The following is a 143,873-nucleotide window of genomic DNA, read 5'->3' on the forward strand; positions in this document are numbered from 1 at the left end:
GCTCCATACTCTTGAGGAAGACATCTTCCTCATGCCAGAATGAGCACTATGGCTTCAGCTGCTCCCTTCCACTAGGTTACAATGCACCAAATATAACTTCATGACAAGATACCAAAATACAAACTGAGGGGTTGGGTACAAACCAAGTTGTGAACTCCCTTTAAGAGTTTGATTTAATCTCTGAAGCATCCTCCTACCCCCTTTTGGCAAGGGCTAAAAACCAACCCCAGAGAAACAAAACACCCTCACACAAAGAGGACTCCTGAACCCACATATTCCTTTTATAATGGAACTCAGTGTAACAGCAAAAGCAGAGTAACAGGAATTTTTAAAGTCTTTAATTCTTCTGCATAAAGACAAAAATGCCAAAAACATATCATTCCCTTATTTACAGTCATCATAAATCATGACAACATGCACACTGGAGAAAGAAGGTGCTAAATATTACTTCTTTAAAAAGTGCTGTACAGGTGTGTTCCTTCTATACACACACCCCATGCTCTGTGGTGTGCAGCTGAGCCCTTGTGCTGGAACACTACTGAACCCCATGCCCGAGCAGCCTGGAAATAATGTTTTGGAATGAACTGGGAGTAGTTTTGGGGAAGCAGCTTAGTTCCACATCAGTAGCACAATGGGCTTTAGGGCCTTGGGTACACTGCCAGCCCCAGAGCAAGGCTGATGTGTGACATCCCTGGCACTGCCATAGCTCTGCAGTGGCCCTGTGAAAAGCCAACCAAACTCCTGCAAAGAGCCAATTCCCAGCTCTAACAGACATTTGTGTCCCAGTACATGCTACATAAAATGCCACAAGGACTGTAAAACATTCTTGTAACTGGCACATGAAGCCGGTCTGAAGGCCATTATAGCCACAGCCCTCAATGAGCACAGTGCTAAGAGAATAAAACAAAGTAGAACCTCTTTCAGCACCATCACAATCCTTAGTCTGGATAAGAGCAGCTCTAAACCTGCAAATACTGCTGCTCACCTCCAGTTCCTGTAGGAACAGCAGGCACTGAACTCATTCTCTTATACACTTAACAGTAGATTGGCTCTTTGCATTAGGCTGCAACACACACAAAAGCAAATCCCAGGTATTTAGATTGTGTTGCTGTTCAGTCACTCATCCCCTTGAAGAGAAGGATCTGATTTTGATAAATCATCTGCCTTTCCTTTCTCTTCTCTCACTAGCTTAAGCAAATACTAACTTAACATATCTTATGTCAGAGAATGGTAAATAAGCCAAACAGAGGATCACCCAATCCAAAAGCTAAGAACAGATTGTCTCTAACAGCTGGAAAAAGGCTGAAATTATCTACATTCTTTTGAAACAGTTCTTCGGCTTGGATGTACAATTCTGGTCCAGTAGAGGAAACAGGGTTTGAACTCCTTGGTTTAAGAGGTGACATTCTTCAGTTTAACTTGACATTGGACCAGTTCACCAGCATAACACCAGTGTACTATAAGTAGCATGATCTCCAAAGAGCAACAGCAGGATCCATCAATCGAAGCAGCCTTTACAATATGATGCACGTCATCTGCCAACGCAGCTACAGCAGAAACATTCTCACAAAAGCTTTAAGGAACATCCACCATCATTGTAGCACAGGCTTAATGAAATCAGAATTACACTTGAGGCAGAGGTTGCAGAAAAAGTATAATCTATCCATAAGGATCTTGAAAAACCTAAACAAAGAGGTAGATAACAGTGGTTTATAAGTACGATGTATCAGAATCATAGATTATCTAGTCATTAACAACACTTTTAAGCTATAGTTACAGTCTGGAACACAGCACTGCATATGGTGAGATTAAAGCATTGTATAAAAGAAAAAGCCACACTGCCCATATTAAAGAAAGTGTTACAGATAGAATGGACATTTTGAGAACGCAAGTTATTGGAAACACAGAGTACTACATACCCTACAGTCCCAAAGTATCTATCAAAGCAAAGATGAAGCAGGTGAGCCTATCCTTCCCAACCCCTCACATCATTTTCATGTCATTATTAATTCATAATATACATTTTTCTCTCAATTCTAATTATCATATTCCTGCTATATCTTAAGTTTCCTACTGAGTAAGGTTTTTTCCTTTAAAAAGCAGCCAGATATATTAAAACTTACGGACATTTAATTGGGCTTTAAACCAGCCACATTGATTTTTCCTGTTTTAGATGGAAATTTTCTTCTAGCAAAAAGGCAGGTAGTGTGGAGTTCTACCACATACCCACTATCTGGTTTTCAAGCAATATTCACCTTCCACACATGAAGGAAGGTGAAGTTCCTGCCATCTGAGAGTTAGAGCTCACTGCATCCAAAAACCATGGTTAAAGGCAGCGTCTCTCTAAATACTGATCTTTGCATCCCAGGAAACCAATGCATTGCTCTATAAGAGGCTACTTAAGACACTTAACATTACATTTTACATGTCACAAAGATGTATTTTTAATTAGAACACGCGATTATGAACCCACTGAATATATGCACTCCTTAACAGAGCCTTATTTACAATGAAGACAACTGCAAAGCAGCCACACATCAACTAGCCAGAAGATCAGAAAGGCTCTCCTAACTGTAATGTGTAGAGAAATGCTTTCTTTACCTGCACATTTTGCCTTATGTTGATTGCACATATGCTGACTGTAAATGTCTTCTTCTTTCAGTGCAGGTCATATGCGACTGCACCAGTTTTCCAAGACTTGATCAGCTCATCTCAGACTACATCCCTATCCTTCAAATCATTTTCCATCACAGGAGAAAGTCCTTCTTCGATACTTCTATATACAAAGAGAGACTAGATAGTTCAAATACTGAATTAGCACTTTAGGAAAATGAATTCCCAAGAAATCTTATTCATGCTCAAAGAGTTTAAATTTAAGATATCAATAAAGTCAATAGAAAAATGCCATTTGCACAATTTAAAGGCTCTGCTTTTTCCTCTAACTGCTAGAAATCAAAAATCTATAGTGTAAAACTAATTGCATGCTATATTCTTAATGAGTTTTGTAATGCAAAAATATTCCAAGACCTCTGTTAAACAGACATTTATATCCAAGTCCATAATGCTTCAGAGCCTGTCTTTGATCTACATTTAATGCAATCAAATTACACAAAATGCTATCTGCCAATAAAAGCTGCTTGACTCAAGATTACCACCCATCCTATTAATCCCTACAGGAATCTAAGGTCCAAGAGAAAATTTCCATTTAAATCTACAGCTGCAAATGCACAATTGTGACTTCATGATAAAAATACTAAAAGACAGAAAACCTGTTACTGAAATATCTCAACGTGGTGCGTTGCATTTGGGTGATAAAACACATTTTTTTTCTGGCTGAACAGGTAAATATTTCAGTTTACCAAATCTGAAGTATTAGATCTTTTAATTAAGGTGATGCATTAAATACAAGAGAACGGGATAAAATACTAATACATGACTAAATAGAGAAACTGATCTGCTTGAACAGAACAGCTGGATTCCATAGAATGATATTGCATATGAGCTACTGAACCAGAACAGGTAAAATAAGTAGTCAGCTTGAACTCACCTTGGTATTTAAATGTTCTTCCTCATTATTCTCTCCCCAGCACTTCCCCATCCCCTTTCAGGGTACTCTGACTGATGTCCTTCCAACAAACTGCTACAAAGTTTAAGCCTACAAATATAAAAACCCCCAGAGACTGAGTGACTTTCTGATGGCAACCTTTTTATACTAAATACAGCTGCAACCTCTATTTACACTAATATAGACTACAGTGTGAGAATGTGACAGAATTTTAGCATGCAACACATAAATATTAGCCAACAGATCCCTAAGCAACATGGGGGAAACAATACAGACCTCTATAATAAAAGCTTAGATTGAAATACAGCAATAAAGCAACTATGCTTCTAACCTTCATATGCAAAAAAAGCCCCCCATTGATGAGCTGCATCTTAATACCTCTCAAGCCTGCAGTCTGTATCTCTCCAAGTTTTGCTGTCAGGCAGAAAGAAGTTGGGATTTTTCTGTTTCTGATTGTTCCATCCTGAAGAACAGCTGGCTGGAATTGGGTCACTGCATGAAGACAAAGAACTGTCATTGTGGTCAGCTACAAAATAACTTAATCTCTAGGGAGGCAGAGAGGAAGCTTTTAGCTCCTAGGCTGAGGAAGTGAGAGGCCAGTAAAAACAATAGGGACCAATTCTGTGAAATGCCATTGCTTTCCATGCAACAGAGAGGGTGAAAGGGGCTCTTCATCTTCCAGCATTACATAACAGCAGAATTGGCAGGAAGCAATAGATGGACTGGAAAAAGCCAAGTAAACTCAACAAAAATAACCAGAGATACCACATGTTGGAGGAAATGTAAGGGGAAAAAGTAGTATTAAATAGCGAAAGAAAAGAAAGATTAAAAAAAGCAAAGGACAGGACATTCACAGCACAAACAATAAAAAGAAAGTCACAATCATTACAGTATTTACCTTATTTCAATACCATGTTGTACTGTCATTACTTCATCGTGTTCACCAAAAGCTTCCCACTCTGAGCACTTTGAAAGAGCCTCCTGATCTCCTGATTCAGTAAGACTAAAAAGAAAGTGAAAAGGTCTGAAACCATGGACCTCTGTAACAGTTCCTCTTAATTCTTCTGAAAGGGGGTAAGCAGAGAAAGAAAAACACACCTCTACAAACATTTTTACAAAGATTAGTGTGAAAACCTTTCAATCACTGTTCCCTTAGAAAAGTGGAGCTGACAAAACTCTATACAGTTAAGCCATGCTCTCCTCCACACAGCCTATCATTTCTCATTTATAGAAAGACTTCCTATGCAGCAGCTAGGAAAGAGGAGCCTAAAACACTCGACCCTTCTGTTAGCAATTTTTGAACATTAACCTCACTTTGATCCAGTCCCAGGCTGGGTGACCAACTTCTTGTTGTTCCAACAAGTATTTTCTTCCATAACATCTTTCATAAGGCAAAGAGAAGCTTAAACATACACAAAGCTTCTTTCACACCCCTTCACAGATACATATTCTCTGTAACAACTGTAGCAAACATAACATGGAAATAGTTAGGCAGTGAGTCTCAGTATTTGCTGACCAACTTCTGAGGGCACAATGGGCTCCATTCCCTTATTGCAGTGTTCATCAACTTGTACACTCTGTCTGCCAAAAAGCAGAATGCAGTGCATGTAAAGCAGAATGCAGTGCATGGATGAGGTATGAGAAATAACTTGCAGATGCCTAACAATGTCAGAATTACAGCCTCTGAAGCAGAAACCAGGTTTTGTGAGAAATCAAAACCAATACATTAGCATTGCCTAAATCTACACACCCAAAATTACCTATGTTGTGTCTTCTGACACTGCAGTATCTTCACTTTTGCAATGGACCACTGTAAATATTTGTCATCATATAACACAATTCTGGTATGATATCACTTCCTCATTAAATTGCATGCACATTTAGATACAGTTAAAGCTATTAACAATTGGGGGGATAAATATGAATCATATTCCAAAATTCAGTTCATAATATCATTCTCCATATGGAGAATCATTTCATACCTTCCCAGTGTGTGGTACATCTGCACATAACGGTTTTCGCCCTTTGAAATCACAGAGGAGTCAGGATTGTTTCTTTTTCTGCGTTTCCATACGGGAGAAGAACCTGGAGAACAGGGACTATGAGAAAAGACAGATTTTACACACAAAACAATCTGTGTTTAAATGCTTATCAGTGTTCTGCAAAATAATGGCAAGTGCTACACAGGAAGACTTTTTTTGAGGTATGATTCTTCAGTCATAGCAGAGAAACAAGAGAAAATGGCTCAAATTCTGGTAACCACTTCACTGTATTTTGGACAGCAAACTCAGTCACAATCACAGAAGACACTTTGAATCAGAGACCATTTCAGCTCCACAAACATGCCCCCAGATCAAGATATCTCTGTGAACAGGGAAGTGCATGAGGTGCTTCACTTTCAGTATCCTCACTGTTCTGTGGATAGGTGTAATACTGTTAATTGAGGATGGTGACTCTTGCTTCTGAGAAAGGTTGCCTACTTTCAGCACCTGCTAGTAGTGCTTAGAGAAACCTCAGCACTCCATGAACAGAGGAGCTGAAAAATGACTGCTTTTTCTGCTGTTAATCATGCAGTTCTGCAATGCTGCTAATTCTTCCTCATTCAATGCTCTGTACCAGCGATGGGTTACATTCCACAGCAAAAGTGCCAAACCCTGAAGTTGACCATTAACTGTCCTTTCATTAAACACTTCCTACAAATAACTGACAGCATCAACATGTATTCAACCAATTCAGTAAGTTAACCATAGAAGTTCTCTCTCATACCTCCCTGGTGTGTAGTCAGTCTGTCTGCACTCATCTTCACACTCATTTTTCTTCTGCTTTTCGTCAAAAACAAAGGAGCCAGAAATATCCTGATCCTTGCAGAACCATTCCTGGGAATTATCTGAGGGTTCTGTACTACTAAAACCAGAGAAAAAAAGAAAGGATTTTAAATACCAGCCATCTGACTTGCAGTTTAAGCTGCAGTAATAATTAACAGTTCAACTCATATGACATCCAAATGGTGCAAACAACTTCTACCACAGGTCAACTACCCCACAGCTAATACTATTTACACAATGCAGTTACAGAGCTAATAGAATTCCATTCATTCTTTTTCTCCCCATGTAATAGTCCAAATCTTGCAAAGTATTAGGTGGCATCAATTTGGGGAGCTAGCCTTGTTACAGAAATTCATAGTTCTAAAAGGTAAGAAATGCCCCAATTTCCATCCTGAACACAGCTGCCACTCTCCTGTAAAGAGAGCTTTTTTCTCTGATCTTCTTACACTTTTCAAACGCTCTATTGCAGGAGAAAGGGGGTTCGCAGACATCAGTAGAAGGGAAGACAGACAGGTTAGCAAGTTCAGGGAACAGTAATCACTGATTTCCTGCTTCTGCCTATCCTTTTCTAGGAAAGTATTTTCTCGCTTTGCGCTCATCACTGTAAACCCACAGGGGAAGGGAGCGTGTTACCGCAGACAGACCAAAAGCCTTCCTCCCCAAAGCACCTTACTGGAGATGAATTTAGACTAAATAATGGGAATATCTCAAAAGACTAAAAGAATTCAGAAGGAAAACAAGGCTTTCAAGGAGACTGCCACTTCCGAGCCTGATAGCTTCTCTTGCTCCCAGTTAGCAATCCTCTAAAGGAAATACAGGGCCCTCCTGTGAAGCAAGAGACACATGATGATTTAATGCACCCATGACTTTAAGCTGAAAGAGGGTAGATTTAGATTGGATATTAGGAAAATACTCTTCACTATGAGGATGGTGAGGCGCTGACACAGGGTGCCCAGAGAAGCTGTGGTTGCCCCATCCCTGGCAGTGTTCAAGTCCAGGTTGGAGGGGGCTTGGAGCAACCTGCTCTAGTGGAAGGTGTCCCTGCCTATGGCAGGGGGCTGGAACTGGGTGAGCTTTAAGGTCCCTTCCCATCCAAACCATTCTGTGATTCTATGATACACACACAGGCTGGAGATCCCAGGTTTCTTCAGTAGGAGGATCCCAGGCATGCAGTGCTATCTTCCACAGCCTGATTTGCTGGTCCCAGGACCTACGGCTGTACTTCTTAAATTTGTTGGGAGTTCTAGGATGAACTCCTGGTATCCGTTGATTCCTGTAAATACACAACAACAGTTATTATTTCAGAACATGATTTTTGTTCTTACCTCAGTCCATCAGATCACACAGGCATCAGTGCTCTCATAAATAAAACATTTGTATTTTAAACTGAAATGTGTATACTCTAGAACACTGTCAAAAAGACGGCCAACAGCTAACAGCAGCACACTGAGTCACACCAGAGGTTCATCCAGTCCAGCACTCTGACACCTGCCAAAAGGAGACCCCTACTGCCCATGGACAAATATGAAACAGAAGAAGCATAACTCATACTCCTTCCATAGTATCCTAGCCTCCAGCTACTTCTACCTCAGTGCTCCTGAGTCAGGTGTAGTTTCTATATATTTAGTATTGTACTGAGTCTGGCTGTGACGGAGTCACATCAATACAGCGGACTAGTCCCTGTATTCATTTATGGCTAAAACAGTGCTAATAACACTCTTATTTTTGGCCACTGTTGAACAGAGCTTGCACAGCTTCACAGCCTTCTCTTTCTCCCATTCTGCTCTGCCCCCTTCTGCAGCTACCAAGCTGAGGATGAACAAAAAATTGAGAGGGGAAACTGCTGGGACAGTTGACATTCCAAACCAGATAATGTCACGCTCAGCAGTGAAAACTGGGGCAGAGGAAGATGTGTCTTCCAAAGTGGCCACTGCTCAGGCTGTCAGGGCACCAGTCTGCTTGTGGGAGCTAGTGAGTAATTGCATTTGCATTGCTTGGCTTTTTCCTCCCCTTTTCTTCACCTATTAAACTGCCCTTATCTCAGTCCCATCACTTTTCTTGCTCTTGCTCTTCCTATTCTTTTCCCATCCCACTGGGGAGAGGGGGGGAGCAAGTAACTGTTTGGGTATTTGGCTCATGGCAGGGATCAAACCACAAGTATCTTCAGTGAACTTTTATTCCGTCATTGTCCATGCATTATCACAATGGGGACTGCTGTAATTCTAAACAGCACTTGCCTCTTGGGAGTACAGAAAACAAAGCACCCCATTATCTGGGTAACATGCAAACGATACCCCTTTCCATGGAAAGGACAGACACTGTAACAATGCTGTTTGGGATCATCCCATGGCAGGAAGCGATGTTTCTCAGAGGGTATCTCAAATCTGGACCCTGAACATCAAACATCACTGGAAAGCTCACTTAAACTATCTCTTCAGAACAAACCAATCCTGTTTATAGTGCTACCATACTGGAGTCAGCTTTATGTCTGGGAGGAAGCTTATTACAATCTGGTTTTCAATCACACCAAGTACTTTGGTCTCAAGTGGTCCCTTACCAGCTTCACAGATCAATGTTCCTAGCCATAACACTTTTTGCAAGATAGAGATCCCTGCTAAGGAGCAGTATTATAAACTACTCTGTTAAGATACCACCTAGACAACTTTTTTTTTAAGTTTACTCCATAGTTTTTTTTGAACACTCTTCTCACCCTTTCCTATTCTCCACCTGTGATTCAACTGATGACAGCAAAGCTATGCAAGTGCCAGGCATCACCCTAAGACTGGCTGCAGTCCTACCATTGATGACAAAGCGACAAGCAAAACTACAATTCACAAAGCAATCCAAGGCTCTTTGAAGAAAGAAAGTGTTATTAAAGATATGACCATGATACCATGTAGTATCTGATCATTTATGGCATTTGTTGTTGATTTTTAGTCATTAAATCTAGTCTTTCAAGTTTTGCTCAACAACAGCCTTGCAGTGTCCATTGTACTTAGCTGCCAGTTTTCATAATAGACTCTTACAGGTAGAATCCATAGAAAGCTGACAACTATAAGTAGCTAGCCACATGTAAAAAACACCTCTAAAAATAACCCTCAAAACAATAACAAAACCCACACAAGCCAATCAAATGAGACCCACCAACCCCTCTCCCAAATGCAGATCCACACAGTAGTACAGACTAGCTTCTGAATCTTGACAGCTCTGCAGTAAGCAGAGGGGGCTGGCTAAAAAAATCTGGCTTAAAGTGCCACAATTCACAGACTCTGAAGCCCAAACTGAAAGGAAAAAATCCAGGTTTTGATCTGTTAGTTACTGATAAATCACTGAAGACTGGTTTTCCTTACCAATACTTAAATGCAAGGCTTTGCTCAAGCCTCATTCAAAGCTGGCATTTCCTGGTAGCAATTAATTTCTCACTGGCCTACCAACACAGTCACCAGAAACTGGGATGATTAATGCAGAACTTATTTAAAGCATATTTGCCATTAGCAACAGCAATACACAAAGGGAACATTCAGCTTTGAATTTTCCCTAAATTTGCTCATATGCAGAAAATACCTGGCTTCTCGTTCATAAAAGTCAATTATGTTTTCATCACTTACTGTTCGTACAATTCTAAGTGCATTGAAGATGTGTGCTGATCTATACAGATGGCAGGAAGAAGTAAGAGTTTATTTGGAAATGTGCAACGTAGAGGAACTTACTTCGGAACTTCTTTAATATATCTGTCATAAGCAAGAGTATTCTTTCCAAAGTTGATCTGTTTTTGTCTTCTCCTCAGAACCACTTCATCTGTTTCCCTTTCAGCTGGATTAGCAGAATCACTTGAAACAGAATTTAAAAGCAAAAATTAGAATTAAGTTGAAAAGAGCCTTGCAGTAAGTTATAAAAACACATACTCCAGAACTGTGCTTATTCCTACTCTGACAGACAGTAAGCACAACTCTTACTTCACTAGTGAAGTGAAAATTGTGCTAAGCAAATGAATCACTCCATGATTAGGTTTTGCAAGTTGATTAAATTGCTCAGGTTTGTAACAGGTTGAGGTTAGTGGTGCTAGAGCTGCCTTACTAGAAGCTTATTGCTAACCCCACAACAAGCAAATCAAATGATACATGATTATTGCATGTATGTGTAACAACCTCCTAATACAAATATGAAAAAGCTTAAACTCAATAAAACTAAGATGGATAATATAAAGGAGGCAAGCTTGAAAGATCTAACAGCCATTTCTCTCTCCTAGCTTCAATGGCTGGTTTTCATTTATCCTTTCACTATTACAGTATTTTCTGTTATGGAAAGTTGTAATGAATATGCAACCTAAGCTGAAAAAGAAGAGAATCTAAATGATCACATAAGTAGCTTTTGAGATAAGACTTCTCAGTACTACTGTCTCCTTAAGGCTTCCTTCAGGCTTGAAATCAAACAGCCTGGCTGTTTTTCAAGTCCTCATTAATGCATGCAAAGTAGTCAGAGATCAGCAGATGGCTATTGCTAAAACCAACACAGCAAGAGTTAATAATTAAGAGTTAATAATTGCCCAATACCCACTTTGTCACTTTTTTATTTGATGTTTTCACAGCTTTGCCTTCTTCAATTCTGTCTTCCCAGTCAGGGCAAGAAAAAGTCCTTGAATGTTCTGGTGCTGTAGAACTGGAAAATAATGGAGAATTTAATATGAACATTTGTTGCTTGTAACAGAGGAGAAACTTCAAGTTGTGGACAAAACCAGTTCCACAACTGTAAAACCCTGGGCATGCCCCTACTCTATTTCAGTTCAAAGACAAAAAAATTAAAACCTTTCAGTGTTGTGATGCAAGATTATCAGTTTTACTTTGCAGGTAAAGAAAACGCTCATGAATTTCCTGTCAGAACACAGACCTGACTATTTCCTAATACACTCGAACTCAGTTAACCCCTCTCCCTACTGCTTGAGGGCCTCCCCAGAGAGCACAAGTCATGAAACTACTTTAGGCCAAATCATCTAGTTACTGCTCTCTCCCAGCAGCAAAAGACTTTGTAAAGGGCAAGGTTGATGATTCGATGCTCAAGAAACACAGAAATGCCCATCACATCAGCAGAACTAAGATTTTGCCAGACACCATCATATCCTAACACAATCATTTGAAGAATGTAAACTGTTGTGTAAAGCCCAAAATGGAGTCAGGAAGCTCTTAACTAATCAGCTGGATCACTGACATTCGCTGAGTGGAGAATAACCAGGTTCTTCATTAACGTAAAAATGTAGTAAGTGACAGTTGTATAATGCTATAACATTCTGAAGCACTGAAAACTTCTTTCAGTCTGTCCACTTCTTTCAGTGCCAGTGCCTCAATATTTAGTGTAAGTAATACAGAAGCAGATTTAGCTTATACTCTTGCTTTCCCTAAACAGTTTCACATCAACAAATGGAACTATCATCCAATGCTGCCAATGTCATTTTAACATAGAACAAAGATTCCATACTAAGAAGGAACATATCTGCTTAGCAGAAAGAAACACAAAATGCTGCTGGCACATTCAGTTTGACTCATAATCACAACATACTGTTAATATTTTTTAATGATAGCAATGACACTGAAAACACCCCTGAATACAAGGGCTTTTGTAAGCTCTTCAATAGATTCATTAGCTAAAGCAATATTAAACTTGCCATCAGAAATGACAACCACCTTCATACAGGGTAACACAGAGATGTATAAATCATATTAAAAAAGTTTTCTGATGCCCACAGTAAAACATTTCACCCCTTCTAACTCCCATTCTAACATAGTTTTCTGCACATATCCAAGCACTCACAACTTCTCATTCTTGGAATATAAAAAAAAAAAAGAAATATCTACTAAAACTGTAGTACAGTTGAAAATACCAAGTGCACTGTCAAGTGAAGAGACAAACATCATGGTCTGCCCACACTCACACATAAAGATGTGTAAGCAAAGTGTAAAAGTGCAACAGCATAGTGGTTCAATGGACATTTTATACTAACATTGAAGACTTCAGCAACTAAGGCGTAAACCACTGCCTCAGAATATGCAATTTCTCTCATTCATATGGAATACTTGCTAATATTATGGCATATATTTCAATTAGCCAAACTGAATTACAGAATCATAGAACAGTTAGGGTTGGAAAGCACCTTAAGATCACCTAGTTCCAACTCCCCTGCCATGGGCAGGGACACCTACTCTTGCATAATGCAGGTAATAATTTTCTAACTCTGTGCTACTGTGTTATTAGAAAGCCTTCAATCACATCCAAGGTTTTGCTGGATTCCTAGAGAGAAGAGTGCAGCAAAGCGAAGGTTTAAACAAATTTCACATTTATTCCTTACCTCTCCAGCCATTGGTCTAAATGTCTACATTGATATTCATCCAACACCAAAGAATCTGAATCATTCCAGCTCCTACATTCCTGTTCTTGACGCCAGCAGTGTGGTTGCACAGAACTAGAAACCAAGAATTTTCATCAGAAATCCAAGTCACTGAACATTGCCTATACAAAATTGATAGGGACAATCTGGGTACCATCGTGTAGTTACAAAATGCTGATTTGGCATGCAGATATGTGATTTGTGCCACCTTATCTGAGCAATACTAAGTTACCAAAGGTGTTAGACAATGCACTTGTCAAGAAAAGGTCTTTGACTAATGAAACTTTTAAATAAACCATTATTATTTAGGTGATTTGCAAACAGAAAAGAGAAAAAAAACAACAGAGGGCTGCCAACACTGTTTATGGAACTGCTGACATGTCAACACTCACAGAATGTTGTCAGCAACACATTATTTGACATTTATATACCATTCCATCCAGTACTTAACTTGCAGAAGTGGTGAAACAAAATCAGCATGTGTAAGAAGTAGGTCAAGCAGTTATGTGGAACACTTTTATACACAAGTAAGCATGGGACAAGGAGCTAGACTAGGGTGCTTGAAACATGCTGGAAGGACAACCAGAGATCGCTTGAAGATTAATAAGAGTTATCTTCATTTTCCTCCTCAGTTCTGGAGAAACTGAGGAAGGAAACTGAGAAGGAGCTCTGACATTTTAAATGACAGGTTACTAAACACAGCACTGTCACAGCACCTACTAACATCAGACCTGGCTTCCGGGCTATGGACCACACCTGCAGGTCCACCTCTGCCTGCCTGAGAGAATAATCCTGTATTACAGACCACAAAGCAAACATACTGCTGTTCCTTCAGTGCAAGTGAACACACTGCTTTGTGTATGCAAGGTCTCTGCAGGTTTTAAGTCAACAAGAGAGAGAGAAGGAAGGTTTTGGTTATTTTAATCTTACATTTGCAACTTATGTTTTCTTTCCCTTCCTCTTTCACCCTGACTGGCTGCCAGTTCCCTGGTCCCACAGGGCTCCAACTTACTGACACACATTACATACGGTTTATTCCCTGCTCCCAAAGAGTTCAAAGTTGCAAACACACAGCACAAATAGCTCACTTCCAATCATGGATCTAGGCAATGGGACACTTTCAACACATTTGGTTTCTGCAAAGCTTAGTCACTGGATAAAACCCTTCTCTAAGCACCCTCAACATTAATCACTCAATTCAAAGACTTGAAAGAAAAGGGGAATGGGGGGAAACACACACCACTTACTGTGCTTTAGGCACAACACTGAAACCCTAGAGAAAAATGCTAGCCAAAAATAACCCCTTTTTATAAGTATTCCAATGTTTCTTTAACCCGCCCGCTTCTGGGTCACCCAAAAAGCAACCCCAGAGATCCCCAGCCGGACCCAGGGCACCTAACCGAAGTGCACACACTGAAGCCTAGGCTGCGGCCTCCAGTTCACTCCGAGCCCAGCTCCCTACCCGCTGCCAGCAGGGACCGAAGCAGCCTCTACAAGGAGGCTCTCCCACTAAGGCCGCCTGCCCGCGGGGCCCAGGAGAAGACCTTTGGTAGAGGACGACAAGCGGGTACCGAGGAGGACGAGGCTGAAGGGGGGGCGGGAAGGCGGAAGAAGTGCACCCTGCGGCCTACCCCCACAACAGCCTTCCCCACAGACGCCCTAAAAGACCAACACCCGCCAGGCCCCGGCCGCCCCGTCTCTCCGCGGTGGCTCCCACCTGCGCAGCCCGCCTGGCTCCTCTCCGCCGCCTCCCTGGCGCGGCAGGCCCCGCTGCCCTCCGAACATGGCTGAGGCGAGCGGCGCCGCCGCCGAGTAACATGGCTGCGCCCGGGCGCGGAGACAAGCAGCGCACATGCGCGGCAGTCCTGACCCAGCGCGGGTGTCTGCACATGCGCACTAGCTGCCTGTGTGGTGACTGGGGGTGCTGAGGTGAGGGCTGGAAGCGGCTGCGGGGCGTTGGGAGCACGAGCAGGCTCCGTTTCCAGCCAAGGTGGTCTGTCTGCTGATGTTCTGAGGTAAATCAGCTCCGGAAAGGGTGTACAGGCACCGCAACGTACACCCCTGAGAAATGGGGCGCATCTTACACCGTTAATGGCATACACTACGTTCTGCTGTGGCCTGTGCTTGTTAACATCCCTTGTCCACGGTAAGAGAATTGTTTTACGTAGGAGACAGCATTGCTGTATGCTAGTGCCCCTACTGATTTTATGACATTCAGTGTTCACTCCTTTCCCCTTTTTTTGTTGTTGTTTTTTTTTTTTTTTGTTGTTGTTGTTTTTCCTCAGATACATAGATTTCACACACCTTCCGTTTATGCCACCCTCTGCATTCAGGTTACAGTAGGAAAGTTCATCAAAGAAGGCATTATCAGGTGCGCCTTCAGGAGAATTTAAGCCCACTTTGTATTCAGCTGTTCTCAGCTAAAACCTATACAGATAACTCAGTCTGATTACCACCCATATAAAGTTATATAAACTGGCACAGGTAAATTTAAAATGAAAACCAAAAGTCATACATAAAATCAATTGTATTTTTATTCAGCTCTTCAGAAACTTTTAAGATTAACTACAAGGATTCATTAAGCCTTTTCCTTAAAGGCTATCCAAATAATTCTGTGTGTTTTAAAACAGGCTAGCTATCCTGGTAAAAAGCAAAACAAGAACAAAACAACAAACCCTGTGATACATCTTTGGAAGAAAATTTATTGTAATGCATGTAAAAGCTTGACTACTTATACCTCAACTCCTTAAATACCTCAAAGTCAACATCTCTTAAGAAACGGCACTCAGAACTTTAGTCAGTTATGTCTTGCTGAGGTGCAGCCTGACTGGAATGGTACATAGCTACAGTTCACCAAGTTTCAACACAATAAAAATATACTGAAGAAATCATATAAGAACCTGGTATTTTGGTTTCAAGTTATGACAAGCCTTGTGGCAAAGGACTGCATTCATCTAATGGATTCAAAATACATTCTGCTTGGTCAAAATGCCTTTTTTTTTTCTTTGTTTAGCAAACTATGTTAACAAAAAAAATCAATGGATAACATTTTGCCAAGATTTTCTGGAATGCTACAAAACCAGAAATAACACAACTGTGGAAATAAATAATACAGCCACAGCCCATGTTTTCAGAAACACCTCTTCAGCTGCAGCACATGGGGACATTTGGGCTCTACATGTATACACACATATGGAGTATTTATACTGACATTGTGCACCCACATATAGCTTGTCTTATTGTAATGACATTACATTTATGTAACATACTTCAGATTACTAACATTGCCCATCCACAAGTCAGTGATGTGGAAAAACATATACACAGCTGAAAACACAACACTAAATCACTAATAATTAAATAAAAATCTTTAAGTATTTTAGCCCATCATATTACTTCTTTTTCTTACAAAGTGCTATAAAAAGACCAACTCTAATGTATTTCTTGTTACTGCAAGTAAAGATCTTCTCTAGAAACAGTCCTATATGTATATGTGGTTCTTTAGATGATGATCTGAAACTACCATGAAGATAAACGTCTATTTTTATACTGTATTATTTTCATATTCCGTGATTTATTCAAGATATTTATCACATTACTCTGCAGGGAGAGGTCACAGTTCCTCTCTCTGCTGTCTCTATGAATATGGACTTTTAACAAGGTGGGTTTTTAACACAGCCTTGAAAAAGCCTGCAAACTTTGGAGGCATGCCAGATCATATTGAGATTTAAACTTGGGGTAAAAATGCTTGTTTTAAGGAATTTAAGCCAGGCACTATTATTAACATAAATCATAATTTGGTTTTGGTAATTATTACTATGTTTCAAGAGGCACTTCTGTGTATAGAGCACTACCATTAACAGACGCAAGCGTAGTATACATTTATGGCTGTTACTTTCTCGCACTGTTATACTGGCAAAAGAAATAAGAGGAGTAAAAGCAAAGTTCCACTGAAATGAAATCTTCCAATTATTTCAGATTAGATTTCTGCAAAAACAAGTCCACAGCACAATAAATCAGCAGACTAAAGCTCGTATTACATGAAATACTATTGGAAACAGACCTGTTTTTCTTGTAGAAAACCATCTGCAATTACCTGCATCTATTATCCAAGTTTCTCAAGGCCTTTACAACTTTAACTTCATGGATGTTTACAATAAATATTTTTATTCCAAATAGGAGAAGAGCTCTAGGAATTGAATGACTGTCAGTGGCCAAACCACAGCTCCAGAATCCTACCCTCTCTTCTGCAGGTGCTTCAAGGACAACATCCCTTCTATCTGTGCCACGTTATGTAAACTCCCAAGAAGTAATGGGTTCAAAATGCTTGTTTGTAAAGGCTGCTGTGTGTGAGGAGGTGCATGTCTGATGACACCACCCAGCCCTGTAAGAATCTTCTCAAGTTAAAAAACTCTGCAGAGAACATTTCAAACTTCCAAATAACTTTCCCACAGACAGGAATACTGGAAAATATTTTAAATTAAATCACAGAGCAGCTCCTTGATTTTTTGTTTAGTTTTCAGGCTTGTCAACAAATCCATCTGAAACTCAGGAACTCAATCCTATCCTGTTCAAGAAGGACATGCCACTTAAGATCTCGTTGGGGAACAGACACATCCATACTACCAGTCTCATGTCAAATTTTAACTCTACACAATCCAAAATAACACAATATGAAAAACAGAAAAATCACTGTTATTAATAGCTACTATAATTGCATAGTTGATGTTCAGTATGTAACAACTGAGACACCCTCAAGCAATTCCATGTCCTTGAACCCAAACAGTTTGAACTTTTAAAAGTGCAGATTATTGAAAAACACCAACACTAGAACATATCTCAAATGATGCTGTTGAATCTGTTCTCAATTCCTTATCCCTCTCCAAAACAACGCCTGCAGCCACATTCATAACCATTTTCCATCTAGCTGGCTCTGAGTGCAGTTTGGTATGTTCACCACATGACCTGTGGCTTGGCTGAGACTAATTACATCTTTCATGCTTCCAGTGCTTGTACAGTTTTTAACATCCTGCCTCTGTGCCTGCTCAAAACAGTTTCCTGCTCAAAACATCTTGGCAGTCAAGATGTCTTCACTTGTAGTGAAGTGTAATCACTTGCCAATACCTAGGGGGGCCTGTAAAAAACCTGGAGATGGACTTTCTGCAAGACCATGGGCAATTTACTAAGGTGATCCTTCTGACTATGCAGGTGGAAGATCTTAGGCTTTTATTCTCTTAGACCAGAGGATCAAAATGCTCCTTTCTCTATTTGACCCAACTGGCTGCCTGAGGTTACCAGCCTGCTAAGATGGACAACCAAAGTAAGCAAATACATGTATCTCAGCCCATGCAGTGCACAGGCCAGTGTAACAACTCACATTCTCTAGCAGCTTGAGGCTTTCCCCCATGAAGTATGCCAAAGAACTGTTCACTTAAGGGTGTGACAGACAGCTAGAAGACGAAGCATTGCATTTAGGTCTAGGAGTAAGGTTCTCTTAAATGTATTGAAAATGCTTTGGGTATAATTTTCAGAATACGCTGATGCAGATCAGATCAAGTGTATATCAGTACCCCACAAATATTAAAACCAGCAACTACTGCTTACGATCAGTCCTGGAATTGCAAGCCTGAAAACGTTTTGCTAATGATAATCATTATTCAGGCATCTAGCATGTCAACTTCTACCTTTGTGATCCTGGCATCAATTTCAGAGGCAAAATAACCCCTCAGAAAAAGCTTATGGGCTTTGGAACAGCTGAGCATTCTTTCAGAGTATTTAGATAGTTCAGATGTTTGCTGCACTCTACTCAAATGTATTAAAAAAACCATGTCCATCACCTAAAGAGCATTGAAACCCTAAGCTATGCAGCTTCTAGCAACCAACAGATTTCACAAAGCATAGCATTAGCAGCGTAAGTAAATGGTGAATGTTTCCAACTCCTTCTGTTGTCTGAAATAAATACATCCATAAAAACATAAGCCAGAAGCAGATTACTGGAATAAAAGGTCCTTGTGGGAGTTACACATCTTCAGGGACTAAATTCTTAGCCTACAGAAAATGGTCCCCCTTCTCAGTGGAGGGGAGCAGCACAAGGAACACAACTGGTATACTTATTCAGTGAATACTTCTAAAGATTAATAAGAACTTTACAAATGGATTGAAAAAGAACAAAAGTATCACTGATATCTAACTAATTTTCTCAGTTAGCCCTTTATTAAAGAATAAAAACCCAAGTTAAGTTTAAAAACTGAAAGAATTTAACCTGTGTTGAAACTTGAAAAAGAGGACAGTACTGTGAATGTAAAGGTATATCCTTATTCAACCCAAGAAGAAAACAAAGTCTGGATTAAATAAAATTCCATAAACTGACATGTAGGGAATAAAACCCAAAGATACAAGTAAAAGTTGAGAGGAACTGAAAAGATTTACATCTATTTTCAACACTGTAAAAGAAAGCTTTGGAGCCTGCACCTTTGTAGAACATGAAGTCTCAGAAACAAATCTAACAGGCCTTTTAACCAAACCCACTCTGAAATAATGAAGTTTAAAAAGTTAAAACATACCCATGTATTACTCATCGTATTATGCAAACATCTAAAATGCAAAATTTGGCTCGGCAAGTTGGACAAGGCACTTGGCTCGACAGCCACGTCTCTGGGCGCTGCTGATCTTGTCGGCTGGCAAACCATTTGCCCATGCAGGTGAGGCACCACATGGGACGACAGTAGCACTGCTGGCACTCCCCTTCGTTTGGCTCCTGGCAGTTCTTGATGAGCTTGATGTTAGCAATAGTCTGCATGCACCCTATGCATGGCTCCAGTTCCTAGAGAAAGAAGAAAACGTCAAACCCTGACCCATGGAGTCGGAGGGCAGAGCCTCAAGAACTGCCCCACCAGAAGATATCAAATAGTTTCAATCTCCATAGTTTTATTAGAACAATTCTTTTATTAGAATAAGGACAAAGTATGTTGAAACAAAAAAAAAACCCAGAACTGCTGCATGAGACTGAATAAATGAAAATGACTGAAAAAAAACATTCTTTCTCTGAAGAGCTCCACCTATTTCCAGAGCACAGCAGCTAGGGCAAGGTAAGCAAGTAGCTATCTTCATCATTTAGACATACTGTTTTTCAAAAACATACCTATATAAAGTAAGGACAATAAATAAAGGAAAAAGTTCTTGCCACTTATTACAGCAAGTGGCTGTTCCTGTCTTCCGTCTTTCTAAGAGACGTAAATAACAGAGGAATTCAGGGCTCTACTCAACACAATGGGCACTCATCTTGAAGGACCAGAAGTTTACTTAATTTTTCTTGGCTAATACTGGAATAATTGCTATTTCCCCACAGTTTATTATGCCACATAAACTTGCAGTTGCATATAGGGAGGTCATTTTGCTAGGAAGTGTTTTGCAAATAATAAACAGTAATTAGCATTTCCCATGTGTCTTCCAGCCAAAGCTCTCAAGAACTTGACAAAAGTGCAAAAGACAGCACATTGAACAGGCATGGAGACCTGAATCCTATTTCATACTGCTACCGATGTAAAAAAAAGCTGCTTTGCTTTGTGGTCTCTAGTTCCCACCTCCAGTGTCTCTTCCCTTGTTAGCTCAAGTGCCTCCCACCACACTGGCAGCTTGCCTGTGGAGCAGATCCAGGTGAAAACCAGTCATATTGCTTTTCACCTTGATCATCTCTCCCAACAAGGTTCACTGCAAAGTCTTGTGTCAACATGGGATGAGAAGCGTGCAGAAAGCAGGACTGCTGCTTTTGGAAGCTGGATCAGCTTTCACTTGTGAAATTACTGTTTCTTTTAGTCTTTTTAGACAGAAAAAACTCCAGCATAGAAAGGTTAACTATGTTTTCCAACTTATTCATAGAGCTTCAAAACAGGGTAAATGCCATGTTGTATTTTAAATGTTTGTATCAATTTCTGATGTTATTTATCACTCAGTGTCAAACCAAAGTTCAGTAGCTCAGCTGACATGTAAACGTGTCACAAATGAAAAGGCCTGAGAAAGCAACTCTCACATTAATATCTTCTCTTTATTTTGAACATCTCCTTTCACTGTACACTGTCGCAGCTACCAAAATGCACAACTACATTACATGCAGGCATATCTGACCCAGTTTGATATTAGCTAGTTCATGTAACCAGACAGCGAAAACACCACGCAAGCTGAGTAAGACTAGTAAAGGTACCAAGTGCTCACTCCATGAGCTGGAACCGCTCACACAGACTCACCACAAGGTCACCAGAACTAGTTTAATTAGTTATCTTTGGTATATTGAACAGTGCTCTAGTCACGCTTCTGACTGCTGCACAAGTATAATAATGACCATGTCACAAATATTACAGCAAGGAGGACTCTGGCATTATTTACAATTAAACCAAGATCCAATTAAGAATCACTGATTAATTTCAGAACAAGATCCAGCAAAACCTGGCTATCTGGAAAAGTACGCTGCAATGGAGCAAACTGCCTAACGAACAGTAACAACAGCTGTTACTCTAGCTCCCATAAACCTTCCGGATATGTAACCTCATCATTTCCAAAAGATGGGAATTATTATAGGGGACTTTCTTCCACTATGCTATTTCTCAAAAATGTCATGCTCACAATACAGATCATCTCCTTACTGAAGGAACGGAAGAAGCAGCCAGAACTATATTACACGTTTACTGAAATGGAAGGTGAGCTCCTGTGACGGATGCACCCACCCCAATATGTGAACAGCATGATGGTCCAGGCACTGCTGAAGAGGAGGCTTGACTGGAGTCAACCCTGCTGTGCAGACCTTGAGCAAGTGTGCTAGGCCAGACCTTCTTGGCATGTTAAGGCATCTAGGCCATGTCTTATTAGGAGCTAATGGTGCCAGCCTGATATGAACCAGACAAAACTAAGACTGCTGCACATGCCCCGAAGGGGAATTTGACTATGAGTCAGTCACTTTACACTACAAATATCTGTACCCCTGAGCCCATTTTGCTATCTTGTGCAGCAGTGGGCTGTATCTCCCTTGAGGTACAAAACCTCTCAAAATTATTCCTCAAGGTTGAGAGATCCCTTACCCAGCCTCCATTATCTACAGCAAGGTAAGCAACATTCTGTATCAGATCTAAGGCATATTGTATAATTACTAGGAGCGTTTGACTGCTGTTTAATTACCATTTAATTCCCTTTGATTACTGTTTAATTACCATATAATAATTATCATTTAATCATCATTCAACCACAAAACTTTTTGGTCAAGCCCTTGACAATGACTTATCTTAAAATTCGTCTTCGAAAGCCCTAAGTTATCAATGACACTGTAATGGCAGGCTCAGCTATACTGAAAAGTATAATGATTAGTCTCACCTGGGTGCTTGGAACAGAGTATGTCTGGTTAATTTCCACCAGAGATGTAAAGGTTTCTAGAAATAAATCACTAAGGCTTTGATGGATCACAACATTAGCTGCATTGCTGATAGGAGCACGGAGCTTTTCTCGGAGCTCCCCATACTCTGTCGAGTTCAACCTGAAGAACAAAAGATGGAACAAAACGTTACCACAATTATCCATTCAAATACCTTGATAGTACATTGCAGAGGTTACCACCAGAGAAGTGAATCCACACAAAAGCTATTTAGGTTGGTACACACTAGTCAATAAATAAGTGTTGACTATTTTGTTTTCTTTTGCTGTTGTTTTTGACACAACAGAACACATGGTCCTCCTTCATACCTGACAGGATATGCCAGAGATTAACTAAAACATACAAAAAATAAAGGAAGGGTTTGAAGTTATCAATATTTAGGTACCTAAATCATGCATTAACTGTAAAATGCCTCACGCTCAATTTCTGTCCACCTTTTTAATTCCAGTTTACTTGTACTACACCTGAATTCTAATTTATAAATTCCTGAGGACAGAAATCAGAGTTCTATCATGTGGCATGTATCACAAGGTGATATATAGTACATAGAAGTATCAAAAAAGTATCAATCAGTATCAGTTTCTGTGGTTTTATGATTCAATTTTAGATGAAACTGAAATTTCATGATGGTTACAAAGAGCTGCTGAATGCAACTTACACTTTGAGTTAAGGCTGTAACAAGCTGCATATCACATTAGGTTTACTTCCACTAAGTAAACTGAGGCCCAAAGACCTCAAGAGGCACATGAGACCTTAGGCAGACCCGGTAGTGACACATTACTGTTGTAACCCCTTTTTATTGAAATGGTTCTGAAGTGTATAGTCAGAATTCCCCATTTCCATGTTTCCCCTCTTAACACAGCTTTCACAGAGAAGCCCTGGGAACATCGCCCTGAAATTCCTTGTTCTTCCTAAAGCCCAGAAAAACGCGATGCTGGCTTAGTTTAAGCACCTGGTGGTCTCCATTGTTTCAACTACTATTGGATACTGTTGTTTGTTAACAGATGCTATTATCTGTGCAAATAACAGAGATCATTCTATGCAGAGGAAAAAAATCACATTGCACACCCAGGGAAATGTGGCCTGACTGCACAAAAGCATTTTTCTAGAAACATCACACTGCATGTAATCTGATTCTGGATATACACAATAATCCTTTATCCTTAGGAGGGGAGTTCTGTCCTATGGCACTTTTCTTAAATCCTGTATGACTGTATTTTAGCAGAGACTTGCTATTTCTGACATAACTTATTACAAGAACTTTTAAACACTGTTCTCGGTGTAGTTCTCTATAGCCACAAAATAAAGTTTTGGGGGTTTGATTTTTTATTTTTTTTTTTCCAAAAAAGGAATTGTCAAAAAAGACATGATTTTCTGAGCTGGGGATGTAGATTTGTCACCCTGACACTGAAGCACTTACAGAAAAAAAATAATTAGTTATTTAATACTTATTTGGTCACCACTCCACAGGTCTACTCAGGATTTTCACGCTTACCTTCACTAGTCTCTCATTCTGAGCTCTGTTCACCTGGGTATCTCACACAACCATGGCTATGCCTTACGAATGCTTGCCAGGACCCCTCTGCTCACCTGCAAGTCTGGAGATCTGACTACTTCTAGTTACATAGTAAATAAGTCCTGCTGTCATGCAACTTCACTGCAAGCAGACACTCAAAGGCCTTTTCAAATATAGTTTTATAAGCACTTAACATGATTTTGTGTACTCAGTTTAATGCCAACTTTAGGGACTTTAGCATCCTTCTATTTAATGTTACAGGTTTCTGCAGAACTTGTACTTTTGCCTAGCTCCACGGACTGCTGAAAAAAAACAGCATGCACCTTTGGAAAACAAGCCCTGACAGGTTGCAGCATGTTTGCTATGATTTCCTGCTATGAGAACATAGAAACAGACCAAGATTACTTCCTTGCTTTAAGGAATTCGGTTTGTAATAGCTCAAAGAGAACGCTTCTGAGCACTGACAAAATTATGAGCCTTGAGCAGACAGAAAAACAGTCATGGATGAAAACCAGCCAGTTGCAGACAAATAACTACTTCTCCTCCCCCAGAATTCAGAAGACCAAAGATTGTCCCTTTCATTCCTGTTCTCCATCTTTCACCCAAGTTTTTCCAGTTCTTTCTTTCTGCATCCAGCACAATCCTCTTCCTAAGAAAGGATCAAACAGGGCAGTCCCTCTGTTTAACCACTGTGCATTCAATACTGTACTTGTACAAATCCTTCTAAACAACCTTTCTTCACAGCACTGTGTGGCAGAACTGCACACACAGCATCTTTGAACACCAGGCAGGGACCAAAAAGGAAGGGACAAGACCTTCGGAGTCTTCAGCTCTGCCACAAAAGCATTTCATTAGCACCATCAAACAGCACAGATGTAACAGTGTAGTTGTTTTACCGGATATCAAATGCCTTCACGTAGGGATTTATACTGGCAACACGGATGGTGAGGAACTGCACAGGCATATTTGAGTCTGGGGTGAGCTCATGCTGTCTGGAGTCTGTCACTGTCAAATGAATGTCCTGCTGCTGGGCAACATGTAAACAGTAGGTGGTCACTTTAATCACCCATGTGTCCGTGACAATCACCCTTGCTCCTGGGGCTCCAGTAGCAAATTTGTCAATTCTCCTAAATTCTGTATTGATGGAAGAAGCTACTGCCCTCCAACCTGACTGCGGGAGAGCATAAACAGCGAGTGTTCGGGCTAATGGATGATTATTCCAACCTTTCCGTGACCAGTAATATGCCAGGGCACTAGTGACTGCTGGAAAGAGAACAGCGAAGAAGAAGAAAGTTTTCCATCCTTTTGAAGCCAGGTAGAAAAAGCAAAGATGTTTTTCAGGTGCAGCAAAGCACATACCAAGGTAATAACCTGCAAGGAAAAAGACTTACTTTCAGAAAGCAATAAAGTACATACATAAATACATACCCTGAAATCATAGTTATCTAACCAGTGAGCTCATCTCCAGAAGAGCTGCTGTACCTCTGGATGACAACTCAAATTCAACCCTCTTGTCATAAGCAACCTAAGGTAAATTGTTACCTGTCACTTATTTTAACCAGAGTTACATAGCTAAATTAAGCTGATTCAAATTTGCAGGTTAAATAAAATCACCCATAAAATGCCACTTTTACCAGAAATATGTATCTTAAGGAAGCTGATTTGAATTTGCTGGTTGAATAAATAACCCGTAAGATGCCATATAGTTTTAGCAGAACTGTATGGCTAAAGGAAGCTGATTTGAATTCACAAGTTAAATAAAATGCTACTTCTCTGTAACTGCATGTATTCAGATGCAGCCAACTAGTTAGAAAGCTCACTGTGTACATCACAAAGAGGTGAGAACAATACTAAAACAGAATCGCAGAATGGTCTGGGTTGGAAAGGACCTTAAAGCTCATCCAGTTCTAACCCCCTGCCATAGGCAGGGACACCTTCCACTAGAGCAGGTTGCTCCAAGCCCTATCCAACCTGGCCTTGAACACTGCCAGGGATGGGGCAGCCACAGCTTCTTGGGCAACCTGTGTCAGTGTCTCACCACCCTCACAGGGAAGTACTTCTTCCTTGTATCTAATTTAAATCTACCCTTTTTCAGTTTAAAACCGTTACTCTTTGTACTATTCTCCATGTCCTTGTCAAAAGCTCATCTCCAGCTTCCTTACAGGCCCCCTTTAGGCTATTCCCAGGATGTATACAGCGTGACGGACTGACCCACGCCTGCGTGCACCGGACAGAGGGGCTCTGCTGAAGACCCTCCGGCTCCCGGCGGGCACAGCAGGACCCTGGCAACAGCTTTTCATCCCCCTCCACCCCGGTGCCTCGCCCGCCGCAGCTGGTGCTCACCGAAGGGCAGGAGGGAGTGCGCCAGCAGCGTGCCGGTGGTGCGCCGCAGGTGGTACTGCACGAAGGCCGCATCCTCGCTACCCAGCCAGGCGGCCAGCAGGCTCTGCACCGTCAGCCCCGCCGAGCGCACCTCGTCGGGCGGGAAGACGAAGCACACGGAGAACACCACGTAGGCCAGCGTGAAGGTCACCGCCGGGCTCTCCATGCTGCGCCCCACCGGGCACGGCGCAGCACAGCCCGCGGCTGGCTGGGAGCCGTAGTTCCGCCGTGGCTCCGGATGAGCGGCCGGCAGTTCCGTTGGGGCGGAGCCGGTAGTGGCCCGGGGGGCGGAGGCGCGGCGGCGGGATGGTCGGGCTTGGCGGAGGTTGCCCGCCGCTGCTGGCCGCTGTACGGAGCCCCGCGGTCGCGGCCTTCACAGTGGCGAGCCCCGGGGCTGTGGCGCCGTTCCAGCAAGGAACCGACCATCTCGCTCAGCTCCGGTCTCTCCAGTGTTGGCCAGGACTCGCATCTTCCGGTAGCCAGCCCTCCCCGTAGCCTCAGGCCTTAGAAACGGCTGGCGACCTGTAAACTAAACTCAAAAGATCCCTGTTGGATGAGGGCATCACCCTGCTAAAGTAGGGAAACAGCCCGTTTTACTTACGGGTCTGAAAAAGCCTTTTCCTTGTTTCTCCTGGGGTATTTTATGTACTATCTTCTTCAGGGAATTACCGAGACAGGGATGTCAGATCTTAAAAGGCATTAAAGAGAGACAGATGTTAGGATCATGCTTGTGCACTTCCAAGCACAGTAAACGGAGAGGCCTGGCTGGGGTCTGTGGTTACTACTGAAGTACAAATAACAACAGCCACAATAATCACCATTTCTCTTAAAAGTGCAACATACCCCCTGCTTGCACCCTGTAATCACCATAAATGCCATACTGGTCTCTTAGAGAATGGAGAAATTGTGCAATTGGAAAAGCACAGCAGAGGAAGCAACGTAACGTTACATGCTGCTACTGACGGGGAAATTTAAGTAAATGGGAAATGCTACCCCCAGCATGTGAAATCCAACAGCTGGCAGATGGGTCATGTGTTCCTGTTGTTGATCAGTAACATGTATTATGAGGACGTACTTGGGGGAGCACAGGGGACTGATGTGTGTATGCTTGAGGGGGGAAGAGCGATAACATGCTCTAACAGCTATGTGGGACAGTAGTGCAAAAGTCCTGAACATGGTGGAAGTTCTTGTGGTTTTATTTATCATTATAGATCTCTGAATGGAAGCAGAATTTAAATGTGGACCTAAAGCTTTCCAGCTTCTAAGCATTAATTTCCGTATCAGCAAATTTCATTTCCCTTAAAGAGTCCTCATGGTATCAACATGATTTCATAAACTCACACAGGACTGACTCTCGGGGGGACACTCTTAAGTTTACTTATATTCACAGAATCATAGAATTAACTAGGATGGAAAAGACCTTTAAGATTATCAAGTCTAACCATTACTTCAGGACTGCCAAGACCACCACTAAACCATGCCATTGAGGGCCTGTTCTACACCTTTTTTGAACACTTCCAGGGACAGCGGAAACTTCCCTGGGCAGCCTGTTCCAATGCTTGATCACCCTTTCAGTGAAGAATTTTGTCCTAATATCCAATCTAAACCTCCCCTAGTGCAGCTTGAGGCAGTTTCCGCTTGTCCTACCACTTGTTACTTGGGAGAAGAGACCGACCCCAACTCACTACAACTTCCTTTCAGGCAGTTGCAGAGAGTGATAAGGTCCTGCCTGAGCCTTCTCCAGACTGAACCCCCCAGGTCCCTCAGCTGTTCCCCATCACACTTGTGCTCCAGGCACTGCACCAGCTCCTTTGCCCTTCGCTGGACCCACTCCAGCACATCAACATCTCTTTTATACTGAGGGACCCAGAACTGAACACAGGATTTGAGATGCATCCTCACCAGTGCCGAGTACAGAGGCATATACTGATATTGACCTCTTATGAATACTGTGTAGGACATAAACACAATTCCTCCATAGCAGGCACCTACAAGAATACTGAGGTCTGCATCTTAAATTCTGGCCCAGTTTTGCTTTGCATGGAAACGTGTGTGTGCTACAGCATAGAGCAGTGAGGATGGGCCAGTGACTGCCAAGCCTTCCCCTGGCCACAAGGCACAGGAATAGTGAGGTGAGCACCCATACGGTGATCCAAACGGGCCTTCGGCACTTCGTTCCATGCCTCTTATTCCACTCCTACTGCAAAAGGGTTTGGGTGTTGAAAATCTGCTTTAATAAGATTTCACGCCAAAGGGCAGCATTATTTACTTCAGGATTTGCAAACACAAATCTCTGCCCCTAGGGACAATAAAGTCCACTGGGGCCCGACCTACCACCTCAGACCCTTCACGAGGAACACCAAACAGGCAGTTTTCTCCCACAGCCGGTATGCGCTTCCCTGAGCGGAGAGGTCCGAAGCGGGTCCGAAGCGGGCCACCGCCACGGACCGCTCCCGAGCCGACGCGTTCAGCCGCCATCCCGGACACCACGCTCCGCTACGCGGCACCCGTCGCACGGCCCACGCCAGGGATAGGGGCTGCTCCCACCCTCCTCCAGGGCGCTCTTGTGATTGGCGGGCTCGTCCCAGTGCCGCTTCCTCATTCGCTGGCCGGGGCTGCCGTTGGAATTTGAAATCCTGTGGCGGCGGCAGGGGGGCGCTGCCCAGCGGTGGTTGCAGCGAGCAGGGTTTCTGCCGGCCCGTCCTTCCCATCGCCTCGGCCCCGCGTTCCCCCGGACTCGCTCCTGGGCCCTGCCGGCAGGTAGGGGTCCTTTGTGGGGGGTAACTTGATTGTCTGTGGAGCTGAGGGCTGTTCTGGTGAGTTTGGGGGGGTGGGTGGGGGGGTGTAGGCTGGAACGGGGGGAAGGCAAACAGCAACTATAGGCTTGGGGCCCCCTCTGTGAGCTTGGGGGTGGTGTGGGGCGGGGAGGGGACGACGACAGGCTCTGGATCCCTGTCTCTGAGCTTGGGGTAGCATAGAATGGGGGCACACATACATACGCAGACATGAACGGGCTCGGGGACCCCTTCTGTGATCTTGGGGCGATGGGGGGCAGAGCAGTTTCTGTCGAGGGGTCTCGGGGTCACTTTTGTGTTCTTAGGACCAAGATACTGGGGGCGGGGGACGACACGGGTTTTATGAGTTTAGGGATGAAGCAGAGTTAGATTGGAGTTAATCGTCGGGGGTATTGGGGTGGAGCTCGGAGCCTTGGAGGTGAGGGGGGCTTTCAGGAGGATCTTGAGAGCATCTGTGTGTGCTTGGAGGGTGATGGGATCTCTGGGTGCCCTTTGACAACGGGGAGGGGAATATACATGGGTATCTGTGTGAGCCTGGGGGCTTTAATGGGGTTGAGGGAGGTTCCAGCAGCCTGGGGGTGTGGGGGTTGTTGAGGACACCCCACTGCATTTCTAGGGGAGTGATGTGGGTCTTCTGTGGTCTAGGGTGACTCGGGAGCATTGTGGGGCTGGGGGAGGGTTGCTGTTTATTTTAACTTAAAGCACAGCTTTAAGGTGCGATGATGGGAAGTGACTGTGCTTCCCTCGAGAGCCTGCAAAGCCTTCTCCAGCCCAGCGTGGAGGAGCCCCTTCGTGGCTGGCTGCCACTGAAGGCCAAGGGCATCTTTTGTTTCTCTGCCATGAGCTGCATCCTGGTTCCCCCAACGGGGTTTCATGGGGTTGGCTGGCCTGGGGCTCCACATCTGTGGCCTCCAGAACTTGGTTTTGGCTAAAACTGATGCAAATTCCCCTTCCTCGAATGATCTGTTCAGGGAAAGGTTGTGATTATGAGTCAGTTAACCAGGAGAGTGTTTATTTCATAGAATCCCAGAATAATCTGGGTTGGAAGGGACCTTAAAGCTCATCTTGTTCCAACCCCCGCCACAGAGAGGGACACCTTCCATTAGACCAGGTTGTTCCAAGCCCCATCCAGCCTGACCTTGAACACTGCCAGGGATGGGGCAGCCACAGCTTCTCTGGGAAATCTGTGCCAGTGTCTCGCCACCCTCACAGTAAAAAGTTTTTTCCTAAAGTCTATTTCTCAGTTCTGTCAGCTTAAAGCCTTTCCCCCTTGTCCTGTCACTATATGCTCTTGCAAAAAGTCTCTCTCCAGATTTCTGAATTGAGATGTTTGCACTGAATATATATATGAGGTGCTTGCACTGAAAACGTCTATATATAGGCCAGCTCTGCATTAGGTTGTATGGAAGTATTCACAGCACATGCTATTAGTTTGTCCATGAGCAGGTGCCCTGCATCTGAGTTTGTAGAAGTGTTCAGAGGGTAATTAAGTAGAAAAATTCTGTCTTTGCCCTGCATGTTCTGTGGCTTATTTAGGTATTTGAGACCAGGATGTTGTGCCCCAGTTCTTTTTAAACAACAGGTAGTTGCCATGAAGACCACAATCTACAAATGATAGGTACCAGAAGTTTAATTATCTGGTGCCATTGAATTTATGTCCATTCTCGGATACAGAATGAAAGACTGCTGCTTGTGCCTGGGTAAATATCATTCTGAAACTAGGAGCAGTTTCATTTTTGTGAGCTTTGATTTGCCATAGTGGGAAATTTGCTGCCTTTCACAATACCTGCATACCTTCAACACTGACCCCTTTAAACAAGAAGGTGTCTTTCTTAAAGCCTCCCTTCCCCTTTCAGCTTAGCACAAATACTAGCTAATGAACTTGTGAAATACAATTTAGAGCCTATCTTGGTTATGAATATTTTAAATAAATGTGAAATTACTTTGATTTAATTGTAGAAAGGCATTTGGTTCTTTAGTTTTAATATATAAAATGCTGGGCAAATGTCTGTTTATATGGTGTCAATTTATTGGGTATTTTAATGATCAGAATCTGGTTTACAGTGGTGCAGAAATAGCTTAATGACAAACCTCTCCTGCTTATGAAGCTTGTTTTGGCAGGTGTTGACAACTTTATGTCCTAGTCTGCATTTCTTAAAGTAACTCCAACAGACACGTACAACTTGTAGAGATTCACATGGTCTGCTGTCTCAATGTTGATTTGGAATAAAGGAAAGCAACAAAGTTTGCTTCAAGTTCTACAAGTTAATGTAAAAATACTTTATGTATAAATTAACTTGGGTTAAAGTATGAATATGATGAAGAATAAATGACTGAAGACATAGCTAATATGGGCATGCTTTGCTTGCCATGGCTTCTGTAGCCATTGTTTGCATTCCACTGCTGATTAAAAATGCTTTGCAGACAAAGCAGCTGAGTTCAGTGAAGAGTAGGAAGCAAACTTTCCCATAAGAATTTATGTAAGAGTAGGGAAATGTGCATGCAGTATTATATAGAGAAATTTGAATACATGAGGACAATCAGATTGAAAATGTGACTTAAAATTTTCAGTGGGAGTGTTCTTGTAACCTCTTTATGACAATGAACACAATCATTTGGAGTCTTTCTCTGCTGATTTTCTTGTTTAATCTTGACTGTGTGATGGAGGATATAAAAACAAGCTAAGGGTTAGCTTTTTGGTCAGATTTGAGATCACTTGGTTATCCATTGCAGAAAGCCAACATCTCTTCCACTCGATTAGTGATTATCTTGCAGAGATGGTACAAGGTAACACATCAGTTCTTATGAAACAAATTGCTCTGTTAGTGGTTTGTCAGATAACTGAGTTTCCGGGGGTCATCCTCTGTGGATGGTGCTTATACCTAGATCTTGTACCTAGATCGTGCCTTTTGAGCTCTGGTACTTTTTTGGGTTTTGTCTCCTGTTTTAAAGAAACAGCAGTGGCATCATTGAGTACTGGTTGTTAAACCTTTAACAACAGTGGAGGCTCCAATGGGAATAAAAGGTAGACAGAGTTCAAGTATCTGTAACATGCTGACTTTCCTTGTGTACTTCAAATGTGTTCTTTCTCTATTTCTAGTTTATTTTCATCCTTAATCTTAGTTGTGATGTAGGCTGTAGTTTCAAATCCTTCACACTGGAAATACCAGTAAGATTAAATCAGCCTATATGGTTTACAGAAGTTTGTTTATGTCCAATGCAAGTACAGTATTTAAGAAATACCTTTTTAATTACAATTTCTTTTTTTCAGATTTGCATACCAGTAATGTCTATGCTGCAAAGGATTCTTAAGTACTATGTGCCTTAAAACAGCAGGAAAAGCTAAATAATTTTCAGCACTCTGATCATAAACACTCTAACCAACCAAATCTGGGTTTGATGTTTGCTGAAGTACAATGCAGTAATTAGACCATGTGAATAAAATAGAGAAATAATTGTCATCTGCCCCTTGCAAAACCTGTAATTTTGCTTAGCTAGATGCCACCATTGCAAGAGGCATGACTGCGTCCCTGCTGGCTCTAAGGGGCTGGGAATGAAGAACCTGCAGATGACAGAGCTCCCTTTAAAGGATGGGCAGCTTAATTAGTAAAGGAAATAATGCTAACTGTGGGAAGTGTAACGTCAGCAACTGCTCAGGCTCCTAACAAAAGGAGAGGACTATACATCGCTGCATGTAAATGCTTTCAGAGCCTTCTGAGATACACCTTTTCATATGAAGGGCTTCAGCACTTCTAAAACTTCTTTTGAAGCTGTTAACATTTGTTAGCCTGTGCCAGGCTTCCAAGTTCTTCGTTATCTGAAATTGCATCTGCCTGACCACACCCCCTCATTCACCATGCGACGTTGTATGTGTTGATGTTCTAGAATGAGTCTGCAGATTTTAAATGCAGAAAATGCAGAAAACGGGGAAAACAGAGGGAACGTCAAGGATGACCTAACTGCGGAAGACTCTGGCTTTTTCTTCGCACCACCGGAACCTACAGGGAGACCTTCCATTCTACGCCTGTCCCAGAAAGAGAACTTGCCACCTAAAAGTGGGGCAAAAGCTATGAAGGTGAACTTCTGCTTTTATATTGATTTATATTCTTTCTCCTCCTGTGTTTTCTGCTACTGAATGCAGATATTATTTTGAGCTTGAAAGTACTGTGGTTATTATGTTCTTCCTTCCCTCCCCCCCACCCCTTTCTTAAAGGTAACCTTTCAGACTCCTCTACGAGATCCTCAGACTCGAAAAATCTTAAGTCCTACTATGACAGACAAACTTGAGACTACTTTTACACTTGATGATTGCAGTGAGGACTTGGTGGATGATGTTTTATCTACATCTGTCAATGCTGAGTAAGTAATGTAGTTGCTGCTGGCAGTATTAGCAATGTGAGACATGCTCAAGTTAATTTTTGCCCATTATAAACCTGTATAGTTAAAATGTAATCTTGTATTTTATAACAAGATGTAAACTGCACAGAAGGACCAAAATTAATGCTGGCTTTGATGCACAAACTCTTTCAAAGAGAATTTTATTAGAAGGAGTGGTAATTATCTTGGTGGTTATATTGAATATTGAAATCTATTTCTGACTCTTCAGTAACTGATTTTGTGGAGATGACTTATGACATGGATAAACAGTTTGAGGGAAGAGACACATTAGGCAGAGAATACAAAGCTGTTTCCCACAACAAGGTTTTCATGGGACACTGCAACTGGTCTGAAGCTAATCCTTGAAGCTAATCCTTAAAGCTAAGCCTTAAAATTTCTTCTCTTCTATCTTAAGGAAAAAAAAAATCTATACTCTGAATTGACATCTTGAGTCAATGAGTATTAAGATTAAAGAAAATCTAGCAACACAAACTGAAGATAACATCAATCCCAAGTATGAACAAGTTTGTGCACCTTTATAGTATCGTAGCCTGAATCTCTAAAGTGGCTCAGGGTAGCTGTCTAGAGAAGAGCATAGAGTCTGCAGTGTCCCAGTTTGGCGTTTTGCAGCTCTGCTTTAGTAGAAATACTGTTATAATTGTACAATAATACAGTGTTATTAAATAAGTTTCAATGTGTATTTATGTTACTGACTTTTTTTAGCCCCCTTTTAAACTTGTATGAACACCTGATACCTGTAATTCCCGGTGGCAAGGAGTCTCAGATCTTAGCTTTGTGTTCTGCAAAAGACAAAGCTTTGGTAGTTTGGTTTTTTAGGTACCATATACTTTACTTTGACCCCATTCTTGGCTTTGGGAGGGGGAGAAGGGAAGAACATTAAAGAACACTTAAAGAATATTTGCTTCAACTGTTAACTTACATGTATGCTCTATTTTGGTTGGAACTAGATGATCTTAAGGTCCTTTCCAACCCTAACTATTCTATGATCTTAGAAAAGTACTGAGCTAGTCACCACAATTACTTAATTGCATTTATGCCCCAAACTTCTTGCTCACATAAAGATTTAATACATATAAAGTTCAAGTGAGTTAAAAGGGCTAGCAGGGACCTGATTTTAGTTAAGGAATAATTACATGGCAAGACATTGCTTTCAGGGTACACATCCTTTCTACTTTTAAAATATAGGAATTTGTAGCACATAAGCTGAACAACTGGGTGCTGCTGGAAGGTGTCACTTCAGACTAAAGTAAAGTTTCAAGCAGGTGTTTTGCTCTTGACTGGCATTTATTAGGTTAAACGCTGGTGGAGAATGGGAGGGGCTTGATTAGTTGAAGGAGCCTGGGGCTGAACTATTGCAGGGAAGGGGCACTCAAACCGGGTGAGAATAACTTCCTGAACTCTTTATCTTTGCTTTTGCTTTGGGGTTTATCAAAGTGGTGTTTTTAGTGAGATGGTTTTAATCTTGTTCTGTTCTACAGCAGATACGGGTGGCATGTAAGAATAATAACTTTAATAACTTCGCGAAGGGAAAACAATGGGAGGAAATCCTGTTGCAGGAAGTAATGGCTTAACTCTCTGTAGTCTGAGGCTAAGCCTTGAAAGTTGAGTAGAGTTTGGGGAATAAAGGGGGAAACAGTAACTTGTAGAATACTTGGATGTAGGGAATACACAAGCCCTTTCTTTAACCTGTTTCTTCTCTGGAGGATCTCTAACTGGAGAAGTATTTTCTTGTGTACCACTTTGCTCTTCAGTTTCACAGCTGCACAGAGTTTACAGTGCCTGAAGTCCAGGTTCTGTTCTGGTATATAGGCCCTCACAAATGAAATGCTGGTGCATGTTTTCAAGGGAAAAAATATCTGGCAAAATCACCAGACAGAGTAATGACTAGAATGGGAGAAGCTGAATAATGTCTCAGTTTGGTCGTAGACTTGTGAGTCTGTCATGACTCATAGAGGAATCTGCATGAAGATGTACTAATTGTGCCTGTGTTTGAGCTGCTCACTGTTAATAGTGCTTCCTAAGCAATGTATATTTTACTGTCTAGTGAAATGGAAGTGTCCTTATGCTGTAGTGACTAGAGGAGTCTCCAGTGATGACTGGTAGAAGCTAACACAGCTGTATAGAACAGATAGTTTAAGAATACTGACTAGCTTCAAGGATTGATCTCCCTATAGTTCATGTGTATCAGAGCTCGTAACTTCTGACTATTCAAATGACAACTGAATTTTTGCTGTTATGTCCTTTTGCTGTCAGCTGCCTTATGTTGAATAACCCCAGATTACTCTGAGCATGCAAAGCTACTTGTGCAAGTATCTTTCTAAAGATGATTTGAAATGATGCCTAAGAGAATAGCTATAGTATGTGTGATATCTTTATTTTTATTTTTTTAAATGCAGCACATGTCAACAAAAGACGGAAGCTGAAGCAAACAGTTCAGTGATAAACAAACAAATGCCAGAGAAGGTTGATGCAGCTCCTTACCCGGATGATGAGATGCCTGTGAAGAGTCGAGGTTCCTACAATCTTGATTTTGATAACTTAAATGACATTAATCCTTTTCAAAGTTCAGCACAGTTGCAGCATTCTCCTGGAAAGCTGCAGAAGTCTCCTCCTGTGAAAGTATCTAGCAGCTCTGAGAAAACTCCTGAAAGAAGTAGTGGTTCTCCTATGCTGGATGATACAGCTCCTTTGGATTCAACCACAGCAAGTACAGAGTGTTCAAGTGAAGAGAAGACACTTGTATCTGGAAAAGAATCTCCATTGGGAGAGCTGGAGTCTGACAAACCCACACTGTTGCCTAAGCAAGCGGTCAGTGAAGCTGTGCAGGATGTGAAGTCTGCTTCCACAGATGTGAGCCAAACTGGTAAATCAGTGGGATTAGCAGAAGCACCTACACCTGCACCATTATCTGGCAGCTTAGGTGCCAGTAGTTCAGATGTCACAAATTCTTCCAAAACTGGGGAATCAAAACTCCAGAATGTTTCAGTAGCAGAAAAATCTTCTGCAGAAGAGCTGGCTATCTCCAAAGAGGAACCTGCAGAAAAGCCTGATGTCATCAAGGCTGGACCAGTAAAACTGGAATTTGACTTTGACAATACCACTGCTAGAAAGCCACCTCCTAAGAAGCTAGGTAAAAGACCTGGAATTAAGCCACCTTCCAGAAAAATTCCTATCACCAAACCAAAAACTGAGAATACTGAAATGCAAAATAAAAGTAATGTGGAAGATGAAATCCCTGTTCCTAAAGCATCTTATAAGGTTGACTGGGACAAACTTGATGATCCGAACTTTAATCCGTTTGGAGGGGGTGCTAAAATTTCCACCTCACCTGAGTGTTCTGAACCTAGCTCTCAGGAAGCTCACTTGCAAGAGGAGCAGGATAGTACCTTTTCAGAAAGGGAGCCTCTTCCAGTGGAGCGGGATAACAGACCGAGTACCAGTGAAGCTCTTGAGAAAAGAGAACCCCAGAATCTGTAAGTAAATGTGTAGCTGAATGTAGAAGCACCTTGAACTCATGTGAGGGAAAGATAGATGGTATGTCTTAACTGCTTGATTCTTACCTCCTTTCACCCTGTGAGGTTGTCAGAGTCTGTTGCACATTGTAATCTTTAACACAGCATGTTGCCACAGCAAAAATCTCACTGGGGAAACCATCTTGAGATTGCTAGCTCTGGGCAAAAGGCATTCTTAAACTTGGAGGAATGGGGGGAGCAGGCTTATATAGGAGGACTTTTAGTGCCTTGATCAAGTGGCTCTTCCCACTCCTCCAAGATCAGCGTAAAATGTGGAGTGGGTAAACTGGGTGACTGCTGCTGCCTTTTAAAAAAAGAGGCAATGAGCAAGCAATGTTGTATATAATGCAGCATGCGGAGGGACTAGGCAATTCTGTTCTCTTAGTGTCCTGGCTGAACCTTCTGAAGTGCTGTTTGTTCCCTGCATTTTCTTGATACCTGAATGCTATTTCCAATGAAAAGGCCTGTCACTGAAGCTGCATTATTTTGGCACCACACAAAAGCCTGTATTTGTGAATGGGATATATGGTGTTGCCTTTCCTAGAAATTGTCAGCATAAGTATAAATAGGCAGGTGCTTACCAGAGCTAGACTGGCAAAACATGTTCACTTGACAAAAGTGTTTGCTCTTTTGCTCTCTGTGTAACATGATCAGCTACTGTTTACCAAGGTGGAAAGTTAAGTTTGTGCTGTCAGCAGTAAATAAGGTATTGTATTTCTCTAATACAGTTCCATGTTTTGCACCAAAAATCACTGCATTACTTTGGACAGAGTAGCAGGCTGCTTGCGAGTCTGTTCTTAAACAAAAAACTTATTTTTAATAGGAAAATAGCTTGACAAATGGAAATAACCATGTTAAGTGAGCGGGGATAAGTGGTATTGCTGCGACTTTCTGCTTCACAGATAATGCTGCTTCTGATGGTGGGAGAGCCTTCTGTCATTTAAGTTGTCACTAGGCAAGGCAGTGAATTTACATCCCCACCCTCTGTAAAGCTTCCTGTACTGTGGCAGAAGAAACTCTCAAAGAAGCTTACTTTGTTCAGTGCTTCAGTATATATTTGTGAATGCCAAATTCAGAACTGCCTGTCTGACTTGGATTTTGGTTGGTTTGTTTGTTTTTTCTTTAGGGAAATCAGCAAACAGAGTGTGGTAAAAGACAAACCAAGAACTCGAGAGGACAAGCCAGAAGTTCAAGCAGAAGCTGAACTTCCAGGAGAAAGGGCCACGGTAAGGTGTATAGGAAAGATGGCCAGTTCTTTAAAGAGCTGTTCGTGAAGTAAAGGTCTTAGACAAAGTATTGCACATTGGTTTGACAAGGTTAAGTCAAAGAATTAGTGTGTTTATGTATCTTCAGCAGCTCTGAATGAGTATCAACTGCGCAGACCTGTCTTTTGAAGGTAACATCAGAGACAGCCAAATTGGCTAATTTGGTATTTAGTATCTTTTTTGATCAGCTGTCGTATATAAGGACAAATACAAGGGTGTGGATGCTAAAAAAGCAACTCCTATATAATACAAGCTGTACTCAGTGTTGGTAGTTTAGTTTCTATGCCTGGAAACTCTTGGTTTATTATGTTGGCTGCCCAGCTAGTTTATGACAAACCAATTTGATCATTATTGTGTCTTTAATCATTACTTTAACAGTAAAAAGGATTTTGTTTTTTCTCAATCAGGAGAAGCAAATAAGCCCATCTAAAATGTCTCCAGCTGATGTCCTCTCTCAAGACAATTCGATTTCTGCTGACAATGGAAAAAGGTCAGTGTCTGCAGAAGAAATTAAGCCTAGTTCCCAAAGCACTGAAATAACAGCAGATGGGCAGACAGCTAATGCTGAACCTGAAGAGATCTTCAGACCATCATCGGAAGGTAAGGGCATTTCTTTAAAACAGACAGAAAAGATAGTGTTACAGGAACTCTTGTGTTTGTGTTTCTCTACTTCAGTTTTGACATTGATTCTACTTTGTCTTTCATTCTGCCCTTCTGAAAGGACTGTAAAGCCTGCAATGACTAGTGGGAAATATATCTAGATGTGTTTTTGACTTTGGATTAAGACAAATTGAAAAAGCTGGCTACTGGCATTTGGCTGCCTGGAAGGATGTAATTTAGGCTGATAGCCTTCCAGGAGTTTCAGTGGCAGTTCTGTGTTGAAAAAATGCTTCCTTAAAATCACTTCTAGTATTAAGGGCTTTCTAAATGGAGAGCACTACGCCTAGGCAACTAACTGCCTGTATTTGGGAGTCTTGTAGATTGCTGCAGGCCTTCACACTACTTGAATACCAATTTCATATTGCAGTGTGGATGGTCTTTCTGCACTTGTGTGCCTGTGTTGAAAGCTGTGACTTAACCACCTGGAAGGGTTATTTCTTGCAGGAGTGCAGTGTGGAAGGATGAGCAAATGGTTTGACTGCAGTGCAATCTGGCACTTAATATTAGAGTGAAATCTGTATATTGAGAAACAGCTGTAACTTCATTGTGTACATCTGAGCTGTGTGCTAATTTGAATGGCGAGATTGCCAATCTTCCTTTTTTTTAACGGGGCATTGTATAAAAGAATAGAATATCTGAATGCTTGCCACTTGAAGCATAGAACAGCAGAAGTTCTTCAACTGTGTAAACTCCACATATTCTTTACAGGTATTTGAAGAGAAATGGAAGCTGTAAGATCTTAATCTTTGGCTGACTTAATTTTTCATGTCTAGATAAGAATACAGTATTTTTAGCAACTGAAAAACTAGAGCTCATGAGGTGAGAGCAGGGATTTATTTCCTTTAGACACATACCTATTTGTCTTACAGTGAAGTACTCACAGACATAATGTGATAATATTGCATCTTCACTGTACCACTTTCTTCTTTTCCAGTTCTAGGTATGGACATAGAAATAGACTATCTGGAACAGTTTGGGACTTCATCAGTAAGTATGACATTGAAATGTTTTATTTGCCCCTCTGGCAGAGGGGAGAGAAAAGGAAAATGAAACTGTCAAACCTTAAATATTTCCATGAAATAACTTTACTTGGAACTTAGGCACAGAAATAACAGGTTCTGTTCCAAAGGATATTGTTGACAGGGCTGGGCAGGGGGTGATCATGGAAGGAAATGTAGTTATTCACAATTCAGCTAAGTATCAGAGGTCTTTTTGCTTTCAGTTTGCAAAGGTGCTCTTTCTCTTTAATAGTGCTGAAGCTGAGATAGGTGACATTTCATCTCTGGTTGCCAAAACTGCAAGAACATAATGTTTTGTTTGAGAGCATTGTTTAGAAAATACTCTTTTCTAAGGTCTTTTGTTTTATGGGCAGTCACTGGAAATCTGTCTCCAACTTGGGCACGTAATGTTTTGATCAGTTAATCTTAGTTACCCGTTTTCCTTAGTTATTCATTTGGTCCAGAAGTCGCTCTGAAGGTACAGTGAATACCCTGAATTGAAATTGTTTTGTGGTCATGCTTTGTCCTTATTGCTGTAAGAGCAAAGACAGAGGATGACATATACTGCTCATTCAGCTTACAGTACTGTCTTTCCATTTCAGTGCCTTCTGCTAGTTTTGAATAGTTCATAAACGTTTGCCCTTCTGGTTCTGTCTGTGAGCAGATTGAGTTCATTTGATGTTACATAAGGACTTAAGCATGTGGGCACTGAGTTCTCTTATGTAATTTTTTCTCCTGAGAACAATGCTTTGACCACTGAAGAATAGGCTTGCCCTCTCTCCAGAGGATTGTTTGTGTGTGTGGGATGTGTGTTATGCTATGAAGCAGCGTATCTGCCAGTTTATGCCTCTTTCCCGTCAGTTCAAAGAGTCTGCCTTAAGGAAACAATCGCTTTATCTGAAGTTTGACCCTCTATTGAGAGACAGTCCGAGAAAAGAAATTTCTACTACTCTTGGGAAAAACATGAGTATCAGAACAGATGCTCTTCAGCATGGGTAGGTATTTGCTTGGTCAAGACTGTAGTACATAGAATCATTTAGATTGGAAAAGACACTTAATATCGAGTCCAACCATTAACCCAGCACTGCCAAGTCCACCACTAAACCATGTCACTAAAGGCGTCGTCTACATGTCTTTTAAATGCTTCTAGAGATGGTGATTCAGCCACTTCCCTGAGCAGCCTGTTTTGGTGCTTGACAGCTTTCATAGAAGATGAAATCTAATATCTAATTAATCTAATCTAAGCCTCCCCTGGTGCAACTTAAGACCAATTCCTCTTGTCCTGTCACTCATTACTTAGAAGAAGAGACTGACCACACATTGCTACAACCTTTTTTCAGGTATTTGTAGAGAGGGATAAGGTCCCCCTGATCCTCATTTTCTCCTGGCTAAAACAACCCCAGTTCCCTCAGCTGTTCCTTATAAGATTTGTGCTCCAGACCCTTTACCAGCTTTATGTCTTGTAGTAAGGGGCCCAAAACTGAACACAGTATTTGAGGTGTGGCCTCTCCAGTGCTGAGTACAGGGGGACAATCACTTCCCTGGCCCTGCTGACCACATTACTACTGATACAGGAGCTTTACAAAAAAAAGGCAAGACTTAAATATAATGGTGTATGTTTGTTTTAGTTTTAGTCCTGTTGCTGATTCAAGTAAATTGCATGAGAAAGCTGAAAAGCCTGCAGTCAGTCTTCAAAATGAAGAAAAACCGAAAGGAATAGATCTTCTGGGAACATTTACAACTTCTGTAAGGGTGTTTGGTATTGGGTTTCATTTTGGTATTGGGTTTCATTTTGATATTTTAGGAAAGGAATGGAGACAATTACTGGTCTTTTATGTAGATATTTGCAGGATTGCAGAGTATTTAATGCTTATTTAAACTGTTAGCTTAAAAAACAGGTTAGATACCTGTATCAAAATTTAACTTTTTTTTATTAGACTTTAGTAGTAAAAATATTTACAGCCTAAAACTTATAGTTTGAAAAGCCTTTTATAAACAGATCAACACACAGAAGTTCATCCTGACAATTGTGTAATTTTTCTGTTACCGCTGGGGTAGAGTTAGCGTTAATACTGAATAATCTGCATGCAGCTTTTCAATGGCATGAAAATAGGAATTTATTAAAACTCTTGCATTTCCTTTCCTCACAGGACGCAGGTCCCTTAATACCAGATGCCCTGATTAGTGATGATCCTTCACTCCCTTTTGCTGCTTCTGCAAACACTGCAGTGGATGCTATTATAGATGTGCTAAAATACAGCCAAAAAGACATGGATGCAGCTGTTGAACTGGTTAAGAGAGAGGTATGGTGACCCTTCCACAGCAAAACTTTACCTAGTCCTGAAAGTATCTTTTGTTTTCTTTATCTGGTATAAATCTCTATACTTAGTAATTCTTTCTATGATATTTGACATAAGCATCTCTTTCAGAAGAATTTGGTGTGCACTTGATAGGAGCAGCATGTATAGAATCACAGAATCATAGAATAATTTGGGTTGGAAAGGACCTCAAAGGTTATCTACTTCCAACCTCCCTGCCATGGCCAGGGATGCCTCACACGACACCATGTTGCCCAAGGCTCTGTCCAGCCTGGCCTTGAACACTGCCAGGGATGGAGCATTCACACCTTGTTTGGGCAACCTGTTCTGGAACTCTTCAGAGGCAATATCCAGGGAGATACAGTAGGTAAACTTCTCTATTAGTCAGGTTCTGCCTTAGAACTGGGCAGTATTAAAAAGCATCTGTTATAAGATAGAATGGCTAGGCTTGGTATCAGTGATCTGAATGCTCTTTATTAAACTAGACAGTAAATATCTCTTCTTGCCAGTGAGAGGGAGAAGCTTCTTATGTAATTATTTCCTTAAGATGAAACTAATGCCAATTCAATGCATTGATCTCTCTGTCCAGCTAATAAAATACAGATGAGATCTGGAGCTCACTCTGGAGGAGAAAATCTGTAGTGGAGGAGAGAGGAGTAGTTAATGGGATTTCAAGCACATTCTGTATACTACAGAAATTGCTTTTGAACCTGCATCATCTTAGTGATGTAGGAAGAGTTGTGTATCTACTCGCTTCAAAAATTGCAGTACTTGATTCATTATGACTTCTGGGTTTTGTAACCTTAAAATGATAATGTAAGAGGAGTACTTAAGCATAAATGTCCTTAAAGCTAGTTGTGACACTTCAAAATTAACTTGAGAAGAAAGTGGAGCATTCAGAATTACTGAGTAGTTATACTGCAGGCATAGTGGCACTGAGGACATGAAATGAAGATGAACTGTGATCATTTGCTGCTTAAGTTATTCATTCTCTTTAGAAATACAACAGTACTAGCTTCTCCAGGAATAACTTTTGCTTCCTCTCATTTAGGAAGACACTTTTACCCGCCATATTGTCTACTACAGAGAAACAAATGCACCTTTGACAGCTCTTATTTCATTGATCTAAAATGAAGAATTTCTATAATAACAGGGGGTAGAGCTTGTAATATCTTAAAGTTGGTGCTCTAATCTCTTATTTCAAAGAACATGTTCTAAACATACAAACATAGCTGTAGCAAGACAGGCATGACTGGATGGCTCCAGCTGTGGGTTGTCACTTCAATAGAAATGCTTGCTGTTTTAACCTGAAAGGAAGGCAGGCTAAATTATAAGATTACTTTTTTTTGGTGAAACAGCCCCAAACTGAGAGAAGGGGGTTGGGGGAAACCCAAACTTTTCCTTCTGGGCAAATATAGCACTATATGGAAGCATGCTTCTTTGTGTCACTGGACCATTTCTGTTGAGTTTGCAACTGAAAGTTTCTAACCAGTTTCCATTTTTACAAACCTTTGCTTTTGTAACATTTGTTTCTAGTCTAAATATTGTTAATTCTTTCTTTTTATATGTTGGTAGACTTACTTTACTTTGTCCCACTTCCTGTCATCTGAAATGTTGCAATCCATTTAAAATGACTTTAACTGTTGAAAGTCTGTGTACTACAGTGTACTGTGCAGCTTTCAAGGGCAAATCAGCAGTAATCATGTGTTCTCACCTTCTTTTGTTTAAAATTCCAGGTTGGTTTATGTATTTTGGGCCTCTTGTCATTGCAGGCCTCCCACTGCAGTCAAGTATCAGTGTTACAGTTCTTAATAGAAACCCTAAGACAGAATTCAGTGTATAGAGTTTGCACAGGCATTTAACAGAGAGTGCTTACACTGCTCAGTACTGTTCTCTGGTTTAGTTCAGCTGATGTGAAGTAGGTGTAGTTGTTCTTTTATAAAGACAAAGGCCTTTAAATTTGGAAATATGTTAGGAGGATTGAATGTTGACTATAAATAAAACAGCAATTTGATCTTGACCAGAATAGATGTCTGGTATTTGTGCTTTCCTGTGTTAACACTAGCAGATTTGTGTGGCGTTTTTTACTCTACCTTATAAATATTCAAGAGAACATAACTGACAAAGGATCAGTGGTCTACATACATGATGAGTGGGAGGTTGGCTGAATTGGCTCTGATCTTGCTATTTGAAGAGGTATTAGTAACATTGAGTAGAATCATGTATGCAAAATCTACACATCAGTCTACACCTTATTTGACTTACATTTATAACGAAACAATTTTGATCATGTTGAGCAGTTAGAACTTTTCTGCATATTATGTTTTAAGTATACATAATCTGCCCTTTAGACTGCTTGGAGTATGAAATCTCGTATGTCTTCCTTTGCAAGAAATAAAGGTTTACTTTTTCCCCTCAAAGGTTCAAGAGAAACAGTTGGAGGTTCAGGAATGGAAAAAGAAGTATGACAAGCTTCATATGGAATACAAGGAAATGGGGTATGGATATGTCCTGGCTTTTATATCTACTCATTTATTCCAGCTGCTTTTTCTAACTTATGTTCAATATTTCTTTAATGTTTTTAGAAGAATAGTTGCTGAGTTTGAAAATACCATAACACAAATCATGGGTAAGTTCCATATTTAAACTTTGAATGGCTCATGGGGGCAGGGGCATGCTTAGCCTAAAGTTAATAGCTGAAGTTACTACTCTTTCTCTTCTGATAACATCAATATTTCAGGTGCTTCCAGGGTGTCAGGCTGCAGGCAGGGTAGCTAGAGTAACACTTTATGTATGTTCATACAGACATGATATCACTTGATAGGTAATGATGACTTCCTGAATGAAGCATGAGCACATGTAGCTTTTTCTTAGTCTCCAGTGGAGTGTTTATTAAAACTGGCAGATCCAGTTGTCTGCACCTTGTGCTTGGCTGTTTATTGTCTGACCTTACATAAGTGATGTCAGTAGGCAAGCTTGTGGCTTCAAACCTAGGAAGACCTTCAGTGAAACTTGTATAGGTCTATTCTGCTAGTTCAAACCTGAACAGCCAAATATGTGCCTTGCTTAAATTTAATTCCTTAAGGAGACTGAGTATTACATCGGCTCTTTTTTGCTTCTTTAAGCCTATGGGAAACATAGCTTAGGCGTGTTAACAAAAACCTCCTGAAAGAGTTTGCTGTGCTAGTTTGGCTTGTTATACCAGCCTCTAAGACCTCCAGCTGTTGTTTGTATTGAATGAAAGCAAATGTCTTCAGGTTGCTTCTGTCACATTTGAAGCTCCTGTTGTGGTAAACACAAGCATAGTATTTGGCTACATTGCAAGAGAAACAATGCTTTGGGCAAACACCTTACAATAAATGTTTAATGGTTGGTGTGCAGTACTGTGTAGCAAATAAAGACAATACGACTGCTTCCTTAAGAGCAAAGATGTGTTGTCCTTTCAGAGGAAAGGCTAGGGAACCCTTTTTTGCTGAAGAGGAAGAATTGAAAGTGTGGGGGTTATCAGTCTATACTGTGGAATTAGATATATGCTAATGCAATGACTGTAACGAGTTAACTCCACTTTCTTTAGAGGATGCTCAGAAGCAGAAGGAAACCTCAAGTAAAGAAATGCAGAGGCTAGTGGAAGAGAAGGAACAAGCTATTTCAGATCTTAACTCCATGGAGAAATCTTTCTCTGAACTCTTCAAACGATTTGAAAAACAGAAAGAAGTGCTAGAGGGTTACCGCAAAGTAAGATGCTGTAATGCAAATCCTGTCCTTCCTAGATAAATGAAACTTAGTGGGGAGGAAGTGATGCATTTCTAGAGCAGTCATTAATTAGCTAGTATAGGCACTACCTGTAGAACAAGGTGCTAAGTTGTTGTTTGTGTAAAGATGTTAAAGATTACTAGTTTGTTTTTAGTGGCTGGCCTAAAGTATGATGATGATGATCTCTGTTAGAAGCCAAAGTTTCATCAAACAGAAGAAATTATATGTATGCATATAACTTTTTTTGTGAGACAGACTTGAAACACTCTCACATAGCAACTGCTGCATAGGGGCAGCTTGTTTCCCCTACATGTTGAATGGATGCTGAGGAGGATTTGACATTACAAGTCAAAATGATAATAGTTTTGTTGGGTGTTCTTTAGCTTAAAAAAAAACCAAACCCACCTTGGTAAAGTCAAGCCTTCATTCTGCAGCATCTTCAGAGTACGAATTAAGCTGTGGTTTCTTATTGCGTGAAATGCAATAAAAACTGATCCAGTCAGTGTTTAAAAATGCCTTAGTTTTTCCCTCAGTTACCCTTTTAATGTCCCCTATTTACTAAGGCTTAGAACCCTTGAAACTTTTACAAGTTCTGTGGCAATCTACATGTGAGAAACAGGCATGATGTCTGTGTTAAAACTTCAGTTTCTGCTTCACTAATAAATGTCACACTTCCTTCATCTTGTCTCCAGCTCTTCACCCTAAATTCATAAGGTGTTTCCTTAGCGCTGAGTTAAAGAGTCACTTGAGAGTACTGTTGCTAAATTCAAGAGCTGGAATTAGTAGGTTGTCTTAGCACTTGTTTCAAACGGTTCAACTTGCTGTCATCATAGCTAATACAATAAGGTGTCATAATGTCCATGTACCAATGTAACTTTCTTGCTGTTAATGGGTGATTTTACGTCAGTGTCCAAAGCTTTAATCTTTCTTTGGATTCTCTAAAGTAGTTGGATTTCAACCTATTCTTGGGACAATTGCAAGCTAAGACAAAGCTGATTTCTTTCTTTAAACCTGATCTCTTCCTCTCCACTCCCCAAAAAGCCCCAAGTATGCAAAACTGATTAGTGACCTTAGTTTCAGTAACATTTCCACTTTAAAGTTTGCTACTAAATAAATAGTGTACTGTGAGGGAAATGGGGTAAATAAATCTTTGTAAAGTTAAGACAGTTGAAAGGGGGAGCTTTAGTTTCTGTGTATGTCTGTGGTGCTTTCACAGCTGTTCCTGTTATTCTGATGAGCAAATACAAATGCTGACACTTTGGTGTAGTCACATAGCCCATTTGTGGAGAGACTTCCATCTACTAGCACATAAAAAGCTAACTAAGATTCTTGGATTTTGGGACAGAATGAAGAAGCTCTGAAAAAATGTGCTGAAGAATATCTGGCTAGAATCAAAAAAGAGGAGCAGAGGTATCAGGCACTAAAGGCACATGCAGAAGAAAAGCTGCTTCGGTAAGTAGCATGTCAAGAAGGGATGTACATGGGATGTACAGTACCATGTATTGGGAGGGAAGTACATGGTTTTCACACTTGCTGCAAAGTGTTGTTCACTATTAGCAAAACTTGGCTTAAACATTTTTAGTTTGGGAATTAATGCAAAGTGTGATTCTATGAACTATTTTGCTGTGCTGTCTGAAGGGGATGTAAGCACCATCTTGCTTCCATTTCAGAGCAAATGAGGAAATTGCCCAGGTACGAAACAAAGCTAAATTAGAGATTACAGCACTACAAGCCAGTCTCCGCAAAGAACAAATGAAGAACCAGACTTTAGAGGGGAACCTTGAACAAAAGGTAGGTCAATGCCATGGGTGAATTTCTTCAGTGTATTGCCTTAAGACTAACTAGGTCAAGAATTACCTTGTACTAGTGCCAGAAATAGCCATACTAACTGCGCTAGTTTTGATAGCTGCTGGGAAATAGACATTGAAACTTAAGGCACAACTCTGTGTCAAAACTCATCTGTATGTTTAGATTTCATTTTCTTTCTGAAAAGGGTTTGTTCCCATAGGTGGGCTGCAAAAGTGATCAATCCAGGCTACTGCAGGGAGGTTAGCTGAACTACTGAAGGAGATAATGATATTAAGCATATCCTAGAGCAGAATCTGGGAGTAAATCTTACTGTCTGTTCAGCTTGTTCATAAACGTGATTTGTAAGCTATTGGCACTAGTGCAGGCTTGACTGAACTCTTTCAATACTGTTCAGGGCATTAATCCTTGTATTTCATAATCCTTGATATTATTTCATATTTCATAGATCAAGTCTTCAAATGTTTTGTAAAAGCAGACCTTTGTTAGAAGCCTTCAAAGGAAAAAGCTTTGAGGGTTAAAAGTCACATTGCTGGAAACACATGCTATTAGTTTTACTGCATCACAGTTGTATCTTTGCCAGCATCAAAGATGCAGAATGCTGATGCATTCCTGTTAGGGAAAAGCCCTGCATTAGTGTTCATCTTCAGGCTTATGGCTAAGCTTTGAGTAGCTAAGGCAGCAGTAGGCCTGTAACTGGAGAGGTGAGACAAGCCATTTAACACAGAACTAGTTTTGTTCCTGTTTAAATACAGTGGCATTTCATGTTAGGAACTCTTACTAAAATTGCTTGACCACATAAGGGATTATACAAACTGTAAACTATTGCCCCCCATCAGTAAAAGTATGAAAGCGTCATCCTACAGTGTTGTCTGTCTTGTGAAGATTAAAGTCTAAATTGTCACTATCTTGAATTTCAGTGTATCTAACAAAGACTGAGTCTGAGAAATCCTTTCCCTTGATCAGTTGGTCTCCATGTATCATGGAGAAAGTCCATGATACAGAGACAGTGTAGTGGATTCTGGCTCATTTCCTGAGGCTCTTAAGGGTGCCATGTGACCTTCTACAAAGTAGACTGTCCTTTAGAGTCCATTTTGTTAGCATATAAATGGACTTCCTATTCCATAATTTGGCAAGTGTGACTTGTTGCAACTCGCGGTAATACCCGAAACTTGCTTTTTTTCCCCTTTATTTAACAGATTAAAGAAAATGATGAACTACTGAAACTGTGTGATGACTTGATCTTGAAGATGAAAAAAGATTGATAGCTTAACTGTCGCATATATATATGTAGTATCTCTGCTTCCTGTCTTGTGTGTTCACTCACTTTTTAATTATGTATGTGGGGAGAAAATAAAAGTCTTGATTTGCACTTGTCTTTCATGTGTCTTTTGTAGAAAATGTTAATAAACTGAAGTTCTATTGTTGCTTCCAGTACATAATGGTGTCTTGCCTAACATTTTTTCCCTTGAGCAACATGTAAAACTTTAAATCATCTCATCCTTGCTCTCTTCCCTGGGTAAGAACATGAGGACTCTGTACTCATGACCTGGCTTTGCTGGTGAAGGTCAGCATATGGGCCATATCTCTATTTTGCACTTCCTGCTCTCTCACTTCAGAGTTACAAGATCATAGTAAAATGTGACCTGTTAGAAATGCTATGAAGTATTTAGGGATGTAGAAAAATACTGGAACTTCAGCTTTTTCTTCAGATGGTAGTACTCCAATATAAACAGCAGGACAGATTTCTTGCTATTTTCTCCATGATTTTTCTTGTATCATTAGTATTTGACTTTCCAGTCTCTGGTCAAAAGCTCCCTGCCACTTGTCTGTAACAGAAAGCCTTGAGTGATGTAGGCTGCAGGTCACAGGTTGTGATGAAGTCAGCTTTAATTAGGGCAGTAGCAGACATCTCAGATAAATTGTTATTAGCTAACAGACATTAACAAGATTGTAGCTGGCAATGAGACAGCTTTTTATTGCAATGTTACTGGGAGGTCATTCCCTCACAATAGCTGTGTCTCTCTCAGAAGGGCTGTTGCTGCTGGGTGTGCTCTTACCTGTACTTGGAGCTCTTACCTTACATGTAAGAGTAGTCTGCCAGGGTGGGTGGAAAGAATGACTAGCCATGGTTAGTAGTAGTAGTGCTGTTTGGTTAGGGGACTACTGATCAGTAGTGAGTTGGCAACTGTAAGTGGCAGAAACATGCTGCAGAGCAGATCTGTAGTTAGGTAATGAGCTTCAAGTTCATGGTATGTGGGGCTTTTGAGTTCTGCACTAAGCTGAGAAAGTCAGTAAACATCAGTAGTAATGATATTACATACCTTGCTTCTGCAGGAGTTGTGCTGCTCTATGTTTTCTTTAACTCACAGCTTAGGGAGGTGCCAGTCATAGAGCAGATATGTACAAGAAAGTTTATTCCCTGCCTCAATTTCACATAGCGGGGATTACTCCAGCTTGTGGTTCTGTGAATGTTCCTTTGTGTATAGACTTAACCATACTTATGTGAAATCTTATACTTGATGTAACTTGTGAACTCTTATCCATATGTGTTTAGAAATAATAATTAAAGTCCTCAGGGAGCACTGAGGTTGCAGGCTGCTATTAGCCTACAATTGGATGGGGCTCAGCACACAGCCACAAGGGTTAGAACTCTTCCCTGGTGGGTAGTCTCAGTCGTGTGATGAACCAGACTGGTCTCGGGGAAAGGGTATTGAGTGGATGCAACTGCAGTTATACAGTGGATCGGTGTGCTGTGCAGGTTCACTTTGTACATCTTGCACAAAAAGAGGGGTAGAAAAGAGCAGAGCAGTTCAGCTAAACACTGGCTAGTTTAATGCAGAGATGAGCTTGCATTATTAACTGTAGTAACTCAAACTGTGAGGTGTGAATTCAGCTCCTCTAGGGTTAAGATGGGCAGATATATTACATTTTAGCTCAGATAGTCTTTTCATCAATTCTCCAGGATACAGGGGAGGACCTAAAAAAGCTGGGAGGATTAGCCAGGTTAATAAACGGTTAAAAGGCTGGTGTCATAGTCAGGGGTTTGGGTGTCTTGAACACGGGACCCAAGCTTGTAGGCCAGGTCTAGTGGGGGCTGGTGGAGCTTGTCTGATGATAAAGAAGGGAAAGAGCAGTTTTGGTAGGAGGCTTGCCAGACTGGTCAAGGAGGCTTTAAACTAGATGTGTCGGGGGAGGGGGGCATCATTCCATCCCAACACACCCAGTCAGTTGCCAGAACCTATAATAAATGCCCAGAGCAATGTAGAGATATCCCAGCTGCTGCAGCCAATGAGCCAGCTTCAGCTGGAGCTCGGCTCAGATGCCTCTATACAAATGCCTGTGGCATGGGGAACAAACAAGAGGAATTAGAGATGTGTGCATGTCTATGGGGGTATGATATAATAGGCATCACAGAAACATGGTGGGATGGCTCCTATGGCTGGAGTGTTGGAATGGAAGGTTACAGGCACTTTAGGAAAGACAGGCCTGGCAGTCGGGGATGGGGGGTTGCCCTTTATGTTAGGGATAGGCTGGAGAGTATGGAACTGTGTGGGGACAGGTGAGCAGTCCACAGAGTTTGTGGGTCAGGGTTAAAGGGAATATAGCTATGGGAGACATTACTATAGGGATCTGATCAAGGAGAACCTGCGGATGAAGCACTCCATAGACAGATAGGAAAAGCCTCACGCTTGCAGGCCCTTGCTCTCATGGGTGCCCACTGTAGGAGAGGAACTGGTTTGAGACCATCTTAAAAATCTGAACGTGCACAAGTCCATGGGTCCTGATGAGATCCCTCCACGGGTCCTGAAGGAGCTGGAGAATGGAGTTGGGAAGCCGCTGGCCATCATATTTGAGAAATCATGGCAGTCAGGGGAAGTTCCTGACGACTGGAAAAAGGGAAATATAACCCCCATTTTCAAGAAGGGGAAAATGGATGACCCAGGGAATTACAGAGCAGTCAGTCTCACCTCTGTGCCTGGCAAAATCTTGGAGCAGATTCTCCTGGAAGGCATGCTAAGGCACATGAAAATCAACAAGGTGCTTGGTGACAGCCAGCATGGCTTCACTAAGGGAAAATCCTGCCTGACCAATTTGGTGGCCTTCTGTGATGGGGCTACAGAACTGATGGACAGGGGTAGAGCAGTTGATGTCATCTACCTGGACTTGTGCAAAGCGTTCGACACTGTCCCACACGACATCCTTGTCTCTAAACTGGAGCGACATCAACTTGATGGAGGGACCACTTGGTGGGTAAAGAACTGGCTGGATGGCCGCACACAAAGAGTTGTGGTCAATGGCTCAATGTCCGGCTGGAGACCAGTAACGAGTGGTGTCCCTCAGGGATCGGTGTTGGGACCGGTCTTGTTCAACATCTTTGTCGGTGACATGGACAGTGGGATTGAGTGCGCCCTCAGCAAGTTCGCCGATGACACCAAGCTGTGTGGTTCAGTTGATACCCTGGAGGGAAGGAATGCCATCCAGAGGGACCTTGAGGTGGGCTGATGCCAGCCTCATGAGGTTTAACCATGCCAAGTGCAAGGTCCTACAGCTGGGTCGGAGCAATCCCAGGCACAGCCACAGGTTGGGCTGAGGAGATTCAGAGCAGCCCTGTGGAGAAGGACTTGGGGGTGTTGGTTGATGAGAAAATGAACATGAGCCGGCTTCAGTGTGCGCTTGCAGCCCAGAAAGCCAACCGTATCCTGGGCTGCATCAAAAGGAGCATGACCAGCAGGTCAAAGGAGGTGATCCTGCCCCTCTACTCTTGTGAGACCTCACCTGGAGTATTGTGTGCAGTTCTGGTGTCCTCAACATAAAAATGACATGGAACTGTTGGAACAAGTCCAGAGGAGGCCATGAGGATGATCAGGGGACTGGAGCACCTCCTGTATGAAGAGAGGCTGAAGAAGTTGGAGCTGTTCAGCCTGGAGAAGAGAAGGCTGCGTGGAGACCTCAGAGCAGCTTCCAGTATCTGAAGGGGGCCTATAGGGATGCTGGGGAGGGACTCTTCATTAGAGACTGTAGTGATAGGACAAGGGGTAACGGGTTAAAACTGAAACAGGGGAAGTTTAGATTGGATATAAGGAGGGAATTCTTTCCTGTGAGGGTGGTGAGGCACTGGAATGGGTTGCCCAGGGAAGTTGTGAATGCTCCATCCCTGGCGGTGTTCAAGACCAGGTTGGACGAGGCCTTGGGTGACATGTTTTAGTGTGAGGTGTCCCTGCTCATGACAGGGGGGTTGGAACTGGATGATCTTCAGGTCCTTTCCAACCCTAACTGTTCTATGATTCTATGATTTTGAATTTGTCTCCTTCCCAGGACTCCTGTGATTCGTGTTTCCTTAATCCTTACCTTTTCTTGTGTCAAAGAGGTAATCCTTGTTGCTTTATCGCTTATCCTGCCACAGGGTAAAGCTCAAAGGGAGCTTCTTGTTTGGAGTCATTTGCCATCAAGAAATACCATACTGTTCCTTGGGGTGTCTGGCTTGAGGTTGGAAGAGTTCTTGCAGGAAAAAGATAGTAAGATGGGAAAGTAATAGTAAGATGGGTTGCTCAGAAGCTGTGGCTGCCCCATCCCTGGCCATGTTCGAGGTCAGGCTGGGCAGGGCTTGGAGCAACCTGCTCTAGTGGAGGGTGTCCCTGCCCGTGGTAGGGGGTTGGAACTGGATGAGCTTTAAGGTCCCTTCCAACGCAAAACTATTCTACGATTGTTAGGGATAAGCCTGTGGTGCTAAATCTTTCCACAAGGTGTAGCTGCTGCTCTTCGAAATACTGGCTGTAGGAGGCTGGGCTGTGCTGCAGCCCTTGGTGGAGCTGCAGATTGTCCCTCACTTCTCCAGCTGCGCTTAATGCCAGTAAGACAATTATTTTCATAGGTTCCTGACGGAAAGGATGAAGACCTGCAGGGTGATGTATGCCGATGGACTGTGTGTAAATACTGACAATGCTATCTGGAGCTTTTGTGCTACAAGTGCCAAAGTATCGCACCACTGCATGTGCCTTTAGACAGCCGCTGCACAAGGCAGGACTGAGATCTTCCCTACCTTCCTCTGCTCTTTCAGAGTAAAATGTCTTCCTACTATGCAGAATATCTCTGGTCCAGTAGTTTGCTGGGTGAAGGGGGGGAGAGCTGCTTAGGTCTAGAAAATAAGGGAGGCTTTCAACCTGTTTTGTTCTGTTGCTTGAATATTGCAACCTTACAGACATCGTTTCCAATTTGATGGAGGTGGGTACAGAAAAAGTCCAGCAGAGACCAGCATACCAGATACATTCACTATGGTAGTGTTGGTACCTGGTAATACTCACTGGTTCTAATACCACACAAGTTATTAAGGCATACACCTTGAATGGCCAGTTACTGCCTGTTGTTGTTAGATACTGGAAACTGCGCTTCAGTGTCATATGGAGTGACAGCTCAACACAGTGCTCCAGTAACCTGTGACCACTGCCTGTGAGATCTGCTCGGAGCTCTCCTGTTTGCTGGTTGTGTCAGTACTTACATGAAAACTGACAGTAGGTGAAAACCAATCCTTGAATGAGAGGTTGCTATAAATGCCTGAAGTGATAAGTGAAAGGTTTTTCAATGTGTGAGTCCCCAAGGCTTAACTTCAAGGCATTGCTTAGCTTTCAGCTTCGATTAACTGTATTTTGCTTGCCAAAGGTTGAGAGCCTGAAAAGCCTCTACATTTTTAGATTGCTCAAAAGGAATGGCTTATTTTCCTCTGCAGGTGCAATATGTACCTCAAAGTTAACACTTGTACCATCTGTAAGAATTTAGTATTTTGTTATAGCTGTAAAAGTAGCTGAAAAGTATTGTTCAGTATTGACTAAATCATAGAATCATTGAACAGTTAGGGTTGGAAAGGACCTGAAGATCATCAAGTTCCAGCCTCCCTGCCGTGGGCAGGGACACCTCACACTAAAACATGTCACCCAAGGCTCTGTCCAAGCTGACCCTGAACACCGCCAGGGATGGAGCATTCACAGCTTCCTTGGGCAACCCATTCCAGTGCCTCATCACCCTTACAGTAAAGAACTTCCTCCTTATATCCAATCTAAACTTCCCTGGTTTCAGTTTTAACCCGTTACCCCTTGTCCTATCATTACAGTCCCTAATGAAGAGTCCCTCCCCAGCATCCCTATAGCCCCCTTCAGATACCGGAAGGCTGCTATGAGGTCTCCACGCAGCCTTCTCTTCTCCAGGCTGAACAGCCCCAACTTTCTCAGCCTCTCTTCATACGGGAGGTGCTCCAGCCCCCTGATCATCCTTGTGGCCTCCTCTGGACTTGTTCCAACAGTTCCATGTCCTTTTTGTGTTGAGGGCACCAGAACTGCACACAATACTCCAGGTGAGGTCTCATGAGAGCAGAGTAGAGGGGAAGGATCACCTCCTTCGACCTGCTGGTCATGCTCCTTTTGATGCAGCCCAGGATACGGTTGGCTTTCTGGGCTGTGAGCACACACTGAAGCTGGCTCAAATGTTACCCTATTTTAAAGAATCATTCTTGTTGCTATCTTTTTAATGCTGGAAAATCCTTTTCAGAAGAATTCACCTTTACAGCATACAATATAGGTGATTGAATACACATTAATGAACTTGTGTGAGCTGTTGTATGCAAGATACATATGTTTTTCAGTGGGATTAGTTAGTCTACATCTGCTGAGACAAGAATCAGGCTGGCTGGTTTGTTACCTTATTGCCATTTACTTAATGAGCCTCATCTAATGTGAATTGGCCTCTGCAAGCAGATAATCAGAGGGAAAACTGATACTGCTTGGTTTTATTTAATATTATTTATATGAACACTTCCTACGTGCTGTAGGAACAGGATGGCAGTTCTTGCTTCGAACAGCCTCTTCCTGGTTCAAATATAAGGAAGGATACATTTTATTTCACAACTGATTTGGATGGTTCAAAGGTACTGCATCTACTCTCACGATCGAACATGATTGGTGTGTTTATATCAAGGGCTTCCACAGGTCTGTGCTTTTAATGCCTTTTCAGGGCATTTCTCGTGTTCTCCAGGAAGTCTTGAGGATATACATCCTTTAGGGGGTCCAAAGTCACCTTCTTTGCAGTCATTTCCACTCCTGTTCTACTAAAGTCATTTTTCAGCAGAACACTTGTCATGGGCTAAGCACAGACATTAGTCTGTTGCATAGTTAAAGACTTTGGTTCAGAAGCCATGACTTAAATCATGCTGGATTCGGGGAATGTCTCCAGATTGACCTTAGGGTCAGTGGATTCGATTCTGACCAACTTCCTACTCCTTTTGTGCTGCTCTGACAGCACAGAGTAATTAAAGAAGCATCATAGCTTGACATGAAGGAATTTTAAGGGAGTCATTTTGGTGTGAAACTGGAACCCGCAATGGCTGAATCAAACTTTAGCTGAATATCTAATACAGCATCACTTGTAAGGTCACAATTTATACTTCCAAGGCAGGTATAACTCATCGTTTTTGTAAATTGCATGGGAGAAAACCAGAGAAATAACGGACCATCTCCAATTTTCCTCAGTTTGGAGGATGAATTTATTACCTGAACCAGAAAACAACAGAGCAAGTTAAAGCAGAAAAGGGAAATTAATATTCTTGTTCTATTATAAAACAGGTTTAACTTCAGCATACTGGTTTGGGCTGCCTGAACAGCTCTCTATCTTTTCCAAATTCACTAGCTCATGACATGACTAATCTTTTTATGGTTTTGAAAGACCCATCTGGTTTCGGCTTTGTCAGGTATGTCGATCACAGCATCTATTTTCTTACCGATTTCTTTTCCTTTCCAGCACACCTAACGCAGACAAACTAAATCCCCTGCAGGAGTGAAGGGGAAGGAAGTTCCTTGTGAGATTTGTCCTATTTTTGATCATAGTACCAGTAAATTTAACTGCAGTTTATATCAGATACTTGCTTGTAAGTGCTTGCTGTCAGGATTTTGCCAATGTCTTGCTGTTTGAAAGTCTTTCTAGTAGTTTGCAAACTCAGAACCTGTTTCAGACCCTGATGTTTCTCTGTGTTGGCAGAGAGCTTCCCAGTGGTGAAATTCTGCTGACCTTGAGAAGGTTACGGAGTAATCTATCTCCATGGAGTCCCTCCTGGCTTTTGGTGTGTGAGAGGATGGTCCCTTGGCTGGTGTCACCCATCAGAGCACTACAGGAGCTGGGGACCAGCTTGTCTGACTGTGTTAGTATGACAGGTCTCATGGTCCAGAAGCATCTGTGACCATTTAATGGGGCTAACACATGTTATGGATTGCAGCAGAGCACCAAGTGTGCTCACATGTCGTATGGCTTGTTAGGCTTGAGGAAAGACCCACAGGGGAAATAAACATAGCGAATCTTCCTCTCTGCATCTCTTTAAATGCACATAGGCTTGCAGTGCAGGACTTGGGGGGAGAAGATTTTCAAACCCTTCCAACACTTTTATATTGCTTTAGTTCCAAATGTGGTGTTCTTTGGTACAGTGCCGGGGTTGACTTCAGACTGATGGAGGAAATGTGAAGGATGGCATGGAGCTATTCAATGAATCATTCAAACTTCTTCCTTTCTATTTTCTAAGCTTGCTGAGCAATATTACATCCTAGAACTCAGGTAACTGTTTTACTTCTGATTTTTCATTCCTTTTAATGCCTTAGAAATAAGGTTGTTTTATGTTGTCTGATTTAACTGGATCCTTGAAAAAATAGTTTCCCTGCAGTGCCAGGCCATTTCTTTAATCTTTATATTTTCCAAATCAAAGGCCTATATTACTCCCTCCCAACACAAGTAAATGTTGTGCTTGTCACATTCAATGAACGCATTCCCTTCTGTAGAAGTTCTTCAAGCACATTCTCCATTATTTCCTCTGGGGAATGCACAGCCAAAAAAGGAACAAAGCTAATAAAGGTGATGCTGGCTTTGGGAAGCAAGCAGCATTTATTAATTGCTATGAATGGACTTTGCATCCTGGAGTGAAGGAGGGTGTCAGTCAAGCTCAGGTGGTAAGGGAATACAAATGTTTTCTGTGAATTTCCTGCCTGGAATTCACCCCCAGTTTAAGTCAGCAGGTCCCATAAAGGCAAAACAGAACCCAAACCAACAATGGATGACAGACCCAGGACTTGAGGGCTATTTGGGAAGTTACTTATGCAACGTTTCATCATGCAGAATCTTCCACCACTTGTCTGTCTTTTGGCACTTGAAGCAACATTCCCTGCCCTTCTTTCCATCAGCAAAGCCAACTGGCCTGTGTTTGGGAGGCCTAGCCTACATTGAGGAGTTGTGTAGGAGCCTCTGCCCAACAACTGATAGTTTTATTTATAATCGTGGCACCACAGTTTGCTGTTCCATTTGAAAGCATCATTGGTATTGCAAGGGAGAGCTGTGTTTGGGTTGGAAAGGAGGTAAATATGAGTCTAAAAATAGATCCTCAGCCTAGCTCCTAAACTGAGGAGACAGGGATGCGACGGCTGCTTTGTCTTCCCAGTCAGAGTTGTCATCTGTTGCTCCCCTGATTTAATTGCTGCTATTCACTATGGTCCGCAGAGCTCAGATGCAGAAAGTCATTGAATATAATCCATGATATCAATCCATAACATTGTTTATTGGATCTTGTGCTAAAGATGGGGTTTAGTCCATTGCAGGGTGTGATAGTCTAGGTGATAAGAGTTGAATTTGAGTGCTGGGTAGTAGTGTGCTCTTGGAGAAACCACTTTGGTGCTCTGTGCCCCTGGCTCTGCAGTGGTGGCTAGAGGTTAACAATGTCTGCTGCGTTAATACAATGCACTTGGAGGTTTTCAGTTCCAAAAGCTGAGTGTTAGTAATATTTTCCATCTGATGGGCAGCCTGGAGCTAGCACTTCAATTTTAGCTGCCCAGATCTCATGATAGGAACACTGTTGTTCCGATAGATGAGCTAATTAACAATGAAGCATCACGTCTGGTTAAAGAATCTCTGCTGTGGTTTCTATGGGGATTTCTGTAAATAAATAACCTCCTTTCCAAAGCAGTATTTTGATCAGCAGTTGTTTCTAAACAATGGAACATATATCTGGGTCCCAAATCAAAAGTCTCCAGCCGAGATCTAGTCCCACTGGAATCTGGGATATCAGGGCTGGTGGATTTGCTGTGGATTTAACTCTTTAATGTAGGTGGTGTACAAGGACTTCTTCTTCCAAACATAAACCTGATTTAAACTGATCCAGTGCTTTTTGCATTACCCATGACAAGTGATGCAGGAGCTGTCTCTATTCATAGTGCAATGGTACCTCCAAACCAGACAGTGCAGAAAACATCACCTATTTATAAGGAGAAAATATGCTGTTTCTAAATAAAAATGGAAACAGCGTTATGCTTCCTGTGAAACAAGGGCTTTTAAGGAGTCTGTAAGTGGTGACTGCTGTTAGACCATTAGTGGTTAGTGCTGGGAGCAAGTGCGGCAGTGTGCTCCCACCCCAACCTGACCTTTATTTCCCATAATCAAGTGATAACCACCAGTGGTGATTGTCATAAATGCTGCATCCAACTCAAAGTGGATTTTGGAAAGACAGATAACAACACAACAGCTAAGGGCTAATCTGACCAACGTGTGCCCCCTAGCCATAGTGCTGGTCAAGGTCTGACTCAAGCCAGGTTTGGAAGAATCTAACTTTTGTTGCTGGTGTGCAAATGTGACAATGAGTCAATTATTTCACTCCGTAACTAGTGGACAGCCCAGGGGCTGTTGAGTTCTGCATGGCAATGGCTGCATGCCAGGCTCTCCCCTTGAGCATGGATTCCTCTCAATGTTAATCCTTGGGTTTGAGAGATTCCTCGCTGCAGCAGAACCTCAGTAAGGGATTAATGGCATGTTAAACTTTGAAATCTTAGCTAGCTGATATAAAGGATGGATTGCACATACATAATCCTTTAGACATAAACTATTGATCAACTCTGAGACTAATTCTGGATCCAGCTGCACCTGAACTCCCCTCTGAGAAGGACTTCAGAATGCATGGAGTCCTGTCTGAACCTCATGACTCAATGGGAAGGGTTCCTTCACAGTTCTGTCTGACCCTGCCCTCTGCAGTAAGTAATCAAGTGTACCTGGCTATCAAATCTTGTTAAACCACTGTCATATTCACTATCAAACCTCATTAAATCACTGTTTTATATCAATGAACATATCGCTACGTGTTTCTTGTGAGTGAAGTATGTTACTCCATCTATGACAGTGAGGCAGAAGCACCTTATGGGCATCCAAGAGGACTGCCCATTGTGGAGCCTGCAGCAGCTGGTGTGTGACACACCATTTATTTAGGTGGCACTGACAAATCCATTGCTCAAACTTGTGACATTTTAATGCTTGCAGTGACTCAACACCAGCACTGATTGTTACTAACCTCTTTCTGTGCCCAAGGTCCTTCCAGTGACAACCATGCAAGGTGCAGCTGGAGTCAGTTTGTCTGCCAGGGATGTGTAATTCACTCCTCTGAGCACTGCTCTCATCTTTTAGCATAAAGCCCAACTGAGGAGCCCTGGAAAAGCACCTGGATAATGACAGAGGGCAGAGGCTGAAGGAAAGTGCTGGTGATGTGGTACAAGGTGACTGAGAAATGTCTGTGGCTGATCAATAGCTGGACCAATGTACCATGAAATGTCACTGGTGCGGACTGAGGATATTGTGTCCATTCAGAGTGCACAAGAAAAAGTTAGGAAGTATCTATGTATACTTGAGAGTGAACATTGGTTGTGTTTGCTGGCTCCTGAAAAGGAAGGATTCCCATGCGGCAGGAAATGAGTCTCTCAGTGTTCTTTGCAATTAGGGCTACCTAATCTTAATTTTCAGGATCCATAACCTGAGCAGGAAAAGAGCTGCAATTGGATATGTTGGCAGCATATTTGTCTTTTTCTGTTTACATATGTATATATATAGGTATATATGTGTCCATATGTATGTGCAAATCTCTACGAGTTTCACTCCTTGCTACCTGATCAAAGCTTCCTAGGACAGCAGCAGCAGATGATGTGTCCATATGTCTGTTGGCAACTGCACCTGAGGGTTGCTTTTAATATCTATCCATTAATTTTTAGCCCAGCACTAGCAGGGCAAGTTGCCACTTGTTGTGGTGTGACACAGAGCTGGTGCTGGTGGTCCCTGGTATGTTCATTTGGAGATCTATGAGGATGAGGCTGGCTGCAGAGAACTGAAGCACAAGAAGCTTAAGTCACTCAAAAGAGAGACCTTCAAAGCCACCGCCTTGAGCCACATGCAGTGGAGAAGAGGAAAGTAGTTCACAAACATGGTAAGTTTATCTCCGAGATCCCACTACAAAACAGGAGTGCCCCTGTCATGCAGCCTGGTCTCAGCTACCCCACTGCTGGGGTTGTGGAGTGCCCTTGCAGCCCCTTAGGGTTTGCCAGCTAGGAGAAGTCCTGCCATAGCTCAACAAGTGTCTTGATCCATCAACAGGAAAGCACTTCACATGGCTGCCAGGTGCTTTACAGCTGACTCACATGGATGCACAGGGAGCAAAGCAGCTTGATTGCTGTAGACAAGGAATTAGGCTACCTGTATTCTTTGTCCAGGTGTGAAACTGCTGTGAACTTAATTACTTCCTTTGCTCACAGAGGTATTTAGTTTCTCAGCATTGTAAGGAATATTATTTATGGGAACTTTATTCTCCTGGCAAGCAACAAAGTAATTACTTCAGGCTGCATCTTTCAGTTGGATTTTGCTGTGATTCGTGGCTGTGAAATCCAGAGGATGTTAAAGAAATGGATAAAAGGGATTTACATTTATGTTCTTGCAAGTAAAATAAACTGCAACTTGGGTTTTAGTTTGATTGAGAATGAGTAAGATATAAAGGGGTGTAACCCAGAGGCTGCAGAAGAAATTAACTGGATGAGACAATTCGAGTTCCAGGTCTTCTGGTACGGCTCAGGTGGGGTTGTGCGTCTGAGTCTCTGTGTTAGCAGTGACCTGTCTCCAGGTCCATATAAGCATGCCAAGAGGGATCTGAGCCATGAATTCATGGTAGAAGGGTCTGGAGAACAAGTGTGATGAGGAGCAGCTGATGGAACGGGGGGGTTTAGCCTGGAGAAGAGAAGGCTCAGGGGGGGCCTTATTGCTCTGTACAACTGCCTGACAGGAGGTTGTAGTGAGGTGGGGTCAGTCTATTCTCCAGAGTAACAAGTGATAGGACAAGAGGAAATGGCCTCAAGCTGCTCCAGGGGAGGTTTAGATTGGATATTAGGAACAATTCCTTCCCCAAGGGATGCTCAGGCATTGGAACAGGCTGCCCAGGGCAGTGCTGGAGTCACCGTCCCTGCAAGTGTTCGCACACCGTGTAGGTGAGGCCCTCAGTGCCATGGGGCAGTGGTGGCCTTGGCAGTGCTGGGGTAAGGGTTGGACTGGAAGATCTTAAAGGTTTTTTTCCAACCTGGATGATTCTATGTTTCTGTGATTCTAGGAGATGCTGGTAGACCCCAAAGCTCAGGGAAGGCCACTGGTAGCATGCTGACAGAGGGCAGAACGAGCCAGCATGATTTTAAGCCTGAGGTTTGCAAACAGTTGGGGCTTCATAAAAGCTTTATTCGCACTCGCAAAACTTACAGAACCAGCAAAAACCAGCACCGTGTCAATAGCAATGACAACTGGACCCAAGGCATTGTTCAGCAAGGCTCATGCAGGGTAAGCTAAAACTATCCTGGTGGTATGAGGTCAGATTTTCAAAGGGGGTTAGACGTGTTATTCTCAAAGGTTTGTGATCAGAATGAGGCACCTACTCATGATGAAGACCTGAGCCTTAGAATCACAGAATTATTGAACGGTTTGGGTTGGAAAGGACCTGAAGATCATCCAGTTCCAGCCCCCTGCCATGGGCAGGGACACCCCGCACTAAACCATGATACCCAAGGCTCTGTCCAGCCTGGCTGAACACCACCAGGGATGGAGCATTCACAACTTCCCTGGGCAACCCATTCCAGTGCCTCACCACCCTAACAGGAAAGAATTTCCTCCTTATATCCAATCTAAACTTCCCCTGTTTAAGTTTTAACCCGTTACTTCTTGTCCTATCACTACAGTCCCTAATGAGGAGTCCCTCCCCAGCATCCCTATAGGCCCCCTTCAGATACTGGAAGGCTGCTATGAGGTCTCCACGCAGCCTTCTCTTCTCCAGCCTGAATAGCCCCAACTTCCTCAACCTGTCTTCATACGGGAGGTGCTCCAGTCCCCTGATCATCCTCGTGGCCTCCTCTGGACTTGTTCCAATAGTTCCATGTCCTTTTTATGTTGAGGACACCAGAACTGCACACAATGCTCCAGGTGAGGTCTCATGAGTGAGGCATTATTCCCCCTTTCCATGCTGTGCTTTGCCTATGGAGAGCTGTGATGACCCCCTGCCGCTGACCTGTTCTCTGCTGCAATTTCCATTAGCTGAAATATGTTTCAATTTAAATTATGATTCTCTAAAAATATATGGCTGAAGCAAGCTGGTGTCGCACCGCTGTAAAGAAACATTTCCTGGGGCCAACAGCTAACCTGTGTCCCAACTGTTTCCCCCAGCACAAAACACTCTTCTCAAGTGCAGGAGGTTGGTGTCACATCAAATTGCCATTTCCTTTCCTTTTCATCTCCCTCATCACAGCCCTGCACATGCATCAGTGGACCACTTTCAACTCTCATCTTTCTTTTTAGGCCAGTGGAGGGATGATCTCTCCTCTACAAAGAGAAGCAGGGAGGCAAGGAGAAATCCTCCTGAATTAGAGCCACTGATGGCTCACAGCAGGAGCAGAGAATGAACTGTAGGAAGGAATTGTTAGGTTTTAAGCACCATGACTTCTGAAGAGTGGCTGTTTGGTGCCATGTTAAAGGTGTGCAGGACACACCCAGGATTTTTCACTCCAAATGGTCTTACCTGACAGGGTCTAACACGTGAGCCGTGAGCTCCATGGGGTGAAGTCTCAGTTCTTTCCCTCCATCCTATTCCAAATCACATCCCTCTTGATTAAAGCAAAGATCCAACACCTTGCACAGAAATGATCGGAGTTAAGAAAGCTGCCTTGCTAACAAGAGTAAGGTAACAGCACCTTTACGAGCCACAGGATGGCTCCATAGATCCATGTGTGCCCTGGGCCATGTCCCTTGCGGGCACACCACAAACGCTGGGCTACCTTTGTCTCCAAGAGTGGAGGAAGCCAAACGGCAGCAGTGAGAGTCTGAGGTGCCCTGGTCTCCAGCCCATGTCCCTGTGGCTGCCCAAAGCGCGCAGTGCAGAGGCACATGGACAGAGGCAGTTACCAACAGCGATGCACACAAGTTATACTGTGTGTGTTACTGCATTCAGCTCTGCAGACTGCAGTGCAAGAGGAACACGGACCTGCTCGAGTGAGTACAGAGGAGGCCACAAAGATGCTCTGAGGGCTGGAGCAGCACTGCTCTGGGGACAGGCTGAGAAAGGTCGGCTTGCTCAGCCTGGAGAAGAAAAAGTTCTGGGGAGACCTTATAACAGTATTGAATACCTGAAGAATGCTTGCAAGAAACATAAAGGGAGACTTTTGACAAGGGCAGGCAGGGACAGGACAAGGGGGAATGGCTTTAAACTGACAGAGAGGAGATTTAGGTTAGACATAAGGAAGAAGTTCTTCCCTGTGAGGGTGCTGAGGCGCTGGCACAGGGTGCCCAGAGAAGCTGTGGCTGCCCCATCCCTGGCAGTGTTCAAGGCCAGGTTGGATGGGGCTTGGAGCAACCTGCTCTAGTGGAAGGTGTCCCTGCCCATGGCAGGCAGTTGGAACTGGATGAGCTTTAAGGTCCCTTCCCACCCAAACCATGCTATGATTCTATGATAAGTCCCGATGGACTGGACTTGCTGAGCCAGGGTGGAGTAAAGGTGAAGAAGGGTCCAGCAAGGCAGGCAGGCACTTCAGCTCCCGCTTTCTGGTATGGGTGGACATTCAGACATTTCTTGAGCCCAAGAAATTCCTGCACATGACCTGAATTTTATTTGGACTTGGAATTTTCAAGCTTCTTAAATGAGTTCTAAGAGGCGCTCTCAGACCCAAACCTGCCGAGTGAGAGAGAAGCAAAACAGGGATTTTATTTCCTCCCTAATCTCCTTTTTGCAGCCGATGGTGAGGAAACAAGATGCTTTCTTTCCCCCCTGTTTTGCTGTCAGACTGTTCTGCTGGGAGAGAGGGTGGGTTTTTTCTCTTATGCTTATTGTGACTCAGGACTATGCACACCAGCAAGTGACTGACTCTGCATAATAAACTGGAAGTGACCCCAAAAAGCCCAAATGCATAAGCTGCAGTTTCTTGGGAGTTCAAAACCCATATGCTCCAAAACCTGTTTGTCTGTATATTGGCTGTTATTTCCAAGTGCCAAGGAACTGTGTGTACACTTCTGCTCTTTCAAAAGCACATTGTGTGTGCTGTTGACAGGACGCGCTTTGGCTCCAAAGTACTGCCAAGTAGCCTTGTCAAGCAGGGAGAGACTTTCTTCTGCCTTTCCTTTCTCCTTTCCTCTCCCTCTGTCCCTATCCCTATCCCTACCCCTACCCGTATCTCTGTCGCTATCCCTATCCCTTATTTTCCTTCTCCTCTCCGTCTCTCCTGTCCTCTCCCTACCTGTCTCCCTCTGGTATAGGCTATAGGAAGAGAGGCTCCTCTGTGCAAAGGGATGAATTCCAGACTGTGCATTCAGCTCCTTGTATTTCTGCCTTTATAACCTCTGAAGGACCCAGTTCAATGCCACTGACCTTAACAAGGTGACAGGGCCTCACAGTCACACATGAGCAGTGATTGCCTTCAACATGGTATGAGAAGGTGGCAGCCCTGATGCAGAAACACCAAGGGTCAGGAGATCAACACATGCACCTAAAAGCAGGCATGAGGGCCTTAGACTTTAATTACTATAAAAAGTTTTCATTAATGTTATTGTGCTTAAATAACTTGAATACCAAATAGCTTTGAGTCGTGATTAGAAGCAACAAAAGTGATTGAGAAAGGCAAGGAGCTAAAGTTATTTTGGCTCAGGAAGTGTAATATGAAAGGTGAAGGTAGATACCCTTTTTCCCCTGGATTTTGTGCCTCTGGCTGTAACATTCTCGCTCAGGAATGTCTATTAATACTAAATAATTCACTTGGGTGACTTTCGTAAGCAGAAACCAGAAGTGATTTCAAAGGCCTCCAAAGGGGGCCCTCCATAAAGGAAACAAATAATTACACATTGTTTTTTATTTTGTTATGGTTTTTTACCTTATTTGCGTCCAAGAAAGTTGAACTAGGCTTGCTTTGTTTGTCCACACTGGAGCAATATAAGCAGGGAATTTGGCAGAGTCCCAGATCCTGGCAGCAGCTGCCAATAAAAGCTCACTGAGCAAGTACAAGGAATAACATCACACAGTATTATTTTTAACTTTGATTAAGTTGTGCTGAATTGCTCCAAGGGAGGTAACAGCTAGCTCCGAGGGGTTAGGACCAGCACGGGATGTGAAGGATGTTTATCTTGCGAGTGTTTGCTTTGTGCTGTAGATGTAGTTCCCACTGCTGGGGAAACACTTTGTCAAAAGCCCACTATTAAAAGAGTTTGGGGAATAAACATTGCAACAAGAGGCACAAATACAAACCTTTGCACTGTAATGTGCATAGAAAGCCACTGTCGAATAAAAAAGCTGAATATGCTTTAAAATGCTCCCTGCTGTTCAGCGATGGGACTGCCTTGGACTTGCCAGCAAGTGGCTGAGTGATGCCAGGGACCACTGTCATTGGTATGACATAGAATCAGAATCATAGAATGGTTTGGGTTGGAAAAGACCTTAAGATCATACAGTTCCAACCCCCTGCTGTGGGCAGGGATGCCTCACACTAGGCTACGTCACCCAAGGCTCTGTCCATCCTGGCCCTGAACACTGCCAGGGATGGAGCATTTACCACTTCTTTGGACAACTTTTTCCAGTGCCTCACAGAAAAGAACTTCTTCCTTATATCCAACCTGAGCTTCCCCTTAACCTACGTTTAAACCCATTACCCCTTATCCTATCACTACAGTCCCTGATGAAGAGTCCTTCTCCAGCATCCTTGTAGGCCACCTTCAGATACTGGAAGGCTGCTATGAGGTCTCCACACAGCCTTCTCTTCTCCAGGCTGAACATACACAACTGACGTGCCATGAGGAGCAAATGAAGGGCACGGCTGCTTTAGGATGACACAGTAATGCTACTGCTCCTCTGCAGTGCGATGCTGTTTAGCATGGGATGCTGGGGAAACTGGCACCTGCTGTTTTAGCCTTATGTGCTGTGAAATGTGGGGGTTTGGGAGGTCTCCTTTAGCAGAGATGTCTGAGAAGGGGAGGAGGCAGCCAGCTGAGCAATGGGAACCACCACCAGCTCCTCAGGTGGTTACCTGTGGGTACCTGAGGAGCAGGGCTTGGGACATTTGGTCTTTGTGTCATCCAGGCTCATGTCTCATGTTTAGTGTGGAGGTACCATGTACTCATGAAGCCAGTGTATTGGTCTCATTCACAGGGATGTCCCCTGTCCTCGCCTGAAGTGCTTGGGGCTGCTGACTGTGCACTGAGCTCTCCTTATGCCTCTTCCCTTCTCTAGTCCTTGGTTGCTCTGCACCATTGCAGTAGCTTAGGGCTGGTCTCTTGCTTAGGACATCCCTGCTGGTTCCTGACTGTCTCCATGACATCTCCTTGGAGTTATCTGTGACTGTATGTTCAGAGGACTGTCAGTCTTCAGATGCTTTATGTTCAGGGTGCACTCCTCTTGTTCTTGAATACTTATCCTCGTCCTGAAGTAAAAGCATCTTTACATGGAGGGGAGAGGACTGGAGGAGAAAATCCTCCAATTCTGTCTAATTCCACCCAGTGTTGAGAGCTGCTTGGATACCTGCCATTACACTGGGGAGCCCCAAAGCCTCAGTCACCAAAACTGCTTTATTTCTTGCCTGACTTCTGGCAAGGAAGGACTAGATGGGAACACAAAGCAAGCCTCTTTCTCCCTGTGCTGTTGTCCAGAATTAAGTACTTCTTTCTTTTCTACATCCCTGAACTGCGGTAAGTGACTTCCCCATGTATTTCTCTGCCCTGATTTCCAGCCTCCCTTTACTTGACGCTGTGTTCTTGCTCAGCTTGGGTGGTTGCCGATTGCATCCTCCCCTGGACATTTCTGTTTGGAGGTTTAGCTTTCTTTTGAGGCAGGAAGCATTTGTGCTTCTTGGTTTGTGTGCTGATGCCAAAGTTCTCAGCTGTGGAGCAGAAGTCTCTGCCCTCCATTCCTTGGTTTCAAGTAAAGAAACCCCAAATCAACAACCAAAAAACCTCAGACAATTGTATTTCTTTTATTTCTTCCAGTTGCTGGAATCTCGGTGATCATCAAATGACTCTTCAGCCTTTGCATTCCGTTGGACATCATTCTCCAATGCCCTGCTCAGTTCACATGCTTTTCATTGCAGTGATACAATCAAATGCATTTTGACTTCTTCCACTTTTCCCCGTCATCAGCCCCTTACACACACTGTGCTTGCTTCCACATTGGTCTGAAAGTTTATTTTCTCTTTAGAAATCTATCACTCCCAGAAGTCCTGCCATCAGTTTGTTCCATTTCCACATGGTTTGCCTGCTAACACACTGCTCCAGAGCATCTCTGGCCCGACCTCCATCCACACATCTCAGACACACACACTCGGGCTCCTGTAACTTACATGCTTTACAGTGGTTTGTCTTCTTAAAGCCTTAATGGGTGCTCCCAGCCACACACTGAGCATCCCTCCTCCTCCTTTCTTCTTGACACACTTCTGGGTTTTGTTCCCAGACTTCAGATCTGTCGTGTTGACCTGTGGCGTTGGTCCTCTTCCCTACCAAGTTGACAGCAACACACCTAGTCAGGCAACCCACAGGACCAGACTCCATCAATGCGTGCTTCTGTGTCATATATGGCATCCACTAAGCCACCAAAAAGCACAGAGCCACATCTCCATGTGTTGCAGCTAATGGGATTTCTCTGAAGAAGCAGAGGTGTCTCTGCTGCTGTCAATGAGGCTGGTGGATCTGACCAAGGACATTCATTCCAAGTCTGGGTGCCCAGAGAACAAGAGGAGACACTCACGTGAAAGCGGGGAGCACTTAGTGTCCACAGATGTTGAGTGAGAGCTGCCAGCAAGGGAATCAGTGGGTGCACAGCTCCAGGATAGCCCTTGGTGCCTCTTGTCCATTGAACCTAACCAGGAGAGCAGAGGAATGGGGTCTGGTAGTTTACAGCTCAGCAGCCTCCCGTTATTCCTTGTCTGGAGCAGCAGCTTCCATTACACCTTCACCTAGGGCTTGTTTAGAGAAGATGGGGCATGAATATCTGATGTCTCTGTGGGCAGCCTGGCTGGAGATCTGCCAGCCAAAGGGGCAAAGAAGGCATCTGATGTGAAAAATCTATCATGAGGTTTTGACTGCAAAGTTCTTCACATGTGGGAGCACCAAGGAGAGGAGAGATGTTTGCTCTCATTAATTTTCTGTATGAAAGCCCACCGGTTTGCTTTGGCTGCTTCTGCAGCACGTTTGAAAACACAAGAAACCATTTCTTAGGGAGCAGCCAATGTTGGGCAGCAAGCCCTTCAGCTCCCAATGTGTTTCCATTGACTTTCACATATTTTCTTCATGTTGATTTTGGACTGTTCTATAATTTAGGCACTTGCTTCTGCACCCCTTTGGTAAAGGTTTAAATGGAATTAAAATCCCGTGGTGCTTTGCTGTGTGGACTTGGACCTGGCTAAACTTTTTAGGGTCTGTAGCTCTGCTGACTTCTTTTGTATGCTGTGTAGTGCCATTAGTTAAAAGCTCTGCCTTTGCAGTGAATGGGAGCCTGTTTGTGTTTATTGTAATAATGAGAAAAGCTTCACCAGGAAAGGTTTTTTGTGACTGCTATTTCTCTATATTGGTACTTGTGCTTTCAGTAGGGGTGGATGTGTGTTCAAATAGCCTCATTCCTGTGCCCCCTCCAGGGTATCTGTGGTAAAATGGTAGCAGAGTGGAAATCTCAGAGGGAAGCCCTGGTTTTCATCACACAGTTCATCATCACAGGGGACAGACATACAAGCAGGTAGAGATCAAACTGACTTTCATTTAAAGAGGTATAATATCCTGCAGTACAATGCATTACCCTTGGGTGTTTATGCTGATAAACGTTATAAACAGCACCTGGGGAGGCCTGCAGCCTGGAGGAATCCCAAACTGCCAATCCCTGAGGATTTAAAACTGCAGCCTATGAAAAAAGGGCTCTCCTAGCATGTGTGCGTTTCCCATCTCTGCAGGCAGGATGCAATCAGCATCCCGCATTCATGCCTTGATACCTCTCACACCCAGAGGGTGTGCTGGGCACACTGGTGGGGGTTTTGTCGCAGCACAGATTGCCCATTTGTTTAAACCCATTTGTTGATTCAGGAAATGTCCAAATGCACCCATAAACTCCTAGAATCTAGAGAAATAATCACTTTGGGGTTCTTTACAGTGTCTTTTTTGAGCCTTTTTTCCCACTGGGAAGTCTTGAAGCTTTGCTGTTCATCACGAGCTGAACATCTCACCCGCGTACTTGACTACAATGGCTACAGCTTGAAGAGCAGAGCCCCATGCCAAAGAGCATGTTAAACTAGTGAGAGCTGGAATGAGGACATGGCTGTGAACTGAACATAAATCTGCAAGCTGGCGTGCTAACCCACCTTACCACCCTCTTTTGTAACAGTGACTGACAAATCTTGACCGAGTGTTTATACTGGAGCCAGCTCCCGTTATGTGAACTGAACTTCTTCTCCCCTTTTCCCCTTCAATCTGGCATCAAAACACTTCAGCAGAATAAACATAACAACGATATGAACCCTACTATTTACTTTTGACCCACTTCCTTGCTAGTTTATGGCATGCTTGCCCAGTTGAATCACTGCTGGGGGAGTTAAATCACTGCCCTGCGTTTTGCTGGTGGAATGCTTGGGGTACATCCACACTGTGGAAGGGTCCTGAGCCGTTGGGCCTGGAGAAGCAGTGGGTTGGGTGCAGGAAAGAGCCTGTTCTCCATCCATGCTTGTGACATTGGGAGCTCTTGAAGCCATGGTTGGAGGTGAGGTCCTTCTGCTTAATGTTTTTTTTATCAGCTGAAGTTTCTCTTTGGTGAGACACTAGGAACCAGATGCTGTTGAAGCTGAAGTGAGGATGAGGAGGAGTTTAACCTTTTTGGGTACATGCTTGACATGAGTTAGTTGTCTTGCCCCTTGCCTGGTCACTGGGGAGGGAAAGACATTTCCAGAGGGGACTCATCCTGTTTATTATACTTGCTTAGGATGGGGTGAATCACAGCTCCAGAAGGGATGAGGGGAAACTCAAAACTGTTTTTTGTAACACGCTCCACAGCAAGGCTGAATCCCATAATCACCTGAAACATCCCTGCAAGCAGTTCTTGGAGGAGGTTAGGCTGGTGGTGGGGAATCCAGAGCCATCCCAGCTCCTGCCCTCCAGACTTTCCCTTCTCATGTCCTCATGGGGCTGTGCCCCATCTACCTGCACCAGTGTCACTGAGAACCACTGTACCAGGGTCCATGGGGACTCTCTTGTCCCATCTGGATGCTTCAGCCAACCATAAGGTTTCTGCCCCCGAAACAAATCCAGGCTCTGACTACACCTGCGTATCACAAAACTGAAAAGCAAGTTTTCCCATGCATTCGTATGTAGTGCATCAGAACTATAACTTCCCACCTTGACTCTCTAAAGGAAAGAAGGTCTACAGAGATGTAACTTAGCTGATCCTAGTGCACAAGCCTATTCATACCCCAGTGTTATTACAGCTCCCCCATCAAAGAGGATTAGCACTCCATTTAATGAATTAAGATGCTATAAGGGCTCTGGGCTGTGCCATAATTAGATCATCTTCAGTTTTGAGCTGTGACCCAAGACAGAAGCCCCTGGAGGTTTCCACTCTCCTGAACAAAAGGAATTAGAGCAGACTACAGACTACAAGACAAACTACTTACTTTGCAGGCAAATGTTTTGGGTGAATGAAGGTGTGAAGTGTGTGGGACAAATACAGAAAGCCATAAGAAAAGACGAGGTGTGCATCAGGGAAGGAGGGATTTGGAGCAGCCTCTTGCCAGAGTAGCTTTGGATTCTCTTCTTGTGGCAGTGAGACCAGTGTCTGGCCTTGGGGCTGAGACCGTGGCAGCCAAAGGCTGTAGAGGACCTGAAGTGCTTTTGAGACCTATAGAGGGTTTAATGGAAAGACAGTAGAAGAAAAGCAAACCATGTGGTTAATTAAAATGATTCCCTAAGGGCTATTGCAGCTTCTCTGCGTCTGGAAATATCTCAAGCTCAAAAAGTACTCGGTCAATGCAAATTCTGATATCATGCATTGACAGGTGAGACTTGAGTGACTTGACTGGTCTTCAGTGGGTACACCCTCACTCTTTGGAGAATGCTGACTGTAACTAATAAAGAGGGGGAAAAAGCTACTGTCAGGAGGATGGCCTGACAAGAGAAGGCAGACTGGACACTTAGACTACACTAAACAACCAAAGGCTGTGGGTTACTCATACAAAGCAGTGGACTGAATGAAGCACGCTGGTTTGACTTGTGGAAGTCACCTCTGCAAGACACCCTGAGGGCTGGAAGTTCAGCCTGAAGAAGCAACCTTGGAAGGGGGAGATTCAGAACCGGGTTTCTCACTTCTCCTCTTGCCCTCAGAAGAATCCTGTAAGAGACATTCACCCTCATAACTGTGCCTGTCGATCATCCCCCCCTGAGGCAGCCTCCTGTGATGCACGGATCTTTGATACTGGTTTGCTCATATGGTCTTCAGTGATAGAGATGGAAGACAAGGCTCTGGGCCGTGTATAGCACTGTGGGTGTGAGGGAATGCTTCAGTTCCTTTAGACTTTCCTCATTAAGCTGCCTAAAAAGAAAAAGCTAAAGGTGTTTAAATCCCATTGCGGAGCACTCCTGGACTGGGGGAATTAGAAAGGGAAACCTGGTAAACCCCCAACTCGTCTGCGCAGGGAGGACTGGTAACAAATCAGCATATATATACATATCCACACACTGATAAGTAGTTGCAGACATTTCATAAGCCTGCGCTCACTCAGGGATGCGGTCATTGCGCACAGGCATTGAGATGCCAATTACTGTCACTGCAGCGCTGTTCAGCCAAGTAGAAATGGGAACAGCAATGTATTTCTGCTTCAAATACCAGGCCCTATCCTGACCTCAGTTATTCTGAATGGCTTCTCCACTATAAAGGAGGTAGTTTGGATTATGCCGTGATACAAAGACTGGGAGCTGTCCTCTTACCTGCCTTTACATTTAATCAAAATATCAAGACCATTGAAAGGGTGGTTGATCTTTAAAAGAATAGTTGCTCTCACAAATTATTCCAAATGTGGTTCAAATTGGGCTGTAGAATTCATAATTAAAAGGAACATGCAGATGTTAGTCCATCCCAGACTCAGCTGTAATTAGCATCCCCATTAATATGCTGATTTATTCCCTTACAGTCCCTTGTTACTCAGAGAGAGAGAGTGAACTCGATCAAAGACACATGGTCCTGGCACTTCAGCATCTCCTGGGAAATCTCTGCTCTCTACTGCCAGGAACTTTTGCTTTGTAGTTTTAGTTGTAGGACCTGGTCATTGCTACTCCTGGCTACTCAAGACTACGGTTTATCACTGCATATATCAACATTCCCCAAAGTGCTTAGAGCAATTCCTCTGGAGCGGCAGGGGCATCGTCCAAACTGTCTATTGGGAAGGCAGCTCCTGGCCCATATTGCTTTGTTGTGCTGCAGCATCTTGCGGAAAGCCATGGATACCCATGGGACTGTGGGCTGTCTTGTTCCCATCTAGGTTACTAGTGTGGATATAGCCACAAGATACAATCTGTGCTCCAGAGAGCTTTGTCTGATGAGTGCAGATGGGGTCTAGCTCAGCTGCTGCTGGTACAGCACATCCTGCTTGTTGCAGAGGAGAGAAAGGAAGAGGAGACAAGGGAGAAATCTGTTCCCTTGGGTTTGCCAGTCCATGGCTCCTGCAACAGCAAAGCAAAACATGGATTCATTGCAAAACTGGACAGAATAGATTAGGACACTTTGTTCTTTTTTGTGTTTGTGTGCACCCAGCTCTTCCTCCCGCCTTTCTGTGTGTATCATGATGCAGATGTACACAGCTGCTGTCATGTCCTCAGTGGTGGCCTGTAGCACTGGGGCCATGCAGGACTGTCCTTTCCTTTACAAACCTCAGTGCTCTGGGTAACCCATTTTTCAGGGTATGAGGTTTCCAGGTGATTTTGGGGAAAGCATCACACTACCTCATGGGTACCAGGTCTCCTGTCCAGCTGAGTCCTTCAGAGGCCAGCCTAATGAGTTTAAAGTGATGGGTCCTAAGGATGGGTTTTCTCCTAAACCAAAAGACAAGAAGTAAGTAGTTGAGTTTCACCCCCCACTTTTGCTCTCCTCTGTTACTATGGGGCATGCTCTACTTGCCAGCACTGTCTCAGAGCTCTGTCTTACAAATTCCTTCCTATTGCAGGGAGCTGCAAGGGGCTATGCCCTGGGCTTCTCTTGCTCTTTTCCGTTGGCATATAAGAGTGATTTCACATGGTTTTCTGCTGCAGGCTGTGTTTGCCCTGTAAGTGTCCCTTGGAAGCACGGCACAGCACCACTGCATGTGCAGGTGCATAGAGGGACTGTGCCATGGGCCCTTGTCTGAGCTGGGTGGATGTTTTTAGGACAGTGAAGGCAGTGATCCTTTGGAAAAGCAGCAGTGACTCTGCTGTTGGCTGGGAAATGTAAGCAGCAGCTACATGGTCCGGTCCTGGCTCTGTCAACAGCTGCTTTTATAACTCTGCCCAAGTTGTTTCCTCTGTTCTTCCTCATGGAAGCAATGTGTAAGGCTCATATACCCCCTGGCTGAAGAGCTTTCTTCTCCATGTGCATACAGTGCTACCTGAGAACGAGATAACAGCTACGTATCACATCTTTTTTGCCTCTAACTGTACAAAGCGTACCTCCCGTCTTTTAGTACAATACACCAGCTGTATATGATTGTATATCGGCTTTTCTATCCCCAGAGGTGCTGTTCAGTCTGCCGCCTCTTTGCCACCAAACACGTGTAGATTATGCCTCTTTTTGTTCTCGGCTATGGATGGAAGGAGGAGGTGCACTCCCACAGGCAGAAGCAGGCTGCACATATCGGAGCGAGCTGTAGATGGTGCTGCTGGCCCAGGAAAGCAAAGCCGGGCTTTATTCAGCGATAATAAGGCTCCAATAAAAGCAATGTTAAATGAGCAAGTCAGAGGGACTGAGAAAACGCTGTGGGAGCGCCTTGACGGGTAAACCTGAGCGCTAACCGCTGCTGAGTCCAAACTGGGATGCAGAGAGACAGGGTTGAGTGACTGAGGACCACTGTGGGATTCTCCCGGACAAGGTGCTCTTCGGTTGTCCTTTTCAGACCCATTCCTGCCAATGGTGCAGCAGGATAGTGCTTTCTCTAGACTAGTACTTCTTGGGCAAAAGCTAGAGGCTCTGGCAGGAGATGTAACAAGCCACAGGAGATTAGGAATAACTGAACCTCAGAGAAATTTATTTCTAATCCTCATTCACTGGCTTAAACCCTGAGGATTTTTATTTCTTCCAAACCTCTTATTTTCTGTTTGTTTAATATTGGCTCTGATGACCAGCTAATCTTGTCAGCCATAAATACAAGCAGTTCTCTTTTGGATTCCTGCTAGGCATGTTGGTTATGGGAAGAAAATCACAAGCAATTGAATTATCATGGCATAATGAATTATAACTTCTCCACTGAGCTGTAGCCACTGGCCGTCTGTGAGCTTTTAGCCCTTTGCAAATGGCACAATGGAGCTCAGCAGCAGTTTTAACTGAGGTTTAACCTGCTTTTACAGAAGGGCAGGATCTCCCCTACCACTACCGTTTCAACATCATCCAATGTGCTGGGGAGCAGGCTTATACCCAGAGTCTTGGTAATACCCTGTAGCAGTGAGTTGCACACTATTTGAAGCATTTCCTATGTCAGTAACGTGTCTACAGCTGGCAAGCTGCCTCCAGCTTTCCTGTAACCTCCTAGCCCATGCAAGAGAAAGCCAAGATGACCACATGGAGGCTTGGACTTGACTGCTGTGACCTGCCAGGAGGTTTTCTGCCGTAAACCACTTGCTTAGCGCTGCACAACATCACCTCTTTCTGTGTGGAGATGCTTTATGGAGGAGCTTTCCGAGTCCTTCATCTGCTCCTGTGCACAGTGCTGGTATTTGTGCCACTACAGCAACAGTCTGGGATGGTTCAGGTTGGGCATTTCTTGTCACATGGCTCAAGGAATGCGAGGTAATGCTGCAGCTTCAGGGCTGAGTCTTTATTTAAGGGCTGGCAGGACTCCTCAAATCCTGAATAAACACCTTCATCAGTCCCTTCAAGTAGATCAAGCAAGCCAGGCCTCCTTGACTCCATTTCAGGCTTGCAAAGCCTTTTTCTTCTGTGCCTGCTCTCTCTCGGAGGGAATTTATATCAGAATACTGCTGAAATTCAAGATCCCTCATCTGCCTCCCTCCACAAAAAACAGAGGCACAAAAGAGGCATTAAAGACACCGAACATGCAAATAATCGAATGTTTTCATATGCAGAAGAATGGTTGCTTTTAGTAACTCATCCTAGAGCACGACGGCATTAGAGGTTTTGGAATGAGGGCCTCCCAACAGCATCAATAAAGGGAAAAGGTCCAAAAAGTAAGCTAAACAGTGCTGCTGCCTGAATATACCCTTTCATTCAGCCATCCCCACACCATTTCAGGCTCATTTTGGACTTTTTTCTTTGATAAATGATGGAATTTGTAGGTTTTGGCTCCCATTCAAGAGTTTATATTTTCCTTCTATAATTTCCTTAAACATTTAATTTCCTACATTAGCTGACGGTCTCTTGCATCTGCTGGAAAATCAGTTCTGGTGCTTCTGTGCCTGCCCTGGGAATTTAGTTCTTTATTTTCATTTTCAAAGATGCAGTGAGAAAGAACCCACCTGCGGGTAGATGCTGTTGTGTGAGGATACAGGAGATGATATAGGAAGACATGACAGACATAAAGATACTTGAGTCAAAGGGCTCTGCTTTTAAAGTTACTGGAGATGTTCTGTTCTGTTTAGCTTTAATTCTGTGGCCATCAGCAACACACCTGAACTCAGAGGTGACAAATACACAGAGTTTTCTACAGATGCTGCTATTGACCTGTGGCAGTTGCTGTTGTGAGGTGCTGGTGCCACCTTCAACCACTGGGCAGTGTTTTTGTGAGGTGTCCTCATTGCCCTCCATCTCTGCTGCTCTTGTTCCTAGTGCTGCCTCTGCAAATGAGGTGGTCCTTATGTCAGGCTGACCCTTCCTATAGCTGGGAACTGGCAATCCCAGAAAGCAATATAAGGGAATATGTTTTCTAATGTTATTTAGGACTTCAAGGAAGGAATTCATTCAGTGTGGAGCATCAAAGTTGAGATGAAGGCACCCAGCATCATGGGAAAAACAGGATCTGGCTAAGGTCTAGGAGCAGAAGCAGCAAACAGCTCTGTAGATAACGGATTAGTTAGGTGGAGAGTAAGAAAAGTGAGAGGTAATATTATGCTGGAAAAGTGTTAGGGAACAGATCACAAGAATGATTTTACCTGTCAAACAATGCTGTACCCTTCTCTCCGTGATTGGGTACCAAAGGGGATCCCCACCTAAAGCTGGGCCCAGCAGTCAGCAAGGTGGCTCAGGCTGCTCTTGTCTTGTCTTTCCTGGAGTTTGTTAGGGGACTTTGGATCTGGAAATCCTGATTTCTACAGTCCTGAGGGATCACATACTTTGAGAAGCATCATTTGATTCTGTGGTGTCTTCACTCACTCCCTGTGTCTCAAGCAAACTAAGACAACAGTTTTTTGGAGCCAAAAGCCCTGGACCCAATGCCACAAATATGTATTTTCATGCTACTGCAGGAATGGAAAGCAATTCTATTGTCCTGACACCAGCAAATTACTCCCCACATGGAGTGACTCCTCATCAGGAGGATGAATTTGCTGTGATGCAAAATGACAGGATCTGTCCTAACTTAGATAAGTTGTGCACAATTTAAAGGTTACTGAAAGGTTGAGAATTCATGATTTTCTTGATGTTTGGCTGGAGAGAAAGCCATGTGCTTCAGCCTTTTGCAGCAGAGAGGACTGAGTGTTCTTGGCACTATGGCAAGGAAAAAGAGGTGAAGTCCTGGCCTGACATGGGGCTGGACATCTGAATGGGCAGATCTCACTGCACTGGGACCGGTTGAGCCTACCTTGTCAGCGAGTCAGGTGCTTTCTGGCCAGGTTACAGCATTTCTAGGATATAGGTTTGGCCAAAGAAGTCTGCTCTTACAGACAGTCCTGGTTGTTGTAACAATCCAGCCCCCATGGTGTCCAAGGAAATCACATCTGGTTCGAATTAGCATAGCACTGTAAGAGATAAAGGTCCCCTCCCAGTTAATATCAGCTGATATTTGCTGCCACAGACATCTTTCTCAGTCTTTTCTTAAGTAAAACCTTCCACTTAGGTTGGACCTAAGAAATGTCATATCTTGGTGGAAATGACCTGATGGAAAGCAAACCACATTCTCTTTGTATATTAAACCCATAACATGCACTGTGTGTTTGTGGCCATGGAGACTGTATCAAAAACCTTCCTACACCCTGAAATAAATGGAAAGAGCAAAACTTGTTTGTAAGTAGAGAAAGAACTTGCTGCAAGAGATGCCCTTCTGCAAGAATGACGTCCAACGCATTATTTCCAGCCCTTGGTTAGATGCATCCTTGCAGCCTGTCACATACTGACTTATGAGTTACAGTGGAAATCAAGCCTTCTGTTGCATCAGAAGGTAAGTCCATAGTAAATGAACAATTGTGATCCTAACTAACTCAGCAGTGCGTGATTGTTCAGCCTGATAGAAATCCCATAGGAATGCAAGACATTTATTTGTACCCAAACCCTGCAGACAGCTTCCAAAGCCCACCAGGACCTCTGCAAGGGGCTTGGACCAGCCTTGGGGCTGAGACAGCAATGACAATCCCACCTTTGTCCCTGGATGCCCAGAAGACTTTGGCCCACGGAGGCACTTGCAAGGGGCTGGAGACAAAGCAACAGGCATACCAACCTGCACAGTCGGGAGGACTCTCTCATGCACAGCTCTAGGATGCAGATCATGGGCCTCTGTCCTTGTTCTGTCAAAAGCTCCACTAATTTTCATAGGTTTTTTGATCTGAGCAAGGGCTTCACAGTCCTCTCCTCTTGATGGCTGGATTTCATCTCCTTCCTTTCTGCATAGTGTGCTGGCTGTCTCCTCCATACCCCTCTTGTTCATCAGGCTGGGATATTAGAAGAGCTGTGTGTGGTCCTGGCCAGCTCCCGATCCATGCTTGCTCCAGGAGAAATTGAGGTTTCAAAGGTAAAAAGCCTGAGTGTGTGGAGTGGAGCTTATTTTTCTTGATACCAAAAAATGTCTGCAAGAATTAAGTTTGGCAAGGAGATTCCTGCACAAGCCACAGGTCACCCGAATTCCCAGAAAGGCAATGATTGGATAGCACGAAACAATATGTGAGGAGGTATCAGACATGGGAAATGTACAATAGCAGTTCTTAGGCCAGACAGGATTGAAGAATTAAAAGTCACCATCAGTTCTGTCTTCCTTTTCTGCCAAGTGATGTGAGATCTGATGCTGAGACTGGCCAACAGAAATAGGCACAAGGGCCCTTGAACCACTGGGATTTTTTGTTACAGCTCTGTGCTGAGAATGAGATTTTTCCCCTTTCTTCCAGAGGTGATTTTGTTCCTGGTGTTCTCACTCACTGCTCTGATCCCTGACACTGATTTCCTCTGGAAAACTCTGTGAGGTAGAACTGGGACAAGTGATTGTAAAAGGAGGACAGATTTAGTGAGAGCTTAAGTAACAAGCTTAATCTAGAAGCTTGATCTCTTGAAGATGGAGATGAAGGGAAGAGATGGACAGATCCAGCCCCCAGAATGGGTTCAGGTCAAGGACATGGTGGTGTGGACAGGCATTCTCAGCACTGGCCACCACAGCCCCCTTCTCCTGTTCATATGCGTCATGGAGAAGGCAGCAGGGGTACAGTTTTGCTGTGCAGCTTGAGGTGGGGATGTCTCTGAAGTGCTGACAGACCAATGCACTGCTACAGCTGGCTGAGAATTGTCCACCTTCTGTGCTAAAACATAAACAAAGCCAACAATACTGAAATGAAACATTTAGCCTCAGCTGTGTTGAGCATTTATGTGTACACAGCTCACACAGGATCATAGAATCATAGGATAGTTGGGTTGGAAGGGACCTTCAAAGGTCATCTAGTCCAACCCCTTTGCAATCAGCAAGGACATCTTCAACTAGATCAGGTTGCCCAGAACCACATCCAGCCTGGCCTTGAATGTCTTCAGGGGTGGGTCACCCGCCACTTCTCTGGGCAACTTGTGCCAGTGTTTTATCACCCTCATTGTAAAGAATTTCTTCCTCATGTCCAGCTGGAATCTCTCCTGTTTTAGTTTAAAACCATCACCCCTCGCCCTATTGACAGGCCCTGCTAAAAGTCTCTGCCCATCTTTCTTATGGGCCCTTTTTAAATACTGAAAGGCTACAATAAGGTCTCCCCAGAGCCTTCTCTTCTCCAGGCTGAAGACCTGATGTTCCATCCTCTCTGATAGCCCGGGTCATTAGCTGACTACCTTTCCCATGATGACCTACTGCCCTCTGCCTCGTTGCATTTCTGTGTTGTGTTGTGGGACCTGGTGATGTATTTTGGGTGGGAAGCCTCAGATATTCCGAGGCTGGTTTGTAAAGGAGCTTAGGACCATGAGGAACAGGGTGACCTCTTGGCAGCTCAGCCAGGTGCAAGTTCAAGCCTGAAACACGTCAAAACGACGTAGAAAATGCTGCTTCCCAGAGCACTTCATTCTGTGAAAATGCTTTGATGTTTCAAAGCTTCAAGTCATAAGAGAAACAAATATTAAAATATTGGAAATTCCTGTGGGATGAAATTCCTGTGAAGTTTGTTTCTGCACTTTGTGAAGGTAAATCCAAAAAATGCCTTGTGGGTGTTTTTTTTGTGTTTTCTCCCTTAATTAAAGTTTCCTGACTTTTCCACAGTGTCAGGGATGGTTTAAAGAGCTTGCTCCCTTCAAGAGCCATTGCATGCAAATAGACCCTGAGATTTCCCCATGGTGGGGAGGGAGATGTGGGTGGAAATCCAGATTATTAGTGAGTGTAGTCCAAGGGTGAGGAACAAAACCTCCTCCTTGTGTGGTTATGGGCACCTCTTTGCAGAGCACTGATTGTTGCTCTAGTTTGCTCACTGCTTTGCATCAATGTGATACTGTCAGGAAGAAACAAAGATAAGCATTTTTAATTCATTTTCTTCCTGGCATATATAAAAAGTGCTGCTTTGTTGGAAACCTTTTTGGTTTATTTTTAATAGCAGTGTGGGACGTCAGGAAACATTCACATTTCAAGCCTTGCACAAGGGCAGAATTCACATTTTAATGAGGATGGAGGGGAGGCTTCTTTTGGCCAGCAAGGTGCTCGCCAGCCCTAGCATTCATGTGTAGGCCTCTTTCTTCTCCTCCATGACCCCCAAGTGATGATGGCTGGTATGTTTATTGTTATCCTGTTTGGTAAGAGTTTAACACCAGACCAGGGCTTTACAAAGCAACTGGCTTAGTTCATCTGCCTCTGAGATTCCTATTTGAGGTCCAATCTTGATTTCTTGCTTTGGCTCAGTGTTCACAAATACTAGTGAGTTGTGAGGTCATGTTTGTTCCAGAATATGCCTTTCTCATCAGCCAAGGACCCTTAACCTCCCTAGCACCCAGCAACAAGATCATTGTTCCCTTTACTCCACGCAGCAAATAGCAAAGCATCTAACAGGGCATGTTGTTGTCCATGTCATAACTGGCAGTGTCTGGCTGACTGGCAGCTGGACCCCAGCTGTGTTTGGACAGTGCTTATCTACTTACACAAGATACTCTGATCTGCTGATTACATCTTTCTTTACTGAATAGCCACGTGGATGGGGAGGGTCTCTGCCATTGCATTTGCATCTCTTGATGTAGAGTCATAGAATCATAGAATGGTTTGGGTTGGAAAGGACCTTAAGACCATCCAGTTCCAACTCTCTGCCATGGGCAAGGATGCCTCACACTATACCACGTCACCCAGTGCTCTATCCAACCTGGTCTTGAACGCTGCCAGGGATGTAGCATTTACCACTTCTTTGGGCAACCTGTTATCCCACTCAAACTTCTGCATCTTTGCTGTGTTCAGAGGTTGCAGATGATTCTCTGAACAGGGTGAGTTTGGGGGTGTCTGTGCTATGAGGGTGGCTCAATGCTATGTGGGTCCCCTACATTTGCCATTCTTCTGGCATTAGAGCTCTCCAGCATCAGTGAGTCTTTCCCAGCCCAGAGACAAGGAACCAGTTTAGGATGGTCAGCACTCAACTCCAGTGGACTGTTATCTTGAGCACAGACTATTCCCTTACATGTCTAGCATGTTAGAAACCTACTTTTGTTTGTCCTTGGAAAGAAAAATATTACACCTAAGAACAAAGTCATAGAATCATAGAATCAGGGAATGGTTTGGGTTGGAAAGGACCTGAAGATCACCTAGTTCCAATCCCCTTGCCATGGGCAGTCCCAGGTTCATAACAGCAACAAGATACAAGCACAATATTTACAGTGTGGGGATCATGGGGAATCACACAAGGAAAGGAAATTAACTCCCTTTGTATGTTTGGTGGGGCCATGGCCCCATAGCAACACAGGCCCAGAGAGGTGACATTCCCAACTGACTTTGAATCGACTTGCACAAGGTTCTCTTGAAAACTGCTGTGCTTCCTGTGGATCTAATTTGGGATTAGTGGGCCAACACTATGGTAATTTGAGCAAGTGAGTTTGGGCGTATAGCAAACCACGACAAGCCCTCTTGAAGGGACTGGGATGTCTCCAGAAGGCACAGCTGCTTTCTCTGCAGACTGATAGGGGACTGCTGCGCTGCAGGTGGTTATTGCTGCTGCTGAACCAACCATTGCAAAAACAAGTTATTTAAAGGAAAAGCTGGGAAAACGACGTGTCTGAGACAAGGAGACAAGTCAGAGAGTCCCTTTTGCAGGGTCAATACCTGCTGCAGGCCAGAGCCTCTGCTGGTAGTGCAACCTGCAGGGGTGTGTGTTTCATAGTGATGCCTGCTGGTAGGTCTCCACAGCATCCTTCCTCTCCAGCAAAGTGCAGTCTGTTTTCCTGCAGCGGCTGTAGCAGTGCCCCTTGGGATCATCTCATCAGCCGGTGACAAAGCTGTTTCATCGACGACAAGCCATTTGTCTTGCCTTTGCAGAAGAGCAGGCAATCACAGTTTTCAGGAACGCCATTGTGTACAGGGGAGGTGCTGCTATGAGAAGTGCACATCACACAGGACCAGTGTAAGTTTGACAGCAACTGGCATGATGCCTCAGCACTTTTATTAGCCAAAGCAGCAAATTCAGTACAGATATCCCACATCCTCATTGCCACTTCAGCTTCCTACAGTAATCCTTCTCTGCTGTACCAGTGATGAGTTTATACCTGCCTGTTTGAGTCCTTTCAGTTCTCAGGAGGAGTTAACCCTAGGAAATGTCAGGCAGCAAAAACTATTTAGTCCTGTGGGATTATTTCACTTCATGACAAAGTAATTTGAGGCACAGATTTACTAAACTGTTAGACTTCTTTCACCCTTCATCCCATTAAAAGGGAATGTGTGGTTAATGCTAGGTGAATCAGAATCATAGAATAGTTAGGATTGGAAAGGACCTTAAGATCATCCAGTTCCAAACCCCCTGCCATGGGCAGGGACACCTCACACTAAACCATGTCACCCAAGGCCTTGAACACTGCCAGGGATGGAGCATTCACAACTTCCCTGGGCAACCCATTCCAGTGCCTCACCACCCTCACAGGAAAGAATTCCCTCCTTATATCCAATCTAATCTTCCCTGTTTAAGTTTTAACCCATTACTCCTTGTCCTATCACTACAGTTCCTAATGAAGAGTCCCTCCCCAGCATCCCTATAGGCCCCCTTCAGATACTGGAAGGCTGCTATGAGGTCTACACGCAGCCTTCTCTTCTCCAGCCTGAACAGCCCCAACTTCCTCAGCCTCTCTTCATACGGGAGGTGCTCCAGCCCCTGATCATCCTCGTGGCCTCCTCTGGACTTGTTCCAACAGTTCCATGTCCTTTTTATGTTGAGGACACCAGAACTGCACACAATACTCCAGCTGAGGTCTCACAAGAGCAGAGTAGAGGGGCAGAATCACCTCCTTCGACCTGCTGGTCATGCTCCTTTTGATGCAGCCCAGGATACAGCTGGCTTTCTGGGCTGTGAGTGCACACTGAAGCCTGCTCATGTTCATTTTCTCATCAACCAACACCCCCAAGTCCTTCTCTGCAGGGCTGCTCTGAATCTCTTCTCTACTCAACCTGCAGCTGTGCCTGGGATTGCTCCGACCCAGGTGTAGGACCTTGCACTTGGCATGGTTAAACTTCATGAGGTTGGCATCAGCCCACCTCACAAGCGTGTCAAGGTCCCTCTGGATGGCATTCCTTCCCTCCAGGGTATCAACCGAACCACACAGCTTGGTGTCATCGGCAAACTTGCTGAGGGCGCACTCAATCCCACTGTCCATGTCACCGACAAAGATGTTGAACAAGACCGGTCCCAACCCCGATCCCTGAGGGACGCCACTCGTTACTGGTCTCCAGCCAGACATTGAGCCATTGACCACAACTCTTTGTGTGTGGCCATCCAGCCAGTTCTTTATCCACCAAGTGGTCCATCCATCAAATTGATGTCGCTCCAATTTAGAGACCAGGATGTCGTGTGGGACAGTGTCGAACGCTTTACACAAGTCCAGGTAGATGACATCAACTGCTCTACCCCTGTCCATCAGTTCTGTAGCCCCATCACAGAAGGCCACCAAATAGGTCAGGCAGGATTTCCCCTTAGTGAAGCCATGCTGGCTGTCACCAAGCACCTTGTTGATTTTCATGTGCCTTAGCATGCCTTCCAGGAGAATCTGCTCCAAGATTTTGCCAGGCACAGAGGTGAGACTGACTGTTCTAAGCACAAGATAATCTGTTCTAAGCACAGATTAATTAAACTTCTCTGAAATCCCATGGGAATGGGAGGTTTCATCCCCAGCTCACATGTGGTACAGCCAGGAGGGCAGATATGATAAATGAGTGACCCTGTGTCTGCTGACAGCATCTTCACAGAACCCTGAGATCATCGCTGCCATGGAGCAGCCAGTGAGACAAGTGGCTGTGCCAAGTCCCTTTCAAGTCACTTCACATTTTCCACATTTTTCTACTCAATGTCCAAGAACTAATTCCTTTTTTGTGCACAAAGCAGTGTCGAACATGATAAGACCCTAATCTTGACTGACTTCTGGAGGGGTAATGCTAACAGCAATAATATTGATGCTAACTAACGGTTCAGAGAAGAGACACCATGCAGAGGAGATGATTATTAGGAATCACATAGATATACCATTGGAGATACTTGTTTTTCTGATTTGAAACTGCTGGAATTCAGGCTGCAATGCACTTGCCAATGTACTTACTACACAGAAATAGTAAATAGTTTAAGCATCAGAATAAAACACACGAGTAAGAGGATTCCAAGCTGGCTGGAACACGTGAGATATTGGTATACTAAGCATGAAAAACTTGTCAGCAAATTCAAAGAGCCAAGGGGTGGGTGGTGGCTGATATGGCCAACATAGCCTTGAGAATATACTTCAAAAAGTGAACGCATGGGATGCTGCCAGGCATGGTGGGAGAAAACAAGTAGTAACAGCTATCACTGTCTGCATGATTGTCCTAAGGGGACCAGACTGCTGGAAGTAGAATGTGAGTCCCCAAAGCCTTGCTCGCACAAGCCTGCCCCAGGAGAAGGGCTCCCCTGTTCCCCCTTCTATCATGGGCATGAGATTTGTGTGTCAGAGGCTGTGATCAAGCGGACCACCCCAAAAAGTGCGTTTTCCTCCCCTGTGTATGGACATGCCCAACTGAGAAGTGGTTGGAGCTATATATAACCTGATAAAACAAATAAGAGTGGAGAAAGCAAAGCTGACACTGACAACTGGAAAGAAACTTAAATCCCCCCCATCTTTTAACATATCTGTTCCTCCCTCAGGCATTGAGGAATTTTCTCCTTGCTTCATTAGCTTCCCTGCTGTGCTCTGCTGTGTGATTCAGAGCAGACCTGTCTTGCCATGTAAGCTTCACCCTGCTCCAACCTGATGGATTGAGCAGTCCATGGGGAAATGGAAACAATTCCAGGGGAGATTGTACCACCTGGGGAGTTCCTGCTGGGTTGGAAAGCTCTGCATCATTCCCTGTGTTAGATCTGGCTTTGAGAAGCCACCTTCTGCCTCTTAAAGGCCGCAGTGACTATGCATGTACATCCTCCAGCTAATGGCACGTACTGGCTCCACAGATCCCCCCTGTGAAGAACCTTGATGGGAATCCACACTTGGATTGCCTGTGCAGTCGACATGCATCCCTGCTTCTCCCTCACCATCTTCTGCTGGTTGGCTTTAAGCCATTGGTACCCATCCTATAGGATGCTTATGCGAGTCGCTGTGCAAATGCAGAGCACGTAGGAAAGTGAGCAGAGGTCAGCTGGTACTGAGCTGGGTGAATCAGGGACCACGCACATTTTCCTTTGTGGTTTGTGTTTCTTTTTATCCCGGAGAAGGTGGTTTTTGTTCCTGAAACAGGGGGAGACCGTCTATAGTACTGCTGGTATTTGCTTAACTACCTTCCTGCGAGTGTAAATCTTCCCTCTTTCTTTCTCTCGGTGGGGGTAAAACATCCAGCAAATCCCCTTTTCCAAGCCAGGGATCAGGTATATCAGCAGGCACAAAATGAATTTTGCATTGAGGTTGGATCTCCTCCTCTGCAGGGGTCTCTGGCTCTGCTAAACTTTCACACTTGATAGCCGAAATCTGCTTGTGATTAAAGGGGAAAATGGAAAGCAGACGGCTGAGGTGAAAGGTGCAGATTGCTCCATTTTACTGCCCTGGATATGAAGGGGGCTGGTACACAGGCCACTGTGGAGAAGCTCAGAAGTTTCTTTCCTGTTTTAGAGACTGAAGGGAGCATCACATCATCCAGACAGTGCAGCTGATGATGCAGTATTTAAGCTGGCTAGCTATAGGAAGTGGCTTTAGCATCATAGTAGCTTCTTTGGGGCAGAAAAACTGGGTAATAAGAATTGCCCATCACTTGCTGAATATTGGCCACTGTGATAGACAGGCACCTATGGGGCACTGCGGGCTAAGCCTGATCTGTACACCATTCAAACTGCTTTCAGGTGGAAGTATCAAACAAAGAGTGAAATGGAAGAATCAACAAGTGAGTGAGTGATGCCTGCACAGGCTCCTGTCACTTCTTCCAGAGCAGGTACCTGAGACCCTGGTAGGAAGGCATGACATTTGCTGACATTAGCAGTCCCAGCAGGAGCTGGGAGGGCAAAACTGACTGATGCCAGTTTTAAGCTTGTGCCCAGGGTGATGGAGTGAGACACTGGAGATGTACTTTGGTACCGTATAAATAGATGGAAGTGGCAATGTTTGTAAACAGAGGTGGAGAGCTGGTTCCAGCCTCCACTTACTCCTTCCCAAATCCTTCCCCTCCTGATTCACTTCTCCCAGCTTGGCTGAGCACTGAGATCAAGCTGTGACTTGTGCTATACCTGCGCTCAACGATGGCTGTTCCACACTGCAGACTTCAAGAGCTGAGCTAACCCACCCCCCCGACCAGCACAGCCCTGGGGCTCTTGTCCCCATTTCAAGTCTTATCACATTCCCAAAGCAGCATCTCCAGCTTAGGGGATGAGGCTTAGGCCAAAATACAAGGGAGAAGGTGGGAAGTTTGAATTAGACAGGCAAAACAAAACTTTGCCTTGACTTTTGCACTAGGCATCTATCACCAAAATAGATGAATAATGTTTAACGAGTTAGAAATCATTATTTAACCTTCCCAGAGAGGCAAGCACTCATGCAGCACAGTCACCACTCTTGTCTCAGTCAAAATAGACGGGCTCTTATGGTGACATGGAATGTCTCTCTAGCTCTCTTTTTGGCTGGGGAGGGGGATTTAAGCATACTAAACTGCTGTGTTTTTACAGGCTTTCTGAAGTGAAGAGGCCTAGAGATCCTACTATGAGGATCAGGCAGACAATCTGTGTCTGTAGATGAAGTGGTGAGAAATTATTAAGAGGATTAGGTGCTGATGTAAATGCGTGTCTGCTGCAGCAGTCAAAACACTGCTGTTGGTACAAGAGCTTCCTTTTGTATTGTCTGTGATTTCATAATTCGGGGATTCAGAGTTCATAGGGGAGCTAAACCAGTGAAGCAGCAAGAGGGTAGATTGTTGTAACAGAGCCTTGAAAGAAAACAACATTAGGAATGTTACCAAGATGTCACTTGCTGTCTTTATTCATGGAGCCAAATCCTGTTATGGACTGAGAAGGGTCAGGCCAGGACTCTGCCAGGTAATGGCAGGAGGCACAGCTGAAGAGAGCAGCATCCTCTCTTGCCTGCCCCTTTCTTCAGCTGTTAGTATGGAGGGATAAAAATGCATCCAACATTTTCTGAGGCTCTGAAATATTTACAGAAAGGGTATTATGGCTGAGTTGGGAAAATTCCCAGGCCCACCTTTCCTCCCTCCCAGCAGTATCTCCTCCTTCAGATCCTGGGATATATTGGCTCCAGACTTTGCCCTATTAGCCTGGCAATATTTGTCTGAAGCTTTTTATTTCTGAGTCACGGTGCATTTATCACGTCTCTGGGAAACCTGTTCCAGTGCTTCACCACCCTCATAGTAAGGAATTTCTTCCCAATATCTAATCTAAATCTACCCTCTTTCAGTTCAGAATTATTGCCCTTGTCTTATCCCACTAAAATATCTGTCCTTGTCTTTCTTATGAGCTCCCTTTAACTATTGGAAGGCTGCAATAAGGTCTCCCTGGAGCCTTCTCCAGGCTGAATAAGCCCAACTCTCTCAGCCTCACTCCATAGCAGAGGTGCTCCAGCCCTCTGAGCATCTTCGTGGCCTTCTCTGCACTCACTCCAACAGGTCCGTGTCTTTCCTGTGCTGCAGGCCCCAGAACTGAACACAGTACTGCAGGTGGAGTCTCACCAGAGCAGACTAGAGGGGCAGGATCACCTCCTTCGACCTGCTGGTCACGCTGCTTTTGATGCAGCCCAGCACATGGTTGGCTTTCTGGGCTGCGAGCGCACACTGCTGGGTCATGCCCAGCTTTTCATCTACCAGTAACCCCAAGTCCTTCTCTGCACAGCTGCAGTCTTGGGGCAGCAGGAGGTGGTACATGACCCCTGGGATTGTTTTAAGCCCTTTTCTATGATTCTGTACCAAGTTTTCCCCTAGTTTCAGCTGGGTACATTTTTTTTCTCTACTTTTGTAATTCTCCCTTGACTTAATGTAAGCTGAGGAATCTTCTTTTCTGAGGAAGGTGAAAATATCTCCATATGTTAATTTGTAACCCTGAATTCCTTTGGGATGACCATAATGATGTAAATGCAGCTATGATTTATTATCCTCTGTGCCTAACACATAGATGTCCCACTGCACCCTTTGTTTGGAGTTCATTCATGCCATGCCCATGCGTTGTTTGTGCCTAACAAACGTATTGATTCTGGTTTGGATTCACGGTGTTTGAGGAGATCTGCTGCTTTTGCAGCCTTGTGCAGCTTTCACCATCAGCCCTTTGATTCTCTCTGGATTTATTTTATGGACATAAATAAAGCTTATCCTGCAATTCTTTTAAGTGTGTTAAATATAAGCAGGGAGAAGAACCGATAGTCATAGAAGCATAGAGAGTGGAATGAAAAACCTCTCTGATTTGTCAGGACTCCTGTGTGGTTTTATACCAAAGCTTTGCTTGTCTGAACTTCTGACCATTGCCCAGATCATGATGGAAAGCGAAGCCACATTTTTTCATGTTTATCAGAATTAATGAGCGTCTGCCACAGTGAGTTGGACAATATTTCTTAGTCTTAACCTGGCTGGTGCAAAGTTGTTTTTCAGTTTGAGAGGCGTTTTTATGAGTCTGTGAGTATTTTGATGTCCATCAGAATTACTTGTGTTATTACTATTAATTGTAGCTACACAACTGCCAGTTTGACTGTCAGCTGGGATAATGCAACATCCTTACATCATGAGTTTGTGACATCTATGTAAAGCTGGAGGAGAAAAGCTCCCTGCTCTCAGGAGAAAATACTGGGATTAATCCTGATCCTGCTGAAGTCCACTTATTACTGGTTTCAGATGATCCAGTGTCCAAGCAGACTTTGCTTTAGACCTACAGGACTTCCCTACAAATCTGGATTTGTTCTACAAATGGGTCTACAAATGTTCATTAGCCAGTACTGAGCCATGCTAAATCCTTGAGTGTTCAGGGATAGAATCTGCAAGACAATAATTGCTTCAAAATTCCCAAGTAATGGCATTTGGGAATTCCTCTTTATCCTGAAAAATAAACTGTTTAATTAAAAGGAAGAGTAGAATTAAAAAGATAAAGGTGAAAAAACTCTTTGGTGGGTCATGCAGGCTGTCATTTGCTGGTTGGCTCAGTCTGGTTCAGTGAACTCTCCTGCGTTTGGTGACTCAATTAGCTCTGAGTATCTGGAGCAATTCTGCAGCATTTCCTAGCTAATGTAGTGGAAAAGTTTAAAATACTAATGAGAAATATAAAATACTAATGAGAAATATCTTAGGCTTCCTTTTTCTACTCAGGCTCAGGGAGGGGGCATAAGGAGATGGCAGTCAGGGGTTTTGATTTCTCTCTTGGAATGATGCTGTTTAGAAACTTGCTTAATCTTATCAGACCAGTCGGAGCATCTGCTCTCTCTGTGTTCCCTCACACAATTACAGGAAACAGTTGGAGTGGTGGAAATTCTGAGATGATCCTACAAGGAACAGTCATTGGCTGAGCCAGCTGTCAAAGCCCACCTTCTGCCTGGCTTCTGGATTTCACCTCCACGTGCAGGTGGGATTTGAATGTGATCCTTGTTCTCTAGAGGTGCACGGAGGGGAAGATTTTGATTTTCTCTGACTTCAGTGGGGAGTTCTGGATCCACTGGCAGCAACACCAGCTCGGTGCTCCCATGGTACCCAGGACCCTCTGACAAAATCATAGAATCATAGAATAGTTAGGGTTGGAAAGGACCATCCAGTTCCAACCCCCTGCCATGGGCAGGGACACCTCACACTAAACCATGTCACCCAAGGCTTCTTCCAACCTGGTCTTGAACACTGCCAGGGATGGAGCATTCACAGCCTCCCTGGTCTGTTTCTCTGAATTGTACCTGCATCAAAGCATGATTATGAACAGTAAAAGAGGAAATTCTCAGATATTTCTAGACACATGGAATCATAGAATCAGAATGGTTACAGTTGGAAAGGACCTTAAGATCATCCAGTCCAAACCCCTCTGCCACGGGCAGGGACACCTCACACTAAACCATGTCAGCCAAGGCTCTGTCCAACCTGGCTTTGAGCGCTGCCAGGGATGGAGCATTTACCACTACTTTGGGCATTCCAGTGACTTTCTCGCTGGACTGATGATACAGCAGCACAACAAGAAACCGTGCCTGCATCCAGCGGAGTACCCAAGCCTCCAATACCTCAATAGCTTTTATGTTCCAAAATCAAGGTCCTCATGTGCCTGAAAGTTTGAGAGGTGATAATCTAGTTTTTGAAAGAAGATGCAAGTGTGTAAAGAGGTTTTTTATCAGGTTGGTTTTTTGATAGAAATATATCAACAACTATTTGGACCCACAGGTCCCTCTTCAGGACAGATCTGAAGAAGGACTTAAATTCCTCCCAAACGTGTCATGTCAGCCTTATAAGAGGGGCTGTGTGCCCCACAATGATTAATTCCAGCTTTACCAGTTACTACTTTTCTGAAGTTTGCCTGTCACTGGCTGTGACAACCAACGCACAGGCAAACTAACATGTTGCCTTGATCACTGGGGAGGCACATGTGCCTGCAGCCCCTGTCGGACTATGATGAATTAAAGTGAGCAGAGAGCTTGGTGAAAGCATGAAGAATAACAGTATTCATTGCTTTGAGTGAACCTGGCAGGATGGGCAGTTCCCCTTGTATTTTGGCACTCCTGCTCCTGATCTGGGGAGCCTGAAGAACTGAGGGGAAAAGAAAGAAGAGGAGAGGAAGAAAGAACACCAGACCCTTACTATTCAGACTTTTATAAACCTCCATCAAAGGGTTGGTCTGTGCTTTGGACATGTCTCAATGTAGGATGTCATTAGTGACTGACTAGCTATATTGAATAGATGCAAGTGACAACCCAGGGCCTTTTCCCAGCCTTTTTTTCACTCTGGTATGTAGAAAGGAAAAAAAAGGTTCATTGCAGTCTAAAATACGTCTGCAGATGGTGTGTGCTCCTTGGCTCCAGTTGGGGCTCCAAGTGAAACACCACAAAATGCCTATTGTTACTAGCACTTTCTGCCCTGCTATGGTAAGAAGCCCTGTTTGCTCCCAGCAGATTTGGATCCCGGTTCCTGTCCCTAATGTTTTCATATGAACTCTTTCGGATGGCACACCAAACTTCCTGAGGTTTGCCAGTTTCTGATTATAGGCTGGTTCTTGGGAACGGGAAAAAGGCCATCGTAACAATTCTTATCCTGCCCTAAATGTGGGCTGCATCCCAGGACCCCTGAGGTCAGCAGATCAGCAGCAGTGGATGTTAAAGGGAGCATGAAACCACAACAGCTCCTCTGAAGCTACTGGAAGGTGGGTAAAGTTCATTGCTAGTACTTCCAGTAAGTCAGCAATTTGTTTGGATCTTGATCCACAGAGGCATTTTGGTCCCTGATTCCCAGTGGTTTCCTGGCTGGTACAGGTTAGGAGCTAAGTCCCTCAATGGTGGCTATAAGCCCAGTGCCTCAGTGTGTTCAGATCTATCTAATATTAGTTATTGCTGTATACGGAGGTTCTGCCTGGAATCTGTGTTCATTGAGTTAGAGACAATCATATAGGCTGGGATTTAGGTGGCCAAATGTTTAAAGTTTACAGTGTGAGTGCCTGCATCGGAGCTATAGGCAATGGAAACAGTACAGACAATGCAGTTTCAATAGGAAGTGAGACATCGTGAAATAGTCACCTAAAACTCATCTCCTGAGAAAGCCTTTTTCTCTTCACCAACTGCAATGGAAGCTAGAGTGACACCTGTGTTACTGATGTCTAAATTTAGGTAGGAGGTATCCCACCCATAATGGGAGCCGATTCCCTCTTCAAAGAGGTTGTTGTGCTGTACAGTCAAGACAGCTTGGGCTGGGAACTGAAAAGCAGAGGCAATGAATTTTAGTTGAGACCAACCAGGGGTTGGTATCAGCTGTGCTGGATCTCAGGTTCAGTCTTACTCCTCTGCTGCTGATCCCAGAGGTGAATCTCTGCTGATTCACAGCGGGACAATCCGGTCTTCTTTTAGGTCCTTAGAAATGAGACATCCAAAGTCATCACCCACCTTTGAAATCTTGGTCCATCTGTTTGCTTGCTGATCCTCTTCCCCTCTCTCCTCCTGCTCACTCTGGCTCAGTTGCTGTGGTCACATGAAGTGCAAACTCTTCTCTCGTGTAGCCATTTCCCAAAACTCCAGTAGGAAACTTTTTCCTGACTTCCAACATCTTTGGAGCAGATCAACAAGTTTGAGAAACCTAATTCTTTGGTGGTAGTAAATTGGAACATTTCACCTGAGCTCAATAATGTTTTGGGCCAGCTGAGCCTGCAACCTTTTGTCTTCTGTGATCTGCTTCAAACAAAGATGGGAAAACATTCAGAGAGAGTTTGCTGAATTTTGTTTCATGGATCATAGGAGGCTTTTTGTTATTTTTTGAGTTATTCAGGGAAAAATACCCCATAACCATTAATCTTTGCATATTTGGTTCACATGCTCTCAAAGCAGATGGTGGGAGAGTATTTTCACTTCAACTTCTTCATGTGCTCTCATGCAGTTTAGCACAATAAGACCTTGATCCCAGCCCAGGCCTGTGACCATTCCTGTAGTACACATGCTGGGTGATAGCACATTTTCTTTTCTCATGCCAACTGCTGGGTGTGTTTTTATCCCTTAGATAAATTTTATAGTGTTTCTGTTTCCCTTTCCCCCATGGTACTGATTATCCCAGAAATAGATAGGAACTGGAAAGCTCTGTTCAAGATCTGAACTATTCCTGTGTTGCAGCTGGCATTGTGACTGGATCCATTTTTGAGGCTGTGATAATTTTCCTTTTGCCTTTGTGCCAACTCTTCTGTCTTTAGCTCTCACTATTTCTTTCCCCCTCCACGAACTGGATTGATTTTTTGTCATTATAAGTGTCCTCTTTTCTCCTCTTCTCTTCTCCTCTTCTCTTCTCTTCTCTTCTCTTCTCTTCTCTTCTCTTCTCTTCTCTTCTCTTCTCTTCTCTTCTCTTCTCTTCTCTTCTCTTCTCTTCTCTTCTCTTCTCTTCTCTTCTCTTCTCTTCTCTTCTCTTCTCTTCTCTTCTCTTCTCTTCTCTTCTCTTCTCTTCTCTTCTCTTCTCTTCTCTTCTCTTCTCTTCTCTTCTCTTCTCTTCTCTTCTCTTCTCTTCTCTTCTCTTCTCTTCTCTTCTCTTCTCTTCTCTTCTCTCCTCTCCTCTCCTCTCCTCTCCTCTCCTCTTCTCTTCTCTTCTCTTCTCTTCTCTTCTCTTCTCTTCTCTTCTCTTCTCTTCTCTTCTCTTCTCTTCTCTTCTCTTCTCTTCTCTTCTCTTCTCTCTCTTCTCTTCTCTTCTCCTCTCTTCTCCCTTCCCCCTTCCCCTCCTCTCCTCTCCTTTCTTATGGAGAATAATTATTATTACTATTCTCCGTTATTATGGAAAGATGTGAAACTTCCCTAGCAGGATGAGTACTGAGTTATACAGAAAACCTTGGTGTCCTCCTGGGAAGAGCAATGCTTCAGTCTTAGGTATTCACCCCAGACACGTATGAGATGTCTCTCCAAAGCTGTAGCCCAAGCTGTGTATGATTGTTGGGTTTGGTCTGTGTGAATGCTGAGCAGAAAGACTTTGTGTGTGGCATGTGGAGCCAGTGAGGACATCAATAAATAGATGTTCCTTGTTAAAAGAAAACCAGATGAGGAAATTATATACATGAGGACACATGTAGCTGTATTTATTATGCATAGCCTGTAGCATGCCACATGGAAGCAGGATGTGTAAGTATCACACAGATCCTTATGGTATCTTTAATAGGACACCAGGGGTCATCTAGCCAAAAGGAGACCACTGCTAACACTTGAGAGGTTGGAATGAGGCGCACTTAACTGGTTCCATGGGTTAGGCAGAACCTGAAAGGGAAGGCTCAAAGGTTTCCAAGTGATATTTGGACATATGGAAAATGGACAAAACAGAGCATGAAAGGGGAAAAATATGGGAAATATCTAGATCTGGTCTGTGCACTTTTTGCACACGTTTTGGGGGTTAGCTGAACCTGTGGAGGTGATGGCAGAGATGTTTCACCTTTTTGGTTTTTTTGTTTTGCTTTAGGAAAGACATGCCTGTGGTTACTACAGAGCCAGAAACCAAACAAGGCATATTCCAAAGTGAGTGTCCAGTGGTCAGAATGGGCTGGAAATGGAATGATCACAAAGAGGCAACACAGCACAAAGTGACACCAGAGTCCTGGACTTCGGGGATTGACTGTCCCTTCCCTGCACATCATGCAGCCATCACCACAGCACCAGGCTGCTGCCTTCCTCACCAGCATTTATTCTAATGTTCTGCAGACTTCTGGCATTGTTTTCCCCAGCTTGGCATTTCCCAGGGTTTAAATCCAACTGGACAAAGGGGAGCTGGATCTTCTTGCTCCTCTCTGATTGCTGGGCTAAGGGGAGGTTAAGGAGGAAAGAGCTTCTGCCTGAGTTACGGAAACTGACCCCTCTGAGCAGATAACACCACCACATATATAGGACCTGCAGCCCTTGGAACTGCTCATGCAGCTCCAGCTTGTCTTGTTGAGATGCTTTCTTTTTCTGGAGTGTAAAACAAAAAGGGAAGGCCACCTTTTGCCATATTCCCAAATGATCTACTAGAGTTCAGGAAATGGGGTCAAAAAGTAAGCAGAGCTGAGCTGTGTCTGCCTCTGTTTTGCCAACTTAAGTGTCCTGGGGCCACAGTCTGCAGTATAAGGCAGGGAACTCCATGGGATTGCAGGTCAATGACACCAATAGGGGTTAAGCAGTAATGGACTCCTTCTTCAGGATGATGCTCCGGGGATAATTTCTAGAGTATCTTGTCACCTATGAGCTGATACTGACTTTTCTGTGAACGATTTTAGAGACATGATATTTACCAGTTGCTCCTTGGTTACCTGGAGCACCACATCTCTCCTTCTCCTGTAATTCCCATGGGAAGGTAATTTCAGTCTCCAAAGAGGCTGCTACTCTGGAGGCTCCATCTGTATGAACTTAGGGCATTTTCTGCCAAGGAAGGCAGGATCTTGTCCATGACATGAAAAGCTCTTTCAGATCCTTGAAATGCAGTTATTATTTCAACACTATTGTGAAATCTCGAGGGTTGTGACTGAAGAAATAATTGGCCGTATGGGAAGAAAGAGGAGCTATTTCAGTAGATGACAGGACGATCCAGCATTATAATCACAACACTTTAAAGACTAGATAAACAAGAACTGTAGGAAGGACATAAACTCTCATGTTTCAGGGCATGACTGTTGTGGGTCAGGAAGTAATTCTCCTTTCAGGCCCTTTATTCTGTAGCTAGTGCCTGCAACCGGAGCCGGACACGGTTCGAATCAACAACCCACGGCAGAGGCATCTCTGATTGTTTGTCACTTCCAAGTTTTGCAATGGATTCACTGGGATAAACAAACTTTTGTTTTCCTCTTGCAAATTCGACCACCTCCCCACTTCTTGTATTCCCATACTTTATATTCTTCTTGGCACTAACTGCATGCTTTCAGTCAGTGTGTTTCTGCTTTCCAAGACCGTAAGCCACGACTTGGGGGCACAGTCACATTTACATCTCTTTGCAGATGGCCTATTTCTAGCACTGTCAGTCCTTGAGGTTTATTTTTTGCTGTCTTTATGCTGAGGGACAGACACTGCTCAGTGGGTCTTTGTCATTCTAATCTTTTTCATACAGTTGGAGGAGCAATGGACTTGAAAAACAAGATCCTTTTCTCCTGGGTGAGGAGGCACCTGAAATTAGCCCTGTCTATACCACCCACTAAGGATGTGCGTGACAGTTTAGAGAGGGCTGAGAGCAGGGTATTTGTCGCTGCTGTAATGCCCTTTGTTGTTCCCATATAGCTCCCATTTCTGTAGGCACCATCTGTTGGTTGGGAATTCTTTCTCTCCCCATCATTGCAGGCTTCAGGAAACGCCATCTTGCCAGGTGGCATCCCTATTTGCTACTGCTACTGCAGCTCTAGAAGCAGGTGCAGTTTGTGGCATAATGTAGCTTTGTGCCAGCCCATTACAAGCCATGGCCCATTCAGGGACTTGGATGGGTTATTGCTTTAGCTCAGCTCCGTTTGAGACGTAGGCATTACATCTGAAGTGCCACTGGCAGCTGACTTCTCACTTTGATTTATGCTAACCTTAGGGCTGCTGGTAATTACATGCATGTTCTTGTATTCAGGAAGTTTATGCAGTCGCCAGGGAGCAGGGACTTCTTCATGCAACATCGGGACGATGAATTGTTCATTTTGATGAGCATCTCAGGCACTATGGGGCACATGAAAAGGCCTGCCTGTGTGCTCATTCTTGTGATGGTGGAAGGAGAATTGAATTTGCTCTCCAAGAGTTTCTGAACTAATTTGCTGGTATTTCGTCAGCCAAAATAATGGGTTTGTGTAGTGGGATTCTGAGACTCATTAACAGAGTTGGATGACCAGCTGCGACTTGTTGTCTTCCTGGCACCCCTTACATGCAGTGCAAGGGGAAGAGTGGTCAATGCATATTTTTTCCATGGCACTTCATCTACCTGTTTCAGCTTACCCCAGAGGTCAAAAATTCTTTTCATAATGGTGCCTTGACTTTGAGTGCCCAAAAGATGTCGTTTGGCTGATGTCTTACATGGAATATCTTTTCTGGGCTGAGCAGTGATGAGGAACTTTTCTAAGCTACAAGGCATTCAGTATTTTAGATAACATTCTGTGATTTTATGATTCTATGACTCTATTTCTTCAAATAATTTCATAGATTCTCATTGACTTTCCCATTTTCATGCACTGCTGGAAAAGACTGGATGCAGCAAGGTGACTAAAGAAGAAGGGGTTTGCTGGCATTAGCAAGGGGTGATGTATTGTAAGACCCTGGGTAACGATATCCTATATTCTGCTGCTTCTCAAAACAGATTTGTAAGAAAATATGAAGAATGTAGGACAAATTCAGAGAAGTGGGACAGATTCTCCATTTGAATCACCTGCAGAAACTCAGGTGAAGAGCACAAGAAAAGCTTTTCATCTGGTGAAACTCAAACATCGAGGAGTCGTAAGCAAGAAAATCCTTGCTTCATCTCTAATTCTGCTTTCTCCTTTTGCATATCCTTCCCACTATTCATGAAGTACAGTGTTAAGTTCAGTGCTATGATGTAAGTGACAGTAGCTCTGAATAAGATCGGTTATTCCAGTTATTCCTAGTAACACATGGCATGTTGAAGCTAGTAATAGTGAGCTGGAATAGCGAGCCTTTGCACCTTCCTCTCACAATGAAGTGAAGCAGAAGTTGGTGCTGTGTTTGCTGCTCATCCTCACCTGTGTCAAGAGTCAGGGTGTCTTATACCTGCTTTGCAAACATCAAAAATGCCAGAGTGGGTCCCCACCTTGAAGCAAAGATGAGGTCTTTTCTGACATTCCCTCAAGCCATCAGCACTCTCTTAGCCTCATTTGTCACATCCAGTGCAGCATCTCTATACTCAAATGAATACCAGATATTGCTGGTTCTTTTGTCCTGCTCCAAGTCAGCAGGTGAGCGTGTGGAGCAGACTGCCAGAGGCTTGCTTGGATTTCATGTGGCACATTAATCCCCTGCAATGAACACCTGGGTTGAACTCCTTAAAGCCATTAAACTTGGAAGGCAATACACTAATTCTCCCTAGAAACCACCTCTTCTGTCACTGTCACAAACATCCTCCCAGTCCTTGTGGGTGCCAGCAAAGCTGTAAGCATGGAATCTATTACAGTTGTTTAGCATCTTTATTTACAGCTCTTCTAAATGCTTTCACCTCTGCACCTTCCCCACAATGCCCCAGAGCACAACTCCTTGTTTTAATGCAAGCCATCACACTTCAATGCAACCCATCACACTTTAATGCCACTCATCACACTTTACTGCAACCCATCACATACACATAGTGGTTGTACCCAAGTGAAAAGGATGCGCCTAGAAACACTATGGAAAACACTGTCTTTGTAGAAAATTTAGCTGAGGGTGTTTTTTTGGTTTTGGGTTTTCAGTTTGTTGGGTTTTTTTCTTTTTCTTATTGTTGTGTTTCTTCAAAATAAATCCCAAATTGAAGGTGCATTCCAAGTCTTTTTCCTTTTTTTGAGCCTGATCTAAAGTTCCATAGAGGTGCTGGAATAATTACCTTTGGCCCAAGACGCTTTGGATTAGTTCTTTTATTAATTTCCATTTCTTCTCAGTATGCAGGCACACATCAATACATTGACATGCTATTGAACGGGCTGTAAGCAGAGGTAGTAATGTCACCAATAAAGGTCCAATAATGGTTTTAAACTATGTGAAAAGAAGGATTATGTGACCATTTCTTCTGCCCATCCACCTTCATTTTTTTAATCACTTGGCTAATTACAAACCAGTTTTGAGGGAAGGAGGAATATTTCCAACGCAATAAATTCCATGCAAGTTTTGTGAAACTTGATGGCTGGACAGAGGATAGAGACACACGTAAGTGTCCTGAAAATGGGGAGAAGATGTCATAATTCTTCATGTCCAGTCTGTCCATAAGCATATGGCTCAGGACAAACCATGGTGTATTTTATTGCTTCTCTAGTGGGGCAGAACTGAAGACATGGGTGGAATGAGGGGGGGTGCAGAGGGGTTATGTTAGCAGCCAAATTCTGCATGCTGAGGTCAAACCACATTTCCTCAGTCTCGCTGTTTGAGGAACACCTTGCTTAATGTGGGCAAAAGAATGCATTTTTCCCTTGCCTTGTGCACAAAATCTCCTGAAACGTTTTGTCTCAAATTGACTTGAAACATTTAGCCTGCAGCAGATATCCGGAGCATAACATTTTAGCCCACACAGTTACAGTCTGGCAGAATAGGAAGTGATTGAAGGTAGGGTCTGTTCCAGGACCATTCAGGAGGAGACCGAGAGCTGAAGAGGACAAGTTCTGCTACTTGTTTTACCCATGTCTGACCATTTCTGCAAAATATCATTGAATCGCTGGCTACTACAGCCATCCTCTGCTCCAGACAGATAGGTCTATGTTCATGTAATAGAAGAATACTGAGGCTCTTCAGAAACCCATCTGTACTGCCTGAGGTGGGTGTTTCATAGGCAACAGAAGGCAAACCTAGGGTCAGAATATTGTCTTGGTTGAATTTTGTGTGTGTAAAAACAAATGTGCCAGAAACACCAGAGAAGAAGAAAGGAGATGGCAGCAGAAAGCCCAGAGCTGCCGCGAATCATCTGTGTGTGCAACCCCAGATGACCACAAAGGGTTTTTTTGGGTATGGAGTTAACCAGAAGAGACCAAGAAGACCTGGAGATGCTCTTCTTTATGCTTTGATTCCCACTACGCCCAGGGGAAAATGAGAGCATGAACTTTTTCTGCAGATAAACAGGACTGCAACAAAGCCACTCAACTGAATTAACATCTTTCATAATGGAAGCATTCCCCATGAACCTAAGTGTCAGCTCTGTTCTGTAGCCAACTGATATTGCACTACATTTACATGTATATGAAAGATAAAGATAAATATATATAAAATAAAAGCAAGTCACTCTGAACTAAGCATCACTTCACAGATATTTGAGAGGATTCTGCTTAAATTAGCATTTATTCTTATTTGCCATGTTGGGTGAAATACATGTGATCAAAAGTAGATGCATGGAACATTGATATTTCCATCTGACCTGGATTTTGCAGCTGCCTTTTCTGTATTTTTATATCCAGGGTATAATTCAGTTTTTCTCAAAATAGACCTCTACAATAAGTCAGACAAGTGTCTCCTTAAAAGCCATTCATTGAAGAGCATGAGGGTGGCCAGCTCTACCTTGTAGGCATCAGAAATGAAGTGAAATGAATTCCTCCCCTACTGATCACTAGGCATGTGGTGGACTGGGTGGTCTGATCTGTCAGGTCCTGGACTGGATGACAGGGCTGTTTGCAAGTGGTTTCCACAAGCTGTCTATATAGTTTCCATTGCAGCCAACTTTGAGCTTTTTATGCCTTAGATGGTGGTGCTTGTCTTCCTGGAGGAGATGTGTGTGATGTGTGTCTCACTTCTGCATTTTAGCAATCCAGCCACTGACCCTGGGCACTGTTTTTGCCCTCTGTGGGATGTGATTGGGTTTGAAGTGTTGTCCATTAACCCAGCTCTAGCAGGCTGGCAAAGGAAGGAGGGTGGTGTGGTGAAAGCACCCCACCGGGTGGCAGGAGATCTGAACTTGACACTTCACTCTACCACAAGAAAATATCACTGTTGATCTTGGGCATGTTTCTTACACTATTTTCTCCACCACAGTTTCCCCAGCTGTAAAATGTGAATGATTTTTTACCTACCTGGCTGAAAACTAAGGAGCTCATAACTGGAAATCGAGGAACCTAGAGGAAAACTGGTCTGGATTTGCTCATGACAAAGCATCTACTCACATCTTTTCAGCTAGTGCCTGGCAGAGCAGAAATGTTCATATTTCTTCTTAAATAAGTTCTTTCACCAGATGAAAGAACATACCAAGAACTGGTCAGCAATATGCTCTGTATAGTGGCCCCTGAAAGGGGAGTGCAGACCAGGGATCTAATAGATGCCAGGTAGTGAGAAGGGTGCAGAGCTGCACTGAAATGTACCAGTATCAGAGGACTGAACCAGGGAGCTCCTCAGTTATGAGTAATTCCAGTTATCATCTGCTGGCTACCTCTGCAGTGGGAGGTCAAGAGGAATGAGACCATCACACTTCACTTTGTTGGTGAACATTAAACAATAACCAGCAACACAAAGGTTTTGGCTTTAACTGGCATGAATTAAAGGCTTTGGTGAGGTTGGCCTTGGAATTGTTTAGGATGAAATTGATTCCTTTTAGCCTTTGAGAGGGTTCAATTTAAGCTATTTAGCTGAGCAGTGTGGAAAATACAGCAGTTTAGCTATTATGTGGTCAAACTGAAGAGCAGAAGCCATTTACCAATATTGCTGGATCCATAACCTCACATCCTCTTGGGAACACCGTACTTATTGCACTTTCTATTGTGTGTTGTTATGGCCACCAGCGATGAAAATCCAGCCTGTCTTATCCATCATGTTTCTTGGCTTCCATGTTGCTTATATGTCTTATGCATCCTTGGTACATTTACTGCAGGGCAACACGTGTTCATCGCAGGGTTTCCACTCCAGGCAGAAATGTGTGCGTTTTGAGAGAGAAGGGCAGGAAATGCTTTTGGTAGATGCCAATGGCCTTGTAGTTTGTTAGAATAAACGTGGCGAGAAAGATTTATGAGAAGAAAAAACATTTCTCAGAGACTGATTACTTGTTCTTTTAGCCCTAAAGCTTCTTTAGGCTGGCTACAACAGCATCTCGTTTTACTTTGGATGCCTAGAGATTGTATTAATATACACAATACCCAGGTTTTTGCATTGGACAGTCTCTTTGCCCATCCTACCTGAGAGATGTTTTTTTTCTAGCAGCATTGTGCAGCCAGGGTAGTCCAAAACCAGAAGCTTATTTTTCTGTTCAGACCCATTTTACACCAATTCTCAGCAGCCATGAAATGACCGAAGAGTATGAATTTGTGAGTTTTGTATTGGCTGAGAATCTGACCTAAATTTTGGACAACGGGTCATATAGACAATGGAAAATGTTAATTTTGGCTTTTTTTCTGGAAGGAAAAGGATGTTTTTCTCTTTACAGCTTCCCTCAGGACCTGTGAAGTTACATGGAGGAGCAATGAGAAAAAGTTAGGAAAGGGAAATTCAGGGCAACTGCTAATAAAGCAAGGTGTTAATCTTTCCCCATGAGGACATGGTGATCATTTCTCAGCAACACGTAGAAGGAAGAGAAAAGACACGGAAATGGTGAAGTAATAGAAAAGGCAGCTCAGTTCAATGGGAAGCATCTTCACTTGGCTGTAAAACAAGAAGCACAGGGGAAAACAAATAAAACACAAGTCCCTTTCCAGAAGAAAATAGCTCTGTGAAGGGACTCTGCGACTGGACTGCCAATGCTAATTGCGGCTTCAAAGGCATAAAAAACCCTGCTTTGAGCAGCTGCCCTCCTTGAGAGCATGAGGATTTCTGCTGTCCTCCCAAAATGAGCTTGTGGGTCTCTTCATAAAGAATTTTACACCAGGACTGGACAGAACATAGAAGAGACATAATTCTGTCCTGGCAGGCAATGAACCTGGGTGATCTTAGAGGCATTTTCCATTTCTGTTTCCCCCATTTTGCACTGGAGTGATCAAACCTCGAGGCAGGCAGTATTTATCTGAACACTTCTATTCTTAAAAACAGGGCTTCTTGCAAGTTTTCCTGCCCTCCTTTGTACTGGTGGTTGAAAACCCTTCTAGGCCAGCACTGTGTGCAATGTCTCCTTGCTCCCACTTCTGGCCCAACCCTGTGGAAGTGCAAAACCATGCAAATTAATGAAGCAGCAAAACCCAAAAAACCTCATAGTCAAGACACTTCAGGCAAAATTGATCAGAGAGTCTACAGGAAGGTCTGCTTGAAGATCTTTGTCCTTGGCATTGAGGCTATACCCTGCCCCAGGTATGACGTTGCTGGTACAGTACCCACAGCTGTTTCCCCAGGGGTAGACCATGCCTCTGACTAAGTATGTGTGTCAAGAGGGGGAATTGCCTTCTCCCTGCCTTCTACCTCTGCTGATGGAATCTGTACCCCAGTACCCCAATACACTGGCCCAAGGTACCACTAGAGTATGACGCAGTGACAGGGTTGTCCTCCCCTTTACTATCCTTGAAGGATCTCACCTCTGCAGCTAGTCTGAAGTCTCCCAACCAGCTTTTCTTTCATTGTTCTTTACATCTTTGTCTTCTTTAGGTCACTAAAAGCTGGGTTGTTGGAGCTATGTTTCTTGTTAGGGAGGTTTTTGTGGTCCAGGATGGCCTGTCATATTTTTCTTCCTGTGATTGAAACAAATTTAGAAAGTTTGATTTTTGTGCTGTTGTAGAACAAAAACAAATATAGAAAACCTCACAAAAGGTGGGCTTGTTTAATGATATAATCACAACACAGGACCCATGCCAGTTTCTATCCCATTAATGTTAGTACGGATATACGAAGGCTAAAGACTAACTGTGACAAGACACACTAATGTAGAAGTTTCTAAACAATCACTTAATATGGACATCCCATTCTTTAATTTCCTCAAACTAAATATGAGCTTTTCCATTTAGACTGCTGGAGAATTTGGAAAAAGTTTTTTTGACAATTAATTATGTATGTATGGAGGTAAAACTAGCAGTATCTCCTGCAGTAAAAACCATGTTATAATCATCATGGGGACTGAGCAAGCACTGCCATCACTTATGTGTGTCTTTATTTAATACAGGTTTGGGAGACATGAGCTTGATCTCTGTCTCTGCCAAAGCAGGTCTCTACTAGAAAGCGATACTGCTGTTCTTCACAGTGCTTTGAACTAGCAGTACTGTCTCCAGCCTGGCAAAGGGAACATATCTGTCTCAGTCACAGCTAGCACTTTTCCCAAGAACTACGGTTTGGTGCCATGGGGTACTGTTGTCTTCCTTTTCCCAGAGCTGATGACTTATGTGAACAGCAATTGTTCATCCAGAGCCAAGGATGTGCTGTACCCAAAGCTGATTACGTGCCAGCTCTGTTAGAAGGGTTTGCACATTATGAGAAGGTTTATTTTATGGAAATGTAATTTTAGGTAATGTTTAAAACAACCAAGCGTCCGTCTCGGTTGGGACCTTTGATCTCATATGACAATAGCAATGTTCGCAGAGGGATAAAGCTGCTGACAAGTGGTGGCCATGTTTGTTGGGCAGATGCCAGGGAGTGGCTGATGGGGATGGTGTGTCATACAGAAAGAGCAGGGATAGTCTGAAAATGTGTATTTGTTTGGAAAATATCTATAGAGGGAAAAATGGGTCTTATTGCTAAAACACTGGCCTAGGACAAAGATTTGGGTTAAATACCATTGCTGGCACAGACTTTGAGTGCGCGTCCAAGAATAAGTCATGGGACCTGCTGTCTTGGTTCTCAGCCCATAAAATGGAGATGCAGAGGAGGATTATAACAGCCACTTTCCTTTATCCTGGCTTTGTATGTGTCAGACCAGAAATCTTGGGGGTAGGCGCAGCATCAAAAACAATAAAGGCTTGTTCCCTTTTCAGGCCTGTAAGCGTTACTGTACAACAGACACAGGTTGTGCTATCTGAAGGCCTCTTTCAAGGTTATTTTGTTGAGCCCAGTGTTTAATTCTAGGCTTTAGAAATGGGAAATGAAAAGACCCAACTGTTCCAAAGGTCAAATTGTCCACCTGTCCCAGGCAGGCTCCTAGGCTGATTTTGTAACGTTTTACTTGCCCGAAATGTGAGTTCAATGGCAATTTGCAGAGCAAAGTGGTAGCTTGATTGGCAAAGCTCTGAAAGAGAAAGCCTGACCTCAGCAAAATCTAACCTTCCTTCTGAGACAGCATTTCATTGTAAGGCCAAGTCATTTTTTGTTCAGGACTTGCTTTTATCAGAAATGCTCTCATATTTGGGAAGGTGATTTATACCTTGTAACACAATGAAAATGGAAGGGATGATTTCTGATTCTCATCTTTGTACTTCATTTTGATTTTGTGTATTTTTTTGTTAGAGTGGGAGCATTAAGGTAGAGACAAAAAAGGAGTTCACTGTTTCCTCCCCCACCATGCTTTTCCATCAGAAAAAATACTTATTTTTTTTAGTCCTCAGACGGAAACAGCTCTAACAGTGAGTAAGGGCATTGTCTTTAAATTTTGAAATGGAAAAGTTTCACAAAAGGTTTTGTTGCTGTTGGTTTGGGTTTTTTCCTTCCTTTTCCTTTAAAAACGTCATATTTTTGACATGAAGTCATTTTTGTCTAGAAACCTTTTTTGGGAAAATATTTCTAGCTGGTAGTTGAAAAATCTTTATTTCTGTATTTGTGGGTCAGGCTATTGCATGGACTACAGAAATGTAAAGAGCATGAGCTACTCTAAATCACCTCTGTGGGATGGCTGTACTGTGTTCGGAAAAGATCCTGAAATATGAAATATTTCACTGATTGCTATTTTAGAGCTACTGATAACAGGCAAGGCATGCGTTACTGAGGAGACCTAAGTGCTTACACTTTATCTTCAGTCTGTTCATAATCTGAAGGTAACCTTTCTGAATATATGAAGAGGATAAGAGAAGATTGTAGAGAGGAGGAAAAAAGGATGAACACATGTAAAAAAAAGAAGAGAAAACTCCAGAAAAACTTGTTTTCAGTTACCTAGGGTCAACGTAAAAAATGCACTGCTTGTGGCTGATAAATCTTGAAGTTGTTTTGTTTCCATTTTTAAACATGGAGTTGTGCTAAGCAGAATTCCTGAGGCTGAAGGAAAACTCAGGTACTCCAAACAAACAGTGTTTGAAGTGAATGTTTTTTGGCAAGGTGTTTCACAGTAGGTGTTGAATGATTCCATCCAAGGTATTTTGATACCTTGTTTTAGGAAAAGAAAATGCTGAGGAGTCAAAGTAAAATAAGACTGCGGGGGAACGAAAATGAATGTGTTTTCTTGGAACATCCCTTAGAATGGTACAGACCGTGCAGAAATTTATGGGTAGCCAAAAGCATCAACTGAAACCTTCACCATTCGAAGCCTGTTACCAAAAATGAACATTAGAGAACACTTCCATTTCATGTTGATGTGTATGATATTTTATGACCTAGAGAGGTCAAGTTGAGACTAGCTCCTTAGGAATGCCCCCAGAAATCTTCAGCATAAGGCGGTACTTTGTGTTTTGAAAGATCTACTCATTAATCACCACCTTACGATATTAACTACGCCTTGCAACACCCTTGTCAGATGTGGAAAGCTAAGACAAGATAAATTCCAAATCATGAAGGGATCCCTAGCTGGCTATCAAGATAACAACATAGAAATCGCAGGCATTTCTAAGCAATAGGCAAAGCTTGAATTGTGCAGGTATTTGGACACATACCACTGAAACCATGAGATGTGATGAGATGCTTCTACTTCTGCTACAGTCAGCATTTTAAGCCTTTTCTTTCTTTCTGTGCCACAGAGATGATTTATATGTCTGTGGGAGATATTACAGAGCTATAGGAAATACCGAAGCCCATTAAACATTTGGAATGAGCACACTGAAAGTTGTCACGCATTACCCGGGATTAAAGTTGAGTACTTCTAGCCAGACCCTCCACTACTGAAAGCTAATTGGTGAAACTTGATTTTATTGACTGGCAAAATGCCCATGCTGAAGGTCAGGCATTCCACTTGCTTGCTAGGCGGAGGCAGGAGCATGTGAGAATTTCAAGGCAGCTTCCATTCTCCATTTTGGATTTCAAGCTCTGAATGGTCCTTAGAGGTTGGAAAAAATGCTGAGAAAAAGCACATTATTTCTTCCAATTCCTTCATTCAGAGGAGTTCGTGGACAGAGCTGTAGAACCCTGGATGATCAAAAGGACTGGCATGGCTGGAGACACTCCTCTCCTCCAGGCTTGGACTAGACACAGCCATGGGATGGATGTGGCTGTTGGCACAAGAGAGATGCACAGTCACATCTACATGCTTCTAGGAGATGTTAGATTTGAATCTGAACTCTAATTCAGGTTAATTGTTCCCTAAGGTGTGTATTGTGCTCCACTGGCTGGGAGGACCTAAAGGCCAGCCTGAGTTCAATGGGATGAAACCCAGCCCAGCTGCTTTGTCGGGTTCTGCTTCAGGGGCTTGTTATTATGTGAGTTATTGAACCCTTAATCAGCTCTGATGGTCTCACCTTAGAGTGACTTTACCTGAATCAGTGGCAAAAGCAGAAATCACTGAAGGTCCAAGGTTTATTTCCCAGCTGTAGGAAACTTCCTCCACACCTTGTCTGCAAATAGAATGTTATGGGTATTAAGGCTCCTCTCTGGGGTCTTGTAAGACTACCTAATGTTTGGGTCTGCTATCAGCATCTTGCCACCCCATGCCTGTAGGGGTGTCATCAAACCAGATGCGTCTCCAGAGGCATTTCTTGCCCAGGCACCAGGTCCGCACCAGGTGTCACACCAGGACCAGGAGAGGGCCTTGACAAATGAGGCTGCCAGCACAAAAGCATCAGGGGGAGGCTTCTGAGGACCTTTCTGGAAAGCTGAAAACAGGAAATATTTAATAAAGCTCCGAGGAAAAAACAAAACAAGAAAAAGAAAAAAAAAAGACTCTCTCTCTGAGCAGCCAGGATGTTTGTGAAATCCCTGCTCCGTTTATTATGATGCTGAGTTTCAGCTGGCTGTTTTATTAAAGACAGCTGGGACACATTACTTGTGCATTAACACTGAGCCAGCTTTCATTTTAAAACTTACTCGTTGATGGGAGCTTTCCTTAATGTTTTCCTGCTGCTGCCAGCTCTATAATCCACACCAGCAGCCACAGGGGAAGATCACCTCTCTTTACCATACTGCTGATTTCCGGAGAAAGACCTAATAAAAGTCAGCCTAGCTGATCAGGAGCAAGATGGTCCCTTTCCTTGCTGTGGCTCCAAGGTGGAGCTAAACTTGCTGGAGCAGGAAGTCGGCAGTGCATCCGCCAAGAGGACATCTGCTCACGAAGCAAACCCCTTAACGCTCATATGCAGCTCTCTCTTAATTGCTTTCCAGGGACATGTTAGAGCTTTTTGCAATGTAAACTGTGTTTCAGTACATCACAAATCACTGAGTGATGGCTCCAGCATAGATCGGATGGGAGGTTGGAGAGCCCTGTTGTGAAAGCGGTGGGTGCGAGGGTTTGCCTATACAGCATGGCCAGGGGGATTGCTCAGGGTTTGGCAATCGCAGTCTGTGTCCTCCAGCGCATGTCCCTTGAGCACATGGGGACAAAATGATCTTCTCGGTGATGTGGGAGATGGCTGAAGTCCCTCACCCCGAGACTGCTCTGTATAAAGGAACGCTCAGGTGTGGATGGAGGGAGTATGAGCCCTGTCGTTTGGGATATCGGAAGCCACTTGGCCCCTTCCTGCCATCCTGGTCCCTGTCCTGAGCACGGCTATGGATGCCTTCTGGGAGTGTAAGTGTAAAATGCTGGTGTGAATTCAGGTCCCAGTTTTGGGAAGGGGCCAAAGGGATGATGTCCCTGTGCCCACGCTGTTTTTTAGCAGTTCTATCTCTTTCTATCTCATGGTAGAACGAGACTTGTACCATAACATATATTGTGAGCATATGTTTATATAGCAAGTGTTTTCCCTAACTAGTTTTGAACTCACAAGTCAATTTCAAACATAATAGAAAGTAGAAATTTCAAATATATTGTATTTTTGCAAGTGCAAATAAGTTTTTGGATGAAAAGAGGCTCTGTTGATGCACCTACTGATAGGCTGCCCTGGGACCTCAGGCTTTGTTAAACACTTGAGAATCCACACAAGCACACTCCATTGTTTTAATTGCAAAGGCCATTTCCATTCCTTTTTATGCCTTGTTAGATATCAGAGTATTCACCCTTCTCCCATGTCCAGGAAGAGACTTTCTTCTTTTACATGGGACTAGACTGCTGCTTATGGAGCAAACTGCCCTGAAGATGTGTTTCTTCCTGACATATCTTAGCTGATACGTGGTTGACACCATTTCATTTCTCAGCAATACTGAATGCTCCCTTGTGCAGTAAAAATACCAGAATTCTTTTTCTTTTCTTTCAGTTTTGTTGTGTCTTAACCTGTGAAATCACACAACAGTAAGTTTCCCAGATTATCAGCATCCATATATAAAAAGAAGAGGTTTTCTCTTTTAAAGGTCTTTGTTTTCTTGTCTTATTCTCACCCATTTGCACTTTGAGAGAGGATAAATGTGTGTGCCACCTCTGTGCCATTCATTGTTTCGTACCATATTCCTCTATGCTTTGTCTCCACACAAAAGGGGAACCATTATCAGCTCTGCCATCACCGCCAGTGCTGCAGAGTTGCCATCCTCCTCCTCCCAGTGAGGAAGTGGCTGTGGTGCCTGACCACACATAGCTGTCACTGAAATCCCTCCTTAAAACTCACTTTTGCCATGGCTCTTCCAAAGAATTTGGTAACGGGTGAGTGTTAACATGCAGAGATTGCTTTCTAATGCACTACTTAATCATGTCACACCTCTTTTCCCTCTGCCTACATCTCCCTGTTGTCTCTTTAGACTTAGAACGTACTTGGTGTAGAAACTGTCTACAGCACATCCAGTCATATATCTTTGCTATGGCAACTAGCACAAGGTCAAAGTCTGAATTTAGGGTTCATCCTTGGCAACACTACCACTTTGAAGACCTCTTGCTTCTTGGTGTTTCCACTAGCAAATCTGGTGCAAATCAGTATCTGAAGGCCCTTCGTTAGTTTTGATGCAAAGTTAGCGTGGTGAGTTCAGCTCACTTTGAGTGGTTATTTAAACTGTTGCAGACAAAGCGGGCGAACAGTGTCCACATGGTCCGTTTTTCTAGATCTGCTGTTCATGTGATCTTCATAAAGGACTGATAGAGAGCAGATGCAAAGCAGCATATTAAAGAGGCACTGTTCCTCCCTCAGCAAACACACATCTCTGACTTAAAGCATCTTTCTACCACCATAGTTACACTGGGTCTTGTGCTGATGGATCAATAAAATTCTCACCCACCCTGAACTACCCCAGGATGGAAGCTGTTTTCTGACCAGGGTCCACGCATCTCTCCTCTAAGATATACACCCAAAATTTTCAATCTTGTTAAAGAAGTTTCTCTGGTTTTCTAGTAATTTATGCAGGTCTGAAGCCCTCTAGTTGCTGTATCCATCGTTACTGCCATATAATCATAGAATGGTTTGGGTTGGAAAGGACCTTAAGATCATCTAGTTCCAATCCCCTTGCCATGGCTGTGATGCCTCACACTAGACCATGTCACCCAAGGCTCTGTCCAACCATCCCCAGTATGCATTTCTCAGTAAAAAAGGGCTTCACAGGTATCTCCAGGCAGGTGGCATGGAAGAAGGAAGGCTACCTCAGGGGGAGGCTACAGATTGAAATACTGTGCAAAATTTACAAAGGGAATAAACCACAATTAAGAACAACAGTATCAGTCTGCTGTGCGACCCTGTGAAATGATTGGCATGAATCTGGAAAACCATCCTGCACTGAAGGAGTCTTAAGTCCTTGATGGCCCCTGATAGACTTAGAGCTCTTCCCCTGAGACACAAGTTGGAGTAAGCCAGTACCTGGTGTTAGGGTGGCACCCAAAGGGTGCTTCAGCCTCAGAGCTGCTCACAGTAAAGAAAGAAAGGAGTCTGTTTCCAAGGATCAAATTCAGCAGTGCTGCGGTTGCATGTAACTATTTAGGTTTACTGGAGCAGCACACTGCCGAGGGACTACATGCCTGGAAAAGCCAAAGGTACTTATCAGAGCCCTCTACAAATTATGCTTGGAAGAGAAACCACTGAACTACTGGAAAGTATTTATCAGGTTCATTAAATATTAGGCTTAACAGTGTAGAGGTATAAGCCAAAATGGGGCTGATATGCCTGCAGAGATCCAGAGGGGTATACGTGTATGTATAGCTGTCTAATATTTCCAAAAATCTCTCCTCCTGAGGTCAAAAAACATGGATTGGAAATCCTTATGAATAATTTTGGTTTCAAACTGGATTGGCACTTGTCAAAGAGAAACTAGATCTCTGGAAAATTCCTGAAGGTCTCCAAAGAAGCAAGCAGACGTGAGGCAGGGCAGAAGGGGGAGGAGGATGCTCACAGTCCTCCCAGGTAGGAGTTAAGGACAAACACTTTCCCTCTCAGAGGCCATTAGGGATCTGGCATGAGCTTCAATACAATGAAAACAAGCTACCCTATAGTGGTGTTTTGGGGGTAAAAGATTCCCTTCGCTTTGCATCCTGCTCAAGCAAAGGGCTAGGTCATGCTATGAGCAGGTTGAACAGAGCCTTGGGTGACATGGTCTAGTGTGAGGCATCCCTGCCCATGGCAGGGGGGTTGTAACTGAATGATCTTAAGGTCCTTTTCAACCCTAACTATTCTATGATTCTATGAACGTCATCCTTCATACAGAGAGGTCTCTTTTGCAACACACCTTCAATTCCACCACTTGAACCACCCTGTCTTCTTTAGCTACACCATTACTGTGCCATAATAGTAATCTGAATAAATGTGAACGTATTTTATACCACATCCCCTGCCTTAGCAGGGAATTAATTACTGGAGTTAGGCATAGGAATGGGCTCTGCAGTTCATTCATTGCAGTTTGGTTAATGAGTTCAAGAACTATTGGGTCAGACCCTGGGCTCAAGTAAATCTACATAGCTGCACTAGCCCAGGTGATGATCTACCCCATTATTTTTCTTACAGAGCTGTGATTTGCCTGGGACTCTTGGTTTAACGTTTACATCCTGAGTCTTGCAGAAAGTGCCAGGGAAAATTTATAACCACAAGTTAATTAGCCATGAATCAGTTAATATTCGGGCATGTGAAGTGTTATATACATGCGAAGGATTAAGCTGTCAGAGGGAACTTTCGTTTTAAATCTCTTAAGAAAGTTGTCACTTCTAGCAGCCTGCTGGTCTTCAAGTGAACATTGTGCAGGGTGACTGCCGGAGCATTGAGTTGAGGGGGAAGGTTCTTGCTATTCTCTAAGTTTCTGGGCTTCCCATCCAAATAATGTTTCCCCTCTTATCTTGGGAATCTATCCAAGAATTCAAATGACCATTTGATGCAGGGTCTAACTGATGCACAATTTGAGGGTGAGATACATACGCCTGTGCTGTACCGATCACAGCGTGTCCTGCTGGCTCTGGAAGACAGACACCTGTAAGGTCCTCACAGACCCTGCTGTCTGCAGAGATGTTCACAGCAATCAAGACATGAGCTCTGCATAACAACAGGGGTCCAGCAGTGGATTTAAGGACCCATCTGCTATTGCTCTTCTTCCTGGCCAGTTCTGCTGGAGGATTTATACTCTAATCAATCCCACATTGTATTTTTTCCTGAGCAGTAGTGTAAGGAGTTCCTACTGTGACCATCTGACATTGACATTGCCACTGCTTCTGGCTGACATGCTCTGCCCTAGTCCAGGCAATACACCATGAATAGATGAAGGCAGAGGTGAACATCTGCACCAGTTCCTTACACCACCTTGCTGCTTGGACCTTTGTGCTTCCACCAGAGCTTTAAAACAGCTGCTGAACCAATCAGTCAGCTGGGTGGCTTGAGAGGGAGGAGATGTAGGCTTTTTCTCTATCTGGCAAACCTTACCTATATTTGTAGGGCACTAGCTATTAAGATGCTATTGCCTTCATATCCCAAGTCATCAAGGAAGGAAATCTGAAGTTAGGAATAAAGTAGGGTTGGGGGTGTTTAATCCTTTCTCTGGTGATGGAGGCTAGCAATGGAGCTCTGGCTATGTTCACTGAGCAGGAGAGGCGCACCAGAACCAGAGTGGGCTGGTAATGCATGCAGTAAGCTCCTGCAGTCGTGTGTGTCCCACCTTTTGATGTCAGCTTGACTCAAGGGAAAGTCTGCCCATTGTTGCTGCCAGGCATTTCAGTTCATTGCTGAGGCAGGGTCAGGACTGGCCCATAGGTTTCAGGTAACCTGCTGGGACCAGGAAGGGATTAGGAGCCGTGGACAGCAGTGCTGATGGCTATGCACCATGGTGGACCTGGAGGAGATGACGTTAACGTGCTCTGGTCAGGAGCAAGCAGACAGCACTTTGGCAAGCTCTTCAGTGCTTTAAGATGTTGATATGGCTGCTCTGAGCTCCTCGAGGTGGCAACAGCCTCGTTTCACATTGCTTCAAAGAGCTAGGTTTTATCTAACAAACTCATTTTTTCCTGCCTAGTTGATCCTGATGAATGTCCTGTGTCTGCGGCAGTTGCTGACTAATAATGACAGTTTGCATGAAGAAAATGAGCACAAATGGAGAATTAATAAAGCTCTGCTAGACTCATTTAGAGAAGGTGCTTTCCCAGGGCTAAAAGCTGACTGTAAGTCAGTCGCTTGTGTAACTAAAGGAAGGGATGGAGCTGAACTTTGCTTTCTGTGATAACCCTCTCTAAAATACTCAGAGAAATAATGTATTCATAATGATGTGCCATTATTGAGGGGCTCTTGCTATCAGTTTTCCCTGCTCCACAGGTCAGCTTCACAAGCCTTATAACAATTTTATGGCCAGGGAAGCAGAATAAGAATGATTTTTCTTGTTAGGGGATGGTTTTACAGTTGTATGTAGGTAGGCAAATGCTTCAGGTAATGTTGTGACACCCTCCATGTCTATTCATTAGTACAGCTATAACCATATCTCCTGAGTTACCCATTTTCTTTGGGCTTAATCTGTCTTGCTTTATTACATGAAATAGCAATTTATGTTTACTCCCAGGCCAAAGAAAGTAGACTCATCCTCCTCTCTCCTCCGAGTAACTACGTGAATCATTAAAACTATAAAGACTGCTTGAGATTGAGCAAGTTTTGTTTATAAAGCAGCCATTTTAACAGAATTTGCTGTAGAAGGCTGTAGGAAAGGGGGCAACTAAAAAAAACCAACCCCAAACCCTTTGTAACTCATAAGGCCAGATGTTGCTTTCTTATTCTGAATGAATAGGACGATTGAAACCTGGAGACTGCCTCCAGAGCAAGATGCTGCTTCAAGAGCAGGGTTGGAAAGACCCTGCTCTCAGCTTTGAAGACCTGGGAGCCATGAAAGAAACACAGAGGTGGCAGCTCTCTGCATCTTCTTTATGGAGTCACTCTCCAGTGTGTGTCTGCGAATTCAGACAGAAAGTCTTGTGGGCAGAACGGGCTGCCACTTACTTTATTCTTCAAAATATTGACTCGACTCTAACACCTACCAGTCCATCTCATCACATCACAGATGGGAATGTACACGCTGAGCTCTTGACATGGCCACAGTGTGAAAGTTTTCATGCAAGTGGGAGAGCAGCGCACAGTGAGGGCCACGGATATCCATTGGGTTTCCACAAAATGCAATAGTTATTAATGATTCTGCAAGTTCCCTCAACACTAATTTCCTGATAATTTAATAGGTGGAGAACATCAGTGCTTTGTGGACTTAAGAGCTCATTTTTGTCCCTGATTCCAAGTCCCTCATGGACCAGATCCCTACAACATCTGTGTGATCGGATACAGCCCAGGATGTTTACTTCTTGTTCCAACACGTGGTTTCTAACTTTTTGCCTCCCTTGATTATAAATCTCTCAGCTGCCAAGAACCTGGAATTTCACCCAACCCATGCAGGACCTGGTTCTGTGTTCCCTTACTCCACACAGAATCAAAGAATCATAGAATAGTTAGGGTTGAAAGGACCTTAAGATCACCCAGTTCCAACCCCCCCGCCATGGGCAGGGACACCTCACACTAAACCATCTCACCCAAGGCCTCGTCCAACCTGGTCTTGAACACTGCCAGGGATGGAGCATTCACAACCTCCCTGGGCAACCCATTCCAGTGCCTCACCACCCTAACAGGAAAGAATTTCCTCCTTATATCCAATCTAAACTTCCCCTGTTTAAGTTTTAACCCGTTACCCCTTGTGCTATCACTACAGTCCCTAATGAAGAGTCCCTCCCCAGCATCCCTATAGGCCCCCTTCAGATACTGGAAGGCTGCTATGAGGTCTCCACGCAGCCTTCTCTTCTCCAGGCTGAACAGCCCCAACTTTCTCGGCCTGTCTTCATACGGGAGGTGCTCCAGTCCCACGTCCATTGGGAATAGCCTTACTGGTGCAAAGAAATTTGCACCAACAGGAGATTCGGATCAGATCAGCTCAAGGCAATTTCCTTGAATCAAACAGACAAACAAACAACAAAAAGAAACCATCATTGAGATATCTTTAGGATGAACACAGCACTTGGATGGCAGCAGGTGCTGTCTACAGAAGGGTTTGGGATATGGTGCCTTCATTATTGTGACGGGTGAAATAGCAGAGAATTCCCATACAGAGCCATGAGGCACTAACAGGACATTAACCTGACTCTGCTGCATTTTGCTTGAACCCATTAGCCTAATATGTCTCCAACTTGCACATTCATTTCACAGGGAGTGATTTCACAGGAGCACCTTCTGACTTAGCTCAGCATAACCCAAAATCAGACTCTGGTCTCCCAGAAGAACACTTTAATTTCTAATACAGTCTATCCCCTTGTGCTCAGTCTGTTGGCAGCTCAGACCATGCACATGTACATTTCTTACGAGATCTCATGACCACAGGGAAAAGGCCCTGGGGAAATGCTGGAAATGCATGTGCTATATGGAAATTGTAACTTACCCAGGTGCACAGTTCTTAGGAAGTCTGAGCCTCTAAGGAGCTGAAAACCCCTATTTCCTGCGTGGGAGGAGAAGGTTTTGCAAAGGTTTTCAAGCGGGAGCAGAAATACTTAAAACATAGACAAGAAAGATGTATAATTTGCCTAGTATTTGGTATATTAGTATTACGGATGCTAGATTTTACAGGGGTGTTCATGTAAGAAATCAATCAAAATGCATCTCCCACAATAAAAATGAAAGGAGGCAATTAAAAAACCCCAAACAAACTACCCACAGTCAAATTATCTACAGCAGGAAGTTTGTTTTATTATTGTACTAGTGCCTAGTTATGCCAGATAAATTTTAGCCCCTACTGTGCTGGGCACTGCACAGAAACACCATGACACCCAAAACTCATTACAAGGAGCATGCAGCTTCAACAGTCAGGACACTGTACGACACACTGTATGTCGTATTTTCTCATATGGAAATTGTGGCCTCAAAAGGTTAAACAACTCAGTGACAAATCCAAAGCCGTGTTAGATTTAGGAATTAAATACTACTGTGCTGAATCCTGGTCCAGCACCTGCTGCTCCAGCCTTTTCACCCTATGAGGGTATTCAGCCACCCACGCACATTACACTGATCAGCAGCTTGCACAGAATGGTTTGGGTTGGAAAGGACCTTAAGATCATCCGGTTCCAGCCCCCTGCCATAGGCAGAGATGCCTCACACTAAATCATGTCACCCAAGGCTCTGTCCAACCTGGCCTTGAACACAGCCAGGGATGGAGCATTCACAGCTTCCCTGGGCAGCCTGTTCCAGTGCCTCACCACCCTCATAATAAAGAACTTCTTCCTTATACCCAACCTGAACTACCCCTTTTTTAGCTTAAACCCATTACCCCTTGTCCTATAGCTAAAGGTTTGTCTCAAAATAAAATCACAACCCTGTACACACTTCCCTGTGCTGTGCTAACTCCTTAATGAAACCATACCTCCATCACAGGGAGAGTAGTTGGTTGAACCTGTTCCAGCCTCTTCTCATTCACACACCTGCTTTCATAGAGCTTTTCTGAATACAGCTCAGCTCCTATCTAAACTTCACTCAGATGCACCCTGCTTGTTAGCAACATCAGCTCCTCTGTTTGCTGCTAGCAAAGTCTTGCTCGTTGCCTTCAGATCAGCAACAGCTGTTTCCTCTGCAGGTATGAAAGTCATTACATTAGTCAAGAGCTGCTAAATACCTCTAATTGCCAGTAGCAGTATAATAATCCCAAGGTGAATGACATGACTTGAGTAGTTCCTGTCCGTAGGTGTAAACTCTTGGTCTTGTGTCAAAAAAGCATTGAGTAGCTCCTGGTGAAAAAAGGTTAGCAGTTATTGGAAGAGATGGTCAGAGAGCATGCACCAAGATAGGAACCTGTGTCTTGATGATCTGGGGAGGACCATATGATGAAGGCAAACATGATGTTGCTTCTCAGGAATATTTTCCTTCTTGTCAGCAATTTGCAGTTTACGCCACAAGGTATTTCTTGTATCTAATAGCTCTGTGTTGTTTTCTTTTCTGTGAATTTACCTAATGGCTTTCTGAACTCAGGCAAAGGTCTGATATCTGGAGCATCCAGTGTCAAGGAATCCCACAGTTTAGCACAGAGGCCTCTTCTTTTGTTTGAACCTGTTATTTTTGTGCAGTGATTTATTGTTCTATTTTCAGGAGGAAAAGTGGGCTCCTGCTCATTGCTAACTCCCTGTGTGCCCCTCCTGAGCTCAGAAGCTTCCAGCACCTCCCGAGTGGTGTCTTGTAACTCAGTTGCTGCAGAGACCAGCAGCTGATGAATTCAGCTGCCCACTTCTCTGAGCTGCAGGAGGTCTGAGTTATTAGTATTTATTTTCCTGTTATTTCCTCCTAAACTGGCTCTCTTTTTTTATGATGAACATAGCTCGTACTCAATTAAATGCTTAAAAATGTAGATAAACTCCTACGTTATGACTCTCCTAACCCTTTGCTATTCTTTCCCTGCCTCTTCCACCCTCCCTAGGGTCTTGACCTGCAGTTTGAGAAACTGCTTTACTGCACTGTAATTGAGACAGTGGAAGTATTTTTAAACTGCCTTTTCATATGACTGAAACACTTATTTATGATCAATCTGTTTGTGGTTTGAAACAGGACTGTACATCTCAGCAGCTCTTTCACAGCTCGTAGAACAGCATATTGACATCAATGGGCTGATGCTTCAGGTGTTGCCAACTCACAGAAATGATGAAGTTTGCATGCTGGAAAGACCTAAGAAAAGGCCCATTAATCTTTTCCCCTTCCTTTGATCTTGATCTAACACTTACCCTGGTTTTAGAGGTTTGGAAACTGAGGTACAGAGACTTGGGCTGCATCAGCGGTCAATTCTTGGGCAGAAACTGGCCTTAGCTCTATCCTCCTTTGCCTTGCGCTTTAAAACCAAGCTCTGACCCTACTGAAGGTTAGGGAACACTTTGCAAATTGTTAACTGAGAAGCATCAATTAAAATTTCACTTCACAGAGGAACTGGAAGCAAGGTCGTTTTTACACATGATTTAAGAAGGAGGTAAAGGCAAAGGAAACGACACACCATCCATCTCGGATCCTGAAAATCTTAACTTGAAAGCTAATGCAAGCAGAGGAATCTCACAGCACCACAGCCCATGTAAGGATTTCTGTCATATCTTTTAGGCTGGCATTTCTTTTCAGGATCAATGGCATACCTAATACACAGCAGAAGAAATTATAATCAAGTAGTAAACTTTGAAGCAGACAAACAGTGAGTACAGTGTCAGATGCTTTAACTAATAAAACACTGGTACCAAGGGATGCCAATGAAAACATGCTGCTTCTGCTGTTTATTCAGCATAGGCTGCAGATAAATAATGAACGGTAGAAAGCTACATGGGATTAAACTTTGGTAGTGAAAGGCACCAGTGATAGGATGTACAGGCTCGAATTCCTCCTTAAACAGAAGTAATTAGATCTGGCTGGACAAATGCCAATGGAACATTCTCATTGGGAAATATAATCCCATTGAAACGCAATTACTTCACTAGGTCATGCAGGTATTTTTAAAAATCCTGGAGGAAATGTTGGGTGAAAGATAAAGTTTTTAAATTTTCTAAATGAACTTCAATAAAACAGAATAAAACTTGATTTTTATTGTTCATAAAACATGCTTTGTTTTGGATTTTTAGAATTGCACAATTGCAAATAAAAAGCCCGAACCAACTGGCACTGTGTAATCAACCCTAAACGTTATTTCTTCCACCGGAGAAGATTTCTCCATTAATTGAGTGGTAAAGGAGGATATTTTTTAATGTGGCACGAAGACAGATGTCAGCCTCTCAAAAAAGATCAATCCCTATTGTCAGCAGTACCCAAGCCAGTGAGCACCTTCTGGCTCCAGAGAAATTGCATCCGTAACATTCACAGCAAAGTCTAGAGTGAAATGTCTGTGTCTGGCACAGTCCAGGCACAGAAATCTTTGTCCTTGTTTGTACTGTGGACAAGTCCTGTGAAGGGCAATGTCTCTTCTTGTGCAGGATGCGCTCCCTGTCTGCAATCATGCTGACAAGAGCACAGCTAATTCTCCATCCACCTTGCAGTACTGGATGTGACCAGTGCCCTGTAGTCATCATTGAGTAACTGCCTCTGTTCACGACTCAGTGGAACCTTTATATCTCTTTTTAGATGGCAGATCTGATTGCATGGGATATGTGCCCTGCAAGCTCTCTGAATACCATTTCTCCTCAGATTTGAGCCCATTGCTCCTGAGCTAACTTCTGCATTGCACATTGCGCAGTTCATAAAGACCTTCAGTTGTTCAAAATACTACTGGCTTCTCCAACTTATTGTCCTGCTAGCCAAAAGCCTGGAAAAGACAGCCAGGTGCCAGGCTTGTCTGCTGTAAGAAACGGAACTCAACCTGTTAACGTCAATGCCGTTTTACTGGGTACTCTTTACTGCAAAGAAGATAACACACAGCCAGTAACCATGAAAAGAGTAGGACTTTGTGGTAAGGTGATTTTTCTGTTCTGCAGGCAAGCCCACATATTGAAATTTCATTCAACTGACTTAAATAAAATTCTCATTGCTTTTAAAAAAACCATTGTGACAAAGAAATAGCTCTGGCTTGAATGTAATATTATGGTTTAGGCTTTGAAATATCTTTAGAATTATCTAAATGTAGCTACAGAGTGAGGGTAATTTCATTTAAATTGATTTGTTTAAACAGAGAATCATTAAACTTAATTTGTTTAAAGACAAGCTCTGTTTGCAGTCCATGTAAAGATAGGCAGCTCCAAAAGATAAATCATCCCATCTGCTGTAAATCATTGAAAACAAAAACTGTATAAAGGCCTCTATGGAAAGCATCAAAATCAAATATTCTTGTGTTTAACCCAGATTTTTAAATAGCTTTGTGAATGCAACACATTGAAAAAGCATTCCCAAATTATCTGGTTGATTAAAATCAGAGTTTCCAACTGGAAATGTTGCAATGGAGAACCCTTCTTCAGCAACAGTTAGGATCTGTTACCAGCAGCTGAGAAGGTGATGTACACACTGAAAGTGCAGCATGGTGTGGATAGGGTGAGTGTACACGTGTGATTGCAGCCCTGCACGCTGCCTGAACAGGCATATTCCCATGACTGCATGGGCATGCAGAGCCCTTGAGCCGTGTCTCCTGCTGCAATCTGGGTGCAGGATATATGTCACTGGAAAACAATGGATTTCTTGCTTGTGCCCATTTTTTTGAGCCCTAAAGAGGTCCGTTCAGGTCATGTTTGCCACATTTGATCTGTAAAACTTGGAAAGCTGGAGTACCGGCACAGACACTCTTCTTTCATCTCAGAACAGAGCAGTCATTCTTAATATATATGTATTTTTAACATTCTTGTCTTGGGCAAGGTACGAGGCACCAATGACCCAGATACAACTGCTGGTGCAGAGGAAAATATTGTTTATCCTTATCTATTTGCTTAACAGTCTCTGAGCAAAAATATAAACAAGTCAGGGAGCTAAATGGAGTGGAAAGCTCATGCGTGAAGGGAAGGTCTGGGAGTCATGTGTCCCCCCCCCCAACATGCACTGTGTTTCTGCTCAGAGGAGGGCAAGGGCTCTAAAGAGAAATAATCACAGCTGTTTGTTTCAGCCGTTTTCAGTTCTCTTTGCTCTGGATGCAATTCTGAGCAACATCTCTGAAGTCAGTAGGGTTATATCAGCAGAGATGTGGTGGAGGTGAGCTGACTCTGAATTTCAGATCTATTTTGTAGACCACTGAAACCAGATATAAAGCCTGTGAGAGAATGCAGCATCCCGGTCCTTCCTAAAGTGGGGCAAAAAGAGCCCCCCAAAACTCCGATGCATTGATTCCCATGGAAAAAGAGATGTTGGGTTTTGTGCATGTTCTGTTCTTATAGCCATTTAGTTGTGTCAACATCAACATCTAGGCCTAGGAAATATTTTTAAGTGTCTTTCTTTTCCAAGGCTTAAGCATCTTATAATCAACAAATTGTTTTATTCACACAGCAGTTCAGTAACGAAAGGGGGCACAAAATGTGTTTCTAAAGGCTATAAAGGATGGAGTCCCTGATAAGCAGATGATGGTGTCCCTGAGTTAGTTAGTAAGTCTTCAGAGGAGTTGGCACAGAACCACTCCTGTTGGTGCCCATTTCAATGCCTGAATCGTAACCTTTATTTATCCATCTTTCATTCCCTGACCTTTATTTAGTTGCCTTTATTTACTCTCCATTTATGCACTCTTTTTACCACTATGCACAGCAAAAAATGTTTCATTTTCAGGAAGGGAAAAGTCTGTGGCAGCTGGTTGAAATATTTCACATTTCCAAATGTTAATAACATTTATCTCTGGAATTTTAAATTTCTGTCCAAGAGATCCCAGGAAACAGGGCATTTTTTCACTGAATTCCTCTCCACTTTTGACCAGCCATGAACAGGACATGGCTGGAGTGGAAGACTGAGACATGCCAGTACGATTTCAAGAGAAGTCTTTCTCATCAGGAGGTACCAGGCAGGCAGATGGTGTTTAATACTTGTGCAAAAGTGAAGCTTCAGAGTTATTCAACCTTTTTTTTTTCCTTATAGTGTAGATCAAGTCTAAAAGGATCTGTACTAAACACGAGCTACCTCATGCCTTCAACCCTTTGGACTATCCAGAGACAGTCCCATCTCAGAAGTCCTGCCCTGCTGGGAATGTCTTATTGACAGATTTCATTCCTTGCAGCAGAGTAGCCCATTGATTTCCAAGCAGCAAGCAAGAGTGGCTTGTCTCCTAAGGCTGACTGAGCACCAGGAAAAATGCGCATCAGTCTAGGAGGGTCACAGAGACGCCAGAAGGCCCCAGTGTTCATTACTGTGGCTGTCGTCTTGATTTCTTTTGATACCTCATATGTTTTTGTGGTAGTGGGTGGGGATGGCGCCTCTCCTTCCTTGTGGGAAGTTCATCTGGAGAGAAGGAGAACCAGGAAAGTGCCATCATTTAGCCCCATGCAAGCCGCAGCTCTTGCGAGGCGCCGAAACAGCCCTCTCTCCTCTTGCGAGGGGCAGAAGCGGTGCCGGCTTTATCAAATTATAGCTGGGTACAGCTCTTCAAAGGGATCCTTGCGGCACGTCACGGCAACACAATGATCAGTTGTGATTTATGAATGTCTTGCAGCCCCTCTGCCAGATGTGCCTGCCCTTTGTATGCTGCAGGAGCTGGAAGCCATCCACCCCAAAGACGTCCCACGCAGAGGGAGCATGCAGAAGAAGCAAGCTCTTGGAAAGGGAAACCAGGCAGTTTGGAAATGGCAGAGCCCCTGGGCACTGCTCAGATGTCTCATCCGCCTTTATTGAGCTCCATCTGCTTTTTACAAGCTGTAGGTTTCACTGATGAGTAGACGGATGTTGTGAAAGACAGTTGTGGCTGGAATTTGCTGGGGCTTGCAGGTGGTAGTAAAACATTGGAGAGCTGACAGCAAGTGATGTTCTAGTTTGAAATCCTAACCAAATAGCTGTGATTGTTACAGGGATTTAAAACACCCAAGATTTGCTGAAGCTGATGGAAAGTTTCCCATTGATATCTTGGGGACAGAAATAAAATGAGAATTTGTGATTCTTGGTGACACTTGTTGGCTGGAAGGATCCACATATGTAACACATGTAATTAATTCTGCATTCACTTGAAACACTGGTGGAGGAATCCAGTCCACCTGCCTAAGGCATGTTGAGGATTAATCTTCCTACACTGGGTGGAAACAGCTCTGCATACTCAGTGAAGACAGTTACCTCTCTTTGCTGTGCAGACCCTCACATTGTAGACTTCAAAAGTACTTTCCTCTCTGTCCCCATAGAAGATGCATAGACACTTGCTTTAGGAAGCCTGGTTTGCTTGGTGCTTAAAAGGTACATCTGCTAAGGTAAGCAGAATCCATTCCCCCCAGATTTACCCCATTCCTCCTGGTCTGGGGCTACTTGGATTCCTGTGATTTCAGCTAAGTTTTATCAGTGCAGCATGGAAGTGACTGCTGAAGCACACTCTGGAGTAGTGCTGCAGGAGTTAGCGGAGATAACAAAGCCATGGTGAAAATTTCATGTCACAGGAAGAAATCTAACCCTGCAAGATTTACATACATGCCTTGCTGTCCTTCTGGATCTCAGTCTCTTTTTTTCTGTGAATTTGTAATGGTTTGCTGAAAAGGTAGTATAAATAGAAGAAGAATGCAAATGGGAGTGTATTCTGGAAAGGGCATAGCCTGAGAAGCATGCATTGCAGGAGAGGACATGCTTTTTGATGGATATTTAACACTCTTCAATGGAAATCAGCAGCAAGGAGAGGAGAACCTTCCCTTTGTGTTCCCAAGCTGCACACCGATGAGATCCTGTCATCACAGATCACACCCTTGTAAGACCAAGTACTTCTCCAGGCACAAAGCCACAAACAGGTCCTGAGTCCCCAGCCTCTGTGAGACAGACAATGCAGGTCTGACAGCATGTGCATGTGGGGTGTTCAAGATGGCTCAGTCTAAAGGCATGGAAAACAATTGGGTTTAGACAACACTACCATGCAGTGTGATGAACTAACTGGAAATAAATGAGTTTGGAGGCAGCCCAGCTATCGGTGGCTGGCTGTTGATTCCTTTCTATATACAACTTATTGGACAGCTAGGCTACAGAGGCATCTCACATGGGACTTTCCATTTGTGTGGCTGGCTTTCCTTTTCACAGGGGGACGAAATCTGGGGAGAAAATGATAGCTGGAAATGTAATCTTCCAGAAATAGCACGTTTTACCCAGTTCACACTCAAGTCAGTTTAGATCCAGGCAGTGGCAAAATGATCTGCCTCTAGAAATTTATCACCATCAAATAGAAAGGTGACAAATTCCACAGCCCTATCAAGATATATCATTGCTGAAATGTAAAGAATTTGGAGAATCTGTAAAAAGGTGGATGCTGCTGGCTTGGGTCCCTTTCGTTGGCCAAACAGAACTCACCTAGCAAGAGTATCTATTATGTTTTATCTTCAGAGTATCTTAGATACAGTCCAATCAGTGCATTAAGGAGCCTTTGGCAAGGTTAGCTCAACTGCCTTCTCTCCCCATGACTACTCAGTTTTGGATTACTCTTCAGGGAACTCACAGCACTACTTAAATGCTGGTAAAAGGAATAGAAATGACCTCCTTTCCTTTGGGTATTTAAGGGCCAAATTCTGACATGTACTGAGTGCATGTGGAAGTCATGGGAAATTTTGAGCACCAAACTGGTGCTTTGCAGTTCCCAGGCCTTGGCTCCATGAAAATGAATGTGGTAGCCCCCAAATAACACACCCTGCCTGACTTCTGGCTGACCTAACAAGTAGGATGGCCTGTTGACAACGTTATGTTGTGCCTTCCCAGCACAAGAGCCTGGGGCTTGGTGTCAATGATAGCCAGGGAGTGTGGGAACAAGGATCTGGGGACTCAGGTTTGTCCTCTGGGGTAAAATGCAGAGAGTTCAGAAAATGAGAAATATTTGTGGGAAATCTGAGCTATGAAATCCCTGTCTCTGTCCGGCTTCCTCCTAGGTGTGAGATGCAGAGGTCAGCTACAGCCCCTTTCTTCTTCCTGGGCCCAAGCCTTAGAAAAACGTGATGAAGATCAGAGATTTTGGAAGTGTACTTTTAACATGGTTCCCTTTCTTGCTTTATGAAAGGCTACTGCTGGATACCAAAAGGCCAGACTGGTGTTACACATCAGGATGGATCTCTCCTATGTACCCAAACACCTGAGTCACTGAGCAAAGATAACATGGATCTGGAGAGACACAAGACACCCTTTGGTCCTGGAGTAGTTTGAAAGAGCGGCTTAGGCCTGGGATGATGGTGATTGTCCCAGACAAACCAGGGTATAGAATCATAGAATCACAGAATAGTTAGGGTTGGAAAGAACCTTAATATGATCCAGTTCCAACCCGCCTGCCATGGGCACGGACACCTCACACTAAACCATGTCACCCAAGGCTCTGTTCAACCTGACCTTGAACAATGCCAGGGATGGAGCATTCACCAATTTGGGCAACCTCTTCCAATGTCTCACCACCCTCACAGTAATGAACTTCTTCCTTATACCTAATCTGAACTTCCCCTGTTTAAGTTTAAACCCATCACCCCTTCTCCTATCTCTACAGTCTCTGATGAAGGGTCCTTCTCCAGCATCCTTGCTTGTATAAGCAGCAGCATGCACAATGTGGAAGATAGGGCACGATGAGGGTCCCAGAGGACCCATCTACAGTTGGAGAGTTTATTCTTCTGTTCCATCTACGATTACAAGATCTTTTGCCCAATATCTGTGTGTGCTTGTGTGTCTATAGGCAGTCTTTGGCTTCAGGTGAGAACAAGTACAGCTACAGCTGGAATACAAATGCACACACACATGCACAGAGCTAACGTGCTGATCTGAGCACTGCTGGTGTCAGTGACAGCTTCAGTGTCGGAATCGCCATCAGCAATGTCAAGCTCTTGAAGAGGAGCCAGGACCCCTTCTCTGCAAGAAGTGACATGCCTTGCTGGCCATTCTGGTGGCAGAGGTCCTCGCCAGCACCACCAGCTGCTGCCAGGCCCTTGCCATCGTGCCTCCCCTCTTCCCACTGTGCAGGAAGGCAAAAGCTGTGCAGCCCCTGCAGATTTAATGCTAAAGGGCTCTTTTTCCTGGTCTAAGAGCTGCCAGGAGGGACTTGAGAGCTGATGAGCTCCTGTCCGCTCAGCACAAACCCACTTACCAGGGCCAGGAGGTGGGAAGAGGGAGAGTCACTGTACAAACAGTGATTCAAGATTAATTGCTTTTCATCTTTCTAGTAGAAATTGGCCTTTCAGCCCTGGGATACAATAAGGGCCTGTTCTGATTATATCTTTTCAGGGGCCATGCACAGCCAGGGGTGTTTGGCAGGGGCAGGATGAAGTTTTTGGGGATAAAGTAATGGAGCTAACAAGCACTGCTGTCCTCCTGGGCCTGGAAACTGTTATGATGATAATGGCAGTGATTACCGTGTGATTACAACCACAAACAGGGTGTTTGTATCATATCATTTCTCTGCTCCCTGGATTTTGTGTTACAAGTCTGTTTTCACCCCAGCTCTTGCTTGTCATGGTCTGCCGCTGCTTGTTTTGCCCTGTCCTTGCTGATAAATTCCATGTATTTGATAGGGTGATTCATGGAGCTGAAGTTCTGGTCTTGACAGCTCTGGTGCCTTTCTTATGAATCATGCAACATTCATTTTGCATGTTCATAAAGTCTTTCCTTTAAAGCTTCTGTAACTGGGGGTAAACAATTACATGAAAATCTCAATGTTCATTGTAAAAATACCTAGGCTGTCTTAGAAAAATCTCTTAGAAAATAACCAAAAAGTGCCCAAAGGCATAAACTGTAAAAGCCAATATTTAAAAAAAAATAAATTCCCAGATTTTCTTCTATTTAACTACTGTCATGTGTTTTTGAGCTTGATTTACTACTATGGAAGACCTTGTGTTAACCATCCCGAGAGCTCCTTCTGATCCAGATTGTATGGGAAGATTGGATCATGATTGCATTACACAGATGATGACTCTGGACCACAGGACTAGGTAGTCTACACGGGTCAGCAAGCCCAAAGCTGTGAATCTGCAGGCAGTTGTATCACAGCTTTTGGTGTCACTGCACATACACTTCACAGCAATGCTCTTCCCACCAGCCGGAAAATGTAAGTCCTTTTGTTCAAATCCCGGTTGCCTTGTTCAGTGTAACCTGCTGTCCTTCCTCTGGGATGGGCTGTGTTCCCCTAGAGCTGATGCAAAATGCCAGCCACAGAGCAGTTAGGTCCCTACCTGCACCTCTGCCTCCTCTTTGCAGTGGACAGAGCCTCTGCAGGGGCATCTTTGAACCTGAGAGTGTCCCTACCCTGCCACTATATGTGATGCTGATAACTGATGCCAAGAAATAGGGAATATCTTTCTTTATTGGGCTGAATTATGATCACACCCTCTCAAAATAGTGTCTCTGTAAAACCGTCAACAGGTAGTGAAGCAATTTGAGCTTGTTTCTGGCATGAAGTGTTTCCAGTTGTTTCTGAAGTGATTTCAAGCTCTAACTCCACTGTTCTGATTTACTCACAGCTCCTCCCAAGTTTGCACTGCAGGGAAAAAGGAAAGCTTCAGTAACTTAATTCAAAGCATGTTATAGTGAGTTGCCAGCAGAAACCCGTTCTGACTTGTGGTTGAGGTCAGTGCTCATCCATATTGACCCAGGAGGTAAATATAGACCAAGTTAAAACCCAAGATAAATATTCTCTGTTTGGGACAATGCATCTTTATACTGGCTAGATATCTCTAGTCAACTCTTCTTGTACCCTCAGAAGACAAAAACTGGAAAACAATAAAGAGAAGTAAATGCATTTTTAACAAAAAGAAAGTACACTTTTTAAGGCAACATAGTCATTTTTCTGATTTCAAAACCAGTTGCCTCATTGCTTTTTGATCCAAACCACATAAATGCCACATAAAAATACAGCCTGTCCCTATAGGGCATTAAAAGTTATACGCTCCTTAGGTCTTTTCCTTTGTCAATAAAGCATGTGTCAGTGTGGAAGAAAAACTCCAGGAATAATAAAAATTATAAGAGGGGATTATCTGCAGTAGTCCAGGAGGTGCTGTGGGATGCCACAGCTGGGGATATTCTTGGCAGGCAACTGGGAAGTCAAAGGGATCTTTGTCCCTGGTTTCAGTGAGGGTTTCATTTGCTCTGCTCCTGCCAAGGGCCATCGTATGTGTTGCTGAAACTATCCTAATATGTAAATATTTTCCAGCTTGTAGGCCGTAGAACGTTAGTGAGATCAGAACCACTGAAGGTCAGGGTGCAAAAGATGTGCTGCTCTGTAACTAATATTACATATATTTTTTGTCATACTAAGAAAACCATACTATATATAAAAATATATACATACTATATATTTGTTGTCATACTGATCTCAGTCCTGTGAAGTTGGATTTCCCCTGTTAATCTAAGCTCAGGATACTTTGTGTAGGGCTTCACACAAACCCAGCAGCAGAACTCCTTATCCACAGCAATGGGCTTTCAGTTAAGCCCAACAAAAATTGTATGTCTCCTCATTTCAACTGATGTCACTGTGACACTGTGAATTCCTAAAGAAATCCGGCATTCCAATAGCAACATTTCAGTGTCTTTACTATCTGTCATCTCATCTTCTGCTTACCTCACTTGACCTTTCTACCCTGACCTGGGGGCATCGGTGGTGTTCTTCTGTCTCCTGTGTTGGATGCTAACATGAACGTGCTCCTGATGCAAACGGGTTAGATGAGCAATGGGAGTGTGGCAGCCTCCTCCCCTCGCAAAGCTTCATTTTTGCATGCACAGCCAGGAATCCTTTGGGGTCTGGAGTGTTGTATTCCATTATAGCAATCATACCAGAGGAGAAAAGAGCTCTTTGTGACTGAACACTTGCAAAGTCTTTCAAGGGGTTTCTTCTCTGTGGTCCTTGCGGGACAGTGCAGGGGAGTCAGACCCTGGCCTGGAGGAGGCAGATGGACTGGATGACCCCTCCAGGTCCTTTGGAGTCTTGTTTTGTATGGATGCTAGAGTCCATCAACCTCAGGGTCATCTTTGATCTCCAGTTTGCTTTTGTTTTCAATTTTCTTTACATCATAAAACTTTGCAGCATTCAACAAGTTGCTGCCCTTGCTGCTTTGGGAGCACACCGAGTCATTTGTTTAGGCCATACAGTTACACCAGGTGGCTAGATTTGCAATTAATTTATCACAATCATTTTGTGTGGGCTGAAGTCACAAGTGTGTCACAGCTTCTCGGGAAGCATGATGATTTTTAATTTGCTAGCCTTGATACTCCTGTATTGAGATTTCTCTGAGTTAACTTCCAGAAAATTAAGTAGTTGTCATTGATAGATCTGTGTTATAAGTGCATTCTCATGCATAATATGGGATAATGGCTTTATTATCTCTTATATCTTGTTGACTCTGTATGGTGGTGCACAGGATATGCAGGTATTTCTTCTGCACTGGCTAAAGGAATTCATGTTCACTTTGCCTTTGAAAACCTGTTTTTGAATTGCTAGAAGCTCAAAACATGCTGCATCTCATAGCTTTCCTCTACGTTCCTAAAATACAAATCCCAAATGGGTTTTGGATTAAATGTTTTCCCCTTGGGCACTCTTAAATCATGTTAAAAAATGGAGCTAGGGGGAGGAGAGCCTTTTATAATCTACATTATTTATTTTCTTTTCCTTGTGATTAAACCTTGATCCAAAACTCATTAGAGACAATAAAAAATCCCCCTTGTTCGTTTGGTGGGTGAAAGTCAACAAATCATATCCAGAGGCCCTTTGTGGTCATACCTTTCTGCTGACTCACATGGGCTTTTTCTTTAGGCTTTGGTGAAATGCCCAGAGATCCTTATCAAAGGGCTGCATCAATCCCTGCCAGGCACTGCTGGCTGTAGCAGGACTGTCAGTCAAGATGGTGACTATCGGGGTGCATCCAGCGGAAGTGTTTATGGCAGCACACCTGGCAGTGAGTAGGTGTGTTTGTTCAAACCCTGCTGGGAACGCTTGTCTCCTTGACCCGAAGCCAAACACCTCCCAGCCCCACATGCCGACGTGCTGCAGCACCGAGACGTTGGCTTTCGGCTCACCTCCTGCCGCGGGCCAACCATGCCGCGCCAAGTGATGTGGTTCGGTGAGGAGATGTGCTTATTGCTCTTTTCCTTTGAGGCTGAGCTTCCTTGGCATTTGCAAACACAAGAACAGAGAGGAGGAGAAGCTTGGGGATTAGCAAGGAAGTGGTGACAAAAAGCGCTGGCTTGAATTTTCATGCTGGCAAAACAATAGGAGGTTTCCCCATCTTTCTCTGCTCCTCCAACACAGCCTTGGTTTCGTTGAATGTGTTTGGATGAAAATGAGAGGTGAAGGTGGTGGAAGACCCCTGCTCTCCTGATGTTCTTTTCAGAACATGGTTTTGTCCTGGGGAAATGCTTTTCTTAATGACTAAGTCAACAAAATCTTCTGGTTCATGACACTGTTTCTTCAGGGGCTCTGTCTTACTCTGCTCCATCTAAAAATCCTCCTTTGTCAAGGATGGAGTAGATGAGTAGGTCTTCCATGAGATACAGCCTTATAAGAGCCACCAATAGAGCAGTAGTGATGCGAGTTCCTTACCTGTTGTGCAATGGGATTTTTTCTGGCGTTTTGGAGGCTAGGGTGCAGTATGACCTGTATAGGATGCACATGTAGGTGCAAGCTTCCCGAGAGAGCAAGGGTGGCTCAACAGCCCTCTTTCTGGTAACCCACAAGAGCTGGTGACCTGAACAGCTCAGGTCGTCTGAGTTTACTCTTGAGCTTACAGACGACAGCTGCTTAAAGGAAGGGGCTGACAACATATTGCTCAACCACAATAGAAGGTGGCTTTAGGGACAAACATCCCATTTTTGGGCTGAGATTGTATATGAATGATAGGAAATTATTGCCCAATGAGTTCTGGGTTCATCTGTTTGTAAGGCATTAGGTCATTGCAAGCAACACATTTAAGATTGCTTAAATTTTCATGGAACTGTTTACTTTGGGAGGGGAACTGACAAAGAAACAATGGAAACAATTCAAAGGAGGGAAATATTTGAAGCTGCAGGCTGTTCTCAGTCTGCTTCTGCAGGTCGAAGGCACACTTGGGAACAGAGTGTGTTAAATCTTCCTTAGGTATGGGGGGAAAAGGCAAACCTAAGGAGTAGTTATTACTGTTAAACAATCTACGCAGAATCAGGGTTTGATGGCCAGGGAAAGGTTTTTAGCTTGTTCTAAACCGGCTTATCAGGTTATGTGAAATTGATGAAATTGGCCTGATTTGCAGAATTAAGTGTTGGTAGTGAACAAATCCTTGGAACAGCTCCATTGTAACTGCCTCCAGAAAATTAATAAGGAGCCTGAAGTAGAGATACAACATTTTAATCCTCAACTGGAGAAGTTAAAGTATCAAGTCCCAGGACTGACACTGCAAATGGCTTAGAAAACAGAAGTCATTCAGGTCAAGGAGAACAAATAACCACGTCTGGAAATTGTCTCAGTGTCACTCCTCTCAGTCGGAAATGTCACAAAAGTGATGATGAAACAGAGCAGATTGCAACTTCTCCCTGGGAGGTGGGGAGCCCATGGGAATAGGTTTAGACAGCTTCACTAAAAACAACCAGACAACTTGTTTTTATTATATAGAATAATATATTACCTAGAAATTAACCTGTATGCTCACACTGGCCAGGTGGCCTACTGTAAGGCTTAGATGGCATGGAATTACAAGGGAAAAAACCCTATAAATATAAGCATTTAGCTTGGATAGTTGATAGATTGTATTGTGAAACATCCAGCACCTTTCTTGATAGCTTGTAGGTTTTCCTCAGCAGACACCACCACAGTTTCACAGTTCACTGTCTGAGCACTCTTCAGCATTATCACATCTTGTCCTTGCCAAGCTGCATGGTGTTTCCTGTTTACAAACACAGGAAATCGCTGGAGCAGAAAGGGCAGGTTGTAACAACTCATTTATTACAGCTGGGTTTTTCTCTACCCTCACTAACTACCCCAAAACCAAAAGAAATCTTGGCAGAGTGGCCTCTATATCTATGCAACACAGAAAGGGATGTAGCTCACTGCCTCTTGTTCTGGCATCAGGCTACACTGTCATTTATCAGTGCAGAGGCGGTTTGCTTTACACAGTGCCTTTATTGCTTGTAAAGGCAAATACTTCTCCTATATTATTTCTAATCAATGTAGAATTTAACACAGCCCAAAGAAGTGGTGAATGCTCCATCCCTGGCAGTGTTCAAGGCCAGGATGGACAGTCTTTGGGTGACATGGTCTAGGGTGAGGTGTCCCTGCCCATGAGAGGGGGGTAGGAACTGGATGATTTTAAGGTTCTTTCCAACCATAACTATTCTATGGTTCTATGCTTGCTGCTTCTGTGTCTGAACAGTGCTTTCAACTTCCCCAAAGTTATAGCAAATTCATGATTTTGATTACTTGGTTTTGTAAAGGGGCACAACATCATCATAAAATAATTCAGAGGCCTGAATTCATTTTCTTGCCACCGGGATCTTTTGAAGTGCCACCTTGGTTGGTGGCAGATGGAGGCTGGCTGGCTTCTAACCTGAAAGGCTGTGGATGATTTAAATTCGGTCATGATGTCTGCAGATGGAGCTGGGATGGTTTAAGGAGCTCAGTTTGAGCCTGTGCATCCTACAGTAGTTGATCTCACAGGTCTGGGAGAGTCCTATTCCAGCAGCTGTTACAATCTGGGACTTGAAGCAGTTTCACACAGCATTTTTAGCTGCCATTATTAAACTTATCATTTAGCATTGTTTGAGCTTAAGAAAGAAAAAGTGAATTTTTTAACATTAAAAGACAGAGAGCAGAACAGACAGACCTTGAACACCAGATCATTTTGCAGCAGGGTAGTGTGAGTTGCCCTTCTTCTCATCCAACTGCTCTAGTAACAATGCTGTCAAGCATTAGGCTTCCGGGGATACCAGTGTAAACCACCTATTGTAGTTAGGCAGGGAAGGTGTTAAACACAGGAAACACTTGGTCCTATCCTTGCAAGTCCTGCTGTTCAGTACAAGGGTGACAAGACACATGTTCTTAGCCTGGAGCAAGAGATGTTAAAAAAGGAAGACTGAATCCTTTGGGTAGGCGCTGAGATGTTCGCCATGCCAGCTCTCCCCCTGCTCAGGACTGGTCCTTGCCCATGGACCTGCCATGGGCAGTGGTGACCCCCTCCAGCATCCTGCTGGCACCCATGGGCTGAGCTCCCAGATCTCCCAGGCTGTCGTGAGAAAGAGCCTTTTTTCTGGTTACTTTAAGGGTTTTCAACAAAAGAGCTTGAAAAGGAAAACCGACAAGGGCTGCTTCCAAAGGATGCTTGGCAGCTCTGTCTTCCCAGCCTTGCAGCCCATGTTACCCCACCGGCTTGAGATGCGGCCTGGGGCAAGGTCGGCTCAGCTCTGAGGCGGTGGAGAGCTGTGAATTGAGATTAAACAAGAAAAGGAAAAGGGAAAAAGCCCTGATTCATGAGACAGTTGAGTCCTCTGAGAGGTTTTCTCATTCAGGGCAGGGTCCTGCTGCCCCTGAACCTGGCAATAGCTGCCATGCAGGGCTGGGGAGCCAGCGTGCTGCAGGCACTCACTGGTGGTTTGTCATTTGGGATTAACTATGAGATTTGCACCTTGTGGACCTGGAAATGCTTCGTCCTGGGTACTTTGTTCATAATCAAAAGCCCTTTGTGACTGAGTCATCTCCTTCCCAGGGTGCCCCAGCTGCTGTCCATGCTCCGGGACTCCCATTATTTCAAGGACTTTTAGTCCACAGTCCGTGACTCCCATTATTTCCCATTGTTTCTACGACTTCCTGATGAATGCGATGAAGCTCAAACTGGCACTTGGAGAACACAAGGACAGGAGAAACCTTCCTCACCCATTCCTTCCCCAGACCCTATGAAACATTGTGTTACCTGTTTTTGGGGGGAGATTGGTTTTTCTTGAGCACCAGCTTGTGCTGATAGTGGCAGAAGCATCCGTCACCTCGGTATAGTTGTGCTGAAGCATGGAAACCAGCCCCTCTGCAGTGCTTTTGGGTCTGGTGTGCAGGGGCAGTGCTGGCTGTCCTTGCCTTGCTGGCAAAGCCCTCTGCTTTCCCCGCCAGCCTGTTAGCATTATAATAGAGGAGAACAGGGAAAAGCAGTTCTGGTGTAAAACTGGAAGGAAAACCCCAGCAGAGAACTGGAGGAAATGAGGCCGTGATACACAAAGGGTCCCAGAGGCAATGGGAACTGGGGCATTTCTGTGGATTTGGCTTTAAAACAGTGCATGAGGTAGCACTGGCAAAGCAGGGCTTAGTCCTCCAGATCGAATGGAGGACTGGGCTCTCTTCCTTCACCCCAGGACTGTGAGAAGAGGTGTACTGCAAAGGTTGTCACTTGCTATTCCTTGGATTTAGGAACTCTCCTGTAGGAATCCTACCCCACATCCCTTCTTCAGGACTTTTCTTGACATGGAGGCAGTAAAGCTGGGCAAACAGAGGCAGCTCTGCTTGTAAGGCAATGACAGTGACAAAACACTTGACAAGAAAATTGCGTGCTTTAACAAGAGCAGGAGTGGTTTGTTTTGTGCTGCTGAAGCAATCTCTCCTGACAGAACATGTCAGCTATCTCCAGCTGATAGATACTGGCAATTAGCAGTGTTTGCAGAAGGGCAATGTACCCCATGTCTTTTTTTGTATAACCTTTATAAAGGAGGCAGGAGCACCAAGATCCAGGATTGTACTTTCTAGCTCGAGCTTTATTGAACCTTTCATGCTAACAAAGCACAAGAAGAAACTATATATATTATCTGAGAGACCTGTGGGAGCACAGAGCTCCTCCAGCCTTTTGGAGGGACCAGCATTTCTATGACAGATTGCAGTGAAAGTTTCTCCTCTGGTTGTGCTGCTGCAAGTGTCAGGTCTCACAGAGCAAAGATGAGCACAGAACTATGTTAGCTGCCCACGCTTTAGGTATATCATCTGAATTGCTCATTCAGAACCACGTCAATTAGATCTGCCCTGTAAGACATTCATGGCCCAGGAAGAAAACCCTTTAGCATCTCAAATGGAGCTGAACACAGATGGATGGGCAACTTGTCTGAGTCCTTAGCTCACTGTAGATACCTACATGTAGCCACCTAGAGGTAAATCCCACTCTTGGGAAATAATCTCCCTCCAAAGTTAACTGAGAAAGCAGGGCAGGAACCTACAGGAATCAGAAAAAAAACATGAGGGATGTTCCTGTAGCTGCAGGAAGTAAGGCCAATGAATCTCTTCAGGTGGAAATATTCTATATGCTGCATAGGTCCAATTACAAGTTAGCAATTGCCTGTGGATTTCTACCGTGGAATATATGCCTCCCATATCATAATGCAATAATCAAAATTTTATGTGCTTTGCACATCCCAATGCAATCTCTTTACTCAGCAAATCTACACAAAGGGCCATTTTCCAGTTGGGCACTACATCTAGATACCCTTTGGAAAATGTTGCAAGGTTTTGGCTCCCATTCTAGCTTAGCCCATATCCCATAGAAAGCTTGGCTTTGCTTTTGGAGCCATGGAGAGGGGGAGAGAGGCATTTTACACAGATTTGCTGGGGTGCACCTTGATCAGACAGGCATGCCAGCAGATTATTGGTGTGTAGGAAGAAGAAGAGGTTCTTGCCAGCCAAAATACAGGTGCATAGATGCTGTACGTATGTCAGGCATCCAAGAAATGAAGGAAATACACCGTGGGCTGTAATTAGGCTCCGACAGTTGATATTTCTTCCCCTTTTTTGAAGGTTCCTATAATGTCTTTAAGAGCAATCATGCTCAAGGTCACTGGCTGGGCCAAGCACAATAAAATAAGCTGGGCTGCTAATTCTCAGCAGATGGTAGCAGAGCTGGGGCACATGGCAGGACATCGCACTTCCAAACCTGACACAGGCTCTCTGATCCAGCCAGAATAAACTGGGTTCCAGTCATACCTCAGAATAAACTTCAGTAAGTTTAATAAACATTATATTTAAATGCATGTGGCTCTGTGTGTAAACCACTGTAACCAAACTGAAGCAAACTGGAGCTCATGTTACAAGCGCTGTGGAAATATCAGCATTTGGCTCTTTTAATAGCCCACTGTTTGTACTACCAAGCAACGAACACTCCAAATAAGAAGACGTAGCAGACTTCACCTCCTTCTAACGCCTACTATCTAATAGGGACCAGATGCAAAAGGGTATCTTGCCTGTGGTGAGTCAGAAAGGTGGTGTGTGTCCAAAAGGGGACAACACCATGGTACAGGGATCTGGTAGTTCAAGGGACCACTACTTGCCTCTTTTGACCTGGTAATTCAATCAGTCTGTCCTCTCTGACTTGCATGAGAACAGCATGAGACAAAAGCACTCTCAGGGCATCATTTAAGGTCTACAGAAGTCTACAACTGGATATATTTTGGTTTGGGGTGTTGGTTATTTTCCATTTCTGTCAGAATCTTTTTGACTGGAAGTTCCCTAGTAATTCCCTGGGATATATCTCATAATGACTTTAATGTTCATGGTCAGCTGTAGAGATTATATTAAAAAAGAACAATACCAGCTGCTTGTGTTCTATTACCATTCAGATTCCAGAAGTTATTCCCCTTAATAAGAAACCAAAAGAGTTTTAAGGGAGGGGGAGAAGCAGTCTGTCTGGCATATGCCAGAATTCGCCATTTTCACAGGGAAACCAAAGGATGATAGTCTAGATGAAAATACACAGCAGTGGGCAAAAATGGATTGGAAATATTTACTCAGAAAACAAGTAGTAAAAATGGCTTGCACTCAAACGGGGGGATGTACTAAGTGGCCTCCTGAGGCAACAGACCTAAATACTGAGAGAACACCAAGATTAAATGGGCATGAAAGACATTTTTCTTTGGAGGACAGTGTTAGAACCTAAAATTATCTTTACAAATTGGAGACGGAGACTGAAAAAGTAAGAGAGAAACTTAGGAGGGACAAGATACCCCACTTAGGCATAGGTAATTGTTCAAACAAGTACAAGAGCAGTTGTCATGGTTGTGTATATTAGCATGAAACATTGATGAGGGAATTCTTCCATTCTGCTTATCGTTGACAAAACCTCTCTCGGGGTTCTGTGTTCAGTCCTGAGCCATCTTCAAGGTGTAAAAGATTGCTAGAAAGGGAAAAGTTGCAGACTGCTCTTTATTCCTGATGTCTATCAGGTGTAGAGCAAGATGTTATATTGTTCATGACTGTTTTTCTTTGTTATGAGCAGTGTGTTTATTTTTTATTCTAACACGCGTTTGGTTAGGAACGCTAATTTACTTGGATAGATGGGTTACAGATGTGTGCAGACTTCGTATGGAATGCTGTGCAATGGCACCTGTGTAACATTGTGAATGCAATTGTTGTAAGGGTTTGGACACACAGACAAGCAAGCACACTTATCACTGGGGTGCAAAGTTGCCAGTTGCACGTTCCTAGCAGCCGCTATGAAATAAAATCCACTTTGACTGCTGTATGTGATGCAACAGCAATGAGTCAAAAGTAAGGGCTTTCAGCTGTGCAATGCACAGCACCCAGGAGGCCAAAGAAATGTGGCACTTGTGTGCTGTAGCCTGATGCATTGATCCATATCTGCTTTTATGCACACACACATGCTTCAGTGTCCTCCTGTTGCCTCTGTGTGCACCAGCAGAAGCCACACTGGCATCAAGGTGGGAGATGAAGGCACATGGCAGGAAAACAAAATCAGACACGTCCTATGGGGGTTTACTAAGCCCTGAAATGTTTCAAGTTTAATCCTATTGGTTTCCAAGATATTTTAGAAAAACTAGCTTTGGATCTGTGGACAGAAATGGGGTGTGCTTAGGAATTATTCACATTGGATAACTGAATGCTTTCTTCCACCTACCACAGCATCCCCTTGTCCACCGGCATTATCTTGTTAAGCTGAGTGATGGGAAAAGCAAAACACTTAGAAGGAGATAAATCAGCTATATTTGAGCACTGTATGCTTGATAAATTAGCTGTGCATCCAGGCTGCCTTTCATCTCCATAGGAAGGAAGGGCATTTCAGAACGCTGTGATCTCCGAGCCAGGAAGACAGCTATCTCTGCAGTGCCAGAGGCAGCCAGTGCATTAGCCCCTTCAGCTATCAGCACATTTAAACAAAGACATCTCACAATTAGCACTTTGCTATTTCCTCACCATCGCCTGTAATTTGGGGATGCTTCGAAGTGGGTTCATGCCCTTCGTGCTGCTCATGACACACAGCTGTGGTTTCCAGCCAGCAGTGCAGGAGGGACCAGTGTCGTAAACGTTACTTGAGCGGTGCAGCTTTTTTAATGGGAGACATCCTTTTCAATGAAGGAAAAACTGATGCACAAAATGGAAATCTCCATGTCATTGTGAACTTACATTTCTTTGGACATCTGTCCATGTATGAGGATGGGGATGCTGGTCTCACTGTTGCACAAAATGCCCTTCTGAGAGGTTGTAAGTGCTCAGTTATGTGTGAGATTTTGAGGGTTTTAGGTCTGTTTCCAAAGCAGACTTCATCAACTACCATCAAGGTTGCAGAAGGTGAACTGAATAAAGCAAAAACTTCACACGTGTAGGATCAAGAGTTCAGGGCATTAGTGATGCAAGCTGATCTTACAAGATTTCCATCATTCTGGCATCTCAAAAGGCAAGCAATTCTTGTGTTAATTCTTCTGTTTTCAGGTCAGAACCAGAAGACAAGTTGTTTAATTCCTTTGCAGCCAAACTGTGTACTCAGGTCCCACAGTCCTGCTGAGACACAGTGTTGAAACCGAACTGAAGTCAGGCTGAGAAGCTTTTAAATTCAGTGGAATCAGAAAGTCCAGTTTGGTTGGAAGCAGAAATCCATATTCCAAAGGCAAAGTCTGCTATTGCAGGAGGAAAATGTCCTAATTCAACAGACAAGGCAAGACAAAATATTTTTATGGAGCAAAATCTCTGAAACAGTTGATTTGAGGAGAATCAAACTGGATTCTTCTGTGGAAGGTCAAGATCTTGAGTTACATTTACTTTACAAGACTTGAACCAAAGAAAGAGTTTTTAAGTAGGTGGATTAAAAGTGCTTACCTCAATTTCACTGGTGGACTATGGAATTTCAAATGGTATTTATAGGGGTCTCTCCTTGGAAAATTTTGTTTTTTTTTCCCTGTAAAGCATATTCCCGTAAAAAAAATAATTTGTGATCCAGTCCAATGAGATCTAGTCCTAATTTCATCTTGTTTCAGAATGTAATGATAAAGAGGTTATAGGAGAAGCAAATCAGGCCCCTGCGGAATCTGCGCAATTTCATGCAGAATGTTAAATGTGCATTATTGTTGTTATTGTCTTTCAAATGGCAATTAAGCCTCCCAAGTAAGAGGAGAAACGTGCTATTCGCCTTTTTCATTAACCTCTGGGATGCCCTTCACTGATGTTTTTTTCCTGGTTCTAGCTAACAGCAGCTCAAAGAATGAAAGCACAGTCTTGATTCACAGCATGTACTTCCCCAGTTTTCCCTTGAGTGCCTTGGCACCATCTCGCAATTAGTGCTGCTTGGTTAATTGGTGTATCACCACTTTAGACTCTGAAGAACTTGAATTAAGCTTCATGAACTTGACTTCCAAGGACAAGAGCTCTTAAAGGAGCAACAGCACCAGAGGAACAGCACTGATCAGATGCTTGAACAATTGAGATACCCTAAGTGCTGTGTATGGGCATGCCTCAGTGTTTGCTAACACTAGGGGAAAACGAGGGTTTGAAAACTTCATGAGAGTGGCCTTTGCTGTAGACAAGGACAGAAAGGATGCACAATTTACAGGTTAAAATACGGCCTTACAGGTTAAAAGTGTCAAAATAGGTATATCTTCTTTTTGACCCCAGTAAGCCTGAAATTAGGAGGTATATTTTTGCTTGCGAGCACACGTTTTGTACTGTCCATAGTTAGGACAAGGCTCTTTCCTGCTGCCTAGTCCTGGCTGATCCTAATAACCAGAGATAGAAAATATCCCTACACTACTACTTAAGGAACTATCCAGGCAAACAGCAATTCTCTTAACTTATAGAAGAAAAATATCCTGTTAAAACAGGGTTAATCTTAAGCATCATGATTGAGAAAATGGGACCAAATGTCCAGGATACCAGTCAGCTCTTGCACATCCATTGCTAATGATGGACACATCTGCTTAGTTACAAAACAGAAGTGCCCCTCTGTTCCTCCCATCAGTGTTCACAATCCAAGGCTCAAGGGTCATCACTTCAGCGAAGAATTATTCTTAGCATGAAGCACTTCTCTCATTTGCTTCTGCTTGTGAGAAAAATGTCAGGTTTTCCTATTGGAAAATTTCCCGTTGGCCTAATGGCCAAACTTTGAATCTTTAATTTTTTCATTGTTACCACACGATTCTCCTGTCTTTAATGCTGTGCTCTGTGCTGGTTGGGACCCTAACCCCTGAATCATCACTGGAAAGTGGCTGCTCTGAGCAGTGCAGCGCAAAGTGTGAAGCTCTTTCTGGTGGTTGCTGTGGTTTCTTCTCTCTGTTTTGCTCAGCTCTTTCCTGGTGTTCAGTACGTGACAAATATGTCTTTTTAATGTGGTTTCGTAGGGAAGTGTGAACTGTGTCTTCTGATACCTGCTTGTCAGTTTAGCCTTTCCAGTAACTGTGTTTTTTCCACCAAATTTGAGAGAAGAATGGGAGTCTCAAAGATTTGTTTCCTATTAATTTTCTGCAGACTTCGAGAAAATCATCATGTGGGAAGAGAAGAAAAGCCCAAATTTGTGTTCCCTACTGTGGGAAAGCACAGAAGACTCAGTCTTTGTGGCTTTATTTGACAGCATCCTGCTAACAAAGCGGCTGATGTCTACTGCTGGCCAAGCTGCATGTGAGCAGCTCAAGTGCTGCCACAGCATGACCTGCCTCTTATCCTTGGGCATATCTCAGGGGATATAGGGCAGAGCTGGGGTGAGTGTGTGTGATACAAGGGGACTTAGAACAACTTCTTTGAAACGTATTTTTGGCAGAAATCAGATGGAGATGAGGCTTAGTGTGAAAAGAAAAATGGAATTAAATATTGGTTCTATTGAAACCAGCAGCACGTTTCCTAACGTTGAATTTGGGCCACATTTTATAAAAATATGGCAAAAGAAGAAGTTTCTAAGACTGAAAATTTCTGCGTGCAACCAGATAATACCCTAATCATGTGGTGGGTGTTTCAAAACAGTTTCCCTCTGGGAACTGCTGTTAGTGCTTGCAGTTTAGGCTTTTGTTTGCCTTCCTGATACTCCATTCTCCCTTCAGACCTAAGTATTTGTCCTCCTAAACTCCTTGTTTTGCCTCAGATGAATGAAGAAGCCATTTCTCAGTTGTGACCTGATGGTGGGTTGCATTCACCAGCACTTGCTGCTGGGTGTTGGGTAGGACACAGGTCCTTGTGCTGCCAAAAGACCTTGATGGGAAAACACCCTTCTGCATTGGATACTTGTCTTAGGGTTCCTGAAGGTACCCATCCCTGCCTGAGACTGCGAGGGAAACCCTGATATTGGGCTGAATTCCCCAGTTTTTGACAGCTGGGGGAGGGGGTGGCCTGTTGACCCAGGAGCATGCTAGAAAGCTTCATTCCTATATAAAATGCTTGAGGAATCCCCATGGGCAGGGTTTTATGGTGAGAATTAGAGAGTAACAGCTTTCACCTGACTTGTTTTGAGGTTCACCATCAGTATTTACAAAGCAGTAAAGGTCAGCACCATTCTGTGTTATGCACAGGGAAGAGAACAAACTCTCTTGGTTTTGGGAATATGAGACATATTGAGACATTTAAAAAGAAGCTTTCAATTGAGCTTACCCTTTTCTAGCATTTAGGAGCAACCATCAGCTATTAGCTGTCCCTCCAACTTTCAGTGCCTATGACCAAATACTTGAAGGTATTTCTGGAGTGCTCAGAACTATTTCAAGTGAAAGTGGTAATTACAGAAACGATACTGCTTCCAGCCAGCAATTTCCCACAAGATGAGAGCACCAGACAGCCCCTGGCCACAAGTAACAGAAATTCGAAAGAAAATAAAGGGTTTATTTAAGAAAGAGAAAGAGCGTAACTTTATAATAACATTATTATTCAAAGAAAAACACTTCCTTATGAATTTGAAAAAACCACTTTAGGCTTCAGGGTTTGGCTTTTTTTTTTTCCATGCCTCAATTGCAATTAATTCCAAACCATGAAATAGATCATACAATAACATTAACTGGATGTGGGTGTTGTTGGTTCCCCAAAGACTCTAATTTCACCCTGGTCTGCTAGCTGGTTTTCAGGATTACACCCTGCAGACGTTGGAGGTGTATGAAAGAAAACAGCTTAAAACGCTGCCTCTTGGCTTTCTTCTCACTGAAAAAGAAACTTTATTGGGGGACACTACTTGTTATTTATTATTTCAAATGAGAAGAAAAGATTTATTTTCTCTTGGTTCCTCCCAAAGAATTTCTACATTTATTTCAAATTTGGAAAATATTGAAGAGTTGAATGCTGTTGTGGGTACCATTTTTGACTATTCTACCCATTATATCTGTGCAAAATGCTATTGTTTTTGTGTGTGCAGTGAAAAGCCACCCTTGTGTTGAAATCTGTCTTTTTCTGCAGCAGTGAACTTGTCCTTTTGGTCCAGAAGAGAGAAATGACAACCTTGTTCCAAATAAATTGAGTTTAAAGGCGCCAAAACCATTTCACTGCCAACATTTTCAGTTTTCCATTGCAGAGAAGTTGCCTATTTTTGAGAAAGGCTGAGCAATGAGTGACAGCCCTATGGATTAAGGACTGATAAAGATGGCATTTCTTGCTGGTATGACCTAGGTGGAAAAGCAAAGAAACTAAGAGCCAAGACCGAGCTGGTATTTAGCCTTAAGGGAAATGTCATCATGGAGGTTACTATTCCCACTGAGGTTTGCTAAGAAAATACAAAAAAATACTATTTTTTTCTACTGTGTTTGCTGCCTGTGTTTGTTTATGCTATTGTTCCTGTAAGAGTTAAATTATATAGGGAGCTAATGCACATCTGAGGAGGAGGCAGAAAAGAGAAACTTTAATACCATGCTTGCCATATTGAGCCACCACTGACTTGTTCCATCACTGGTGGGAAGTCCTCACAAGCATCCTTGCATAAAGCATCATGGAGAAGTTACCTAACAAAATACTGTATCTGACAATTCAGAACACACTGTGATCTCCACAGAGGATAATAAAGGAAGATTAAGTATTCCTAATCTTAAGGACAACCTTGATTTTCCAGGTGTTTCGCATATACTTGAACTTGCATGTGCTCTACCTATGGACCAAGACTTTGGCTTGTTACAGTGCAGGGTTTTGTCAGTAAAGCATCTGGGTTGATACAGCCTTTGTTAGACTGATTTCGTTTGAGATAGCTCATGTGTGTAAAGTTTA

General features: G+C 43.5%; 3 protein-coding genes and 1 long non-coding RNA gene across 8 annotated transcripts; 1 reads left to right on the forward strand and 3 right to left on the reverse strand.

Moving 5' to 3' along the window:
• Window positions 1-316: 316 nt before the first annotated feature.
• LOC133264989 (uncharacterized) lies at window positions 317-14,623 on the reverse strand. The gene is made up of 12 exons (XM_061445185.1): window positions 14,487-14,623; window positions 12,731-12,850; window positions 10,948-11,049; window positions 10,101-10,220; window positions 7,514-7,663; window positions 6,332-6,469; window positions 5,548-5,664; window positions 4,464-4,568; window positions 3,944-4,057; window positions 3,548-3,655; window positions 2,602-2,793; window positions 317-1,683 (listed from the first exon to the last, which is right to left on the reverse strand). Exons 1-10 carry the CDS (start codon window positions 14,621-14,623, stop codon window positions 3,556-3,558), a joined length of 1,203 nt encoding a protein of 400 aa, XP_061301169.1. The 3' UTR covers window positions 317-1,683; window positions 2,602-2,793; window positions 3,548-3,555.
• A 4,337-nt stretch (window positions 14,624-18,960) lies between these two features.
• TMEM129 (transmembrane protein 129, E3 ubiquitin ligase) lies at window positions 18,961-26,305 on the reverse strand. The gene is made up of 4 exons (XM_061467013.1): window positions 26,047-26,305; window positions 24,600-25,074; window positions 22,130-22,289; window positions 18,961-19,592 (listed from the first exon to the last, which is right to left on the reverse strand). Exons 1-4 carry the CDS (start codon window positions 26,249-26,251, stop codon window positions 19,344-19,346), a joined length of 1,089 nt encoding a protein of 362 aa, XP_061322997.1. The 5' UTR covers window positions 26,252-26,305; the 3' UTR covers window positions 18,961-19,343.
• Window positions 26,306-32,765: 6,460 nt separating this feature from the next.
• On the forward strand, window positions 32,766-48,962 carry TACC3 (transforming acidic coiled-coil containing protein 3). 5 transcript variants are annotated; one of them, XM_061467025.1, is made up of 15 exons: window positions 32,766-32,955; window positions 33,094-33,239; window positions 35,675-36,751; window positions 37,917-38,016; window positions 38,463-38,655; window positions 39,650-39,702; window positions 40,575-40,708; window positions 41,348-41,459; window positions 41,864-42,016; window positions 44,453-44,529; window positions 44,617-44,660; window positions 45,606-45,766; window positions 47,130-47,236; window positions 47,455-47,575; window positions 48,790-48,962. In XM_061467025.1, the coding sequence occupies exons 1-15, from the start codon at window positions 32,767-32,769 to the stop codon at window positions 48,853-48,855; spliced, it is 2,733 nt and encodes a 910-aa protein (XP_061323009.1). In that variant the 5' UTR covers window position 32,766; the 3' UTR covers window positions 48,856-48,962. The 5 variants fall into 5 exon arrangements, with proteins under 5 accessions (XP_061323009.1, XP_061323019.1, XP_061323033.1 ...); XM_061467035.1 differs by lacking the exon at window positions 48,790-48,962 and adding an exon at window positions 48,557-48,771; XM_061467041.1 differs by lacking the exon at window positions 33,094-33,239 and having other exon boundaries at window positions 32,818-32,955.
• Window positions 48,963-132,048: 83,086 nt separating this feature from the next.
• On the reverse strand, window positions 132,049-134,039 carry LOC133275045 (uncharacterized). Its single transcript, XR_009745378.1, has 2 exons — window positions 133,830-134,039; window positions 132,049-132,354 (listed from the first exon to the last, which is right to left on the reverse strand). It is a non-coding gene; the product is annotated as an uncharacterized LOC133275045 (long non-coding RNA).
• Window positions 134,040-143,873: the final 9,834 nt, after the last annotated feature.

This window comes from Pezoporus flaviventris, unplaced genomic scaffold (assembly GCF_033815535.1).
Source record: "Pezoporus flaviventris isolate CSIRO_AGI_PZ_B2104156 unplaced genomic scaffold, CSIRO_AGI_Pfla_v1 ptg000002l, whole genome shotgun sequence".
NCBI classification, from domain to species: Eukaryota; Metazoa; Chordata; class Aves; order Psittaciformes; family Psittacidae; genus Pezoporus; species Pezoporus flaviventris.

Coding starts and splice junctions, on each gene's coding strand:
- LOC133264989 (XM_061445185.1), bottom strand. CDS start 14,623: ATGTGCGCTGCTTGTCTCCGCGCCCGGGCGCAGCCATGTTACTCGGCG. Junction 12,851..14,486: donor GAGCCAGGCGGGCTGCGCAG/GTGGGAGCCACC, acceptor AAAATTCTTGGT/TTCTAGTTCTGTGCAACCAC. Junction 7,664..10,100: donor TATATTAAAGAAGTTCCGAA/GTAAGTTCCTCT, acceptor GTGTATTTACAG/GAATCAACGGATACCAGGAG.
- TMEM129 (XM_061467013.1), bottom strand. CDS start 26,251: ATGGAGAGCCCGGCGGTGACCTTCACGCTGGCCTACGTGGTGTTCTCC. Junction 25,075..26,046: donor GCACTCCCTCCTGCCCTTCG/GTGAGCACCAGC, acceptor TTTTCCTTGCAG/GTTATTACCTTGGTATGTGC. Junction 19,593..22,129: donor ACTCTGTTCCAAGCACCCAG/GTGAGACTAATC, acceptor TTCTTTCTCTAG/GAACTGGAGCCATGCATAGG.
- TACC3 (XM_061467025.1), top strand. CDS start 32,767: ATGAGTCTGCAGATTTTAAATGCAGAAAATGCAGAAAACGGGGAAAAC. Junction 38,017..38,462: donor TTCCAGGAGAAAGGGCCACG/GTAAGGTGTATA, acceptor TTTCTCAATCAG/GAGAAGCAAATAAGCCCATC. Junction 47,576..48,789: donor AGGGGAACCTTGAACAAAAG/GTAGGTCAATGC, acceptor TTTATTTAACAG/ATTAAAGAAAATGATGAACT.